The 142872-nt window shown below is 40.7% G+C and overlaps 11 protein-coding genes across 23 annotated transcripts in view; 4 read left to right on the top strand and 7 right to left on the bottom strand.

Moving 5' to 3' along the window:
• Positions 1-3929, top strand: part of cdm (importin-13-like protein cdm) — a 4858-nt gene extending 929 nt beyond the window's left edge. Inside the window, exons 3-11 of the mRNA XM_018000676.2 lie at positions 1-250; positions 325-492; positions 551-879; positions 944-1622; positions 1682-2281; positions 2350-2547; positions 2603-2740; positions 2802-3361; positions 3422-3929. The exon at positions 1-250 is cut by the window's left edge and continues 95 nt beyond it. Coding sequence (XP_017856165.1) covers positions 86-250; positions 325-492; positions 551-879; positions 944-1622; positions 1682-2281; positions 2350-2547; positions 2603-2740; positions 2802-3361; positions 3422-3515 — 2931 coding nt within the window. The 5' untranslated portion in view covers positions 1-85 and the 3' untranslated portion in view covers positions 3516-3929. The remainder of the gene's footprint in view (positions 251-324; positions 493-550; positions 880-943; positions 1623-1681; positions 2282-2349; positions 2548-2602; positions 2741-2801; positions 3362-3421) is intronic.
• wrd (Protein phosphatase regulatory B subunit well-rounded) lies at positions 3863-15151 on the bottom strand. 8 transcript variants are annotated; one of them, XM_018019275.2, is made up of 9 exons: positions 11402-12185; positions 9945-11082; positions 9355-9799; positions 8973-9169; positions 8574-8908; positions 8248-8478; positions 7798-8190; positions 7466-7721; positions 3863-5609 (listed from the first exon to the last, which is right to left on the bottom strand). In XM_018019275.2, the coding sequence occupies exons 2-9, from the start codon at positions 10857-10859 to the stop codon at positions 5607-5609; spliced, it is 2775 nt and encodes a 924-aa protein (XP_017874764.1). In that variant the 5' UTR covers positions 10860-11082; positions 11402-12185; the 3' UTR covers positions 3863-5606. The 8 variants fall into 8 exon arrangements, with proteins under 8 accessions (XP_017874764.1, XP_017874765.1, XP_017874767.1 ...); XM_018019276.2 differs by lacking the exons at positions 3863-5609; positions 9355-9799; positions 9945-11082; positions 11402-12185 and adding exons at positions 5797-6354; positions 12264-12441; positions 13263-13752; positions 14996-15151; XM_018019278.2 differs by lacking the exons at positions 3863-5609; positions 9355-9799; positions 9945-11082; positions 11402-12185 and adding exons at positions 5797-6354; positions 12264-12441; positions 13263-13637; positions 14996-15142.
• A 483-nt stretch (positions 15152-15634) lies between these two features.
• LOC108621780 (ubiquitin) lies at positions 15635-16313 on the top strand. The gene is made up of 2 exons (XM_018019286.2): positions 15635-15807; positions 15869-16313. The coding sequence occupies exons 1-2, from the start codon at positions 15760-15762 to the stop codon at positions 16196-16198; spliced, it is 378 nt and encodes a 125-aa protein (XP_017874775.1). The 5' UTR covers positions 15635-15759; the 3' UTR covers positions 16199-16313.
• A 12-nt stretch (positions 16314-16325) lies between these two features.
• On the top strand, positions 16326-17301 carry Prx5 (Peroxiredoxin 5). The gene is made up of 3 exons (XM_018019284.2): positions 16326-16484; positions 16670-16804; positions 16870-17301. Exons 1-3 carry the CDS (start codon positions 16395-16397, stop codon positions 17197-17199), a joined length of 555 nt encoding a protein of 184 aa, XP_017874773.1. The 5' UTR covers positions 16326-16394; the 3' UTR covers positions 17200-17301.
• Cbp20 (cap binding protein 20) lies at positions 17288-18322 on the bottom strand. 2 transcript variants are annotated; one of them, XM_089462507.1, is made up of 4 exons: positions 18253-18322; positions 17901-17965; positions 17617-17834; positions 17288-17549 (listed from the first exon to the last, which is right to left on the bottom strand). In XM_089462507.1, exons 2-4 carry the CDS (start codon positions 17946-17948, stop codon positions 17351-17353), a joined length of 465 nt encoding a protein of 154 aa, XP_089318633.1. In that variant the 5' UTR covers positions 17949-17965; positions 18253-18322; the 3' UTR covers positions 17288-17350. The 2 variants fall into 2 exon arrangements, with proteins under 2 accessions (XP_089318633.1, XP_017874774.1); XM_018019285.2 differs by lacking the exon at positions 18253-18322 and having other exon boundaries at positions 17901-17959.
• Positions 18323-18428: 106 nt separating this feature from the next.
• Positions 18429-20805, top strand: LOC108621775 (protein TAPT1 homolog). The gene is made up of 3 exons (XM_018019281.2): positions 18429-18655; positions 18711-19315; positions 19382-20805. The coding sequence occupies exons 1-3, from the start codon at positions 18466-18468 to the stop codon at positions 20567-20569; spliced, it is 1983 nt and encodes a 660-aa protein (XP_017874770.1). The 5' UTR covers positions 18429-18465; the 3' UTR covers positions 20570-20805.
• A 2870-nt stretch (positions 20806-23675) lies between these two features.
• On the bottom strand, positions 23676-24287 carry LOC108620807 (uncharacterized). The gene has a single exon (XM_018017806.1). The coding sequence runs from the start codon at positions 24285-24287 to the stop codon at positions 23676-23678; it is 612 nt and encodes a 203-aa protein (XP_017873295.1).
• Positions 24287-25249, bottom strand: LOC108621777 (uncharacterized). Of its 2 annotated transcripts, XM_089462506.1 has the most exons (2): positions 25153-25249; positions 24287-25023 (listed from the first exon to the last, which is right to left on the bottom strand). In XM_089462506.1, exon 2 carries the CDS (start codon positions 24985-24987, stop codon positions 24430-24432), a length of 558 nt encoding a protein of 185 aa, XP_089318632.1. In that variant the 5' UTR covers positions 24988-25023; positions 25153-25249; the 3' UTR covers positions 24287-24429. The 2 variants fall into 2 exon arrangements, with proteins under 2 accessions (XP_089318632.1, XP_017874772.1); XM_018019283.2 differs by having other exon boundaries at positions 24287-25248.
• Positions 25250-30477: 5228 nt separating this feature from the next.
• LOC108621776 (uncharacterized) lies at positions 30478-32072 on the bottom strand. Its single transcript, XM_018019282.2, has 2 exons — positions 30693-32072; positions 30478-30604 (listed from the first exon to the last, which is right to left on the bottom strand). The coding sequence occupies exons 1-2, from the start codon at positions 31881-31883 to the stop codon at positions 30503-30505; spliced, it is 1293 nt and encodes a 430-aa protein (XP_017874771.1). The 5' UTR covers positions 31884-32072; the 3' UTR covers positions 30478-30502.
• A 23949-nt stretch (positions 32073-56021) lies between these two features.
• sr (zinc finger domain-containing protein striped) lies at positions 56022-111091 on the bottom strand. Of its 4 annotated transcripts, XM_089462170.1 has the most exons (6): positions 110524-111091; positions 108841-109779; positions 108636-108767; positions 62309-62959; positions 58393-58527; positions 56022-57810 (listed from the first exon to the last, which is right to left on the bottom strand). In XM_089462170.1, exons 2-6 carry the CDS (start codon positions 109427-109429, stop codon positions 56408-56410), a joined length of 2910 nt encoding a protein of 969 aa, XP_089318296.1. In that variant the 5' UTR covers positions 109430-109779; positions 110524-111091; the 3' UTR covers positions 56022-56407. The 4 variants fall into 4 exon arrangements, with proteins under 4 accessions (XP_089318296.1, XP_017856348.1, XP_017856349.1 ...); XM_018000859.2 differs by having other exon boundaries at positions 56022-58527; positions 110524-111082; XM_018000860.2 differs by lacking the exons at positions 108636-108767; positions 108841-109779; positions 110524-111091 and adding an exon at positions 70190-70811 and having other exon boundaries at positions 56022-58527.
• Positions 111092-127683: 16592 nt separating this feature from the next.
• bard (protein) lies at positions 127684-129439 on the bottom strand. Its single transcript, XM_018002127.2, has one exon. The coding sequence runs from the start codon at positions 129137-129139 to the stop codon at positions 127802-127804; it is 1338 nt and encodes a 445-aa protein (XP_017857616.1). The 5' UTR covers positions 129140-129439; the 3' UTR covers positions 127684-127801.
• Between the last annotated feature and the right edge of the window lie 13433 nt (positions 129440-142872).

Genomic DNA, 142872 nt, shown 5'->3' with positions numbered 1-142872 from the left:
AATTGAAAAAGCCAAGTCCTGTTGCTAAATTGCTGGGACTTGGGCTATACAAGAATCTAGTTGAATCTAGTTGAAATAGCTGAGTATGGAAAACGTGGAAACAATTGATATTGCTCGCCTGGAGGAGGCAGTGGTTGTCTTTTACCGATCCAACTCGCAGGACCAGGCAATTACACACGAATGGCTGACGAAGGCCGAGGCCAGCCCACAGGCCTGGCAGTTCGCCTGGCAGCTCATGCAGTTGGGCAAGGTAAGTGGGGTGGTGGGGGATAGAGTATCTAATTGAACACCTGAAGAAAATCAATTTTGCTTTAACAACAACAGAGTCAAGAAGTGCAATTTTTTGGCGCAATAACTTTACACTCGAAGTTAATGAAATATTGGCACGAAGTGCCGCCCGAAAATCGTGAAGAGTTAAAGCAAAAGATCTTGGAGACAATTGTGCAATTCGCCGCTGGCCCTAAACTAGTGCTTAACCGGCTATGTCTATCGGTAAGGTCAGATTTTTTATATTATAATTATAATTTGTATAGCAACTTTTCCCTCGCAGTTGAGCGCCTATATCGTGCACATGCTCGAGGAGTGGCCCTGCGCCATTGATGAAGTAATTGAGACGTTCCAAAGTCAACGTATGCCGAATGTTAGTGCCGATGCTCAGCTATGGATTATGTTGGAAGTACTGATGGGGATACCCGAGGAGGCACAGGTGATTCACACCTCCGTAAAGAGGGTTACGTTGCGAGGCGAGATTGGAAAGCGTGTTCCGCTCGTGTTGCAGACGATTGAAACCTTTCTGAAGCAGCAAATGGGGAATGAGTGGGACTCCGAAGCTTACAGCAATATGACGCGGGCAGTGAAGTGCGTAAACGTGTGGATCAGGTAAGAATTAACTTTGATCTTGAGCATGTATTTAAATACTCATCCACGGGTAAATCTATTGTAGAAATATTGGCTACTGTATTGAAGGTTGCGTTAGTATCTGTGCCGTGTTGCTTGAGGTGGTGAAGAAGTGTTACTGGCCATGCATTCGCTCGGGCGTTGGATGCATGTCCGCCGACGAGAACGAGCTCGCGGAAACTTGTCTCAGCGCAATGGTCAGCATTATAGTTCAGCCCGATTGCCACAACTATCCGAAGACGGCGGCAGTGCTGATCAAGATGTTCTTAGACTCATTGTGCGACATTACACAAGTGGAATGGAAGCGCGACAACGACAATGAGGACATCATTGTGCACATCTACATGCTGTTTGTGGCCGCTGTAGAGCGACACTCGGGGCTATTCCTGAGCGGCATTACGACCACAGATCCAGAGCTATCTGCAATATGGAGTCGCATGGTACATGAGATATTGCAATGTACAGACAAGCCGGGTATTTATCCCGTTGAAGAATCATGCAGCACTATGGCATTGGCCTTTTGGTATATGCTACAGGGCGATGTGTTTGCCATGCCCGACGAGCAGAAGCACAAATGCTGGGAGCATATAAAACCTCTATACGCACACTTGACCACCGTGCTGGTTCGTAAGTCCGAGCAGCCCGACGAGAGCTCCATTGATAAATGGAACTCGGACGATCTGGAATGCTTTCGCTGCTATCGCCAGGATATATCCGATACGTTTGTAAGCATCGAGTCTACTACTAATATATCGCATATACTTATATTTCATATCGTCTGCAGATGTATTGCTATGACGTATTGGGCGATTATATATTAGAGATATTAGCAGCTATGTTAGACGAGGCCATTGTCGAGCTACAAGCACATCCCACCCACTGGACAAAGCTCGAGGCTTGCATATACTCGTTTCAATCGGTGGCCGAGCACTTTGGCGGTGAGGAGTCTCGACAGATACCCAAGCTAATGCGCGTGCTCTCAGAGATCCCGTATGAGAAGCTTAACGTGAAACTTTTGGGCACTGCGCTCGAGACGATTGGGTCCTATTGCTCTTGGTTAATGGATAATCCGTCTTATATACCACCGGCTATTGATCTGCTACTTCGGGGTCTGAACTCTACGATGTCGGCACAGGCTACGCTGGGCCTCAAGGAGCTGTGCCGCGATTGTCAAATGCAATTGAAACCGTATGCTGAACCACTGCTCGATGCTTGTCAAGCTACGCTCGTAACAGGTCGCATGAAAAATTCAGACTCAGTGCGTTTAATGTTTAGCATTGGAAAGTTGATGAGTTTGTTGCCACCGGAACAGATACCCAAATACCTGGATATCATAGTCAGTCCCTGCTTCGAAGAACTGCAGAGCATTTGCCAGGCGGGCACCGTAAGCATATGACAAAACATACTATATTCTATTAATATACTATTTTAATCGTTTTTTATAATATGTAGACAACTCCAGCAGCGCGCATACGGACTATTTTTCGCCTCAACATGATATCCACGTTATTTTCATCACTTAACACAGATTTGGATGATGAGCTCAAAGATGCGCACAATGTGCAGCCAGTACTCTTAGTTATGGAAAAAACAATGCCAATATTTCGACGAATTGCCGAAGTGTGGGTGGAGGAAATAGATGTGCTAGAGGTGCCTATCCAGCTTCTATATTATGTTGCAATTGATTAAAACTATATTTCCACAGGCTGCCTGCAGCGCCTTGAAACATGCCATAGTTAATTTGAGAAGCAGCTTCAAGCCAATGTTGCAGGACTTATGCTATTTTATTGTTGCAAGCTTTCAAACTCGCTGCTGTGCACCCACCTTGGATATATCGAAAACGGTTAGCGTCTACAATACATCAGTAATACATAAAGATTTGGTATATATTCTCATTTTTTCAGGCCATTGTCATCTTTTTCTGGGAGGAGAACTGCAAACCGATGATGCAGCAGCTGCTGTTGGAGTTTATCCAGCATAGCTTCAAACTCTTTGAGAACACGCCCCAGCAAAACTTCTCGAATATCTCTGACACCATGGAAATGTTTTTCTCCTGTTTGACACAAATTGTTAAGAAGGTGCCGCAGGTGCTGGAGGACAAAACTATCGCGTACGATCGCCTAATTTATTATGCACAACGTGCTATGCTATTGCCAGAGAATGGACCCATCCGGGCTAGTACGCAATTTGTAACTCAGTTCGTGATGCAATCGAGAAATCATGAACACATGACCGAAGTGATGCTGGCCTCCGGTGAGCAGATCATACAAACCGCAATGATTTGTGTGGGCTACATGACACCGCGACAGCAAGTTGAAAAGTTTGCCGATGTATTTCTGTCCATTAACAAAAAGTATCCAGCTGAAATGGCCGTCTGGCTAAAGAATGTAATGTCCGTACCAAATTTTCCCACTGAGCTCATTAGCGAGGCTGAAAAGCTACGTTACGTATCACTCATTATCAAGTAGGTCGAATAACAAAAGTTTGATCTTCTAAGACTAATTATTTTTTATTAATTTAACAGAATAAAAGTCAACAAACGATTACTGCAGCAACACCTTGGAGAGTTGGCCGTTAAGACGCGCGGCCTCGTCGCAATTCAATCCCCAGTTAATTAGATAACCTGTTCTGAACCTCGTGGCCAAAACTCTTATATTTTTATAGCCCATCTTAATTTTTCTATTTAGTTATTAATTGTAATTAAGACGCTCTGTAAATGTTCCTTGCGATTAAGTTGTAATTTTATATTGATGTCAAATATTTGACTCGAACAGGCAAAATTCGAGAGTAGTCTAAAAAAATTCCGATCTAAAAAAATATATATATATTAATTTAAAGAAACTTTTTTATCCATATGTTAGGCTCGGAAATTTGTTTATTTGAGACCTTAGACTACCCTCATCAATTTTGCAATGATTATTTTTCCTGATTTTATTTATCAAATGTATGTTTTGGAAAAAGGCTGTTTTATTTTTGACAGAATTTAACTTTTATTCATACTGTTACAAAAATTATACGCTTTTGTTAACGTTCTTCATGGCTTTTATTACAAATTCCATACATTTTTGTTTTAGACCTGTATAACTTAATATGAGTTTTGTGTGGATCTTAAATTGAAAACTTTGATTTTTCACCATTTTCCAACCTAGAGAAATTTTTGCTTTATTCCCTTTTCATTGTTTTCATTTATTGTTCTGTAACCTTCACTATAGATATATATCAATGATGCCAAAAATATGTAAATACATCTCTATATAATATATATATATATATGTGTCTATAACTAGATGAAGCCTTTCATTTACTTGGCCTGTACAGCACTTGGAAGTGGTAGCAAAAATTTGATCAGCTGTTGCAATCCGACGGCTAGACAGAACAATTACAATTTGTTTGATTCAGAATCTGGACCAATTACCTGCCCTTGGCAGTAGTGCAAGTGCGCAGTCAGCCCCGTTTTCAGAGATTAATATATAATGATCAGGCAATATATATACTGCGTATTCATGATTTGAATTAACTGGTAGTACTCCCATATTAAGTGGCGATGCTCCAAGCTTACAAAGAAGAGACATATCAATGAACATTTATTTAACGGAGCATCGGCTTTTAGATCATAGAGAAGTTAAGAGTATTCTCCATATATCTTGATGTATGCATGATCGGGCATTATTTATAGCATTTTTAAATACACACATACAGGAAAAAAATAGACAAACATTCATAGAAGCAAGCACATAAATGTACATACCAGTTTTGCTTGCTTTTAACAAATACTTGTATATAGTATATAATTAAGCTGCTATTGGTATTCGCATATAGTATAATAATAATTATAATTTATTATTCCAGCTGTTGTATAATGTATATTTGTATGAATGGTACATATATAGACACCCCGAACGATATACAAAAGTCAAGAATATTGCACTAAAGTGAGCTGATCCTGATCCGAATTTTCTTCATAGAACTGTTTGCCGCTATCATATAATTGCAAATAAATTAAGTATTATAAGCTCAGCTATAAAACGAAAATTTTTAATTTTCTATAAATTATGTAAATTTGATAAGTTTACCGATTTATTTTATTTTATTTAGTGTAACTAGTAATAAACTAGTTTATTTAATTAGTTATACTCCCTATATTGATATATTGTCAGCAAAATATAATGATAATATTTATATTTCAACTTTCCGTCAGTATTTTTTGCTTTTTGTTTTTAAGTATTTAATAAGCTCGGTATATTGTATAATTTTCAGCTTTAAATAATATTGAACTCCCTTTAATTCTTGTATAATTGTGACGGTTATGTCATATATATGGATCATCTGGACATCACGAACAAAAATTAAATCATACATTGAAGTCATTCACGTAGTATTACATTTACAAGGAGAATTACCACTAACCAGAGAGCTCTCTGGTTAGTGGAATTACCATGACTAGTGTTGGAAAGTGTCGTTACAGACCGCTCACTTGGCTGGGGTATAAATCGACATACGTATTTACATATATCAATTTTGACTGTTTGTATACCGCTAGATAATCGCAATGGTATTGAGTATTGTAGTTATAACGAAGTAGTAGTACACATATGTAAAGTCTGTATTCGTAAATATAAATATATATATGTGTGGATATCTAATGCTCAATCATAGGTGGTTGATTCTTACGTAATGTCAATTCAAAAACTGTACAAGCTTTGACGTATTCACTGAAATGGTAAGAGCATAATGAATCCATATTAATATCGGGAAATGATATATAGCTTCGTAATTGTCAATATTTGCATGCAAAACAACAATTCAGGGTAAAGCTTCGTTGTGTTTATTTTATTAACTTGTTGCTTGTTTTTACATGCAGTGTTGAGGAGGCCGGCATTGAAAGCATTTAGGTAGATCTTGATTGGGATTTTAACTCTTTATTGGTTGGTACTCTGAATGCTTAATTTTTATTTAATATGATTTATTTTAAGTTTTAATATAATATATTTCTAAAGAAGTGCGTGCTGCACACGCTCACAAAACATACAAACGATTATTATTATCATCCTCGTTATCATTAGCATTATCATATCATTATCTTTATCATTATCATTATCGTTATCATATCATCTCCAGCATCATCCAGACCCCTATCATTATAATCTTCGATTAGAAATACATATTTTTATTTTCGTTTTGCTCTTGCTTCGCTTTGTATATAAATGTCCGTGTGCGTTAATCTAAATAGAACCTTTGCTACGCCAGCGTTCGGGCACTTGAGGACCAGCCCGAGTGGGTTTGGTGGGGGGTGGGGGCGAGGGGCTAGGCCTAATAGTTGTTAGCATCGGGGGGCGGCGTTGCCAGGTACTCATCGGGTCGCTTGTGCTCGATGAGGGCGCGCACGGTGCCGCTGTCCGAAGGCAGATCGGATTTTCGTCGTATTAGCGGTTTCTCTTTGTTCCGTTCGCCGCGAATCTGTGGGCAAGGGCGAGAGCGAGAGCGAAATGCACACGTAAAGCATTTTTTAATGTTGATCCCCTGCTGAGCCCCACACTGATTATCGGTTACATTTAACGATTAACGATTACAATATCTGTAGATGTTATTGTTCCCGGTGCAGTTGAATGACGTGACTCAGAGAATGCGTGCTAAAATTATTTACCGTGGCACCACGTTTAAGAACCACATCACACATACATATATACATATATGCTCGCACACATACATTCACATACAATATATAATTAAAGATAAACAAATCTATATGTAATATTAGCAGTAGTTGGACTTTAAAGTGAGTAGAAATTTGCAGAAAAGGTGATTTAACATTAATTTGGAAAATTATTTTCATTTCTCACAATCTTATTTAGCATTTAGATATTTATGATATTTTATTCAAATCTATTCATCAAACGGCCATCGAAAGTTGATCGATTTCATGAATATGTTCACTGGCATATTTACAGGACTAATTTTCCGTAGGAAAAATAATTGAATTCCATTAATTTTGTTAATTTTTATTGCATGGGCAACTTTATCGATACTTCGATCCATTATAATCCAAAAAATTTTCTGTGACATCAGCTATAAATTACACTAGCTAAAATGCATATTCCGTTTCTAATAATTAGATATGTTATTGATAATAAATAATAAATCGACCATTAATGCTGTTACAAGCTATATGTGTGTTTGACCTAAATGTACTTAAGTGGTTTTGTTGTCAAGCTCTATCAGTTGCAGATGTCCGATATTTCAGTGGTCTTTGAGGAAATTAGATAGGTGATGGTATGGACGAGTAGGCATTTGTATTAATAGTGCAGTAAAAAACGATTAAATAGGTTGTACATATATTAATAGATACAGATAAAGAAACATGTATTTATAGCTGGAACGAGTGCGATTAGTTCATTCGTTCTTAGGATTAGTGACAAGTGGTTGAAGGATAAGCTGGCTGGTTGTTGCGCAGGCACACAATCAAACACACACATATGCTCTCCCATACACATACACATACATACACGAGTGTGATCGCGTTCAGTTAGTAGTTGTGTAGTGTGGTGAGTGTGGCTAGAGCTTGTCTCACCTCTCTGGGCTCCTGGTTTGGCTGTTGCTTTAGTGACGTCTGCGACTGCGTTTGCAACTGCTGCCTGGGCTGTTGCTCATTCTTTTCGTAAGTTAGATCACAATTCTCATTGTATTGATCGTATAGTATTTGACTATCGGACGTTGGCAGGCCGTCAACCTCGTAGCGGCGCGCCTTCGTCCATTCCGGATTGGTTTTGGCAAGGTTTTCCACTTGTTGCCACAGCTCCTCGCGTTGCGTAAGCTTCTCCCGTTCGCTGCATTGATAAAAATATATACATATATGTTTATATACATAAGGTATAAGTCCAAAAGCTTTCTTCTTTTTCTTACAGCTGCTTCTCCTGCTTATAGTTCTTGCTGCACTCATCAAATAGCCGTTGATTCATCTCCATGAACAACTTGAGTGCATTGTAAATGAGGCCGTGTATAGTCTTATTCCAGTGGGTCTTGGAGTTACGATTAAGCGCTGGGAACATGATGGGCAGAATGGTCTGAGAGTTGTCCGCTATCAGAGACATAATGTACTCATTGTTCCAATAATAAAGGGCGCGCTCAGCCACTTGGAAATGCGGCGAGGAGACGCACTTAGCTATCTGCCGAAAGAGCGGTACCATCACCTTCTGAAATTCAGCAGGCTCAATGACATCGAGCAACTCCTCCACCTCGTTCAAAAACATCACCTCCTTGGGACTGTGAGTTTTCGGCCAAAACTTTAAAAGACTTCTGCAAATAGTTAAATTTAGTTGTATTACAAAGAAATGAAAACGAAGAAATGCTTACTTGATAACCGCCTCCGATAAACTGGGGTCCTTCTCAAGGAACTGCACCACGCAATAGGTCAGCTGCGGATGGTAGACGGAGAGGCTTTTGGCTTTGTGCAACGGCAGCAATACCTTAAGTAAAAATTGTTTGTGCTCCTCCTTGAGCGGCAAAGCGAACCCGTTAATGATGCTGCCCAAGATTTCCAGGAGCTCGGCAATGCCATTATGATGCTCCGTTTCATAGATAAATCTGTCAACGATTGGTTTGAATTGATTCGCTTGTATCTTCTTGCACATACATACTTTGATAAAAAGTTAAAGCATTGAAATAAATGTACTATTTACCTGTAAAACACATTGTTGATCTGCTTTCTAATAAATGCCCTCAATCCCAAGAACTTGCCATAGATGCGATGTAAAACAGTCTTAAGGAAATCACGTTCACGGGGATCCTCCGAATCGAATAAATCCAACAATTGTAATACAAATTGATGATCAATATAACGTTTCGCAATATTTGGCTGGAAATCGGGCGATTCCAAAAAACGCAAAAATAGTTCATAGACCAATTGCAAATGTGGCCAGGATGATTCCAGTGTAGGCTCATCCTCTTCTGGGTCAAACTCAGCGCCATTTGGATTCGACGAAGGCGGTAGGGTTCGAAATAGATTTACGGAAAACTACACGGAACGAATATACAGTTAGACGTTGACTAAAGATATTTTTCTTAACAAGTTCCCTTACCATGTTGATGGCCTCCGGATATATATTCTCTGTAATAACGCCATTCTGATTGGACAGATACTCCACCATCTCGTGCAGGGCTGCTCGCTTGACCTCCTTCCATTTTAGATCGCTTAGCGGCTCGGAGAAGTCGAACAGAGTGCAACATTGTCGTAGCTTCTGCAGGAACAGCTCCTCCCGTTCCTGCGCAGGGGTTTCTATGGACGCAAATAATCAAAGGGGATTTGTTAGTCTCTGTATTTGGAGGAGGTATAGTAAAGCGCTACGGAATTGAAACAAAGGCGAACGAAACAACAAAAACAACTGACAAAAGCAAGCTAAACTAAAAACAAATTGTTTCTTAAATGGAAGCTAAGGTAGGAGGAGCGTAACCAATAGGAACCTCGCAGTGGCGGCAAAGCCAGCGCAGTTGATGCGTTGGGCGGCGAATGAAACAGATTCCGATCGCGTGCACGTCCTGGACTTCCAGTCAGCTGCTGCAGCGTCTGCGACGGCGACGACAGAGTGTGGCCAATGACATCGCCATTCTGACGCAGCACCGAGACAGACGTTGCCGATGACGACGACGAGGACACAGTTGATGAGGTCGATACCAATGCCACAGTCGCTGCACTATTACTGCCATTGCGCTGGCCAATGCCCAGGGAAATGCTAATGCCACCGACCAGATTCTGTGCCACTGTCGAGCGCACCGGCTCGTCAGTCGCCACTGTTCCTTCGCTGCTGCTGCCGCATGCGCTGCCGCTTGTGCTGCTGCTGTTGCTGTTGCCCACACTTTTCGTGGCATTCAATATGTTCTTAATGGCCGCGGCGGCGCTCACGGGTGACTGTTGAATGATGTTTGAGAGTGGGTTGCGTGATTTTGATTTATGAAATGAGTAGAGCAGAGGAAGTTCTTTCATTATGTGTACAACATTTGTCTCTCTTGTCTGTGTGTGTGTCTGAGTGTGCTTGTGTTCAATGGCTGCAAACCTTGTTGCTGGACGCACTGGCTGGGGATGTGGCCGCCGTGGCAGCGGCTGTTGCGGTGCTGAGCAGCGAGCCCGCTGTGCTTGCTGCCGAGAAATGCTGCGCCAAGGTAGACACCAAAGAGCTGCCACTGCTGCCACTGCTGCCACCTGCGGTGGTGCTGGGCGCTTGCTTAGACATTAAAGAGGTTGCAGCCGGAGCAGCAGATGCTGCTGCGGTTGATGTTGCTGTTGTTGTTGCTGCTGCTGTTGTCGTTGCTCCCGCTACATTTGTCGCCGCCGACGACAGCGACAATGAGGACGTTGAGGACTGTGAGCCAAAGGGCGAGGAGGAGGCTATTAACGCTGCGGCCGCAGAGTTCGCCCCACCACCGTAAGTAACCGCCGACGAGGTGGAGGCCGTCAAGCTCGCAGCAGCCGAGGCCAAAGAGGACGAACCAGCCTGCGACAGCGACGATAGCGCAGAAGCCGATGAGTTGGAGCTAGTCGACGAGGATGAGGGCGACGATGAGGCGTTGGTGGTTGCGGTGGTTGTGTTGGCAGTTGCCTCTGGCGGCGACAGTGGCATCTTGCGTGCCTGCAACTCGAACTTGGCCTTCAACTCTTCCACGCTGCTGAACTTGAATTTGCTGCCCTGCTCCGTTGACGTTTGCTGCTGCTGCTGATCCTCGTCGTCAGCCAGCTGATCTAATCCGCTGTGGAACGATGGCGACTTGGGAATGCGTATACCGCCCAGTGCATAGTAGCCAGCAGCAACCGTCTCTGTTGCCTGCTGCTGATGCTGTTGTGGCGGCTCCTGCTTTACTGCGACCGCTGCTGCTGCTGTTGCGTTGCTTGTGTTGTTGTTGGCAGTCGGTTGCTGCTGTTTGGAGGTGCCGTTCAGCTGGTTGCCCGTCAACAACATAGCACCGATAACCATTTCATTAGAGCCGCACTTGGTTTAATGGCGGCGCACTTTGGCTTAATACGCGCATTTGCTAATTGAGCGACTCCTGAATAACAATGAAAACATTGAACGAACAAACAAACAAACAACCAACAACAACAGACAGGAACGATGGTGAGTAGGAAAAATGCGACACTATTCAAGTTAATTTTTCTAATGGTTTTTCTTTTGTTTGCGCAATTTATGTTTATAGCACCTGTAAATGGAATTGCAATATATAGATTATGATCTTTTATGTATGCATGTGCGGGTAAATGATAACGAAATGAAATGCAAACCGCGAAAAATTGATGAAAAGAAGACAAAAAAAAAAAAAGAAAATGAAGTAATTGCTGCTTAGGCAGTCTCAAGCGAGAAATTATAGATTTAGATTTAGAGACACCTATGCAATGTCAGCAACTACTGCAATACAGGCTATACTATAATATATAGACATATTCAATATGTATACAAGTACATATATTTGTGTGTATGTATGTATAGGTATGTATTTTCTATATTTTTTCATCACTTACGAATTTGTATTGGAAACGCTACCGGTTTTTGCAATGTCTAGAATTTTAGCTTTTTATTTGGTGTATAATTATTATTATAAATGTCCCTTTGCTGGACGTCCGATAACGGAAAATCTTCGCTAAACACAACTGAAGTGCAACAATTAAACCCGTTTACTTAAAAAATTTTAATGCAGAGCTGCCAGAGAACCGTGTTGACTGCAGGGCAATTCGTTAAGGGCACGCAGGCAGAAAAATCGATAACATTTCCCGTGGGCGAGCGCAGGATGAGCCAAAGAGAGTCATAGCGAAAGAGACACAATAAGTGGCAAAAAAAGAGCGCGCCAGAAAGTGACGGCGACAACAACAGTGGCCAAACTGCCAAACAGACAACGAATTGAACGCCAATAGCGAACGTTTGAATAATTGTCAAGAAGATAAGCAATAATCGCAGAAAAAAGCTCAAAAACTCATTGTGTTGTAATTAGAGAGCGCGGGGACAGAGCGAGAGAAAGAGAGTGCCTGAACGGAATTAGAGGGATGCGATGGGAGAGCGTAAACGGCGCGCAAGGCAAGTGGCGAAAATGAGGTGGCGGGCGTAACTAACACATGCACAACTAGAACCCTATGTGCTTATGATAGTGTGTGTGGTGAAGTGTTGAGCAACCCGTCAAAATGAACATCGCTCACTTGACCTTTACGAACTTGCTTAATAAATAATAGCGCATTAAAAAATACCGACAAACAACTGCAATTCGACAGCTGTGCGGAATACGCAAATCATACATCACAATTACAAGTGTAAATACGCTCACACATACATGCACATATTCGAATAGCTGTGTATGTATGCATGCACGTGCATATGCTGCAGTGTACTTACTTTCATTCAGCGTGCTTAGCGGCGTTAGTTCGCAGTTCTTGGACACATTATAACGGGTGCTGCTCTGTCGCTTCTCCTTGCGCACCAGTGGAGTGCCGGTTAGGTTCAAGCCCTTTGTGAGAGGAGTGAGTGGCGGCGCATCACGGGGCGGCGTGCTGTCCTTGTCTGTCTTGTTAGCCTGTAAATATCGAGTAAATTCATGGTCAGCCAAAACAGAACGACATATTTGGTGGGAGCGCAGAGCAGGGGAGAGTGAAGCAACAGACCGAAACGAAAAGAAAAGGAAAAAGACCAATCAAAAAGAAAATATAGCAAATAGCACTTGCAAACATTTAAATTCAGTTCCCTTCGCGCAACACCTTTCCCATTACCTTGTTCTGTGCAAATCCTTGCCGCCTAAGTTGAGCTGTCGCCTGTGGGTTGTTAGTCTTGTTTTTAGTAATGCCAACAGGTAAATGTGCACTCTCTACACATACGTACATACACACACATACATTACTATATATATATGCGTGTATGTGTTTAGTGTTGGTGAATTGCTACATAAATTTCTGATTCGAAGGCAAAAACTAAGAGTCTAATTGGAATCGATTGGGCATATGGACACACATCGGCGGTGATAAGATTAGATATGCATTAGTGCGCTTAGGTTGGGGCCAGAAGGAAGTTATACACTATATGGAGGCACGACGAGACTAACACATAGATCGTTCTATGATTGACGTCAATCATGAAACATGCTATATTCGCGTCGGGACATTGGGAATTTGTTGTGTTGCAGTATTACTAATAACCATTTGCATATTCACTTGTATAGAAATAGTTAATCAATATCATATGAGATTTAGAGGCTGGGATTCTGATTTCTGATTTCTTTCTAATATTGAAATATGCAAATATTATTAACTAAAAGTGACAAGTGTTGGACAACGAATTGTGCACATATATTATGTACATATATATGTAGATGCATTATATCGAACAACATTTATTACTCACCTCGCTTTTGACGGGAGTAGCAACGATTCCGCTGGTCACAATAATCGGGGTTGTTGCTGTTGCTGCTGCTGGAGTTGTTGCTGTTGTACTAAAGCTACTGTTATTCTCTTTGATACCGTTAGAGGCGGCTGTGACTTTAATAGTGTTGTTGTTATTTGTTGTTGTTGTGGCCGTCTCGCTTTTGGAAGGCGCTGTCGCCTCTATCGCTGACGCTGATGACACCGCCGCCGCCGCTGTTGCCGCTGCTGCTGCTGTCGTGGTTTTTGTTGCTGCTTCTAACGCTTCGTTATCCATAATACGCTCTCAGACTTATATGCTGCTGCCGGATTGTACTGCTTCTACTGAATTGACGTTTAACAACACTAACAACAACAGCTGTGGCCGCAAACAACAGAATTAAGAGTTTTTAAAATACTCGTTTTAAATTACTTTTGCGTTTTTTTTTTTTGTTCTCTTAATTGATTTGTATTTGGTAATTTAAGCTCCACCGCTGTGGACGTGTTGAGAAGAAAATTAACATGGCAATAACGTAAATAAAGTTAGATAAAAAATTACAACAACAACATGCAGAAAACTTTACGATCATCCAATACACGCACACGCAAACACACATATGAGTATTCTGCGGGGTAGAATGAAAAGCGCTAGTCGTAAGAGACAAAGTTGTCACACATCAATACCAAGCCGAATCCGGTTCTAAACGGTTCTAAACACATTCAAGAAGTTGCACTCTATCGGTTTCGATACAAATACGTTGAGACATGTATCTCTGAGTATAAATACTAATTGGGATTATTTTAGTTACAAGGTGCAAAGGAATTGCTCATAAGAGAATATTTGTCTTTCGGCACTTCCGTAAAATTGCAATCCGAAAATAAATAACAAAATATCAAAGCACACAGACGCAATGCGACAGCAAGCAACAAGTTGCGAAGCAATGGCCGTCGATTAGAGTTGCCAGACTCAGAATTCATCCCAGGCCAATGCGAAAGCCAAGTGTGTGTGGGTATGTGTATGTGGACAACAACGTTTGTTGATATTCTTAGGGGGGAGTCGCGGTGACTGAGCGGCTTGTTGTTGCTGGGCCGTTCAATGCGCTACACACAAATATATTGTTTAGACCCACTGGCTATACATATGTATAAAAAAATACATCAGCTATTTGTATGTCACCTTTGAAAAAGCAAGGAGAGCTACAGCTCCCCTCGTAACATGGCGAAACGTAGAGAATGAGAAATTGAATGTGTACTGTGCATAATTAATAGTTGCAGCAAAAAGTCAAACCAAACAATAATAGATATGAATAAAAAAAACAAAAAACCAAAAATAGAAAAGGAATTAAACTGTATGTGTGAATGTTAAATGGGGTAGCATTTTGGGCTGGTTCAACAGTAAGGGGCCGTCTATTTACCGCTAGAAGCTGCAAGATCTTATTCCATTTGCCTCTACTGCGATTTAACATTAAATATTCTGCTGATTAAAGATGTATTCCTGTTAATGTTTTTACGTAAAATGTGAATTCTAACACACTCACACACACACACACATACACTCACAATCGCAATCGCACTGTTTTCTCGTTTATTCACTCAAGCTCTCGAGGCTGGGATATTTCTATGTGAATTTTTTGCGCTTCACTTTTGTGCCATAATTTTCATTCTCCGATTGCGAATTTTACAAGACTGACGCACTGAAATCACGGCGCAGTATCATCACTATGATTTTTGGTTAACCTTTTTATCAAGCACACTTCACATCAGGTGCTAGTTAAATTATGAATTATTATTTTTGTGAAATATTTTGTTCACGCAACGTCGCTGCCAAATAGAAGTAGCGCTGCCAGATAGACCAAGATGTTATTTTTTTTTTAGTATCGATGTTAATATTTCTCCAAGCCAGTCTTATCGATACGTAAATTATAATACATCGATATTGCACAATTGATTGCTGTCCCAAGGATTGCTTATTTTTATAGTGACTATTTTATTGTATACATTAATAAGTAGCTATTAATATTTGCGCTTTGAATCTTAAAAAGATTAATTTGCACTCGATAATACTTAAGTACATTTTTTAAAACTTAACTATAATCAGTTAAATATCGATTTGATTGATCGATTAATTTGGAGCTTATCAATTTCATATATATTTTTTTAATTTGAGTACTAAATTGAATGAATTATTAAATCAAATTTATGTCGAATTCTAAAATCTTCAAGGAGTTTAATTAATGATGAATCATTTGCACGAAAATAAAAACTAATATAGTGATTCATTTTAAAGAGAGGAAGCGTCATTTATTTTATTTGATGACACTTGTTGGCCTACCTCTAAATTGGCAATGAATTAAATTTTATCGATGTTGATAAGAATATTTGAAGTATCATAAATATCGGAATAGGCTTGCATCACTAAATTGCAGATGGCAACTCTTAAATGCGATTTTTTGTTTATAAAATAAATAACTTGTAAAAAGTTAACACACATAAGAACCGTCATGAAAATAATAATTAAAGTGCTTAAGGGCAAAGATTGCACACTTGAGGTAGGCTTTTATTTCCTTTATATGCTAAGCAATGTTAAAATGTATTCCTTTCATTGGCCAGGTGTCGCCGACGTCCACGATTCAGGAATTGAAAGAAAAAATAGATGTCGCTCTACAAATTCCCGCCACAAATCAGAAACTCCTTTTGCTTGGTCGACCATTAAATAATGACCAGACAATTGCATCCTATCCAAACATCAAAGAGGGCACTAAACTCATTCTTGTCGTGATGAAACCTGGATTACGGGACTGCATTCATCGTGCATTTCGCAAATACTATACGGAAGCTCAAGCGGAACGGCTGACCAACGAATTCATGACAGATTTCGAGGCAAAATTGAAGGAACAGAGTTTGGACGATTTGGAACGTTTCGCTGATAATTGCTTATAAATCTGATAAATCTATCAACATATTGACGCTGAGAAGAACACATATTTTACTTGATTTTATTTAATTGTTTCCCGAGCATTCTAGTAAAAAATTATGACTGAGTTGATTTAAATAACTTGTCATACCCGATTCGACTTTAATTTCGAACAGCGTGGCAACTCTATGCTTTGCATTGGCAATTGAGTGAGTGTCAGAAATGCAGGCGTGCAATTTTCTTAGCCGAGTTGTTAACTCTACGAAGCCGAACGTGCGATCTTTTTCTAGAACCCTTGGAGCTATGGTTAAGGTAGGCAGAGCGCTTGTCATTACTCGAAATGAATTCGCCCACAATTTTTAAAATGTAAAAATTACATAAGCATAAGTAGAGGGGCCTCATAAATATTGATTGCGGCGGCAGAGATGTCACAAAGTGCACTGTATCAAGGTTACATCAGTTCTATTACCGTTAATGTGTTTGTATGTGTGCTTCAGGTTGGAGATAAAGTCCCGTCCGTGGACCTCTTCGAGGACTCCCCAGCGAATAAGATAAACACCGGCGAGCTAACGAATGGCAAGAAAGTGATCTTTTTCGGTGTGCCCGGTGCATTTACGCCTGGATGCTCCAAAGTAAGTTTTCAGACGATAAAAAGATAATCGATTGAGAGTATTATGAAATAATTAATTGTCCACAGACTCATTTGCCGGGCTACGTAAGTGGAGCAGACTCTCTTAAAGCCGAACAGGGCGTCGATGAAATTGTTTGCGTCTCTGTCAACGATCCGTTCGTGATGTCTGCCTGGGGCAAGGAGCACGGAGCAACTGGCAAAGTACGTATGCTAGCGGATCCTGCTGGTCTTTTTGCATCCGCATTGGATGTGAATATCGATCTTCCTCCCTTGGGCGGTGTGCGATCCAAGCGTTACTCTATGGTCGTAGAGAACGGCGAGGTTAAGGAGCTAAACATCGAACCCGATGGCACTGGCCTCAGCTGCTCGCTGGCCAACAACATTGGCAAGAAGTAAAATGAATCATACAATAATAATAGTGCCGAAATATCATGTTTTCAATTACTAAACAGCTATGTAGAGATTAAATAAAAATGCAATTAGATGAACTATGCGTAATGAATGATTTTGTTTAATATCTAGTTGGATTGAGGTGTTAATTTTATCTCTAGCGGTTGTCGGTGTTGGGTGCAATCTTCTGGGAGAGCAGCTTGCCATAGCCGCCTCGTCCTGCATCGTAATCTGTTCTATATTCGTCTCGAACCTGTCCGCCGGTTTTGCCGCGTCCATATTGTCGGCCCTCTATGAATCCCGCGTCCCAGTCCACACGAATCAGTCGATCGTCCAGTCGCGTACCATTCACGAATCTGTAATGCATAGTAACTTTGTAATTTTAGTAATTTTGATCAATTTGGTTATTTTTGTTTATTGGACCTCATGGCAGCTTCTGCTTCAGCTCGCGTGTAATATTCCACAAAGCAGAATCCACACGGTGTCTTCTTATACTTGTCCAAGCCCATCACAATGATGCGCACATCACCGCAGCGCGAGAACAGCTCGTGTATTTGCTCCTCGGTTGTGTAAAATGATAAGTTGCCTACATAGAGCGTACTGGAGTCGCGCAACGACCGCTCCTGCTCCGACCGTGAGCCCTGAAAAAAAATTTTGTGATCAAAATGATAAATTTAAAAACAACGTATCATAGAAGTCGTACTTACCTTGAAGTGTTGATCACGATATGAGCTCAAATCTATAGACGCACTCATATTATTTTTCAATTCGACTAATAAAACAATGCAAACATAAATTGTTAAGTTTTTTGCTTAAAAGTAATGTCAGTGTGTACACACTATTGAATTGATAATCATGGAGTAGCCTTATGCTACAAAGCCAATATAATTTTCCATTGAATGGTCACACTGCCGTCATAAGAAACAGCGTAGCAAAACAAAATTCACCTTCTGCGGCCAAGTAAAGACCAATACAATTAATTCTAAAAGTGCTCGTTTAAAAGTATTTTAGAAAGCAAAATACTGTTGGTAACCATAGTAAATAAAGTAAACTGTTTACCATGACGCGAGGTCCAGAAAATCGAACAAACAAATGTTGAACTTTCTCGAAAGTAACTTGTATATGCACACACTGCTCTATAAATATGCGCAACCAGGGCTACATACACTCACCTTTTGTCTTTAGTTGTTGTGGGCACACTCGCATAAGAAACAGCGTAGCAAAACAAACTATAATCGGCTGCCAAGCTGACAAAACAGAAAAAAGTATTAAATGCATACTTCTCATACGAATATCGGCATTAAAAGGCAACTCCGCTATCGGGGTGATGTCAGCGGGAACATCAGTCACATTGAGGTACTGCCGGCCGAAGAAGCCCACAAACTGCCAAAGGTCAAATCGTCAACAGCTGCGGATGACGTTGGCGTTGCAACAACGGGTACTCAGCACCGCCTCTTTAACGGTAAATATGACTAATCGTAGAATCTATGATTCTATCTGAATGGTTTCTCTCACAGCTGGCTCAGAGACTAGCACATTTTATGACTTCTTCAAAGTGGAAATGACACGCGGCTATATGTTAGAGCATGACGAGGAGAGGTATTCTGCACGCCGGCAAAAAATTTACAGTTTCATGCGCATTCCACGAGATCTGGAGCGCTTTATGGTTTACGGGATTATGCAATGCGCTGACTCCTTCCTTTATATCCACACATTTCTGCCGGTCAGATTTTTACTAGCCGTGTGGTCACTTCTGACACGGACTGTTGCCCGGATTTTTCGAATGCGTGGCGGCGGTCAGCGACTGCTGTCTCCCGCAGAGATATGTGATTTGCTCAAGGGCACCATTTGGATAACGGTGACATTGATAATGCTGCTCGTGGACACGAATCGCGTCTATCACATCATCAAATCCCAGTCAATAATCAAGTTGTATATATTCTACAATATGCTCGAGGTGGGCGATCGTTTGCTCTCCGCTTTTGGTCAGGACACGATTGATGCGCTCTTCTGGACGGCTACGGAGCCAAAGAACTCAAAGCGTGAGCACTTCGGAGTGCTAACGCATATTCTCTTTACTCTTATTTATGTGTTCCTGCACAGCGGACTCATCATGTTTCAGGTTAATCGAAATTCGAAAATTTACTTTATGCTTTATTCCTAAATAGCAGTTCTATCACTCTTGCAGGCAACCTGTCTAAATGTAGCCGTTAATTCGAACAACAAGGGTCTGCTCACCATTATGATATCGAATAATTTCGTGGAGCTCAAGGGATCGGTATTCAAGAAGTTCGACAAGAACAACCTCTTTCAGTTGACCTGCAGCGATGTGCGCGAACGCTTCCACTTAAGTGTGCTGCTGTTCATTGTGATGATACAGACGATGAAGGAGTTCGACTGGAGCATCACCCAGTTCTGCGTCATGTTGCCCGACTGCTTTGCCGTGCTCTTCACCGAAATACTTATCGACTGGGTGAAGCATGCGTTCATCACGCGATTCAACGAGCTGCCCGAGAGCATCTATCGGGAGTACACGACGAGCTTGGCTTACGACATGACGCAGACGCGCCAGAAGCACGCCTTCTCTGATCACTCGGACCTGGTGGCACGTCGCATGGGCTTCATACCATTTCCGCTGGCTGTGGTACTCATCAAGGCCATCTATACGGCAGTGTCCTTCCACAATTTGGCTGCGTGGCTGCTCTTTCTCCTCGCCTACCTATTCGCCCTGGGTCTACGCATTTGCTTGACTATCTGCGCTCTGGGGAAGGCGTGCAAGCTGATGAAGGAGCATCAGACGGAAAGGAACACTTCCACGCCCAGCAGCATGACCAATGTGCCCGTGATTGGAGCAACGCCTGCTGCCTTTCCCACCTCCAATGTGCAATTGCTCAACAACAACAATGTCAACAGCAGTGTCAACAACGGGCCTTCCTTCAAGCCAACAAGTGCGGCCACTTTGCCTTTGGAGCCAGGTCTGAATTTCTCGCGTGCCACCTCGACCTCCACACCCATCAAGGGGTCCTGCGAACAGGAGTTGGATGTGACCAATTCGCTGGAGCTGGGTGCCACTGCGCTGTTCTCCAACAGCGACGTTGACCTGGATGATGTCTGCCTCAATGAGCAGGTGACGAATGTCAACTCCAATGCCAATAATCAGGAGGTCTATCAGGATGAGGAGCTGGCACGGAGCGAGCCGGACCTAATGCAGCTCAGCGATGCCGTTGGGGCTGTGGCCAGTGTCAGTGCTCACCTAGACCGTGCCAAGGGGTTGCCCAAGCGGACCCACAAGCGCTCCGAGTCGGAGCCATTTATGGGCGTGCAGAGTCTCAACGAGAAGCTAACTACTCCAGTTTCTGGCAACAACGCAACGTAGCTTTAACTGATTAGTTAATTATAAATTTGTATTTTGCGTGTGTCTGCTGTAAATCGGGATTGGAAATTGGATTATGTGTATGTATGCCTAAGTAAAATGAATTTATATATGCATGTATGTTATCAGGTAAGCTGACTATGTTCTCTATAGGCCTAAGCGTTCTGCTCACTTTAAGTGTGATCATTTGAATTCATGCAGTAGCAAAGAAAAATAGACGAAATTATCTCAGGTTTCAATTGAATTTCTATTTCAATTCAAATTTGAATAGTACCCGCTAACCAGGGCTGCATGTTTGTATGTGAAAAAATGTCCAGCTCTGTCGTTTGCTGTTAGCTTACATTAACATCAGCAGATGTCAATGATTGATTAATAGACAGAGCTGTTAGTTAACATTAAAAGTAACTTGTTCAGTATTTTGACAGTGCACTGCAGTGGCCTGATTTTGTTTTCAAATGTAACAGTTCGCGGTGACTGTAAGACAAATTGTCTTAGACAATTTGCAACTGGGCTGAGCTGATAGTTAACAGACTTAATTGCACTGTTAATTGTAGTCGAAATTCAATATAATCTAGCATACTTTTTAGGCACTGATTAAATATTTGTTCGAATTTTGTTTAGGTAGATCACATTATTGTTATTAGTAGTAAAAATTAAATAAGACTTTCATATATCTTATAGCTACTATTACTATTCCTACTATTCCTATTCAGACATTTGAATATTGTTGATGTGACTCGGAAAGCTGCCATCAATTATAGGTCGCACATTCTCACATTTTAATTTAACCGGAAATGGCTGCCAACTTGCTCGACTATTAGGTTAACCTTTAGTCATTCGTTGCCTATTTGTGTGGGCTGCCCAATCTCGCCGGCCATTGCTTACAATGCTGGAACGATTTCCATGGTCCGGCAACTGGCTGTGTGGCAGCCATGAGTCAGTGCACCCTGGCAGGGAGCTTACTCATTTAGCTAAAGCTGCGGGTGAAGTTAAGTAAGATGTGTACTCAACAAGGGTCGATAGAGGGGTGAAGGGGGTTGCCGAGGGTGGTCCCCTGTCAATGCTGAATGGCATTTCATGAATGAAAATGGCTTTATTCGCTGGCATCGTGTTTACACGCGTAGAAAAATCAACAAGCTACAAATAGCGCGCTTTTACCGTTAGCTAAAAGTGGCGCAGCGTCCTGCGCCGCGTCCCCTGAGGCTTGCACGCGCGTGTACACAGAAACACACACACGCGCATGCACACACACTCACACGTTCTTACTCGCACACATGTGTACTGTTACATTTACATTCAATTTACCGCTACACACGCAACACGCCGTTGGGCGTTTCATTTTTATGAATGAAATTCTACGCTGACCTTGAGCGCAGTTACGTCAGAGCTGCTGTTCGGGGTAGCTTTCCAGCTCCATCTCACACTGCCACTGCATATACATAGATATATAGTATGCTTGTATGCGTTCAGCGCGCATGTCTGTCGGTTCGCGCTATTTCCCCTATTTCGAACGTCGAATTCGTCTGGGGTTTCCTTTCATTCATGAAAAGCCAACGCCGAAAGCATTTCATGAATGGCTTTGGCCAAAACTCATTTTGAGGCCCATCCCCTACTTTTCAAGGACGCGTTTTGGCATCTTTATCGATTTTCTCATGTACGTATGTATATGTACTTAATGGAGGCTACATTTATGACCTTTGTACGAGAATCATTTATTAATTAAAGTGATTTGCTGTGCAGCCGCACGTAATTAAGTCAACACAGAGATTTTACGTATATTAAAAACTATGTCTCTGTTGTTCTTAACTTTAAAGCAGGTTCTCGATAAAATTGTAATATTTGTAATTATATATTGTACAAAAAGTAGACAGCAGTATTGCTTGTAATCATATAATATAATAATTAATTTTTTAATTTTGTTAAAATAATATTATAGATATTCCTTAGATTTAGATAGTTTAAATTGTGATTTCAACATATTCTAAGCCTATTAAAGAGTCCAATCAAGCAACTCTTAAGTTCCCCATACATAATACATAATATTGGATATATTTTGCAGTTTATATGCAGAAAAGTTTTCCTCGAGTGCTGTGAAAAGTGTCTCCCAAAGCAATTTCCGGCCGGCTGGCTGGCATGCGATAAATATAGCCTTGAGCGAAGCGGAGAGTAAACGCACTGAGTTTTATGAATGAATGAAGGAGTGAATGAAAAAAGGGAAAGGAGGGCCGGGGCCGGGGCCAGCGTCAGTAGAAGTTGGGCGAAGCCAGCGAAAAGCGCCTAGCGTGGAAAAGTTTCGTAGGGCAGGGCCAATGTTTTGCCTTGCTCTTGACTGGCCTTAGCCCATAATTTATTGATTTTTGCCTGTACTGTACTGGGAGACGACGCAGGCGCCCTGCGAGCCAGTCAGCCAGCCAGCCAGCCAGCCAGCTGGCAGCCAGTTGGGCAGGTTATCTGTGTGGCAGATTGGCGTCACGTTTTGGGTGCTTGGCAAGGAATAAAACTGTTGCGTCACTGACGTCATAGGCACTCGAATAAGTGAACTGAGCATTGGGAAACATTTTAAATGTATAATATTTCAGCTTATGGTAACATGATAAATGATTTAACATATTTTGATTACTTTTTATGACTTAACAGAGTAGAGAATGATGAAATTTAATTATCTATCACGCGTGGATTATACATATCTAATTTTTATTTTTAATACTAACAGAAAACAAGTTGTTGGAATTGTAGAAGTTAACCAATGAGAGCTGTATGTAACATTTTAACGAGATCACTGTTGCTTAACAGCGCCAATCTAAAGTCTTTTAACAGCAACTGCTAGCTAAAGGCGATGTTAAGTTCGCTGAAATCTTCCTAATGCTGTACATATATAACTGTTACCACTGAATACTCTAACCAGCGACTGTTAGCTACAGGCGATGTTTTACATTCTTTAATGACTGCTAGCCGAGTCTATACTTGCCACTGTTAATTAACAGTTATTTGTTGCGATTGCAGGTACATCTTTGTAGCATACTTTTCAGAACAAATGTTGGCTATTATTTATTAATTAAACCATACAGTATTCCATTACTAGACGCTTGGTAGCTGCAGCATCTCTTCCTTAAAACTGCCTGACAATGCCGCTTTCGAACTCCTGGAACCAGGCGTATTGCTCAAGATTCCTCTGAACCACGTCGCCCAAGAAGTATATATGAATGGCGACATATCCGTCCGGATCGCTGTCATCGGAGTCGTCAAACGCAAAATCGATGTCCTCGTCGGACAAGTAAATGTCAATGACAATGGTGGCATGCATAAGGTAGGTAATGGCGCAGCAGAGAGCGGTTATAGACTGCATTCGCATATACTTCCTGAACGTATCCATTGGCAACTGGCCGAGACCCTCATAGTCATCCGATGGCTCCCATAAGCTCAAATCCTGCTCAGCCTTATGCATGATGATCAATGATAGCGTCACATACAGCAAAAATCCGATTACGTTGCGGGCGATCTCTTTGACCAGGGAAACGGGGCTTATAGTGCAAACGTTGATGCTGGCGAAGACGGTGAGAATTGTGAACACGTAGAACATGATTGTGCAGAGGTAATAGGCGAAACGCGTCCATGCCGCAGGACCCAGCGGATACGTGAAGAACACCTCAATGTGGCAGAACGCAATCACAGCATTCTGCGCGAACTCGAGTGTGTCAAAGAGGAAGAGCACCGCACGCATTTTGTGGGGAAATATTATATTATATATACTCTGGATATATGGAATTATAAATGTGCTTAGCCTGTAGTAAATATTTTGTTGCTCTTTCTTTCTGGCAGCTTTGTCATGGATGTTGACTTCGATGATCTCTAGGACTCGTCCGTTACACATGGATCGTAGCACTGCGGCTGAAGCTCTGGAACCACTCGTACTGCTCCAGCTTCGACTGCACCCACTCGCTCATGAAGTAGATGCGCGCGGGTATATAGTCGCTGCCTTCATTGTCGTCGGCGTCGTCGTATTCGTAGAAGCCCCTTTCGTTAGACAGGAGCACGTCGATGGCAATGGTGGCGTGCAGCAAGTACATCACGCCGCAGGCCAGGGAGGCAGCCGCCTGGTATCGCATGTAGATGAAGAATGGATGCACTGGTTTCTCCACGCCCAATGTGTCATGGATATTGACGCCCAGCACGTTGAAGTCCTGCTCCGCATCCTCCAGTGTCATCAGTGAAATGATCACGTACATCACAAAGCCGATCACATTGCGCACGACCTCCTCGCACAGGGAGAGCCGGTGCCCGGTGCAGTTGTCGATGCTCGCGAAGACGATCAGCACCGTAAAGGCGTAGAAGCAGGCACAGTAGAAAAAGTAAGACACCCGCCTTTGGAGTGTGAGTGCATCCAGGGGCTGCGAGAGAAAGCCGTCAATGTGAAGGAACATGAGCGCCAGGTTAAATATGGTCTCGATGGTGTAGAACTGAAATAGAACCGCCCGCATTATGACTGGATCTTTTACACTCTAGAATACGCCACAAATGCACACACACACCCACACACACACACCGTAGACAAAGACAGCTATATGTGTGCATATATACATACATACGTTTATACGTGTGCTTATGTGTTTTTGTGTAATTCTCGTCTGACAGTTTTAGTACAGTATGTTTGACACGCTTTTGTTGGCTCCAACTGAGGCTAAGGCAGTTGAAAGTGCTTCTCGCTCATCATAAAAAACCACTTCAGAGTTGCCCCGTTGCCAATGTTGTGGTTCGTGTTGTTGTTGCAGTTGCTGGTCCTTGTCGGACTGCTGCTGCTGCTGCTGCTGCTGCTGCTGCTGATGTTGCTGTTGCTGTTGTTGCTGCTGGTGGAAACAGTAGCAACGTTTTGCTGCCAGTTTGATGTTGTTGACGGCCCGTTGACGGCGATTATGTTGATGACACACAAGACCGCAACGAATTTACGCGCAATTCTCCATCGCTCCGCCAGCTCGAGTGGCAAGCGGTAAGCATTTGTATTTAAATACACACCAGAAAACGTTGCGAAAATGTTAGAACACATTTAGCTGAAGCATTACATAGATACTCCACGATTGTTATCGATTGCACATTCCACTGGCATTGATACTTCAGTGTCGTTGCCAATTAGAATGCCATCTCAGCAGGCTTTTCTGTTATTTGTAGAATTAACTATCGGATGGAATGTAAAACAAAATGATAGCCAAAGTGTAGAATAGCGTTTTCCTCCATAAATAAATAAGTTAACCAACTTAAATTATTTTAAGAAATAATAATACAAAATGCTCGACGTCAATGAGCTCTTAACATTTTCGCGCTGGTGCATGTCGATGGCCAAAAACACTGAACCCACTCATGGCAAAAGCAACAACAACCGTGCAACGACAGTAGCTCCAGGAATATAACAAATCGGCTGCCGGTGTTGTTGTGTTTGTTGTGGCTGTTATTGGTGTTGTTGTGGCTGGCAGGCACTGCTTAGCCGTTGGATGTGTGCAAAGTAAAAGGGTTAATTCATTTGGCTACAGCTGAAGAGCCATTCTGACTGCGTCATCTTGCCAAGAGAGACGTGTATTTTGGTGTTGTTGTTGTTGTGGCTGTTATTATTTGCGGTGGCGGCGGCTGCGGCTGTGGCTGCCGTTGCTGCTGCGGATGCTGCAATTTTGACAAGCAAACAGCGCTTAAGCAAGTTAAGTGGTTGCGAGCAGCACAAAAGCCGTTCGGCGTTTGCAACTTTTGCCTTTGCCCAAGACGAATTCCAGGGATCAACACCGCCAAGCAGCAGCAGCAGCAGCAGCAACACAGTAGTCAACTCAGCCCATTGCCAACGTCATCCTCATCCTCATCCCGATCGTCAGAGTCACAATTAGAGCTGTGTCGCAACGTTCTTCTGAACGGCTCTTTAAAATGAACCAGACATGTCGTTCATGCAGAAGGAGTTCCAGCTATCGATTATGAATAACAGAATACCTTATCGCTCATGACTGACTCATTTCTCTGTATCGCTTTATATCGCTGTTGAGACTGAGCTCGTGAACAATTCAACAATTGAACTAGATTTACCATCACTAGCCAGCCATCTTCTATGCTCCAAGTCGGACTTAAGCACGTGTGCCCTTATAGTTGATTCTTCCACTCCCGCTTCCACCTCTCTCTCTCTCTCTCACTCTTTTTATGATAATTGTTTTTTTGATTTGTCATCGTTTTGTGTACACAGTGTGGCACACGTTGGCCAGTCCTTAAGGGGGGCGTATGCACTTGCCCGTAATGTGTATTAATGTGGAATGTGTCTCAGCTTTGGCGGCTGTTGCAATTAAGAGTGTTAAAAACTCTTATGTAATCGTCCGGGCTACCAAAACGCTCCAGTTACGCCCACCACCAAGGGGTTAGGCGGGCCACATGCCATTACAGTGAAATGCAAGTGCATAAATAACAATTACAGCTGCACCACTGCACTACTACACCACTAGCACCACCGTCAGCAACCACCAGCAACAGCAACAGCAACAGCAAAACGGCGAACGCTCAGGTGTCAATTGGGGGCCGCGCGTTGTCCGGCGGCCATTTTGCAAAGCGCATTTGCTGATCGCCATATACACATACATACATACATATGTATGCATATCGACATATAATGTCCGTTGATTATTATGTTTACACTTGGCTTGCAATTTCACGGACTGCAATCATTTTGGCCAGCAGTGCGGCTCCCATATAATGAACCACTCGGGCCAAGAAATCTCAATGCAAATCAACGGCAATTAATAATTCATCGCCCGTTGGGCTCCTAGCATGGCGTCATAGCAATTACATGGCCGCAGTGGGGAGGAGAGCGACAGGAGGAGAGAGTGGGAGAGAGCAGTAAGCAATAAAAAGTCAGTAATCTAAATGCGCAACGAGGGCTGCCCCTAAAGTGCTGAGGCCACGTCATATCCGCAAGAGACTATATGTTTATGCATGCATATATAACTATAATTAACAAAAAAAATGTATAATTATTTTAAAAATGTTATACAATCAAAAATTATAAATAAATAATAATAATAAATTATAATTAAATAATAATCCTGCTAGGCCTTTTAAGCAGCAGGTTTAAATATACATACATGTATTCCACTTTTTTCCTTTTCTTATTGGAGTTGTATCATGCATTAACTTATATAAACTGAAAAAATAAGATCAAATTACAAGTTCATTAAAATTCCACATCAGCTTTATAAGTATGCAGTACAGTTCATCATTATTGTTTAGCATCGATATGCGATAACTCAGTGCAATTGTCTATCGCTATTGTTACCACAGCTCAGTTTGCTCGCGACTTTCTTCCAATCCGAATACTTTTTGAGTCCATGCTCGTTTATCTGTCCATATCGTTGTCTATATTCAATAAAATAAATTTAATATGCAAAACAGGCGGGCAACTGCTGCAACAGGCAGTGGCCGCCTGTCGTTCAATATCAGCAAATTTGCAATAAAATATTTGTCTGGCCCGGTGTCCATTCAGAGTCTTAGACTTGGTCTCCAGCTCCAGCAGTGGGTCGTCGAGTGCTGGCTACTGAAAATTATTTATTCGCACCTTTCGCCGCCACCGCCACCGCCGCCGCCACCGCCGTAGACACCGCTGTCGCCTGCCCGCACCGCTGCCTCCATCTGGCTGCGGCCTGCATTGGCCCAGTTGGAGCTGCATTTCCATTTGCTTATCAAATCGCTTGCATCGTGCAAAAGAAATGCAGGGCAAATATAAATATTAGTGAGCTGGCACCGCCGGCTGCCGGGAACGGAGGGGCGTAGACATAAAGCCCGATATGCGATCGGTCTATGAAATTAGGCGCTAGCTGCAGCCATCGGCCCCTTCGGCTACTCCAAGCCTGTCTCGCGCATGAAAAGTGTGAAAACGAATTAGTGCACAGGCAACCTCGACGGCGAAGCAGTCGCCACTGCACCGATGCACCGATGCACCGATGCACCGAGGGGCAAAGTGTGTGGGCCGAGCATGTAGTAGGGCAGTAAGGCGCAAAGAGCGACTACCAATAAGTCTATATACATATATATGTATGCATGTATGTATGTATATAAGGAGAAATCTCTTACCCTCTCCTCCCGAGGTGGAATATCCCAATCGACACAAATCTCTATGTGAATGTTATACGCTCCTAGCATGAGAGCTGTCGATTTAAAATCTGTTCTAGATGTCAAGCTGAATCTATGTACTATCTACATGCATATGTATGTAAATCTGCAGTTCAATACGAAATCAATGAATCAGTGAGAACAATTTTACATGTACAGTGGTTAACAGCTAAAACGATCTATGAAGTCCAAATTAAAACAGGTATCAAAAATTAAGAGTTGTTAATCTAATGCCATTACTTATACCTGAACTGACTTTTTTATATTTTAAATTTAAGAAGCAATAACTGAAAAATTCCGTACGCTTATTCCAATTGCACTTACATTATTAACTAGCCTTTAATTAAAGTATTATTTACATAAAGTCCACTAACTCGATTGGGTCGATTGTTGTGTAATTTGGCAAATATATTACATATATATATATATATTGAAATCTGGGCTCATGATAATAGCAATAGGGGCTCGCTGTTTAAATTATTTGAAGAGCAAGATATTATTCTGGATACGAATTACGTTGAATATTTCTGATACTTTTGATTTGATTTACAACAATGTCTTCACGCTTAGTATTACAATCAAATTGACTTAAATTGTTTTCAATTCGAAGTACTTTACGTAAAGTTTTTTAGCTCATATCTACTTTAATTTTATTTTTTATTAAGAACCTAATCATTAAACAAAAGATGTAAATTTTAATAAAATGCTAAATACGATTTTTCTTTTCATGTGTAGTTTTTCTTGATACACTGTACTTATATATAGCTGTAGCTATGTTCCTAACAGCCTACAGCTGATGGTTAGCTATATTGGTTTATTCATATCCTGATATACTTTAAGATTAGCTTCGATAATTCTAGATCTTCCACATTATAAAGCAATTTTCATTCGAAGAAAAGTTTTACGGAACTATCGATTATGTGAGGCTCTGTTAGGATTAATCTCTATCAGGAAATATGTACCTATCTGGATGCTGAACCCGATGTTGCGATATTACTATCAGCTCAACAGAGGTAGGCCAAGATTAGAGAGGCCTAGTTAGGGATATAACCTTGATTTCTGATAAGCTAGAACAGTCTGCTAAAGCCTAGTGAATAGGCTCAAATGCTAATTTGAAATGGAGGCGAGGAACAGCTATAAATTCGATTTAATACTACTTCTAATTTACCTTCTCTAATGTGGAGATGTATAAAGATTGATTTCAATTGATATAAATCAACCTATAATTCTTAAGTTCGTTGAATTATCGAAAGGTGGGCAAGTGTCTGGCCCACCTGTTGGCTGCTTTGTTGGGCTGGCAGCTGGTCGCTCGGAGCAGAGCTCGGCAGCAGCTGTTTGAGTTGCCGCAAGAGGTTTTTGGAACACATGTTGCATGCAGCTTGTTGCACACTGTGCTCTACAAATGCCAGTCAAAGTTGAATTGTCACTTGTACATGGGCGCCCAATAATTATAACAATGGGTGGGCCACACACACACACACACACACACACACAGCCAGCTAGCTGTAAACTGTGGCATGTTCACAAATTTGTCAGCATTCCACGTTGCTGGCCGCGATGACAAAACGGCCGCCCGAAAGCGATGAAGTTGCCATGACAAATTTTGCTGTTGAAATCGTGTTGCGTGTTTGTCGGAGTCCGAGTCGGAGATGGAGATGGAGCCACGTTGCGTGGCGCATTGCGTGGAGTCGTGTGGCCGCTTATAGACAAATCGCCACATGGCGGGCGGCCAATTAGCAGTTGGACTGGACGCCGAGGCTGAGCAGTGAAAGCAAAGATCGGGATGGTTGGCGGTTCAAATGGCTTAAGCATTTATTGGTCGGACTCGGCCTGGAGAAAGATGAACTGCACGTTCGGCATGTGGCTGTCGTCGAGGGGCGTGTCCAGCAGCTCGAGCGTCGTCTGCTTGGTGAACTGCGCCCAGGAGAAAGCCAGGAGAAAGGAAGAAGGAAGAAAGACTCTAAGCGAAAATATATATCAGGGGATAAGCGATGCCACTTACATTCAGCTTGAACTCCTCGTGGAGCAGCTCACCCTCCTGCAGATAGAGTCCCAGTGTCGGAGTGCCCAGGCGCTGGATGCACCGCATGTTGAAGAGATCAAAGAGCACCTTGGTCGTCAGCTGCGTGCAGCCAATCAGGTAGAGCTGGGTGAGCATCGGGCTGCCGTGGACGAAGTCCTTCACCTGCTTGTCGGTCAGATCCGGGCAGTGGCAGAATGCCGCATAGCGCAGCCGGGGCCAGCTGCCCAGGGTGGGGACATCCAGGCCTGCGAACTGGCAGTCGATCAGCATCAGGCCATCCAGGCGAGGACAGCGCTGCAGCTCCAGGCCGCGCAGCCAGTCGACAGGGCCCAGGCGGCTGCCGTTGATCTGCAAGGTTTTAATATCCATTGTGCGGCGATTAAGCACCAGGGACATGACCTGGAGCGTCGTTTCGGCCGGCGCGTCCTGTTGCAGCAGCTCAAGGAACTTCAAGTGGGGTAGTTGGAATATCTCCGAAGCGGCGTCCTCCTTGACGGCCGCCACGGGCAGCGTCAGCTCATGCAGCTTGGCGCTCTTCGAAATGCCGGTGACGTCGGTAGTGCCACGCCCCAGGATCTGCAGGCACTTCAAGCGGCCGCAGCCCAGCCAGATGGCGGCGAGCGCCTCAGTGGAGACGTCCGCGTGCAGTGCGAGCCACTTGAGCCGGCCGAACTGCTCGAAGAACCCCCACTGGAGGGGCATGTGGAGCTCCAGCCGATGCAAATGGGGCAGCAACTTGGGCAGCGAGTGGAGCGGCCACTTGGCGAAGCAGTCGCCCCTGCTGCTATCCCATTTGACCACGCACTCGTGCACGCCCGGCAGCTCCTGGATGCCGCTGCGCTCCAGCAAGTTGAGCTGCTCCTGCAGCTGGTCGCAGTTGAAGCGCACGCTGCAGAAGTGGCGGCGCATCTTGCGCACGAACTGCTTCAGTGCGTCGCCCGGCAACTGCTTCTGGAACTCCTCGAAGTCGAGGCACTTGTACATCTCGCGCCACACGGCCACCAGCACCTTGGGCAGCTGCCTGGAGCTGCGTCGCACTGTCACCTGCTCGGCCACGCTGAACTTCTCCAGCACACCGAACAGCGGAACACTTGCGTCCTTGCGCACGCGCTTGTATTTGACCTCCACCGACTTTGGGGACGCCGGAGCGGTCAAGGTGGAGCTGCTCATTGTGGGCGGACGGAGCTGCTTTGCCCTCTGTATCACTGTACTGTACTTAAGAAGCGCGCTGGAGAGGATCACTGGATGTCGTGTTGGAGTATGCTATATATGTAGATATGTATGTATTTAAGTTGCTCATTTGGGATTCAAGTGTTTGGATTTTTCAATGCATGCTGCGATAGCATTCGATATGATGTACAAAATAAACAAATAATAAAATCAGAGTAGGGATGATCCCATAGCCCTCAGGCCATTCCGCGAAGGTCACGTCGAACCCCCTAATTGCAGGCATGAAGGCAAAAAGTTCAATTTTTGTATATATGTATGTATGTATATACATATGTAATAATATACCAGATATATGCATATAAATGTCACGATAAATACAAATATACACTAATACTTGAATGAATACTAGAGATACATGCATAAATATACATATGTGTGTGTGTGTATGTACAAACATACAAACAACAATAAATACAGGCTTTGCTTTTAGGCCTTGATCAGCCTGAAGTTAGACGGGCTTTTTGCTCGATGCGGCTGCAGCTGACACTTGGGCTCCCCTAAGCAGGCTCCATTCAGGCAATAATCAGCGGCAGCAGGAGTTGGGGCTGCGCTGGCGTGCGGGCCTCTTAAATCAAATCATCGAAGACAGTAGCTCAGCTTGAATGGCCTGCACTTGTTGCCTGCCCTGGGGGCCATCAAATTACCAGACCAGGCTGAATGGGCCGAGCGGGCTGGCTGGCTAAGAGGCCAGCTGGTTGTTGCCTGTTGCCTGCTGCCTGCTGCTGCTGCTAATAAAGCCGTAAAATTAAACGCCAAGAGGCCAGTGATAAACGCCCAAAGATGTTTTGAATTGTTTATTTGCGTGCAAATAATTGCCGCTCACCTGAGATCGCGCTAGCTCGGCTTGAATCACGAAAATTGAAGGTTGGCTGCGTAATCAGCGGCTCCTAACGAGCTGCCATTGCGGTCGGCTGTGTCATTTGGGGGGCGTGGCAAACGAAAGGCGTGATTTGTCAGCGTTAATGAGCCGCTAATAAGAAAGCGCTCTTCTTCCATCTTCCACCTTCCATCTTCCCTCCGTCGGCCATCAAGCATTATCGGGCAACAGGTGAAGAATTGACTCGATTCGATCCGGGCTATGCCAGCTAGCCGGTTAGCCACACTCAACATAGATCCGAGCTCTGGCCAAATGGGGCGTATTTTGGCTAATGGAAATATTAAGCGAAAATACAACTGCACCACATTCCCGAAACGAGTTTTCGGCCCAAATGTAAACGCCCAAAAGTGTTGCTGTCTGCACATATACATACATACATGTACACATTTTTATATTTCCTATATTTATAAATATCTGTTTGTATTTGTATTAAAGTATTTCGCCGTCTATTTGGCTCACCCGACAAGGCAATAAATGTTTGAATGGGCCAAATCTACAAAACGCGTTTTGTCCAAAACCTTTCAGACATGGCTAAGCGATGCAGGCAAGCAAAGGCAAACACATATATAGCCGTCAATTCATTTATATATTTTTTATGTTTTGTTAATATTCTAAACATTTTACATATATCAATGAAAAATTCAATTTTTTTTAGCTTTCAATCTATTTGGTGAGTATTTATAAATGCTTATAGATTTCTCTTAATCTTTTAATCCATCTAATTTCTGTGTCCTCGATTCCAAGTTTGATTCAAATCTTGTCTCAAGTCTTAAGCAAATTGAATAATTAAATAAAAATTCTCAGTGATAAATAAGTATTCTTACGTTTTACCATACGCTTTGTAGAGGCTTTGTCATTTAAATTTTAAAAATATTTTGAGTTAGAATCAAAATTATTGCTGTGATAAAAATTATGGTTTTCTAATTTGAGTAAATTGCCAGAGATAAAGCAATATCAGATGAAACGTTTCTAAATTGAAGTCCCTGTGTGAGAGACGTCTTTGTGAGTGTGCGTGTGTGTGTGTGAGCGCGTGTGTGTGCGGCTGAGATCACGATATTAATTTATTTAGCTGTCAGCTGCCTGCATGCATATTTATTCTTTTCCACAGACTGCATAACCGTTTTCCTCCATTAGTGGAAAAGTGCGACTTGATAGCGACAGTTCTGTAGCCTTGTCGTCCGGCTTTGGCTTTTAACTTGGCTAAAGGCTCACTTGCGCATTTCCATTGCATTTCCATTGTGTCCGAGCTGTCACGGGCTAAGCGATTGCTGCGCCGCAATGACAGCAAAGGCGAAAATAAAAGCAGAAACATAAATCTTTAATTAACCTGCGTCAGAGCTGTTGGAAATATTAATAAAACATTTCAATTTTCACGTATGTGATTTCTCTTCATTCCGTTTCATTTCGTTTTGCCGCAAACCGTTTTTCCGGCTGACATTTAACGAGTCGCCGTCGCCGTCGCCGTCGCCGTCGCAGTCGCCGTCGCAGTCGCCGTCGCAGCTGAAGTCGGCTTCAAACTTGTTTGCCGCTTCGGTAGCCGGGGAGTTGGAGCGCCTCTTAATTGATGCAACAGCAAAATGTTTTGGAAACAAAGCAGAGAGATATGAGCAGTGAGGTGCCATAAATAAGAGCCAAAATCAACTGAGCGGCTCATTAGCAGCCGCGGCCCCAGCGCTTGTCCAAAAACGCACCGCGACACTAGACGCACTCCACACGGCCTGGGCCCGGGCATGTGGCAAGTGCGGGCCGCACGCTGGCCTCCTGCCTGGGGGCGCACTAAAAGCGAACCAGCTAGGCGCCAATGAGCTCCAAATGAAAACATTGCCGCGCCTCATTAGGGGCAGCCCAGCAGGGCTGGCTCGTATTGAAGCTCACGAATTCGGAGACAAAGTTATTTAAATTTGTCCAACTGCCCCAATCGTTGCAGGGGGTACGAATTCCCAGCCCGGCATGCAATGAGCTAATGATATTCGGAACTAAGTCAATGCAAGTCCGACTCTACTTTTGATTGTCTTATTGTTCCAGAAATTTAAGTTTACTGTTTGCAATTGCAGCATTCGGCGGATGAGTTTTCTGCCTAGAAAAGAATAGCAAAGATCCGAAATCACATAAATTTCTTATATGCGAATTAAGCTTCAGCTCGTACTGAAAAGGTATCTAAATGCTTTCAGATATTAAACTAAACTCCTGAAGAACCCAACTGGGAAATAAGATAAAAGTTAATTATTTGTATATATATTTACATATTTTTCTTCCTTTATTAGCTTATTATTAACAAGTAAGAAAGCTCCAGTCGAGACTGCTCGACTAGGAGATACCCTGAACCCTCCAAGCTGATATTCTAATCATTCTGCACTTCTTTTATGCACACATACATACACATGCATCCACACGCACGCATAAGCCTGCGTTCTGCTAACTGCGCAGTAAGCAGCGACTGCGCTTGGGCTGCGCTGCAGTGTGGGCAATATTATGAGAATTTATTTGTTGAATAATTTCTTTTGTAGACATAAGATCTTAATGAAACTTTTTATGCGTAATTATATGGTGAATATGTGTGTATATTCCAAAGCCCAAGTCTCTAGTACTTGAAATGCGTTTTTTACAAATTGGGGGAGAAGGGGGCGTGGTATCCAAAATCTGTAAATTACAAAATCTTTGTATCGATTAACTTTATATACAACGCTAATTTGAAGACTCCAGGTCTAAAAATGTTAAAATTAGGCTAAAAAAACAAAATCAATTTTTCGATTATTCGCGATAAAAAAGTTATCGGACAATTTATCGAAAAAATAAAGCAAACTCGTACTGCGTATGGTACTCACGAGCATGCATGCCAAATTTCAGCTTTCTAGCTCTTATAACTTCTGAGATCGACGCACTCATACGGACGGACGGACGGACGGACGGACAGACGGACAGGGCTATATCGACTCAGCTCGTCACCCTGATCAAGAATATATATACTTTGTGGGGTCTGCCACGCCTCCTTCTGCCGGTTACATACTTTTTCACAAAACCATTATACCCTGATTTCCCATTTTCAATGGGTTCAGGGTATAATAAACCTTCCTGATACGCCTCCTGCAATAAAGCAAATAAAGTGCTTATAATATTTGTCTTTTCCGCGATTGAAATAATATTGCAACTGTAACTGAACTGTAACAAAATTAGTTAATGCTGATCTTAATATAAATAAAGCAATTAAAAGATTTGTTTACTTAATATTTGGGAAACTAACTGTAAAGATCCGTAATAATATTCACGTCTTCTATGAAAATTAAAGATCATCTCTACAACTGGTGGTATAAAGCTAAGTTTATTATTGTAGATTGAAAAAATATATACATTTTCCGCTTTATAAGAAAGTGGAAAACTATTTTAAGATCAAATCAATATTACCATAATGAAAAGTAGCCGGGGAGCGGAACTGCACCAAAGTTCGTTAAAGTTGATCCTAACATAATAAATAAACGGAACAAAATGAAAAAATGATTAACTTAAATTTAAACAAATATAAATATAACAAGTTTAACATTATTTAAATTCATATTATTTAAGGTAGAGCTCTTTCTCATTGTAAACTTTGTGCAAATCGAGGTAAAGTGAAATGGAAAATACATACGTGTACATATAAATATATATATGTATATATTTGTTTTTTTTTTTTTTTTTTTTTTTTTTTTTTGAGTAAACGGAATGTTTTTGAAATCGTAATGTCGTCGAGGTCGTCAGACTTCACGCTTGCACGACTTCAGATTCGCTTCACGCATTTTGGATTGGACACGCCATTTTATCAATCACGTAGAATCGCGGCCATTTTGTTTTGGTCTGTTTGGGCAACAGTAGCGTTACGTGGGGCTGTCCCGCACAGGCGCAAGCCCAGGCGGACAGTGCGCGCTCGTTAGCGTTGATTTATGCGCCCAATTTGTGGCATATAAAACACGTATTATCGGAGAGCAAAAGCTAAGCCCAGCTTGCGTCCTCTCAGCCAGGATGATGGCCGCAAATTGTATTGGGAATGCGAATTGCAAACATTTTGTAGCTGAGCTAATGATCAAGCATTTACTTAGCTAGTTTATGGCATCAGCAACAACAGCAGCAGCACCAGCAACAACAACAACAACAACAACACGAACAACACTGCAAGCGCATCGCTCTGTGGTTTTATGATTGCGAACACCATAGAGGACAGCCAACAGAGACGCCAATAGCGAAGCGTGTGTGGCATTTATGTCGCCTGTCATGTCAATGGACAGAGCGGACGGACCGCCGAGTGGACGGACGGATAGATCGACTAACAGGCCTTAAGCCTGGTGACAAAGTTGCGACAACAGCGAATGGTTCACAATCGAGCAACTTACCACGAGTCAGCATCACCACCACCACTGGCTCCACTGGCTCCACTGGCTCCACCGGCACCACGTCCGCCCGTCAAGCTAATTGCCATTTACACCTAAAGCCACAATCAAATTGTAACAAATTCCAAACGAGGCGTATATAGTAAAATACCTGACTCGACTACATGCATACCCTGTAATTGTTGAAAATTAGTGGTAGAACACTGCCCATAGGTGATCTATACAATACTTTCAGGGTAGCTTTGCTTTGTCTCGAAATTTACATTCCTTAGACAGCATTGAAATTTAATAAAAATTGAAATTCGACCCAATTATTAATGGTATACGTTCATTAGTAAAGATTAGTTATGATAATAAAAATAATAAACAGGCATTCCACTTAATAAATAAAAATATATAGCATATTTTTATGTCAAGATTATGTATATCCAATAAAGAAAATAATCCACTATAAAGTAGGCAAGAAAAAAGTCGTGAGAGCCTGACTGAAATAGATCAAATAGATCATATACCCTATCGGACGTGCTTCAGCTCATTTTGACAATTACATACATTCCAAAATGAACTTCCGTTTGCCATGTGTACAGGGTATACATACATAAACATATTTGCTTAATGAGAAGTGCTGAACTGCATATTTAAGTTATGTAAAAGACGATTAATATATATGATTATTAAAGTTCTCTATTTGGGAAGTTATAAAAGTTCTCTGGCCCATACCAGAGATGAAATGGAAGAGCTGCAGCAGTTTCTGTATGATTCCATGGGCAACAGGCCTTGGCCGCTTCCTAGTCGGACTCATGAGCATGATGTCTAGGCATAGGCACTAAAATGCATGCGATAGTTCGGCGATATATACCCAACACGGTTCAGCAGGTAACGTTTTGATAATAGTCGGCGGTTTTACGAGTGCTGTCAGACCTTTGTCAGCGAGCAATCGTAAACCGTGCGGCTGCGGAAGATGATGGAGCTGGGGCCGATGGAAGAAAATACGAGATACCGAATACCAGAATACCAGAATACCAGAAAAATGCCAGAGCTATCAATAAAATCGATTTTGATATGTAAAGGATAGACAAAAGAAAACACTTTGGAAATTCCTGAAGACAAAAGGCCCCATGGGCCTGGCGACGGCGGCGTCGTCGACAATTAATAACAATTTTGCGATAATATCGATCAGCGATAGTAAACTTTATCGCCAGATTGTAAAAATCAACGGCACGCTGTGTTATTGGATCAATTATTCAAAGCGAGACGGCGATCAACCAGCCAGCCAGTCAGTCAGCCACTCGAGTCCCCAGCTCCGAGTGGACTGGGCTAGGCTAGTCTAATGAACACATTACATAAAACGTTGGTTTTATGCCCCACTTCGAGCCATCGAGTCGGTTTTTACTCTCCCTCAGCGGCTTAGAAGTAGAAGTCGCGCCAATTAGAAGGGCTGGCCGAGATGCGGTTGCGTTTTAATGGCAATGTGACTCGGGGCTCGAGCATCGGGCTCGGCCGGGCGCTGGCTTGGTTTGGTTTTATTGTCTAGCTACTGATCTGTATCTGTGTATTACTCATGTTACCCAATGCTGGCCAAAAGAAATGTGGCTGCGCCTCATCAGCCCGGTCATTACTTGATTAAGTTCATTTGCGTTGGGCTGCCCAGCTGGGCTGCACTCGGCAGCGTAGCTGCGAGTTGGAAAAACGATACGCATGGGTAAATGATATCGGAGCCGGCAACGGCTCCCCTTAAGTGTGCCAAGTTGCTGTTACTGGGCTATCGATGCATCATAAATCGCCGGCCTATGCGCTCTTGGCTTGCATTTCACCTGTTTTCGAGGCGCATCGTTCATAACTTACGCTTTAATTGCACTCCAAATTCGTGACAGACTGCGAGCGAGTGGAAGTCTTACGGGAGTTACGGCCCCTTGCTCGAATTTCACTTGGTGAGCGACTCGTAATCGTGGTAGCTAAGCAACGATCGAGCTCAGTGGGCTTTGATTTCGATTTCGATTTAAGATCTGATCTGTCCACAGTCGAGCAGCTACTAAACTAGCCTCGCATGACTTATGGGGACCTGATCGCCGTTAATCTTAATGCAAAGTGAGTTGTAGCAGATCGCCAGCTGGGACAGACTTCTGTCTATCGAGTATGATATCTAAATGTGGATCATACGAGACATGGATATCTCACTTCGTGGTGATCATTCACATTTTGAAGATTTCCTGCAGAAGCCAAGCTAATCTTGTATGCAGCATTCAACCCTCATTGGTCTCTCTCTCTCTCTCTGTCTCTCTCTGTCTTTGTAAGTATCCTATAAATGTGATCTCACTTTCATTGACTACTGGCTGAGTAAGTCTTGTCTATTGCCTTTACACCCACATAGCAAAAAAGTAAGAATCTCCAGCTTGGCAAAAGCCACTCTCCCTCTCCCTCTCTCTGTCTCTCTACCTCTCCCTGTCTCTTTGCTAGCTTCTCTCCTCCTACCTGGCATCTGTCTGTCTTGTAGTTGTTAACTGTTCCGTAAGCCTTCATTCACACGAGATATGACGATCACGATGTTGTTCGTCTGATGGCCGTTGCTGCTGTCTAACCTCATCAATCATTGAAAGCGCCCCCAAAATCAAATCTATTTTTGCTAATATCGCATAATCTTGATTACTCATTTCCGGCGCACATCTCACAACAAATTGTCAAAGGCAATTGCCTGGCAACCGCAGCAGCAGCCGAACTAACGAATACCCTGCACATGCAGGTACATAATATCATATGCATTTGTATCTATGGGCGTTACTCAATGTTGGTTCGAAACCCCATTTGATCAATATCAATATTACGGCACAATATCACGGGAAGACACAGTCTGAATCGACATTGAATATATGTAGCCACTCTGATCCTTAATACACCGACTAGGCCAAACGTAGCGGGCGTCTATCCGTTAGATACTTTCTAAAACAAAGGCATCTCAAGTGGTGCGCTAAGTACCACAATTGAGCGAAAAGAAATTGCACAGTCATTACAAACAGAGGAGCGGACTCAGCCCGTCAAGTACTCAATAATTCACAAAAAATAAAAGAGTTGGAAACGAAAAGAAAAAAGCTAAAATGCTGAAAATCAAATGATCAATACGAACGACAAGGGGCAACAAGTAAAAGAGCAACACGCGACGGGGCCAACAGCAACAACAACAACCACCACAACAAGAGCAAGACAAGAAATTGAAAAGCCACAAGTCATCTCAGCTGGTGGCTTAAAAGGCGCGTGCTAAGCCATTCATATTCATAAAAGAGCCACAGAGCGTCTGGGAGACGGAGCCGGCAAAAAGAAGAAAGAAGAAGGAACCGAAAACAAAAATAATAATAATAAAAATTAAGGATTGTCAGAGAGCAGGGCCCGGCGAGATTGCGAATGCGAATGCGAATGCGAAGCTGCCACAGATGAGGCTGAAAACTGGACTGCTGCCAGTGGAGGCTAACAGACTGCGGCTTAGAATCCAGCCACGACAACAGACAACGGACAGCAGACAGACAGACAGACTGACAGACAGACAGAGACAGCAACAGCGACTGCGAGTGCGACAGCTACGGACGATCAACTATCGCTGGTTCCAGTTCCGCAATGTCGCCGGGCGACAGCATCAACTCAACTCAAGTCCTCAACGTGCCCATAGAAGAGGAAAACACATAGGCAACTAGAACCAAAATATAAGAGCTGCCCAAAAAGATGCGGATCTTTGAATACTCTTTGGAAATCAAATGAAGGCAAATCGATTAATAGAAGGGAATCAGAAGGACAGCAAGGGTCTATTTATTGTGGAAATAAAAAACATTAATTATTTGTCAAATAATTTTATATAACTTTAAATAAATTATCAAATATAAGCATATATTAAGCAACAGATCTTTCGAGGAAAAATTAAAAATAAAATCTTTTGGTATCTTATGATAGCCAAGCTGCGTTTTGGTATATCTTAAAAACCTTAAATCTAAAGAAAATATTTTTCTTGAATATAATCTTCAATTAATAATACGTTTAATTTTGAATAAAGTTAATTTTTCTGCCTCGTGAAAAAAGCTTTATTTATAATTCATAATACCAATGCCCAATCCAAAACGTAAATTGATGAAATAACAAAAAAAAAAAAAAAAAAAAAAAAAAAAAATGAAATCTTCTAAGATAAAATAATTTAGCTGATCATTCAACAATAACAATAAACTGTAAATAATATATGATAGCTCTAAAGTTTATTTTGTAAGCTAGTTAGATCCAACATTTAATTATTATATTTTCTTTGCCTGTTTTGTCCTATTTTCTCGAACTAAACGTGGAAGTGAAAATGCTTTTTATATGTGTAGAGCATATAAAATCAACAATTCGTCTTTTTTACTCTTGTCGATTTAATATTTTTTTTTCACTCTTCATCTCTCTCTCTCTCTCTCTTTCTCTCTGTGCTCAGCTTTTTAGGGATGGGCATATCCGATTTTTGTTACAAGTAAAACTTTACGTTAAGGCTTTTGTATGGCTGCTGTTGTTTTCGTAGTTGTTGTTGTTGTTGCTGTTGCGGCCGTTGTTGCTGTTGATGTTTTTATCTTGTAGTCAGTCAGTCACAGAGACAGCCACTCCAGCTGCATGTGGTTGTTGTTGCCGTTGTTGTTGTTGTTGTTGTAGTTGTAGCTGGCTTACCTTTTGGATTGGCTTCGCCTCGGTCTCTATGGACGCTGTGTGATTTTACAGTTTGATTGATTGGATTAGGTACTTATGTTATTAATTTACTTCTATTTAGAAACAAGCAAGTGGACAATGGACATTGTTGTTCAGCTCGTAGCTTTGGCTGGGGCTTGTGGCAAATGCTTTTCGTCGTAGCTTTTTCAATTTTCATTCAAACAATCGCTGGCGATCCATGAATGGGGCCCTGCGTTGCTTTGACAAATTGTAATTCAAAGATTAATGCGGCACTTCCGTTTGGCCCAACTGTCTCTGCATATGAATCCGTCTCGCTCCGCCCGTCAGACTCTTAATGCATGCGTTAATTTTTAGTCATTGTCTTGATTTTCCCATCTCAATTCTTCTTCTTCTTCTTCGTTTTAGTCAAGTGTAAACAAATTAGTATTTCAGCTTTTCGACGTCTTATCGAGCCGGAGTCGAGGCATCTTGTTCGCTGCTCTGTAATCTGCGCCGTTTATCGAGCCCCGAGAGAAACAATCAAAGCCTTTTTAACACTTTTCGATAATTGTGAGTTGTATCGCATCGGCATTTGCATTAATCGCCTTTTGGCGATAGCCATCGAGCACAGGGCCTGCCCATCTACGGACCTCGTTAATTGCTGCAACGGTACAGCCAGCCGTCAGCCGCTGGCAGCCGCTAGCAGAGCGACGCGCCGACTGACTGATAACCATCAACGGCTACGACAAGAGCTCCGGCACACGGCTGGTGGTCTCGACACCTGGCCAAATGTCAAGCTCAACAGGCCGCATCATTAGTGGAGCGCTGCATACACGGTCGACGACAACGCCCCAAAGCAGGTGTAAATGTAAATAATCTCGGCCAACGTTGACACTTACACACACACACACGCACACACACACACACATGCACAGGCGCATACGCATACGCACTCCACATGGGGCAGACAGTTGGCCAGTCAGCATTTGGCTCAATATCTTGTATTTTTTAATTAATTTTCGAAACGCATTCGACATTTGTCTAGCGCATATATTTCACAAGCTCATTCAAAGTAATTTCAATTAAAATTGGAAATCCAGTCAAATGCAAGTCGCCATTTACCCATTTACCAGCTCGACAAAACCAGAGCTCCAGTCGCCTTGGAGCCCATGCACGCTGCTGGCTCCGCCTCGCCGCTGCCTGGAATCCAGTTGCGTCTCCCCCAAACACAACTTTAGTTTCAGTCCACAGTTCACAGTCTCCTCTCATCCTCTTGTCTGGGCAGGCAGAGCGCAGCAAATGCATTTCGGCATTTTGGGGACGTGGCTGACAAAGTTGTTGTTGGGGCCTAGCGCCTTAGGGCTTCTAGTAGGCAGAGAACCACACAGATCCATGACTGAGCCGCGGCTCATGAGCCGTACCCATTTTCCATTTCCGTTCGGGAAATAAACGTGTGCTTTATCTGCAGCTCGAAATCAAAGTTTTGGCAGCAACATGATCGGAGGAAACGAGGTAACGATTTTAAATAAGAACTCCTATGGAAGTCCAAATTAGAATCTTTTCAGCTGAGTACAAACGGCTCTTAAGATGATTACAGTGAGTTAGATAAGAATTTGATATGGTTATATATTTCAAATAACTTACATTTACGCTTACATTTAAAAAGTAGAATAAAAGACATCAATAATGTGTAACTGTAGTTGGACTTCACGATGCGCGCATGAGATGTCTTCATTCAATACGTATTAATGCTCTACATCATTTTGTGGGAAGAATCATTGGAACAGGAAACAAAACCCAAGATGTATTTTAACATAAATTTATATTTTCAAAAAACACTTATTATTTAAAAATGCTTTTCTTTGCAACGGTAAATTAACTTAAAGTAATATAATTTAATTTAATAATTTACCAACGATGAATCGCTGCTTTGTTCTTCACTATGCGATGTATCGATTACATTGAAGAAATCCTTGGGAAAAGAGTCCTATTCCTGTGCGAAAAAGCACTAAAGGAAAGGTAATAAAGCAGACAAGCGAAAGGAAAAGAAGTGTGTAAGAAAAGTTGCGATAATTGAACAAAGTGGTTTGAATTGTTCGTAAATTTGTATATTAGCTAATACTGTTATAATCTAATAATTATACCTTTCTGATTACTTTGAATACTACGTATAAAAACCGTAAAACTTCTGCAGCTAATTGGCTGATCTCTATACAAATCGAATAGCGTATAGAAAACCATTAATTGTAAGCTTTTACTTGATATCGATCATAAATGCCTTTATATATGCAAACTGGTGGTTTAGTGGACTTCAGTTTCTTCTATTGCTGAGCCTACCCCGAGCTGATGGCGACTGAACCTCTTCTTGGTTCATTCTCTTTGGCCGGCAGTGAAATTTGTAAATGAGACGCAAAAGAGGAGCAGAAGAATTAAAGGAACACAAAAACGGCACACGGCAGTCGTAAAGTAAATGGTCAGAACTCAATGTCTGGCCGTCGAAGGGGCTTCCATGGCTCGAGTGCCAAACCCAGATGCCCAGAATCCCCCTCCCTCTCTCTCATTCCCCCTCTCTTTCTCACTCTCTCTGCTAGCTACAGAGCCGATCAGTCGTGAGGGCCCTCTTACGGGTTGCGTGTCTTTCATTTGGTGACATTCTCGTCGCTGAGTTGTTGTTATGGCCAGGAATCGTTGTTGTTGTTGTTGCTTGTCATTTTGAAAATTATATGTCACACTTTTGGCGTTAAAACCGGCACAATGCCCGTGCTGGAGACGCAGCGCGACGACCCGCCAGGCGACCCGTTTTTAGAGTCCTGATTTTTATTGTCATGTTTTGATCTTTGTTTTTATTTTTTTGCTGTCCATATTTGTTGCTGTTGTTGTTGTTGTTGTTGTTGTTGCTGTGGCAGTTGGCTTTGGTTGATGTTGTCGTGGAATGCGCATAAAAATTTTTATGCTGTCAGCGCTCGACGTCTGTTCAAGTTCAGCTTGCACATTTTGATCACACGCACACACACGAACACAAGCTCAGTTTATGTTTACATTTTATGCATTAACTAATTTGTTTTCAAATACAACTTAAATTCGAGTGAGCTGTGACATTTGCAGACAAAGCAAGCATTAGCATTTTCCTGTCCCACTTGCTCAGCGTAGCGGTTAATTGGAAAATCGGTAAATTGGTGAATTTGTCAGCAGCTCGTCAAGAAAATCTGTGGGTCTGTGGCCTGCGTAGTGTGGGTGGCACCTGGCGGGGCAGCGAGCTCTTTAGGTAGTCCATCAATCGCGCTTATATGCCCAACATCCCGCATCTGTGGATCAGGTCGAGACAAAGGAATTTCCAAACTGTGTTAATTGATTTTTCGTTTTTATTTTCTTTTCGTGTAGTTTTGACCCAAAAGCATTTATAAACGCTTCGATTTGAGTTTCCCGTCTCTCGTCTCCCGTCTCCCGTCTCCCGTCTCTCGATTATCGATTCTCGATTCTCGGGTTTTGTTTTAGTCTCTTGCTCGTTAAAGTTGTCAATAAGTGCACCATTTTCGGCTGCTTATCAGTGGGGGAAAACTAACGAAACGTATAAATATATAAGCTGGCAGAGGCAATTTAAATGCTAATTTGTGCCTGACTGCGTTTTGTTTTCATATGTTGTGATAATTACCTCGACTTATTCTCTTAGTCTTTATTTTGGTATGCCGAAGCACATGTCTGCTGCATGTAGGCAGCAGTTCGCTTATCTGTGTGCTTTACATTAAATACCGTTGGGAAATTTGTAAAGAAATGCTAATTCCGATGTCTCTGGCTGCGTGTGGCCCCGCACGACTAACTAATTGGTTTTCCGGCCATGAGCTTAAATAAATTTCTGCCTAAATGGCAGATAAGTGCAGCAACTCCCAACGAGCAACGGCAGCAGAAGCAACATCTAAAGGAACATCGGCAACTGTTGGCGGCTCGGTTGAGCTTAACCAAGTTATTACAATTCTTGTCACCTGGCATGGAAATTTACAAGGGCCAACAAATAATTGAACAGCAATTTTCCATTTTCGCCAGAAATAGCCAAGGACGTGAGTTGCTCAGTCCGTGAAGTGGGTCGTCAGGGGGGAGGATGATCTGCACCAGCACTAGCCGCAGCCGCAGCCGCAGCAGTAGCCAAAGCAAATCTAAATTGATTTTACACCGGCTGCCCGCAGGACTCACAGCTCCACAAATGCTGAAAGAGCTCCTCGAGTCCAAGTCGACGCAGATTAGCACTGGGCAACACATGTTGCTGTTGTTGCTGTTGCCGTTGCCGTTGCCGTTGCTGTTGCTGTTGCTGTTGCTGCTCATCAGCAACGAGGCACGCAAGTTGTAGCTACAAGTTGTACATGGCATCGGGGCTGAGTAGGCAGTGCTGCCTGCAACATTTTTGGCGTTAAACAAAAATTTCTGTTCAACGGCATGTCGCAATTTTAATTGAACCAGCCATTAATTAATTTCAACACGCCACAATTCAAGGCTGAGCCAAGTCCCCGAAGGAACTCCACAAATACGAACGGGACACGTGACCAGAAGCCAGCCGCCAGTCAGTCCATTGTGGAATACATACATAGTTGGTTAATCAGTTCGGAATTCGCCGGTGGATTGATATCATTTGGCAAGAAGAAATCTACAATAAACCATTTGTCATCGAGCTTGATTGGGATCAAGTACAATATCAATTAATACTCAATTAATAATATAAGTCTAAACCATGCTGGACTCCTAGTGGGAGAACTGCAGAGCTATTTGATCGATGTTCGGCTATTGGAGAAAATGTTGTTTTATTTAGCTTTATATTAAATTGATAGAACAAATAGAGCTGCATTTTAAAATTTTATAAATATACCATCGACCTAATCTAAAATAAATGTCACTATTGTTGATGGTTTTACAACGTTACTATCAACAATCAATAAATTTTTATCAACTCCAAAAAATCTTACAGAGGAGCATGTCTTCAAAATAATTTATGTAAAATATTCGAGCGACTTTGAAAATATTAATATGTTTAAATTATAATTTACTCGTATTTATATATAAAAACAAATTTTATCTGTTAAAGTTGTAATGTGAGGAGGGATGCTGAGCTCAATTTGTTGGGAAAATCCGTAACCAATTTTCTTTTATTAATTTAAATGTTGTTCATTTGGCTTGACTCTATCACTAAAAATTATATGGCTTGGCTCAAAAATTGTTATAGCCGTATTAAAATATTTACTGAAAGAAAGTTTATTGATGAAAATAAAATAAAACTGGATTGCTTTTGATATGAACGGTTTTAAAATTCCAAATGAATACGAATTCGGATCGAGTACGAAATTTATACTTTATTGTGTTTGAATTACAGAAACTTTTGTTTTATTATATCCAATCCTAACCGTATGTATCTCCTTTTATGATATACGATTATTCTATTAATTGATTTGACTGGTTTTCCCCATGTAGTTTTTATAGTAAAATAAATTGATGATATAATAAATTATAATGCTTTTTTCTCAATTTAGAATAAACCGTATTTTTAATGGATTTAAATAGGGCTTTCGCATTTATTTCCTATTGAAAACTTCTCTTGAGCAGAAATTTTCTCAAAACTATATTTTCTTTCCATATTCACTAAGACTAAGTCCAGCTGAATTCCTCGTTTCTCCGAAGCATCTTTCATTTGGAGCCTGAAATCTTTTGATTCATGAATCACTAAAAAGTATTCGAGCCTTTATCAAGTTCCACATGGATGCAAGTTGAGTTGGGCTCTTGGTCAGCTGCAGGCTGAGTCGCTTAGCACAGCGGAGGAAGAAGCTGTCAGTTTGAGAAGGCAATCTTCCACTTAAGCCCAGAGCTTGCCTAAAAGTCCAGCTCTCAGTGGATCTGAGTGCGAGCTGTGCCGTTGCCTTCTATTTGGCTGTGCTGTGTACAGAAGTCTAGCGCTTAAATATGTTTTATTTTTATGTTTTTATTTTAATTTAAGCAGCCCCACATTCTCGATCGGCTTAGAGCTCGCGTCCACTGCCACTCAGTCGTGGCTGAGCCTAGGAAGGCGTCCAGCCTGGCCAGCCAGACGCAGATGCAGATGCAAATATATTGGCAACACGGTCGCCCAATGTGGCGGCAATAATTTCAAGATTGATGACCGCGTAGTTCAGTTAACGGCAACGATCGACAACAGATCCGCTGAACGGGGCGATCAACCGTTGGCAGCCTTTGCATAAATAATAATAGACTTGTAGGCCAATTGTGCTAACATGGCTGGTGGTTAGCGTAATAATTCATTGGCCCCACGATGGGGCCATCATTAGGCAGTCAAAACGGCTACTGAATTTGTGATCGAGCAGCCGAAAAAACAAAAACAAGACAAGAAAAGAAGAGTTGCAAAGAGAAGAGAAACACCTAATCGTCCGTCGTCTTTTGTCCGTCGATCGTCGATCGTCGATCTTAGACCGTAGATTGTAGATTGTAGACCGTAGATCGATTCGAGAGTCTGCACCTGAGCGAATCTTTGGCTTTGCAAATTGGGGCGTATTCGTTTGGGGATCTTGATAATCAACATTAATTGTGAATCAATGAATGCACGCCTCGCTCAATGGGGGCGAGGCTGACTCGGAGGCCTCTCCTAGATAATTGGTTCAAATGTGCGCAAAGCGCGTTGCCAAGTTTGTTTAAAAGACCATTAATTAGAGCGCATAATTGCTGCGAAGAGATTCTGAGATTAATTGCAAAATATCGCAGATATGGAACCCCACAAAGTCTCTGTGGATCTCACAGATCCCAGGCCAGAGAGCAAGGAATGCACAGAGTTGTGACAAAATATTGGAAAGTTTGCTGCCATAAATTGTCCTGGTTAATTGCAGCAGCCCAACGCTAGGTGGCGCTAGCCACGAGTCGTTAATTGCCGTCGGGACAGACTAATTGATGGCTGCAAATTAGAGATGGGTGCGTGAGTAGCTCATAGCTCTGAACACGAACTCGAATTGGCAAAATGAGCATAAAATATCTATGAATATCTAACACAGCATGAATATTTGTAAATATAAAAATATAATATATAAATATTTGTATAGATCACAAAATTAATTAAATAATTTTCAATTTGAGAGGAAAATTAAATAATTGAGGCGATTTTCCAATAAATAATATAATACCAGATATAAACAAAATAAATGTAACAGTTATACTAATTATATAATTCAATGATAATGCAAAATGATAATAATAAATAAAAAATATAAAAAAATTAATTAAATAAAATATGAATTATTTTCTGTTAAATATACTGTTGTATAGATAGAATAATATAAATATAGATAGAAGACAAATTTATATATATTGCGGCATACTTATAGATGGGTCATATATAGTATATATGCCGATACATTTGGTATGAATTATATATGTAACATACTTCAATCCATCTATGAATTGAATCCTCTTCGATATTGAGAGATTATGTGAATGGAAAATGCATAATAAATAAAATGTATAGATTAGTTCTAGATTTAAATGATCATTATAATAATTATAAATAGACTTTCTCATATGTACACATATGTATGTACAAGCAAACGTATTCGTATTTACCAAGCTGAACTTTTCCGTGTCACGATACGTGCACAGCCCATCTCGCATCTCTCAAGTCGCATCTCTCTTCTGCCATTTGCCATTTGCCATTTGCCATCTCCATTCTATGCAGATTCTCGAGTCCCCATCGCAGACTCCCTGACGCTATCTATTTAATGTTTCAGTTTTAATTCTGCAGCACTTCCTGTAATTATGTGGAGAGTGAGCGAGACACTCCCGAGCGTATCGGCTGTATCGATGTTGGGCTTCTTTATGGGAAATTATTGCTATTTTTAATGCAAATACGCTAATTACAAACACTGATAAGCGCGCAGCTACCAATGCCAGCCTGTGCATTTATCAGGCATTCCAAGACTCTCGACTAAGCCCAAAGAGCGGCCAGTTGGCCAGTTGGCCCATGTCCATTGGCTTTGGCTGGGACTGTGGCTGTGCCTGTGCTTGTGCTTGTGCTTGTGGCTGTGGCTGTGGCTGTGGCAGCGGCGCCTTTGGTCGCCAAACGCCCGCGGCACAATACCTTGACAAAGTGGCACGCTTCCGCAATGTCGCCAGATCGAGCAGCTTCCAGTCCCCTCTCAATTAGCTGCCAATCACCTCTCCCTCTCCCGACTCACCGGCCCCTGCTCCCGCCACCCGCCTCCCGTCTCCCGTCTCCCGCCACCCGTTTCTCGTCTATCGTCACTGCATAGCCCACTAAAAAATAAAACCGAAAATGAATTAAATTGATCTAGTTTCTTTATGGCCATGAAATGCTTCTGTGCGACGACAGACTCCGCGCTCGGTGCTCGGCCATGAAATATGCGGCCATAGATACGCAGTCTGGACAGCATTCAGAGACGAAGTCCGACCTGGAGCGATGCTGGAGCTGGCTCTGGATGTGGAGCCAGAGTTGGGCTAATGCATTGGCAGTGCACATGATGAATTAGTTTTGATTAGGCAACCCCTCCGCTGGCTCTGAGCTGGAGCGCTCTCGGCAGTCGTGCGCTTTTTCAGTGTCGCTGAGGTCGTCGGCCATAACTTTCGCTGATCTCGGCATAATATATCAGAGCCATTCAATTAGTCAAGTGTCATACGTGGTGCGATATGGCCCATTATTAATTGCGATTCGGCTTCCGACTGAGCATTCTTCGCTCATCTCATTTTCGCTCAGCTACTCCACAGATTTTAGATACATTTCTAATACGTGGATCAAGATTTGACCCGAACTGGTTTTACTTCTATCTGAGCTGATCCCACTATTCGTAAATTTAAAGATTAAAGATTTAGGCGTGGATTCGAGTGATCTATATACTAAAATGTAATATGATAATGTATAGTAAAATAAAACTTGCCACAAATAAATATACATATGTATTTATTGTTCAGATATAATATAGTAAGCATATATAAGAGTATTTAATTTCAATTGACTTTGCAAGATTTATGGAAATGCGAAGGAAAAGTTTCAAATATGATTTACAGCAAACACTCGGAGTTTTTCATTAGTTTTATTTTTGGAAAATCGTGCTGTTGGTTTTGTTGCTTCGCATTTGGAAGTGGAAAATGCAATTGTGTCTCGTGTTGCATGTGGCATGCAAAGCCGAGCTGGGCTGCTAACTGCCAGCAATTCCATTCATTTACAAAATAAATCACTAACGGCTACTCATTAGCTGTTAGCCGAAGATATTAAGCCAGGGCCAGCAGAGATTGCTCGCATGACATTTTCCGGCTGGGACCAGGCCAAGACTCTAGCCCAGACTCACTGGGAAGTGACTGGCGACACCTCGCACGCTGATGAGCTCCGCGTTGGGGCTCCTCTTTGGCTGGGGGCTGCGCAGTTAAATGCTGGAAAGTATTTTCGATCGAAATTTGGCTGCGATAAGAGATCCCACGGGACGGTCGTATATTGGCGCTACCGAACGACAAGTTGGAAATTGTCGCCGCTTATCGAATCCAAATCGAAATCAATTTGACAACCTGCGATATCTGCGGCCTGCCATCGTGACAGCGACACCTAAACAACTCCAGTTGGCGCACTTAAGGCGACGTTGCACCGATGCCCGGGCTGCGAATGGGTAGTTCATCACCTGTTCGAGTCCAGCGCCAAGGATTACAGCTACAGCTGCGGCCGACTCAAATAATTTTGTTTGCGCCTGTCATAAGCGGGCCAAAACTGGCTAACTGGCCATTGGTAGCCACAGCTCGCGGCTCAAATTGTACCGCAAGCACACAAATCACAAAAACTGCTCCAGCTGTAGCTGAAACTGAAGCTAAATGTGAAGCTGCAGCTACAGCCACGGCTACATCTACAGCTGCAGCTCCTCCTCCTGCTCCTCCTCCTCCTCCCGATGCCCGCCCAGCGATGATTGCTGCGCAGACGAGAATTTCTAGTTTGAAGCAAAGGCAAACCTTAACTGTGGCAGACCGGACCAGGACGGGGCTAGGCTTGACCAGGCCGAGGAAGCTGCCGTGAAAGCATTTTGCATTTCAATACTCTAGCCCAGTGCATGCTGACGTTTCCATAAGCAGCGAGGCTAAATCAAATGGGAAAGCCGTCTATGAAGGTACTCAACAGATTTTACATCATTTGCTTTGAGAAATAAATAGGTAATTAAATGTAATAAGTGTATGCGTTTGTATAATAAAATATATCATTGCACTTGTATAGGGAAATCAGAAAAACTCTACTTGAAGGCAGAAATATAAATATTAGATGAATAACATAAAATGGGCTGATCTGGGGAAATTTGAGAAATAAAATATACTTCATCAATATTATTATTATGTTGATAAACAATATAAATATTAAAATAAATTAAAATGAAGTAATATATACTATTATTGTCAAAAATACATTATTCTGATAAATATATATATATTTTTTATGAGACTTACTTTTAAAGCCTTTAAAAATAATAATAATTATAATAATAATACATATTTGGTTTCGGAATTAAAAATAAAAAGATTCATTTGAAATAAAAAACATGAAAGATAAATCATATTTATAATATCTGTTATATGGACATTACGTTTGGTAAGGGTATTTGGAATGGGGTCGAGCTGAAATCGCTTTCTTTTCTCGGGCATTTTTACGATAGAATTGCGCTCATAACTTTGGTCGGCTAACGTCGCGTTGCGTCGCGTCGCATCGGCTGCTTGTCTTAGGCAAAACTGAAGAATTTCAGGCCCGACATGCGCCTGTCGCTGTCGCTAGCGGCTGCCGGCTGCGCAGTCGCTGCACGGCACGGCCGGTAGAGGCGGTGCGGGCGGCTCAGGCAGGGGCAGCAGTCGCTAGCCGCCCGGCTGGGTTCGCTAGTCGGGCGACTTTCGAGCGCGTGTGGCTGCCACCGAGTGGAGGAGCGCATCGTTTTAGAGTTTGGAACATTTCATTAGTTTTGAGTGCCGGCATATATCGTCGATCTGGTCTCTCTGCTCGACGTCGCCGTCGCCGTCGCCGTCGCCGTCGCTGTCGTCTTCTTCAGCTCGACTTTGGCTATTATTTTCAATTTTATTGCGGGCTTTTATTAGCGCTCTGCATTTCGTTGCTCATACCTGCAATATGGACAGTGCTTTATATGGCATAGAGATATGCCTGATTGAAATGTATGCTGCTGTAATTTATATGGCCATAGTGAAAGACACATCTGAATCTGAATTTCCTCGGTTTTATTTGTTCAAAAAGTTGTTTGTTGCCAAATTAGCATATTGTTATTATCGTTTTGTGTATTCATATACATATGTATGTGGTATATATGTATGTGTTTGTTTAGTTGGTATGGTAGAATATACTGACACAAAATATAAACTTAGCTCTAGGAATATATATCGATATAGTATATATATACACACATAGTCATATATGTATATATATCTATATGTACATCGTACAAGAGTCGTTGATAGCAAAAAACTTATACAGCTACAAGTTCGAGTGAAATTGATATATATGTACGTATGTGTGTGTATATGTCGTACATAGTATTGAAGGACTACCCTATACACGTACACACAATATATACATGTATATGTATATGTATATGTATATGTATGTAGATAGTTCGAACTAAACTCTCAAAGTTCTGATTCGGAATGCTTAAGATTAACGCAGGGACAGTCTTTAAAATTAGAGATGAGAATTGAGAGATCTTATTGTAAGTCTTGAAATGTACTTGTACTCGCACCGTCTCCTAACTACTAAAGTGACACACTGAGGACATTGAGAATGAAACATTAATACTGGATGCAAGCCGAGTGGAATAACAGTAGTAGAGTACATAATACGATCTTAGTTAGCTCTAGTTTACTATATGTAGGTAACGTACACATAAAAACACTCGCAATGCAACATCTATATAAAAACGAACAATCTATGCAATTTCGGTTGTGTTGTTTACTAATCTGCCTGACTTTGAGCATTTGTAACTAATTTAATTAAATATATTTGCAATATTCATTCGACTATCGATTAGCTACAAATAGTTTTCGACTAGCTAAGAATGCATCAATAAATACATTTATCCAAATACTCCAAATTCTGAATTCTATCCAATCTATATAATTTGTTTATATGTATGGAAGAAAAACTGTCCATAAGCAACATCCATAAATAATTCATTTAACTTCTTTTTCTGTTTTTTTTTTCTTTTTTCATGTAAGTATGTATGTACATATTACATTATAATGTGGGACATACATATATACACTTATATATATATTAATCTTTTTAGCACTTTTCGTTTTAGTTTTTTGAATACACGAGAATTAAATATTTTGACATTGAACCATGCATTGAATAAACAATATAAATCACAACGTTTTTAATTTCAGATTTAATTCAATTCATTTTTTTTTCTCATTTATATATATCTATATATTTTTTTGTGTGACAAATATTTTTGATTATTTTTTTTTTCAGCTTCTTTTTTTAAAAATTGTTCAGCTCAAATTTCATTTTTGTTTTGTTTCATTTTTTTTTTGATGGCACATACGTTTCATACATTTCAAAATTTAAATTTCTATTTTATACTTTGTTGAAGGCTCTTTGCGACCTGTTTTACTTTTCCATCAGTTTTGTACATTTAAGACATTCAAAATGGTATTTCCTTAGCGTTTACTGGATATGCACCCTGCGAAGCAGCGTGAGTTACCAAATCTCTTATCATCTAGATATTCGGGAGCTTGCGGTTGTGCTCGGTCCCCAGCTTAAGACTAGGCTTTGTGTCTCATGTCAGCGGCTATGCGAAATATGCTCGTTTCAGTTAGGCGTACTTCACTGTAGAGTAAAATATGTAGCTCAAACCATTCGTTCCATTCGTTATTCAGCTATCGTTGCTTATGTGGCACTCGAGTTCCATGTAGTTTCTAACTTTACCTGGTTTCTCTTAAGGCTAGGTGATTGACTCATATAAATATATATGTGCTCCGTGTATGTAAATGTGTATATATGCATATACTCAATATGTGTGCGATACTGAAAATGATAAACGTGGGCAAACGAAAGAAGTAAACGAAAATGTGTTTTGTGTATTGTTTTTTAATTATAAAAAAGGTTTCAACTTAGACTTAGAGCAATTTCAAACTAAAAACTAGAATATATATAATATATATATCTGAAAATGATTTCATTTGCTGATTTCTCTTCGATTTAAATTAGAATTAGAATTAGATTTAAATTATTGTTGCCGTTGATTTCGAATCAATTAAGGAAGTACAAGAGGCATTTTCAACACGCGATTCACAATGCAATTTTCGTTAAGTTTTAAGTTAGATTAGTTTTTTTTTCTTTCATTTGAAACAATAATTTATAGAATTAATCGTAATTTGTTGCACAAGTTAATTTGTTGTTGTTGTCCTTATCTAACACACATTCAACTGAATTCCTTAAGACCTGCTGTAACTTATGACATGCACAAAAATGGCTGTTTTCATGTTTTTCTTCTTCTTCTTCTTTTTTTTAATCTCTTAGCTTAATACAAAAAATGATATGCTAAAGTTTATGTTTTTATTTTTTTTTGTTATCGATGTATGTGTGTGTGTGTGTGTATGCGTGTGTGTTAAACTTAAACACTAAGATGCTAAATAAGTTAATAAGATACTTTAAAATGCTTAACTGCAATAAATTAGTTTCTCGTGTTAGAATTTGTTTTTGATTTTTTTTTCTTTTTTTTTTTTAATTTTAAATGAACATTAGCTATGCAAAGTTGAAGGGGATTATAATTGTATTAAAAATTAATTGTTTTATTTTATATATTTTTTTTTAGTTATAGGAAATTAAAATTAATAATTATTACACATGAGATCACAGTATTAGAGACATAAGTTAAATATTTGTAAACATTATTATTATTTTTTTTGCATTATCTTTCCATTTTTTGTTTCTTCTTCTTCTGTTTAGTTTAAAGACTTTATTTGGGTTAGTAACTATGCCTTTGCTTTTGTTGTTGTTATTGTTATTGTTTTGTTTAGTGTGGCTGCCAAATGACGATTGAGTTTAGTTTTTAAGATTATATTTAGGTTATGTTTAACATATATGTCTTGCGTAGATTTTGCTGCTAGCACAACCCAAAAATTACGGCTACAACTTTTGTAATTATTTAGCTAATTTTATCTCTGTTTGCTATTTTTCTCAGATTTGTTTTTTTTTTTTTTTTTTTTTTTTTTTTTTTAGTTTTTGTTGCTTAAATTCAGCATCAGCGATTGATTCCTGCTTGAGATTGGTAGTCGAAATATATTGAACTCTTATTGTATTCAGTTGGAGCCTAAAGGCCCTGGCTGCAGGAGTCCTGGCTGCACAGCAGGAGCTCGCTGGAGCCCGGGCTAACCATCACATAGTCGAAGTCCAGCGAGCTGGTCAGCGGCGACAGCGCCTCGTGGTCGGACGTCAGGGCGAGCTCGAAGGACTCGGGACTCTCGTCGATGTCTATGGCCAGGCTGAGATCGATGCCCAGCTCCTCGTAGTCCGTCGGCCGGCGGCGCTCGCTGCTGAAATCAATCGAAGACGTTGAGTTCTCTGTGGCCTACATGCTGGTCGCACTGGAAGCCACGTTGGCCAGATCGGTGGCGTGGAGCAGGTGGTGGTGCTGGTACTGCTGCTGCTGGTGCTGCTGGTGGTGGTGCTGCTGCTGCTGCAGTTGCTGCTGCTGGGCGGCTGCTGCGGCCTGCTGCTGCTGTTGCTGCTGCTGCTGCTGGTGCTGCTCGCGACTCAGCTTGGACTCCTTCTTGATGCGCTGCTTGAGGTGCACCTTGGCGTGGCGCTTCTTCTCGTCGGAGCGGGCGAACTTGCGGCCGCAGATGTCGCAGCTGAAGGGCTTCTCGCCGGTGTGGGTGCGGATGTGGGTGGTCAGGTGGTCGCTGCGGCTGAAGCTGCGCATGCAGATGCGGCACTGGAATGGCTTCTGGCCCGTGTGTATGCGGATGTGGCGGGTGAGCTCGTCCGAGCGCGAGAAGCGCCTGTCGCAGTTCTCCACGGGGCACGCGTACGGCCGCTCGTGCACGGGCGTCTTGCTGGGCCGGTTGGGGTACTTGCGGGGCTTGACGGGCACCAGCTTCAGCGGCACGCTGCTCTGCTGGTAGACCTGCGACAGTATCTCGTGGCCCTTGCTGGTGGACGGACTGTACTCGGCCAGCTGGACGGCGGCAGCGGCAGCGGCAGCCGCAGCTGCCGAGGCGCTGGAGTAGCCCGTGCCGTTCGAGCTGGGCTGCATGTCCGTGTAGGTCTCCTGCTTGGGTATGAGCACGCCGAGCGCTGCATTGCTCGAGCTAGCCGAGGACGTGGGTCCAGGCAGCACCAGGGTCTGCTGCTGCTGCTGTTGCTGTTGCTGCTGCTGCTGCTGCTGGACGACTGCAGCGGCCGCCACGTATTCAGCGGGCGTGTCCAGCCACTGGTACTTGGGCGTGCCCACGGACAGCTGGGAGCGAACGGCGTATTGCTGCTGCTGCTGCTGCAGCTGCTCGTGGCTGCTGTGCAGCTCGGCGAGGCCTGCAAAGTTGGCGGTCGACACGGTGCCGCCGGTGTAGATCGAGGCCTGCTTCAGGGGCGTGCAGTCCATGCTGAGGCCCAACAGCTCGGCGTGCTGAGCCGCAGTCACGGCAGCGCGTCCATCGTCATAGGGCGATGGCGTGGCCGCGGCTGCCTGTTGCTGCTGGTGCTGCTGCTGTTGCTGCTGCTGCTGCTGCTGCAGGGCGTAGTGGGCGGGCAGACTGAACATGGGCGGCTGGAAGAGCGACTTGTCCGGACTGGGCAGGCCCCAGCTGTTGCCCAAGCTGTTCGACGGCGGCGACATCTGCCCGGGCAGCACACTCAGCTGCGGGGAGGCCAATTGCTGTTGGTGTTGTTGTTGCTGCTGCTGGTGTTGCTGCTGCTGCTGCTGCTGCTGGTGCTGCAGCTGCTGGGCTGCGTTCATGCTGTTGTTGGTGTTGCCTGTCGTGGTGAAAACGGCACGGTATGAGATTTTGCCAGGCAGTTGTTGTTGTTGTAGTGCATGCTGCTGTTGGTAGTGTTGCTGTTGTTGGTGTTGTTGGTGTTGCTGCTGTTGGTGTTGCTGTTGCTGTTGTTGGTGTTGATGGTGATTGTGGTGATGGTGATGATGATGATGATGGTGGTGTGGCAACTGTTGCTGTTGCTGTTGTTGTTGGTGTAGTATTTGGTGTTGTTGTTGTAGTTGGTATTGTTGTTGGTGTTGTGGCGAGCTCATATGCTGCTGCTGCTGATGTTGTTGTTGCTGTTGTTGGTGACTGTGTTGACAGTGGCTATTGTTGTTGTTGTTGTGCTGCAGCTGTTGCTGCTGTTGTTGTTGTTGTGAGTGCGTGTTGCTGTTGCTGCTGCTGCTATTGCCAGCCGCAGCTGTGGTTGTTGCTGCGGGCGAGCGAGCGCTTTCAGTGTTGCTGGCGTCGCTCGCCGTTTGCTTTGTTGTTGCAGTGTCGGGTGTTGTTGCTGTTGTTGTTGCAGATGTGTGGTGGCTGTTGTTGTTGTGTAGTGGGTACATGTTACAACTATTATTACTTGATTCTTCCTTGACAATGGAGAGGGCGGGCGGCGTGCTGCGCTCCTCCTTCAGCGGGCTGCAGGAGGACAACACGGGGCTGGCAGCGGACACCACCTGCGGCTCCAGCGACAGATCCTCGGAAGCAATGGAGCCTGCAATGAGGTGCAAAAGGATTTTTATGACTTTAGTTGGCTGTTTCTAGCTCTTGACGATATTATCTAAGCTTGGCCTAAACCCTCGATAGCAATGCTGGCAATGCTTTACTTTTTGTTTTTGTTTGTTTCTGTTGTTGTTGTTGTTGCTTCGCTCTCTCGTTTCTGGCTCTGGCTCGGCTCGATATCAATCACAGTTCGCTTGAACGGCCCTGGCATTGAAGTTAGTGTTATATGGGCTGCTGCTGCAGCTGGGCGCGCTTTGATTTCGCGGAAATCGAACGACACGGGAGGTCGCATCATCGCTCATCGTTGCCGCCGAAGCTGGCAAAGTTGCAGCTAGCGATGACAGTGCGAGCACGAGCACGAGCACGAGCACGAGCAGCACTGCACGATATAAACGATATATCAATGAAAGGGAGTACAGTTGATTTAAATACATATATTCAAAATTTGGGAACAGTTTTAATATTATTTCCTAATGACTATCTATGCTGGTAATCGATATTCCAATTGGAACAACATACACAGCATGGCGAACTGTAAGCAACTCTAATTGGAAGTGCGCCGATTTGTCAGAATCGAATTGGAGTACGGTAGGAAATACAATTAGTCTTGACCATACAATTATTCTATTCTATTATGCTATCTATTCTATTTTATTTTTATTGGAATTATTCATTGTTATACATCCTGCAGTTGACTTTAGCAGAAAATGTAAGCAACTAGAAACTCTGGGGAGGAACAAGCAATGCAATCGTTATATATGCTTATATTACATTTTATATTTTTATATAATTATTTATTTGCATTTACATATAGATTAATCTACATTTTGTATATATGTATATTTACATGTATAGACGATCTATGTATTTGTGTTTTGCTTTATGCAGTAGATTAGAGTGACTCATCGGGCAGCTGGGGCCGTCGTGTCACGCGCCCATCTCTAGGCAGGCAAAAGTGTCGGCCAGAAGACTAATTACGCGGCTACCGCTGGGCTCGCAGCTCGGCCCGTTCGGAGTGGCTTTTGCTGGACGCCTTTTGCGCTCTGTTGGTTGTTTTTGTACGTGCATCCCGTTGATGATGATGATGATGATGATGATGATCATTGTCATGGTCATTAATGCCACAGCCGTTGGCTTAACGTATTGATTGAGTTGCATTGCGCCTAATGTGCTGCGACATCAATCTCGGCCAAAGCTCTCGAGCGGGGCATGCGCTTCAATTCACAGAATCATTTTACATACACACACACACTGATGCATATGCATATGTATATATATGTATTTAGTGGCTTAGTCATCTGCCATTTATTGCGGGCATAATTAATGTCGAGTTTATTTGGCAGTGGCAAACGCAATTTTTGGAGACAGCAGACAATGGCAATTGGTCTATTTGTTGCGCCCATTGCACTTGCCACTTGCCACATGCCACATGCCACATGCATAACTCATCCAGTTGGCCATAAGTAATGCCTGTGGCTGCTGCCAAGTTTAGCGATTAAAAGCTGCTTTATCATTGTCCGGCAGCCAACTAGAAATGAAAATACGCTAGAAATACAGCCCCCCTCCCCCACCCCTCTCGCTCGTTTGTTGCATGGTTTCTTATGCTGTTGGATTTTCGCTCTTTTCCATCTGCCCGATATACATTTTATTTTATTTGTTATTTTCCGCTGACAATTTGTTTGCTGCGTGGGCCGCTTGTCAGGCGACTGCGCCAAATTTATGAGTGCGTTTCGGGTTTTGTTTTAGAATGTTGCTGCTACTTGAATATATTGCACATGCTACAGCTATATACACAATATTCATATTCATATATATAAATATATATACACTCAGATTTTATGCATTTTCAATTGCTCCTAGCCGAAAAATCTGAGCCTGGTCGACACTTTTCCTACAGTCGATCTCTGTCCGCGGCGGGGGACAAGATAAGTATGACGCGAGCAATTAAACTCAATTGTTTTTGATAGTGCTCGGAAAATCTAGTATACTTTATTTGCTTTGCCTTAATTCAATTAGAAGTGTGTTTCTTTCTGCTGCTGCTGCTTCTTCTTCTTGTTTCATTTGTGCATATGTCATGCTTAGCGCTGTAGCACACACACATACATACGCAAATATGTATGTATGGCGTTGATATCGTCTCTGGACTCTGGCGTCGTATCTCGAGCCGAGTAAATTGCGCTCGAAACATTGACACTGAACGGAAATGTTTAATACATGTGCCATTGTTGTTGCTATTATGTATTATTATTATTATTATTGTTGTTGTTGTAGCTGCTGTTGTTGTTGTAGTTGTTGTCTGGTTGATTAATTAAGTGCCTTTTGTTTTATTGTGCAGTCTTAGAATAAAAAGAGAGAGAGAGAGAGAGAGAGAGAGAGAGAGAGAGAGAGAGATAGGGAGAGCGAGATCTTTCATTCGCGCACTCTCCCGCTCTGAATGCAATTGAATTTATTTGCAATTAATAAAAAATATATTATGTTTGACGACTAATTTTATTGAAAGGTCTTCATTAAATGCCCACAGACAGAGAGAAAGAGAAAGAGGCAGAGAGAGAGAGAGATAAATGTGTATAAATAAATGAATTTATATATATATATCTGATCTGTCCATATTTGCTTATTTATGTCAAGCTCTTCACTGACTCTTAACATGGCCCATAATTAATAAAAGAAATCACAAAGCTGCAAAAAAAAAAAAAAAAAAAAAAAAGAGAAGAAAAAACAACGAAAAGAAACAAGTCGAAAATTTCAATAAAATTGGTACTTGAAATTTTTGAATGTTTGTTTTTTGATTTTGAACTTGTTTTGCCTTATCAGCTTTTCTGCTGAATGAGTGTTGAGGTGAGAGTGAGACAGGGAGAGAGCGAGAGAGAGAGAGAGCGAGCTGGCATGCTTTCTGGCCTCGACTGAGACTGATTTATGTAGCGGCTTAAGCTTGACAACGGATTAGTTGCATATTTAGAGTCCGCGCGGACTGCAACTGCAACTGCAACTGCAACTGCAACTGCAACTGCAACTGCAGCATGTGGCAGCTGCATCCATTAGCAGCGCTCAGATAAAGAAACTCCAAGCAAAAGTGCGCTCATATTATCTGCCTTTCGGTGATATACCCTAACACTCACACACAAGCATTGTTGGCTATGTGAAGGAGTTCGTCGTGCGTGTGGGAAATTCAGTTTGATAAGTTCCTATGGGCTTCATAGGAAACACATATGAGAGTAGAAGTTGTAGGTAATATTTGAAATACCTTTCATATATATTTTATTTGCTCAATACTTTTGCTTGAGCTATCTATATAAATTGAAAATTTATAATTATACAAAATTAAGCAGAAAATGTTTATATACAAAGCCTATAACTATTTCAATCAATAATTTCATATATATAATTTTCCCTTGATTCGCATCGCGCATGCTAAAGACAGTTCTATTATTTTATTTTATTTTATATTGATTTCTTATTATTATTATTATTATTATTATTATTATTATTATTATTATTATTATTAGTTTTCTGTGTCTGTTGCATATTCAGCAGTCCAGATGCTGAAATATCTCATGAAGGGATATCATAATCATAATCACATAATCAACTGACCCTTCCAGTTGGACTAAACTCTCAGCAGACAGATTGGTTAATTAGTTATCTCACAGTCTAATCGCATCATATTTATTTTTTATAATTTTATTACAACTATTTTCTATGTAATCGTATTTACAGTTAAAGTCTGGGACTTCCCAGATCTCTGATTTTTGCTAGAGTTGTTCTACACTCACCGGTTATTGGCGGTGGTTCAACCACTGTGGATGGGCCAAAGAACGACGGAATGTCGCTCGACGTGGTCACCGGCGTATTGAGATCGCCGGGCAGAGCCTCGATGAGCTGTTTGGCCTCCACGGCCACGCCGTGCTCGCTGGCTGTGACGGGACTCTGCTGGCTGGTGTTCAGCAGGCTGAGGTGCGAGGCGGAGCTGCGGCCGCTGCTTGCGGCTGCTGCGCTGCCTGCACTTGGCTGGGCTGCCACGCTGCCTGGACTGCCGCCCTGTGTGGGCGTGGCTGTTTGATTGCGTGCGCGCAGCACCGAGTTGTTATTGTTGTTGTTGCTGTTGCTGTTGCTGTTGCTATTGTTGTTGTGATTGTGACTGACCGCTGTCGTGTAGTGCAGCAGAGTCTGGCCACTGCTGCTGCTGGCAGCCGCGGAGGAGCTGCTGGCCGCGCCGAACTGCGCGGCGCCCAGGTAACTGGCAGCCGAGGGGCTGCCGCTCTGCGCCGTGCTGGTCTTGAACAGGCACGTGTCAAAGCTCAGCACATTGAAGTGGGCCGCGGCGGCCGTTTCGGTGAGCAGGAATGCGTGATGCGTGGGCGCCACCAGGGTTTCAAGCCCTTCCATGATCATGGCCGCTGATGGAGTTCCAGGGGCTACGCCGCCTGCAGAGGCCGAGAGAGAGGGAGAAAGAGAGCGAGATATATATGATTAGTACATTTTATAATAAACGTGGAGTACTAAACTATCTAAATGAAGATTAAAATATATATTTTATTATATATAATCAAAAGACAGTTCTTAAAATTAATAAAAATATATGTTTTGAATTAATACTGTATTATTATCTTATTATATTGAATATCTCTGCATTGGCAAATCTGCCAATCGACAACAATTACCGATTCGGTGGATTAATTGCAGTTCGCACCGCTGGGGCCTAATTAGGCTCATAGATCGAGCAGTGCCAAATGCAACTTGTCGCCTGCCTTAGCCCGCTATGAGTCGCTGCCGGATAACGGAATGGGAAGAAATAAGCTAAAGTCTGCCGCAGCGGGTGGTGCTGACACCGCCAATCGGGCGGGCTGTTGCTGTTCTCTTTTTGGGGCATATTTGAGACAATTTTTAATTGATTTGCCATGACAGCTGTTCAATTGCATAACACGCAGCCGTTTACCGCAATTTATGAGCCACAAACAGTTTAATTCGCCACAAATTTCGTGTCATGCGTGGCATCTTGTCAAGACTTTCGGACTGGGGGCTGCGACTGCGCCCACGCACCACATTCAGCCCGAGTCCGAGTCCGAGTCCGAGCGAGCGCAGTTGGCGGCTCACACTCGAGCTAAGCAATTAAATTAATATCGATTAAGCTCTTAAGTGGACTCAGTGAGAAGTAGAACATGCGGCTTTCCCACAGCTGCACACCTCCGATCCAAGTGGGTCACCGATGGCCGCGCATTGGGTCAAGCGTTGACCTTACGCAATGCCCCGCAAAGCCCACTCCAGCATGGAGAAAAACACAGAGAGGCGCACTGCAGTTGCGCAATGCGTAATTAAATGCCGGCCATATGCCATAAACTTGGCTTATAATTTGGCAAACGGCGCTGATTTGACTCTGTCCACGCCGAGATCTCCGAGATCTCCGAGATCTCCGCGATGCCCAAGATCCACGTCGCCCGCAACTGTGGCGTCATCCTCGAGTGCGTCTTGCGTCGTCGCCGTCGTCGTTCGACTTGACCGCGTTGATTTGCATTACAAGTGCACTCGTGTTGACAGCCAGCTATGCGCCAAAATAACTACCGTGCCAGCAGTTGGCCAGCAGCGAAACCCTCCACAAGCACACACACACACACAGAGAGGCAGACATTCGACTGCAGCATCTTCGCTCAGCTCGTCTCCAGCTGGTTTTGCTGTTTTGGCACTTTTGCTTTTTTATTTACATTTGATTTCACGCATAATTTCCGTGGCAAAGTGCACTCGAGACGAGACAAGCGGCGATCGAGCGAGCGGCGGACCACTGAAATTACATTGAACAAAGCCAAACACACACACACACACACACACACACACACACTTACAAAGACAGAGATATAGCTAAAGCACAGCGCGTGCTGTGTCTCTGTTGCTGTTGCTCTGCTGATTGTTGTTCCATTCATTCATAAAATTATGCGGCGCAGTCAATAATTTTTACAGTCGATCAAAGATCATTCACAGCTCGAACTGTTTTTTTTTTTGGTTTGGGTTTTCTTCTTCTTTCGGGTCGAGCTGGTCCCCGCCTGGCTCTGCTGGCTCTGCTCAATCTGAGCTCTGATCTTGGCCAGCTACGGCATCAGCCTCTTCTTGTGCGCTTAATAACTTGGCTAACAATTGACACTCCCTTAAAAAAAAAAAGACTGAGCAGGAGAGCGAGTGGGAGAGAGGGAGAGGGAGAAAAAAGCAAAGCTGCGAACGCTCAGGCCGTTGTTGCGGCTGTTCGTGCCGCAGACATTTACATTTTAAGTTGGCCTACTACAGTGAGCATTGCCTAAGGTACACCACAGGGAGAGGGAATCGAGAGTGTGCTCGATGAATGTACTCCAGCTGGAGTCTAGCTGGAGCTAATAGTGCAGCACAGATAATATAGTCGGGTATATATAGTCTTAATATACTCTATAAGCAGATATATTGACTATCACAGCAGCGATATGGATAAATTTGGGATATAGATATACAAATATATGTTGAGATTAACTTGGTAAAGTATATAGACATATACAAAGACATATGAAGAATGTGTAGAATCATTCCAACAGATAGAAGCGCATGACTATATGGATTCATTTGTTTACGATAACAATTCAGATTTGTACAAGCACAAAAATGCATATTATTTCATATTATATCATATACCATACATTGAACCATCTCCGATCTCTTTTAAAGAGGCTTCTCTATCAGACATGAGTAATTCTTGCTCATCCATATGATACGGCATGAGTTAATGAAGGTCCATTATACCAAATGCTTGCACAATCGCAATGTGCACACCTTGCCAAACGGGTATATTGGCGCTCTGCTAACAATTCTATATTGTGTTCTAGAATACTATGCAGTTGATCTATTTCAAAATGGGCTCAGCCAGTTGAGTTGCCCGCCTAGTGGGCGCCCACTGTACTAAGCACACATAATCTTTATATGTGTAGTAAATCTTGTGTGAGTCTGTCGCCCGTTTCTTTCACTCTGCATAATTTTGCATAGCATTTGGGCATAGTAGTCGCCGTCTGGGGCGTCTCGGGCGTCTCGGGCGTCTCGGGCGTCTTGGAAGGATCGAGTCGAGGCGAGTGCTCAAGATTTTGCCATGAATGAATATTGGCACACAGCTTCGAGCTGCGACTCCGATGAGGAAGAAAGAAAGGCAAAAAGCTAAGAAGAAAAAATCTATACAACAAAAACAAAATAAAAATTGTTATGTTGATATTATTTTAATTAAGTTTTGCCAAACCGGTTGCTGTTGTTGTTGCTATCTGTGCGTGTGTGTATGTGTATGTGTGTGTGTGTCTGACTGGTGGCGCAGTTCCATTTGGGGTTCTGCTCTTCGAGTGTTAACAATTCGATAGATGGGCGCCAATTTGTTTAGCTCGGCAAGTGGAGCCCGAGCTCGAAGCTGACCCGCAGCGAGACACGAAGACAAAGACAACAGCAACAACAGCAGCAGCAACAACAGCAGCAGCAACAACAGCAGCAGCAACAACGGCAACTGCGAACAGCTTCAATGCATCTTCGGTGCGAGCTGAGCTTTATTGTTGTTTTTAGGTATTTATGGAGGCCTCATTGAGGATTAGGTGGCGACCTTATCGACTTGGCTACTTAGCGGCTCCAAAAATAATGCAATCTGTTGTCTTTGGGCTATTATTGTATGTACAGAGTTATTATTATAGGGTTGTTGTTGTTGTTGTTGTCATTATGCAATGACCGATGGACAGATGGACAGAGATTTGCATAAAGAGCTGTGTGAGATTCGATATCTTGAGCTAACCTTGGGCAAAAAGCGTCCGAGCAAATGCCCAAAGGTCGAGCAATTAACAGCAACAAGAATTACAGTTGTTATTATTGTTGTTGTGGCTGCCGTTGTTGTTGCTGTTGCTGGTTATTAACATAAAAAGAAATTGGAGAAACGCCTCGAGAGGCGGCGTCATTAGTCAAACTGCAAAAGACGTGCAGTAAAAGTATCTGGCAGCGGGCATAGATACAAACATGCAGCTCGCATGCAACAGTTGCTGCAACAACTCTCTGCCGTATCAGCGAGCTGGCAGATGCAGGAGACAAAGACAAAGTCCATCATTCACGCAGCGGGCAGCTTCTGCTGCGGCTGCGGCTGCGGCTTCGTCTCGGACAGCCTGCCACGGACAACTGGACAACTGGACAGCAGCTGGACAAGTTAGCCAGCCAACAAGTTAAGCAGTGCACCAACAACAACACCAGCAACACCAGCAACAACAACTGCAACATGGAAAATGTATCTTTTGCCGACGCCGTCTTTGCATGCGTAACACTTTGTCACACTTTTCATGCCAACAGCTTCGACTGGGCATGGTGTTGTTGTTGTTGTTGTAGATGTTGTAGATGTTGTTGCTGGTGTTGTTGCTGCTGTGTTTCCTCATGAGAACAATTAATGAAAATAAACAGCCGCAGGCACTAGGCACTAGCAGCAACAATATCAAACAGCAACAACAGCTCGACATTGCTTTACCCTCTACAGCATTTCAGCCATAAATGAATATTAATATTATACATTCATTGAAAAATTAAATAAATCATAAGGTGAAGCGAGGAAGTTTTCAGATTGTTAAAATAAATTGATGAGCTTACACAAATTGAAAATTGAATATTATTATACTTATGAAAATTGAAAATTAAATACAATTTTAATATAATTATTACTAATGTTTTAAATATGAATTGAAATGCGTATATTATAAAAATATTATTTCTTGTTCCTGATAAATATAAAGCCAAGAAAATAATTTATGCAAACAGCCAACAATGATTTATACTAGAGAATAATAATTAAAAAAATAAAAATATTATATTATAATATATATAAATCATATTGAATATGAATTAATCAGTAAAATATGAAAAGCTTGCTTAGTTTACGAATATTATATTAGCAATAATTCCAAAAATAAAACTATAAATAAATTATGTAATTAAATTTAAAAAGAATTAATATACGATACAAAAAATTAATAAAAAGTATAAAATCAAATCAAATAAAATAATAAAATCAAATTAAATATTTGTATACTAATTAATCAACAAGGAATACAATTTTACTACTTTGTTTCAAAGAATGACTACTTCAGTAAAATATTAGTTAGTAAAATCGTATAATATATATTAATAATAATATCTTTATTGGAGCTAAGTAAAAAACATAATACAAGTTTTTTCATCAGAGTAAAAACATGTATTTTGAATGCGCACAGCTCTAGTGCGTCGTTGTTTTACAGGGTATACACACATGTAAAGGCATGTATGTGTATTTTTATAAAATTTGAAAATTATTTTAGTGGGCACTTAGCTGGGCGGGCGTCGCCTTTTCGCTTGTTTGGCTTGGCAGCCCCCCAGCCAGAGGCAGCAGCCCCGCACCACAGCACCACCGCACCGCAGCACCACTGGCCACTGCTGACTGCTGATGGCTCTTTGTTGGTGGTGTCAAAGAGCCATTCGCAGCCACGGCGAGAGTGCTAAGCGACTCTTCGAGCAGCCGTCGGTATTTTGTTTTGATGTCATAATTATTTGGTTAAATACACATAAAAAAAGAAAACAACAAAAAACGAAAGAAACAAAAAGGCTAAATGAAAAATTGTTTGTGAAATGCACAAAATGAAAACTGGGAAAATTGAAAAATTAATTTTCGACAAAGTCAGCAAATGTTTTTGTTGTTGTTGCTGTTGCTGTTGTTGTTGTCGCTGGACATGGGAGGCTGCGTGTAAATCATTTTGCTAATTGTTTTTCTTTTTATACACACTTTTCTTTTCAGCGCGTTTTCGTTTCTGTTGCTGTTTCGTTTCGTGTTCCTTCTTGGCTTTTCACGTCTGGCTGCTGTCGCTGCTTTGGGCCGAGTTAGCGGGCTCCCTCTTAACGCTTTTGGCGCGCTGTCCACGCAGCCGCCGAGATGTGCCATTAAATTGTAAACAAAAATACGCCGTATTTGTTGCTGCTGTTGTTGGTGTTGTTGTTGCTCGCGCTTCTCAAATTAAGCGCAAAGTGCAATGACAATAATTTAATTACAAAAACTGCAGCTAAATAAACAGCTGATGCGCAAGACGCAATGCGACACAGACACAGACACAGTCACAGACACGGATACAAAGCTGCAGCGGGACACAGATACAGATACAACTACACACTGAGATATATGACTTTGACTATATACATATATAGACACTCATACATAGTTGCAGTTGCAGCCAGATTTTGTAGCCGCTGTCAGGTGTGTGTGAGTGGATTTTTTTTTCTATCTGGTTTTTATTATATTTAATAACGTGCAGAGATGTTTATTATGCGTTAAATGAATTTATGCATCATTCGCATGGCGAGAATCTAACAAAATTGCAATAGTTGCTAGTTTCACATGGCTAAAGATCATCCACACACCGAGAAAGAGAGGGAGAGAGAGAGAGAGAGAGAGAGCGAGAGGTGCTAGGCAAAGGCACATTACTGACGGGGCGTAGACATTAAAGATATGTGCCCAGAAATATATCCCCAGCGGAAAATTTAGTTGCGGATGTTTTCAGATGCCTCTAGCTAAACAAAAATTTGGCATGTAAATCCCTTTCAATGACTCTATGAGTGTAATGAAAATCTATAGCGAGTCTCAATATAATTTCTTATTATGTGTATGTATAGATAATAAATGTATACGAAACAATAAATATGTATACTATTTATACTATTTGTTAATATGATATACATTCACATTAAATGAAAATTCATTTTACTATTGATTTTCTCAGCTTATTTTTACTATGCCTAAATAAATATATTCATATTTAATAAATATACATTTTTCAGTATTGTGTAGTTTCTTATTTGACATCAAGTAAATATATATATAAAATAGGGTTTTAGCCACACTGTATTATTATCATGCAACATGACAATATTTATTGTTAAAAACATACTAATTGATTAAGGAACAAGATATTCCACTTTTTTGTGAAATTATTGAATCTTGATTTAACGCTTTTTTCTCTGATTATCTTGCTGCATAAATAAAACACACAACATTTAAATGAAATTGATTGTGAAGCACATAAACTAACCCAGAAGCTTGAAAAATAGAATCACACACACATACGCATTTATTTATTTGCTGAATTCCTATGCGAAGCCAAGTGAAAAGTTGTGTAAAACTAAAAACGTAAATACTTAATTTATATAAGCTTAAAAATAGACTTTCTAGTTATATGTAATAATTAACGAACTGGCCATAAAATATGGACAGCTATAACTGCCTCACGGATTCTAAGCGAAATATCATAAATCTTCAAGAGACTCGACACAATCTTCCTTTACCGTATTGAAAAACATTTACTTAATTGTTTTTTTTTTTTTTTTTTTTTTTTCGAATCATGCAAAAAGATTAAACAAATTCACATAATTTGACTAGAAATTTTCCAAAAAAAATAGGATCATAATTATTTGCACGAATTTAAAATTTGACAAGCTTATTTTTTTATCTTACGACTTCCGGTTCGACCAATACAAAATTCTGATGAAATACATATAAAAACAGACGTATAAAATCAAATAAATTATAAGACGTATAAGCACTTGTTATCAATTTCCCAATTGGAACATTGTGAGTGTTATTTCCTAACTAAGTTATGCACAAATTAGTTATTCACCTGGATCGCAATGGCACGTGCTGAAGAATTCAAAGGTTGCTTTCCCTTTAGCTTAGCGCAATCCTATGGACTGCTGCCTTACACACACGAAAACACACAGGCACACTCACACACACTCTGCACTCTTCACAGACTGTTCACGAAAAATGTTGCCCGCTGGCTACGTAAAATCAATAAAAATTCTACGAATGCCTAAGTTAACATTTTTTGGGGTAAGTGCCTTTAGTTAGCATTGACTGTAACTGTATTTGGCTTTGGCTTTGGCGTTTGCTTTTGCTTTTGCTTTTGTTTTTGCGTACGTCACAATTCACTGGGTTGCCGGCGCACAGCTTTAGATTCATCAGACAGACGCCTTCTTAGCAGCAAAATATCCTTTCACTCTCTCAGCTGGGCTGATTCGCAAGTAAATTGATTTAGTTAACGTATTTCAATGACACTTGTTTGCACAATATTTTATAATTTGTTTTGGTATATTTTGTTGAGTTGGATTTATGTATTTGTATATCTATGTATGCTGTTGCCGCTTCAGATTATCTTATTAGAATTTTCTCTCTGCTTGCTGTTGAGCTTTCAAACCGTCGCGTTTGCTTGTTCGAACACAACTGAGGCACGAGATGTGCCCTCTTTTGGTTTTTATGAATGAAACTCAACATCGGCATAGCGGCACAGCTAGCGCAAGAGCGAGCGCGTGCGAGAGAGGGAGTGAGTGTGTGATGAGTGAGCGAGAGAGAGAGAGGGACGGGCACACACAATGCACAGAGGCATTGCCCCTACTTGGCAGCAGCTGGCACGCGCCTCAAAGCTAAACGGCGTCAAATTCGATATCGAATCGGAGACGTGTTGAGTACGCTGAGCGCCGCTACATGGGGAACTCGCGCGTCACAGCACACGCACACACACACACACACCAACGCGCTCACTAGCGGCCGGTCGGCTAGCGTATCCAATCATGTCGCTCGTTGCCTCCCTACGGTTGCAGCCATTTTCGCGGCGCACGCGCAGAGCAGCCAATCAACAGTTTGCCAGGCCTGTTTGGCAACCGCGCTCAGTGTGTGTGAGTGTGTGTGTGCGCGCGACAGAGCTGTGGTGAGTTTTCTTCGCCGATCTCTCAGCGCTGCTCTCTTTCGAGCAAAGGGGCACTGAGGTAAATTAGACAACAGGTACCCCAATTCGAAGCTCTCTCTCTCGCTGTGTGTGCATGTGTGCAAGTGTGTCTGTGAGAATTTACGCGTGTAGTGTTATGATTTCCCAAAATACGTCATCAACACTCGCTCATTTAGCCCGACTGCGGCCCATTAACTTTTCAATCTACGTAAACACAATGAAGGAGCCACCGCCAAAAAAAAAAAAATAATAATAATAATAAATAAAACATCAACAAAATTTAAACAACTGATTCACTTGACCATTTATGGACAGTTTGCAACGATCCGCCGGATTTGTTTAGATCGTTTCCGAAAATCTCTACATCTATAGCTGGGTGCCTGGGTCAGGGTGAGCGCAGCCGGAAGTTGAGATATTTGCGATTGGGTGGGTCAAGGAATTGCAATGTTAAACATGGGGCGTATGAAACGGAAAATAAGAGAGAGAGTGACAAATTAAAGTACTATGGTGATTTGGCAAGAAACCCCTATTATATATTTTTGTGATACATATTTACATTATATATCAAATTTAATATTAAAATAAATTAAACTTTGATCTCGAGAATGAAGTAAATTAATATAATATAACAAAAAAATGCATTAAATATTTATTTTCTAATTTAGCCTGGGGAAACTATTATATCATAAAATGATTTAAGAGAGTTTCCTATAAATGATAAGTAAATAAACATATTTATGCCATGGAAAGTGTATAAAAATATTATATTATATATAGAAAAATATATAAAATTGAATTATAAAATGATGTTTCATTGCTATTGAAAAATATCCCAAATTCTTCAAGACGTATTATTTACTTTATTTGAAATATTGTATGTCTAGCATTCGTACTACCCCAGTTAAATAGTTCCGCATTTTCATTTTGTTTATGCAATGGGGCAGATCACGTCAAATTTCCATGCAACACACAATTTTCCGCCTTTGCCGATTGACAGACGTTTGCCAAAAATATTTCATCTCGCACATTTTCCTTCGACGGGGACAGTAAACAAAAACCAAAAGAAAAAGAAAATTAAAGCATTTTCATGCGCTAAGGACAAGGTTGCACATTAACAAAAGCAACTACAACAACAACAACTAAAGCTCAGCGCATTCCGCATTGTTGCAAAACCGAAAAATAAACATATTATCGAAAGAGAAAGAGAGAAAAGGAAACAAAACTAGCAGACGCAATTAAGTGGGGAGTGGACGACTTTAAGATACACTGCACATATTTAGGTATATTTGAGATATATGTTCTCTTTTATTAAACATAATTGGTATATTTATATCAGACAAAAGAGGTTTGAGATCCTATTCAAGTGGAATTCATGAAAGTTGAAATTGTTATCGATAATTTGCAACAAAGCTAATGTGGGAATGCTCTGAACGCTCCCATATTATTCTCATTTACTTTTTGCAAATTATCGATAAATATTATTAATGTGAGGATAATATAGAAGCTATTATTAATTATTACCATTAACTTAATTGCAAAATATCGATAAATTTGGTAACAAAATGCAACAAGGTGAAGCTAATAGAAATGATCCTGTATTATCGATAAATTGGAATTGGAATTGTTTGGAATATATACACTTTAAAGACTCGGCCACGCCTCCTGCTGTCCCCCATTCAGAGAAACTGCAGAGAATCCGCCCTTCCCAGTACTCTTCAAATATATTGAACAGCTGTTTGGAAACTGAGAAAAGGCAATTCGCTGGCGAGTTGTGTTCGAGCTTTGATATGGACTGCTCAGTGCGATTGCGCCTGGGAGTGCGAATGGGGCTAGCCCCATGACCATGACCCAAAGCAATTTAACCGGCCGGCTAAACTCAACCAAAACACATAGCCAGCAAGCGTTCCTCAGTTCTTTGTGTTTTGTTTTTGTGGAGTCAAGAGCAGAACGCCATGACCTAAAAATAAACGCAGTACAATTGGCAAAAGTTTTTTACGTCGGCAAAGTTTTCTAACAGACGGCGCGGAATTACGTGCCGTTATCTGACCAGATACATCGATACAGCTACAGCTACAGCTAGAGATAGAGACAGAGATAGAGATTGAGAGAGATACGAACCGATATATACACCAAAAATAGAACTTTGCCTCATTTGTGAAAGTTTTTTGGGCTGGTGGGAATGCAGAGCGAAGCCAACAAAACAAAGGCAAGTCGAGCACTATTTTTAAACGCGTTCACATGATGTGCACTACGCGTATTTGTTTATTTGGCAGCGAGGGGCGTGGCCGAGGGGTGTGTGGGGCGGCATGCCACCTGTGGACCTCAGAGCGCGCAGCTAGTCTAGTGAAAATGAAAACTCATTACGCCAGTGGGCCAAAAATACCGAAGCCATTCACAGGCAGACCGACCGACAGGCAGACGGGCAGGCGGATAGACAGACAGAAGCGCTTTATGACGTCGTCGCCTTCAACTTGGCCATAAATAGAGGCTGCAATCCATCAGCTACCGGGCCTGGCCATAAACAACTGTGCACCACAATTCGAGCTGCAAGTGCCTCGTTTATCGGGGTAATGGCTTTCGGGAGGCTTTTCCCCCCGGGCCGCCCCAGTCTCAGTCCGTCCCACGCAACAACTACAAGAGGAAGAAGAAGCAGACAGCGCCCACGAAAAATGCATTTCAGATTCGCACGCGAGCAACCCCTAAGAGATAAAATAAATATGTAAACACAACATGCTTACGATTGCAGCTGGCGAATACCCTGTAAAGAGTATTGAAAGGCTATACCCTGCAAGGATGTTAAGGTTGTGATCTAATCATGCAGTAGAATCACAACTAAGACTTGTGCATACGAATCTTTTCTCGATTGTTAGATTTGGCTGGGATCTTGATTGATTGATTGTCTGATTATGATTGCAGTCTTTGAACCAAGACTCTATAATCTAACTAGATGAATTATGTAGTTTCAGTACTAATTTGGCACATCTTTATATATTCCAATGGGCTGAGATATTCAACAAAAAATAAATTAATTTAATTAGGTAAATATTAAAATATAATACATTAATTACATATTTCACATTCTGTGGGTAATTTTTTGCCAGTAAACAATATTATTTTTTATTCTTTTATGTGTATTTATGTAGCTTTTTCTATACGACTCGTTATATATTCATTTGTAATCAATGCTAGTGAAAAATACTTTGGTTTACTTTGGCGGATTTAAGATTACAATATAGTTGTATATGCTCTTCAAATAGCCTTCATTTGAGTAGCTAGGCTGCAGGGTATCAACGCGTTGACTGCAGCACAATAAAGTAATTTAGCTGATGTTTCAGCGATTGTCAATTTGCGTACCGATTGCTGACGATGATGAAAAGCCAAAGATGGACATGAATAAAATGATCGCACAAGCGCAAATCGAAGCAAACGTGAGCTTCCCGTCTGAGATTGGAGCTTGGAGCTGCCACTTGGAGGCTGTTGGCTGTTGGCTGTTGGCTGCACCTCTTCCTCAATTGGCAGCGCACCCAGCGCCTAATAAACATTCATAAATTTGCTAACATTCATTTATGCCCAGCTTGCCGATGCAGTTGTTGTAGTTGTTGTTGTTGTTGTCGTCGCATTAGCAAACTAATTGAAGTTTGCCATGGCAGAAAATAAAAGTACATATCACTAGATAGAACTGTACAGCAGAGTTCAGTCAGTTAGAAGCAGTCGAATTGAGTGAAGGCCCAGTCATGCAGCAAGTGCAGTTGCACTCATCTGTTTGCATATGATTTATAAATAGACTCGGATTCGCGCGAACTCACAGAAATAGCTAAATCGCCTATAAATAGAAAACTATATCAATATATCATTTTTGCACGCCCAGAGTGGGCGCTATTTCGCCTCGGAGATGATCAATCCTAGCAATATGGAATGTGCAGGCTGTAAACAATAACAAAAGATGCAGAGACCTAGTAAATATTTGCGAATTGGTCTGAACTGACATAGAAATTATTGATGTTTACTCGAACACAGTGTGTATGTACATGTGTGTATGTATGTGTGTACGGGAATGTATGTTAAATACTTTGATTTGAGATTTCATTCAATTGCAGCAGAATATATTAAACATATTTAGATAATTTTAATAACTTTAATTATTTTTAGCTGAACTTTCGTATTCACAGAAATTTCTAATTTTTAAGTGATTTAATTAATTTGTAAATTCAATTTATAATACATTTATAAATTAAAATGTTGTACCTACTACTGCATGAGTTTAACTTATTTATACTATTAATTGAAATGAAAACAGTATTATGTATTATTCTATACCATTCAAATTTAAATGCAATTTTTACACGTTTACAAGAGCTTGCTAATAATATAATATGTATTGTACGTATAAAATAAATTTAAAAGCCAAATAATAAAACTTTCATTTTTTTAACAAATGGAATATTTCCAGTTTTCTACTCCTACTGTATGAATCGAATATGCTATACTTTGAGCTGAGCTCAGAACTTCCATGAATCTAGTGTTTCTAGTGATAGGCGCAGCATTGTGTGGAATAACCTCATACATACGTACATACATACTTATATATGCTCGCATGTTTGTATATCTGCTCATATGCCAATTGTGTGTGTCGTGTGGGCTTTCTATGTCGTGTTATCTCTAGTTGAGAACTTTGTTGGATTGTTGTTGCTGTTGTTGTTGTTGCTGCTGCTGCTGGTGGTGGTGCTGCTAGTACTGCTTGTGCGTGGGTCAGTGGGGAGACGGCGTCTACGTTCGCTGTTGATGAGGCAGAGGCGTTAGATAGTCGCAAGTCTCGAGTCGCGAGTCGCGAGTTGCATGACACATGGCACGCGCCTCAAAAGATCCAAACAAAACAAATAGTGCGACAGAGACAGAGACAGAGACAGAGAGAGTGAGGCATACAGATAGAGAGGGACAAAGTGAACGCCAATGCCAAACTGTCATGTTTCTTATCCCCCCTCTATCTCTCTCTCTCTCCCTCTCTCTCTCTCTCTGTATCTCTCCATCTCCCTCTCTCTCTCTATCTGAACACGTTCTCCAAAGATACGTCGAGCAAGGTCCGCATTGCCATAAATGGTGGCCAGGCTGAGAGTCTTGTTAGGGCAGCGAGCGTCTCGAGTCGCTCGTGTAGGCTGCAATTAAAAGCGTATTGACTGTCGCATACTTTAGCTTCGATTGCACTGCTAGCAGCAGCAGCAGAGGCAGCAGCAGAGGCAGCAGCAGCTGGCAGCTATCTCGGTCGCACGATTTTAAATCTTGAAGATACCATTTGCGTGTTAGCCACTTGATATTATTGGCTGAGTCTGCCCTCTTAGCAATTGTTTCTTTGCCGCCAATGGGAGCTTTGTTAAGGTTTCCCCCATTCCCCGTGCCCCTCGCCGACCCCTTCCACTCGACTGTTGGCCTCTGATTTCGATTGTAAGGCATTTTGTTTGCTCCACTGCCAGCTGCGCATTACGCAAGTCAACTTCATTTTCTATCGCTCAAATTGGAGAGGCTATATGGGCCATATAGCCATAAGCAATCCGGCTATAAACCATTGGCCAGTGGGCGTTGTCATTCAGCGAGTTTTCGAGTCGCTCCATCGAGGTGTGAATAAATTTATGTACACACAAATACACCTCTGTATATATACATATATCTGTTTTGATAATGCCTGATTTTCATGTATTGTAAATCTGCACTCACATATATACACCCATCTGTATATATTTATATATTTTTATGCACTCATTTTTATTATTTGTGTAAAATTCATAAATATCAAAAAATGGTGTGTTAAACTTATATATTATATTATATTGGATAATTTATGGGCATCATAATATGCTTTATGGCTTGGCATGTTGCCGTAAATTGCTCCAGTCAACAGAAAATAGAGCAACAACAACAATATAAACAACAACAACGAGAAGAGTAACACCAATAACAACTCGGACACAAATTAAAAATTTAAACACTCAAATTATAGAAAAATTTCCATTGGTCGAACTGGAGCAATACGTAGAGAAATCAAATCTAAAAGGTGAGAATTATCATAAATTCCTACCAAACAATTTCACATATATAAATATATATTTTTTATAATATTTGTATTTAAACTAAAAGTCTGTTAAAATTGGTATACTAATTAATTTAATAGCCAAAATAAATTATGGCCAACAAAACAATGCTAAATAACAGCTAATTAGAAAATATTTATTAAATATGAATAGGCTTTATAAAGAATATATCTAAATTTACGCCAATCAGCCATTTTATATTTAATGCAAGAACTGTTTACTGATGCGCTTTTATGAAGTCCATATGGAATCTCGGATTCTATATACTTATTTCAGCGACACAATAATAAACATAAATAAAACAGATCATAAATTTGCAAATTAAAAATGCTCAAAACATTTGAAAATAAGTAAGAGTGCTCAAGAAGAAGAATATCCGACTGGAAGATGCCTTCGAGCAGGCGAAATATATCCAAGAAGAATCTAAAATCAGCAAAAATAAAATATAACACTATCTAACCCAAGTTTGAAATCGATATTTATCGATTGCGTGAAAACGGAATAGTTATCGATAACGAACGAATGTAAAATGTCTTCTTCAGTTCATCTATGGTCAGAGAATGACGTAGAGTATGTACGCAATGGACCAGATCGTTGAGCATTACTGAGAGCACGCATATATGTATATATGTATGTATGTACATATATGTACACTATAATATGTGACACTTTGTTTTTCTACCCTATTTTCAAGGGTATAATAATATATATTGGCATAGACGCCTGGTTGAAGGCCACAGAAGGCCGTAGAAAGCCAAGCTAGCCAATTTTTCAATTATAATTATAGCAATTTATTGACATCTTTGCGTATACTTGATATTTTAGGAAATTCTTTTCTATTCGATATGAGACTAGCATCAACTTGCAATGTTTATCACATGAATGTATAGGTGATAACAGTTAAGTGTTTTTCAAAATTGAGTTTCTCTTGATTGTTGCATAAGGTGAACCACTCAACATTATCCTAACTGTAAATTTTGTCACTTTTCTATTTTGTAAACGTCAATTCCAGCCCTCATTTAATTAGCCACATATTCAAAGCGGTCAGTCATCTATTTAATATATATATGTATGTATATAGACTTCTCCGATTTGCCGCGCCCACTTTAGCAGCAAATATACCTTATTTTTATCTAGGCTTGTCGGCGCTTCTACAATGCCAGATATATGGAGGGCTTCCCGATTTCTAAGCAATATTGGGCGAGGATACCATTTGGTATTTATACAAAATTTCATAAGGTAACATTTTCACTTCGTCGAAGAGTATAAAAATAGATAAGTTTTTTTCTCGACTTGGATTTCTGAATGTAATTGTCGATAATGGGAATGGGAAAGCTAATCGGATAAGATGTGATGGCCAACATTTGCTTTTCTATATTATTTAATTACTTTCCGGTCTCTCGATTCGAAAGCTGAGCCAATCTGTCTGGCCAAAGTATTTATCGCCTCCCACAGGCCGGCAGCTGTTGTTATTGCTGACTCTCCGTCTAATTGCAAACTTTTATTGTTGTCGCTGTATAAAAATATGAATATTCATAAATTCAATTTGGCCAAATGCATGCGTGTGTGCGCCAGCATGCCCAAATAGGCATAAGCCCAAGCTGGTGAAAGTGGGTCAACGAATTGCGCCAAAATAACTCGCAAGAAAATCAGTGACAAGTGCCCGATTTCTATGCCCCTTGAATGCTTTGTCCATTTAGCAGTACTCGCACTCTCTCTCTCTCTCTCTCTCTCTCTCTCTCTCTCTCTCTCTCTCTCTCTCTCTCTCTCTCTCTCGCTCACTCACTCTTCCTATGTCTGTTTGTATTTGTGAGGCCATGGCAATCATCTAAATATAAAACGCGTGCCTCATTCCACTAAATATAAAAAGTTCTTGATGAACATGTTTAGAGGAAAAACACACGCGAAATAATCATAATTATCTCATTTCAATTTTTCTTTCAGCCTTTCAATTTTTGCCTACGTACATGAAACAAAAAACAGCAGCTGCTGCTATAAACCAATAAAACAAGAGAGAAAACTTAAATTGGGGTTAGCGAAGATCAAATACCCTCAGATTTCTGTTCATCGGATTCATAGTTACTCTACTAAATATAAAATGAATTTTAACACATTATATAAATAAATTGTTTATAATATAATATTTTATATATCATAGTATATTATATGACTGTATTCCTTAAGAGTGCATAAGAAAAATTCATTGAATTAAAATGCAGCTTCCTGAAGCATAATGTTATATAATTATAACGAAAGAAAACAAAACAAAATGTTAAAACAAAAGTTTTAAAGAGCTTAACTTCATATCTATTTGAATATGGAAGAGTCCTTTACCTCTATCTCTTATTAGATATTGAAATTCATATTTTAATCCTCTTTCACGACAGTAAAGTGATTATTATTATTATTTTCTTTCTTATAATAAAAATCATATTAAAGTAAACTTTCAGAACTAAATAAAAAATTATATACACCTTTTAGTATAATTTTAGTATATTAATACTATTCATAAAAGAATAACGCATCGAAAGGCATTAAGAATTAATGTTGCTCTAGGTTAGCTGCTATTTCTGACCGCTAATCAGCTGGTCAATGCGTTTTTGAGAGCGTGTGCCAATGTAGAACCTGGCTAAAATCTGAGGGCGGCATCATGCCTAAATTGGAATTACGCTGACCCACGCGCTTTTTGTCTCTCTCGCTGCCTGTAGAGCTCTCTCTCTTTCAGTCCCTCTCACTCTCTCAGAGATTTAGTAAACAATTAGTGATTCTTTGTTTAGGATCCATCTGTTTATAGTTGGACAGGTTGTGACGTGAAAAGCGCCTCGTGCAAATGGCAAAATAATTACAAATAGAATTTTTCACGTCAAGTACATAAATTCTATGGGCGCTTAATCAGCTCGTCTCGCTTTAGATGCTCACGTATGGCGGATAGACGAGCGGACGGACGGATTAACATATGTGTGTGTGTTTGCGTGTGTGTGTGTGTGCTGATTGGGCCAGCTATTTATAGTGTTTAGTGTTCTATTTGGGCATCGCCTTACGCCTCGGTCAAGGTAATTTTTGGGCACTCTTTATGGATGACGTGCAAAGCCTTGCGGTGCCCGCTGTACTATAAATAGCGGATGCCAATGATGATTGGGCAAGAGCTGAGCGAGCATTTGTGCACGGGTTGCAGAGTGACAGGCGCTGTTGATGCCCGACTGCAAATATAGATGCATTTCTCAGCTTCTTCTCTTTGAATTCGTCTCTCGATTTCCTGGCATGCTTTGGATTCCACTTTAATGACTTTATTTACGAGGCGCACACTGAAATGTGTAGATATTTATATGACAACGACGTCCACAAAAAGTTAATCCCACTAAATGCCGTTTATAGTTTATAGCACCAAAAATCTTGTCCGTGTGAGCGAATCTGTGTTTTTCTTCTCTTCCCCTAGGCACGCAGCATCAGAACTTTGATCTAGTGTGAACTGCATAATATATAATAGATTAGCGCTAAACTTGCGCAAGCTATGAAATAATTTAACAGTTTTGGGGTGAGAACTTGAATGTACTTTGAAGATAACAAGCAACCCTTGGTACTCCTTCTAATTATTTAAAGCTCATACTGAAATATGCGTAATGAATTTGAGAATAATTATTCATATATGGATTTATAATTAGTAATGAAAATAATAATCATTGTTTATTACTAACTGGAAAATATCATGCAATCATATATTAAAATTATATTTAATATTTTAAAATTATTTTATAGATATATCAATTAGATACAAATTATTCATATGTGAGGATTTATATTTATCTACTATCTAACCATACAGATTTATGATTTCAATTGAGGTTTTCAATTTTATAAGTGGTTCCATATATTTATGGCAAGTGTATTTAATCTTCTTTATTCAAGATCTCTCTCTCTCTCTCTCTCTCTTTACTTCATCTGATATAATTAGAAATTGTGACAAATGAAATGAAAGCGCAACTTTTTTGTTCAACAAATACTTTTGCAAATACTGCTACGAATACTACTTCAATTACTTGCATATAGAATGCGGATTCTCGTTTAGGAAATCGTTGGCCTTAATGTGCTTTCATTATATTTGATGAATCAATAATCTATTTCCATGGCTGATCAGCCATGCGGATGGCTGCTGTGACATTTGATGTTCGATTTTTGACAATGATTTGGCAATTTCATTCAGGGGCTATCTGCATGTTAGTTCTTATCGCTCAACAGTTGGCAAAGCGCGTCACAGGTTGGCTGTGAAGTAGGGAGTTGGAACAGTGGAGTCAGGGGGAGGGGGGTTATCGATAAGCATGTTAGCGTCACACACAATCACATTGTGCGTCAATCGGTTTACTATACGCTCGTGTGCATGTGTGTGTGTGACAGGCTAAATATAGTCAAATGTATATATACATATGTACGTCTATGTATATGCATAATATCTATAGATATTCGACTATGTGTGTATATCATTTGATTAAAGACAACGCGAAAGGCCCGGCTAATGAGCGCTCCGAAACATTTGAAGGCATCTTCTTCTACTTAAGATCCATGACACACTTCCGCTGCGCCAAGTTACATCATTAATTTTCCGTGTTCCATATGGCTGGCTGGCTGGCTGGCTGGCTAATGCTTTTCATTTGACAATAGGCCAGGCCAGCAGCCGAAAACAAATCTGTGTCGTGTTTGCGCCGCGTTGTTGCCATTAATTTGTTGGTATGTGCCACGTCGAACTATCTGCAGTCTGATATAGCTTGTAATTTTGATGTTCGCAGCGATGCTTGCGCGGCAATAAATGTATCTCCATCTCTATCATGATATCTATATCTGTAGCTGTATCTGTATCTAGCTGCATCTTCGGCCGATCCTAAGTGTGTCACGCGCTGTTAGACTTTTGATTTCTGTTCTGTTTTTATTGATTTAGTGGCCCATTTGGCTGAGCGCTATTTATAGAGCCCGAAGACTGAATAAAAAGAAAAACTGAATTCAGCTAAAATCCATGACGTGCCCCGATAATTGCGAATACTATATACACCCCCTGGTCTAATTTTAGACGCTCCAGACTGAGCACTATAGTTAGAATGTGTTTATTTGTTTTCTCTCGCCGTGTGTGGGCGGGGTTTTCGTGTCTCTAAGAACAGCAGCGACTACTACTACGTCATTGTTGTTGTTTGCGTATTTGCGAATCTTTCAGCTGAACTTGAGGCGTCAGCGGGCGTTAAATATTTTCCGATTATTTATTTGTTGTTTTCTGTTTTTTGTTTTCTCGTTTTTGGGAAAAAAAACATTTTGTTTATAATCAAGAGCTAATATTCGTTACGTGAAACATTATAAATAGCTCGGCATGTTTTAAATTTAGTCAGGCGCGCACAGATTTTTGCTCAGATACACAAAATATCTTGTGTCTATTATTTGTTTTTTGTTTTTCGGGGTTTCTTTTTTATTTTTATTTTTTTTTATCCGTTGACGTGGCTAAGCCAAACAAATGGCAGCGCAAAAAGTCAACTCAATTCATTTTTCGGGTGCTCGAGCCGTTTCCCCCACACTCCCCCCTTCGCCTTTGGCTAATACAGTTCTCCGATTCACTAGTTGCTGTCATTTTTCATAGCACAAGTCGCGGACTGACAGGGAGTCGGGTGAGTTTTTGGGGGCGACTTAAATCCCTTCAAATGCCGCGACATGTAAATATTTTCAAGAGTCGACGCGACAAACACACCAGCAACAACAACAACAACTTGTATAACAAGAAGAAGAAGAAGCAGCAGCAGCAACAGGAGGAATATAAAGTCACATTGCATTGCATATAAAATATAATTTCATTCTATATGAAAAATGCAAAGTGACAACATAATTCGCCAGTTTATCATAATCAAAATACGCCTACATTGTTCGCTGGATGCATAATGCAAGCGACAGGCGAACACTTTTCAGCCACACTTCAACAGCACCAACAGCAACAACAACTACAACAACAACAACAACAGCAACAGCCACTACAACATCAACAAGCCACACATGGAACAATGACACAGACGCCTGTCAGGCCAAGTGGCAAAAATAACTTCAAATAGTTTTGGTTGCTGCAAAAAGAAAAGAAGCAAAATATTTCTTTAAGTAATTTTTTTTGTAATTTTCGTTAGTAAAAACACGAATTTTCTTTTGCATTTCCCATTCCAGACATTTTGGCATTTTCAAAATGTTGTCCGAGACGCACGGCAAATTAATGTTGAACACGTTAGAAAACAGTTTTATAATGCGATCAAATTAATCAACTTTAATGCATTTGATATTAAGCGAAAATCTGTTTCTGAAGTCTTTCAGATAGTATTTGTGCTAAAGTTAACCAACGAGAAGTGAAGCTAAAAGAATTAAAAAAAAAAAAAAAAATAATAATAATAATAATAAAATAAATAAATAAATAAATAAATTTTTTATTAAATGGTTGCAAACAAATTTTTAAGGGAAATAAATCATTATTTAATAATCCAATCCTTCTTAATAAGTTTACTCGAAGTAAATTTAATATTGATGTCGAATATAATTTCTGTTTAATACAATAATACTTTGTTATACCCTGAACCCATTGAAAATGGGAAATCAGGGTATAATGGTTTTGTGAAAAGTATGTAACAGGCAGAAGGAATCATCGCAGACCCCATAAAGTATATATATTCTTGATCAGCACGACGAGCTGAGTCGATATAGCCCTGTCCGTCTGTCCGTCCGTCCGTCCGTCCGTCCGTCCGTCCGTCCGTCCGTCCGTCCGTCCGTCCGTCCGTATGAGCAAAAGGATCTCAGAAGATATAAGAGCTAGAGAGCTGAAATTTGGCATGCATACTCGTGTATACCATAGGCAGTACAAGTTTGCTTTATTTTTTCGATAACTCGTCCGATAACTTTTTTATCGAGAATAATCGAAAAATCGACATTGTTTTTTCAGCTTAATTTGAACATTTTTAGACCTGGAGACTTCAAATTTGCGTTGTATATAAAGTTAGTAGATACAAAGATTTTGTAATTTACAGATTTTGGATACCACGCCCCCTTCGCCCCAAATTTGTAAAAAACGCATTTCAAGTACTAGAGACTTGTGCTTTGGAATGGACACACATTTTAGCTACATGATTACGCTCTAAAAGTTTTATTAGGATCGTATGTCTACAAAAGAAATTATTCAACAAATAAATTCTCACACTGCAGTGCAGCCCAAGCGCAGCCGCTGCTAGCTGCGCAGTTTGCAGAGCGCGTGCTTATACGTGCATGTGTATGTATGTGTGCATAATAGAAGTCCAGAATGATTAGAATATCAGTTTGGAGGGTTCAGGGTATCTCCTAGTCGAGCAGTCTCGACTGGAGCCTTCTTACTTGTTTTAATAAAAAAAGAAGAAATAGTTCTTAATCATTTGACCTAAAATAAATTGTAAATAATTTTATTTTTTGATTTTCAGTAATGGGTATATACTCTTATTTTAGCTCGATCTTAATGCTTAAGTCAAGTTAGTCACATGTCACGAAATGAAATGAAATGCCAAGTGCTTAAATCCATAAAAATCGAATCATTTTATTTGCTTTGGCAGCGAGCGAGTAAATATAAAAACAATAAACTCGTGTGGCTTAAAGGCAACAACAAAAGAAGAGAAGCAGATATTAAGAAGAAGAAAAACGGGTCAAGAGACAAAAAGCTTTTTTCTGAATGAGCATGGGGACCAGCTATACAAGTCTTATATTATACAATACCCAAAAACTTCGAGAAACCAAAAAATCGACCGATGCGACGATCGTTCAGCCATATTTGGTCAAAAGTAGGCATCACAAATTTTGGGGCACATCGATGCTGTTTCTCTTGTTTCTCCCTTTTGACAGTCATTGTGGCAGTTGTTGTTGTTGTTGTTGTTGCTATTCTCTTGTTCGTTGCTCAAGTCTTAACCAATTTTGGGTAAACTTTGTGATTTGCGCTTAATTGCGGTTTCGCTTGGGTCGCTTGGCCGCACCAAAAATGGCAACATTTGCTGCCCAGCCACAAAGCAAAACAAAACAAAACAAAAACAAGTTAACAATTTCATGGGACTGCGTAATCATCACCAGCAACGCGTCGCTGACTATTTATAACTGAATTCGCCATGCAAATGTCTGGCGGGGGATCTCAGTTACGAACTGTCTTCGTACATACATGTACATATGTATGTATGTATATAAAAATAAGCTGTACTCGAAAACAAGAATTCCTGATCAATCAATATATGTACATCAAATATTTTAATAATATATATTTAATAATAATAATATATATTTAATAATATATGTTTAGCATTCTCATTATATCATCATCACGTTATGTAAATATTTATGCTAAAATGTCTGATATTTAAATAGGTTTTACTTATTTATTTCTTTCTTTTTTGTATATCTGTTAAAAGTAAAATTATATATTCTTAATAATATATTTTTATATAAATATTTATACTATTGATATAGTCAATAATTTTTATTATTTATTTTTATTTATTTATTTTTTATTTCATTTTATTTTTGTATTTGGTTAATGTAAATATCATTAAATTAAAACCAATTACATTATTTAGTACATTAATATTTTTATTTGAAAAAAGCTTGCAAATATATTAAGTTAGGAAACAATCAAAAAAATAAATAAAAGTATTTTAATTAATTTTTATGATTTAAGTGGCTTTGACTTGTAATTCCGGCAATATGAAACGATTCATGTGGATTATTTTTCTTGAATGGCATATTTTAGGCAATGAGCTAGTTTTTAAGTTGATTTGTAGAAGATTTATTATTTTTGTTATTTGTAATTTTTTATTTATCCTTCCACATTATTTATTGTTTTACTATAGCTCAAACTAGCCTTCAAGCCAGTTGATTCAAGACCAATAATAGATTTCATTCATTCAATTTGTCGAGGCTCTGTTAGCTCAGCTTCTTGCGTAAGGTTCTGAGAAATATATTGTGTGGCTATGAATAGCTTCGTGCTGCTTGCAATTCGATGGGCAATTGTTACATTGGTAGCTGGTTTTATTTTTAGTTACCTAGTTACTACAAATATCGGCTTGCATGAAGCTAATGAAAATTTATGGGCGGCATCATTTTCATGGCTTTGCCTGCGTCACAGACAACAAAAAGCAGCTATTAGAAAAAATTACACCTGTTGTCGCAGTCAAGGACGCTTCGCTTTCGTCACAGCACACACACATACATGAGCACACACTTACAAACACGTAGACGAGTGCCCGCAGCCGGGGTGGCAACGCAGGCGCGCTCTTAAATATGCTATGATTTTTGCATTCATTCATAAAAATTTACCGGGAAAGTTTACGCAAGCAGCGTTTGACATCAGCCCAGCAACCGGCAATTTTTAGCTCCATCGATTTTTGCTACCCAACACAATAATAGCGAAAGTTGCCTAGGAGCACTCTCTCTCTCTCTCACACTCGGTCTCTTTGTTTGATTTGTCTCCCTTTTAACTTTGCCTTGACTGCGAGCTCTCTCGCTCTCTCTCTGTCTCGCTCTCTCTCTCTCTCTCTCTCGCACTTGCATCTCTCTTTCCCCTTGACTTTGACTTGCTGCAATGGGACTTCGGTTCGCTTGTCGCATTGCTGTGACGCCTTCAAAACCGGTGCACATTTATCATCGCAGCAGTCAGTCAAGCAGGCAACCAACCCGATTTGTTCAGGTCTCGCCACGAAGGCGTCCAAAATTAAAAGTCGCTCAACTGCGACAATAACAACAACAACGACAAAAACAGCAAATGCAGCAAATGCAGCAACAACAACAACGGCATTAAGGCGATTGCATTGCGCAAATGCGAAATGATATTAAAATGAAAAGTTTGCCAAGTAATAAACTGATAAAGAGGCGACGTCTGCGCCGTCTGACGGCGACATATCGCAAAGGTAACTTATTAAACAACATGGCGCTGAGTCTTAATGAAGTGCATGAGCCACAGTGTACTCTCGCTATGTGATGCAGTTGACCGACAAGAATTGACCAAGTTCACTAGATCTAATCACTGTATTTCCCCATTTTATTAACTAGTATCAATAACTTTAATGAGTATATACATATTCGAAATGTAGCTGAGCACCTGGCTAGACCAATTTAGTTCTCTTGAATATATATTGCTGATTTGCAAAAGAGATCTCTAAAAGCTGCCTCTAAAATGTTGGCAATAAAAACTTTCCTATATATGGCAGTCAATTGGTTGATCTTCTGTCAGATCGTAAAACTTTGATTTGCTTTAGTACAAGATGAAAATATATATATGGTTATGATTGGAAGTGGCTTAGCTCAAAATGCTTTGTTGAATTAGAATACGGTTTCTTAATGTTGTTATAACCAGTATTCAATATAAAATATAGTAAAACTTAAGTTCACAATTTTGTAGACTACAATAATAAACACAACTAACTGAGATTTGTATTATCATAAAACTAAGCTATAAATATTTTAAGAAAATGGTAATGGAATATTAAATAATGTTATAAATATTAAAATCAATATATAACAACCAATACAAAAAATTGCTGAAAACTACGAAATTTTATATATGTTATGATATATTTATCATATGTATTTATATATGTATGATATATATGTTTTTTTTTTTTTTTTTTTTTTTTTTTTTATTATATAAAAAATAATTAGAGATATTCTATACAATTTATTAATAAAATATTTTACTCATTTTTAGATATCATCTATAATTATATTTTATAATAATTAATATTAATTAAATATAATTAAAAAATTTATAGTATAAATTTAATTTGTATAATCACAAGATAAACTATTATTATTATGTTTAATTATAATATTTTTTGTTTATATTTATCTCTTATATTTATTAATATTATATTTATATTATTTATTAATATTAATATTATCAATATTTGTATTTTTTTTTATTTTTATAATTAATGCAGTATTTTATTCGTAAAGTGCACAGAATATTCGACTAGCATAAATATGATCTTTTTTATGTCTTGCAAATAAAAACTAAAAAAAATTATACGCACAAATATTGCGATACAGTTTGTAGATGTTGTTGTTGTTGCTGTTGTTGCATTGTGGCTGCCTCGTTGCAGCAGATAAATGTAAATTATTATGTCGTAAATTTGTTGACTGCCATGTTGTTGGCCAGGCTTCTTTGACATGGGGCCCCAACAATGCGCCATGCGTCGATTTGCACAGCACAAAAAAAAAAAACAAAAACAAAAAAAAAAAACAAAAAAAAAAAATAAAAATTAAATGAAAAGTAAAAAATAGAAGCAAAAAAGGCCTATAAAATAGCTTGATTGAGTCCATGCCTAAGCCAAAAAAATATTATATGGATATAGTAAGTGAGTGAGAATGATGCCGACTGCATAATACTTGTTCACGGCCTAAGAAGAGAGGTAGAGCGAGGGGGAGGTGTGACGCACTTCGTGATCGAGTATGAAAAATAAGAATTGAGCTGGGGCGAACCGGATGCGATAGGCGTGCATCAGCAGCATGGAGCATGGAGCCTGTTCTTGATTTATTTGAGCCGGCACACGACCAAAGTACCACGTCCAGTGCGATGGGCGACAAATGACACGCAGAAAAGTGCAAGTTACGCTTGGCAGAGCAGAGCAAGGGAGAGAGAGAGAGAGAGGTATAAATATGGCTAATACGTGGGCCAATGCGGCAACAAGGCGCGTGCCAGCAAACGCCCAGCCAGAGAGAGAAAAAAAAAAAAACAAAAAACAAAACATTCTGAAATGTTTGTGAAAAGGTTTGCGCTGCCCTTGAACTTACGTTCAGGCAGTTGACCGACATTTTGGCGGCATAGGTGGGTGGAGAACATGCCGGCCGGCGGGCCTTCTGGCAGCGTGTGTGTGTGTGTGTGTGTGTGTGTGGGCATATGTGAGAAAAAGCAAGCAAAATAAACGCAAGCACAACAAACATCCCCCGCAATATTCGCGACCAGACGCGACGACGCGTCGTCAACAAAAGCGTCCCCTACACTTGTCGATGCAAAACAGAGAAGAATTTCTCAAACACTACATGAGTATGGGTGTGCGTGTGTGTGTGTGAGTGTAGGTGGCAGAGGATGGTGCTGCCGCCGATGTGAGCCGGTCGCGTGCCACTTTGTCCTACACATGGTCAGGTGGGGTCACTCAACTAAAACCGAGCCCCACTCACGCTCCATAAAAACAGATCCGAGAGCGATCTCTTGATCTCTCAGTGTAGATCACTGGGAATGGAGGCGTTGCTCGTCGAAGCAGCCACGCGACCGCGTTTGCCAAATCGGTTACTCAAGTGGGCTGCACTTGACACTAAGCAAGTGGTTAACACTAAGTTAGTGCCGGAATAAAAATAGTAAAAATACATTTTTGGAGAAAAGAAAAAAGATGTTTAATGACATAACTTGAAGAGAAGCTAATTGATAATGTGGATTTTGTTGGGAGTGAGCTTCACTTGAGATCAACAATCGAATCCGAATGTCCTATCGCTAGCAGCAGAGGACAATGGGAAAGATTAAAATAAATAATGTCGAGTATTAATCTCAAACCAAAATCTATAAATTTGATTGGCTTCCTCATTGTTTGTTGTCTATATTATATGAGCATTTTGATAAGTCAAATTTTCTTATTTGTTTTAAAGGTTTTTAGTGGTACCTTTCCTAGCATAGTGTCAAAACTATCGAGTTCACGAATAAATGTATGCATATCGATATATCGATATACAGATGTTTCGTTCAGTTTAGTGTCGATCATTTGATTAGTCTAGCCGGTTTAAGTGTGGGAACAGTTCGCACTTGAAATGTATTCTGAATTATTGCTCATAAATTTCACACACACACACACACACACACACACTAAGACGTACTGGCACATACAACGGGTACGCCCACCTCAATTAAATAACGGACCCAGAAATACGTATACGAAAACGCGACGATCGCCTTTAATTTAATTAGTTGCGCGTGCGACGATCTGCAGGTTGCATGCCCCAGTGGCTGCGCGGTTGCACGTTATTTATGCATCGCCTTCTTTATGGCTTCCCATATAAATTTTCATTCTGGTTGTCATCATTTTGTTGTTTGTTGTTGTGTTTTCGGGTGGAATCTTTTCGCTTTTTGGTTTTTGGTTTTTGCTTTTCAGTTTTCAGTTTTCGCTTTGCATTTGAGGCTCGTCGGGGCCATAAACTATGTCGCTCGCCTCTCAAGAGCCAAAACATGTTCATAATTCCATAGGCAACAATGTGTTCAGTCTCGATCGGCTCAATAAATGAGCTAACGATTCATATCTGCCTCTCGTGTGATCTAGATTCGAGCTGCAGAGCCCATAAATATCATATAATACCAGCTTTATTACTATATTAATACCCTGCGTTATGACTTTTCTCTAAAGACTGCACAGAATTCGTGTTATATCTATCTCTATCACTATCTCTATCTCTATCTCTATCACTGAAACGTGAGCACTAAAAGTTAGTCTACAGTAATAAAAGTATCAAAAGCTCAATGCATAAATGGTACCGAAAATTTGTTCTTTATCTTGAAGTTATAAATTAGTACAAGATATTTTAATTAACGTATATACGAATGTAAAAGATCAATACTCATTTCCCATATATTTCCATGCACACTTTAAATTTCTTTATGATTATTTTGTTTCTCATATGAAGAAATATATTTGCCTGCAGTTCATTTCATCTTTTATTCCACGATTTATGTTTCTAGTCAAATATACATAACTATCTAAAAAAATCTGGAAATTAAAATAAAAATAAAATAAATAAACATAATTTATTTTCTCGATTATAAATATTATAGTCTGTATAAATGATATTATACACATATAATTTTTTTATTGCGCTCATAGTCTAAACATCGGCAAACATCGTCATATGTCCACCGACCAACGGGCCGATATATTCACTTTTTGAAATATGAAATATAAGAAATTTATTTCCAATACTAAGAGTCGTGTTATTTACTCTATTCATAGGTTTTGCATCTGATATTCTTTCGTATGACGCTTTTAGTAAAAGCTAATTTGCCAGCTTAACTTAAATAAGTAATTGCAATTATGAATTCAATGCTAATCGCTGACTTAATACAATGATGATGAATGGCTTTTGTCTATTTATGAGTTGGCCAATCTAGTGGGCAGGTCGTTCGGTTGCTTTAGATGGCTGATTCGAGACGCAGTTTCATTGGAGCTATGGAGACAGGAAATGGAATAACCCAGACAGCCAATCAGAGAAACGAGTACTTGACCGGGTCATAAGGCGGCCGAGCTGCCAAGCTACGATCTTGGGCTATAAATCGAAGTATCTAATTTTTGTTTCTCTTTTAATTTTCTTTTTATTTGTGTTTTATGTAATGGACGCCCACCTGGTAAACGTCTTTTGCTGTAATAATTTATTATCACATTCACGGCTTGGCAGAGTCAAGCAATTAATATGAATAGTGAATAGTGAATGGGTAGAAGAGGGGGACTAGGTAGGGGAGGGGGAAGAGGTAGGAATAAAAACTCAAATGAATGAATGAATCAACGCAACAGGCAGCTGACACGGACAAGGCAAATGTCAGAGAGGTGGCAGCCAGAGCAGAAATCATCAATGGAAAACAGCAAGCAGCAGAGTGGAGCGGAGTGGAGCGGAGCGGAGCTGACTCCAAATGTATCGGTGTATTTTTGTATCTGCAGAGTGTTGGCGTGGCAGAAGGCAATCGGCAGCTTTGGAGCTGGCAAAGTGTTTGGCAATGCAGAAATCGAATTAGCCGCAACAAGCTGTTTGGACAGACTCTGCTGCCGAGCTGCGTATCTCACAGATACGTGGCGTGTGGGCTGCGGTCAGTGCGTAGGTAGTTGTTAGCCGAAGCAGCAGCCAAAGCAGCGCAGCGCAGCGCAGCGCAGCGCAGCGCAGCAGCAGCGACAGCTCCCTGTATCTATATCTACGCGGCAGCATAATAAAATTCAACAATTTATTGCAGTTACCACTTTAATTTGTTGTTCTTGTTGTTTCTGTTGTTGTTGCTTGGCCAAAATAAAAATAAATAAATACAAAAAAAAAAAGAAAAAGAAAAAAAACATTTTCATTCACAAAACGGCGGCCGTTGTATGCAAATTGACCGCCAGCTTTCAAAACTGCGCCGTGCGACACACTTGGCAAGCGATGTTCAGCGATTGCAACAGCAACAACAACAACAACAACCGCAACTGAGCTGCCGCCAATGAATGAAACTCTGCCCAGGGGCAGGGACAGTAGCGGGGCAGTTGACTGGGCCTACGTGTCGTCTACTTAATGGCATATATTTAATTATCGTACACTCTGCAGCATATCGTAGTGACATTTAGATCAGGCATAAGCAAATACTTATTAGATATACGTATTTAGTATATAGCGTAGATAAGATCAATCAGATAAGACATAGACATAAACGATAAAAATATACAAACATATATATATAAATCGGACGGATAAGCTGAAAGTACATATATGTACATATATCCGATCTAATTTGCAGAATTGAAAAAAATAGCACTACAAATAGTGAAATTATTCCAAAATATATGTGACGCAAGAAATTCAGTAATTCCCTCTATTCCATATGTTTCTAATGACTTGAGTAGTATATAGTTTGTCTAGATCCAGCTATTTGTTAACATAACTTATAAAACACAATACAGTATATTCAAGTACATACATAATTATTGCTATGTTCAACTGTATTAATATAAACATATATAGTTTATAAATATTATGGCATATATTTTATATATCATAATAATATATCATATCATTATGTATGTAATGACAGTTTTACGAAGAGCATTGATAGAGTGAAGAACTATATACGCTGGTGATTTAAAGCAGTAGAGGCGATCACAGTGGTGTAAGCTAGTTTAAGTTGAATCATTATATATTCAATACTCATTATAATGAAATTATTCTTCCTATATTAATATCCTATTAATTATAATAAACACGCATAATAATTGTTACATATATATTTATATATATTTATCAAACTGCATCTTCCGTCTTTTTATTAGGTTTAATCCTAAAACTTAATTTGACTCTGTAGATTCATAAAATGAAAATAAGTTACTGTGTAGATTCTTCTTGACTGCTACAAAGTAGAGCAGGGAAAATTGTATAGCCGAGATTAGATTAGTTTAATTAAAGCTTGGTTTTATTTCTTCATCATAGTTTTAAAAATTCAGTTCTTAAATTCATGTTGCATTAAATTAAATAATTCAACAGTCAATATAGATGAGGGCTAAACCTAAACCTGTCTCATTCTGCTGCGTAGGTATTTACAGTTCATAATTTTTGACTCTACTTTCTACTCACTGAAACTGGCTGTAGCAAACAACAAAAGCAGGAGAAACAAAATGAAATGTATTTCCCTCTAAAACACCACCGATAAAAATATAAACATCCATGTGGGGCTGGAATTCTATAAAAGCTGAATGTTGCTAAATTTGATACGCATATTCCCATTGTGAATACGTATATTTGGAATATTTCAAATTTCGAAAATTTAAATGCCAATAGCAGCCCGTCGCCGTGCTTTGGGTATCTTCAAGTCGCACACTCCCCGACTAGAGCTCGTTTCCTTTTGATTTGGTTTTGTTTTGACCAACTTTCGTTGTTGACTTTTGCATTTTGCATTTGCATTTATTTATTTAAAGCATTAAACAAAGACAGAGACACAAATGTTGTTGTCGCCGCTGCAACAGTTGCTGTTGCTGCACTTGTTGTTGTTACTGTTGGCGACATGCAACAAATGTTAGACATTCAATTTGTTGTTGACACTTCATTAGCAAACCAAAAAAAGAGGAAAAAAGAGAATTGGGTTAAATGTTGCTAAAATTAAGCGATGCGCAGAGCAAAAGCTGCAAGAAAATTATAAAAAAAGTTGAGCGAATCAGCGATCTGCAGTCGCAATGGGAAGCAGCTGGTCTTGCCCATCGACATGGCTAGCAAACGCATTCCTGGTGATCTTCTTTCACTCTCTTCGCTGCCCATGCTCTCACTGTCTCTTCAGATTTGGTTTATCCACCTAGAAGATCGAACGATTGGCATATCGTCTCGTCACTCTGTAGCTGTTGATCTTCTTTGAAATTCGGAACTGGAGTAGCCCGCAGCTTAACCTAATAAAATCAACGATCGGGCTGAGGGTATTCGATTACAGTTGCAGCGCAGGGCAGGGCACGGCAGGGCAGGGCAGGGCACGCGCTGGTCTGATAAGTTTTCATGAATGAAATAGTAAATTCGCCCACGCTGCGCGCCGCATGATGAAACCATGAATGAATGAGTGAATCAATGACTGAATCGAGTCGAGTCGAGTCGAGTGGAGCAGAGATCACCTGGTGCCAGGTGCCAAAAGGGCACACGCGATGCGAACGTGGGCAGCAAATGCAAATTGATGGCCATGGCTAAGATGCTCGTCTCCATTAGCCACGCACACCGGAACCGCATTAGCATCTCCGCTCGATGTCGAGGAGGAAGACGCTGGAAAACCGGAACGCCACACTTTCAGTGAATGCTAACAAATTAACTGTCAAATGCCTCGACGTCGTTTGATGCATTCAACGAAAACATTTCGAAATCTTTGTCATGAATGAATTTTCGGTTATCTCCCGCTCGCCCAGCTTTTGTTTAGCCAGTCGAAAGCTGCATTGGGCCAAAGGCAATGTGCGGACAAAGACCAGCAGGCAATCAGCAATCTAGCCAGGCAGCATTTGTATACTTCCCTAGACTTTTCCACGGCTCAATATCATATTTCAGAGATTGTCAACGGCTGTCATTGTTCGCCAGTGAAAGAGTTCTAATATTTTTCAGCTCGTTAAATCGTACGATCGAACGCATTAAAACTTAAATATTATGTCTTCCCGTTTACCTTTTGATCTCTTTGGGAATTTCAGAGCATGAGAATCTTAACTGGTTACAGAGGGTGATCAAGTATTGGGACTATTCACACTGCGTGTGAATATATAGCTTGGCAAATCACGTTGATCGATTCGAGACCTACTACTCTATTTACGGGAAAATATTTTTGAAGGTAAAACGTAATAGTGGCAAAAAAACGTAATAAGGCAAAAAATGTCGAACGAAGAGTTCGTTCACAAGAAAAAAATCATCGAATCCTTATAATAGAAGAAACCCCTGCTGCATAGCTTTACTGATTTTGTTGCGAAAGGAATCATGTATCCATAATGATATCCTCCTTCTGCCTGTTACATGCATATTATAAAACAATTGAAATGGGTGCAGTTGGTTTGGCGATTCATTACATATTGTCGACTCTGACAAAGCTCCGTGGCTGACACACCACTTACCCCCCACTTATTTCATAACTTAGTTTCATTCAAATTAAAGCCGAAAAAAGATAAATTTTTTGATACTCATTTGTTTGTATCTCTGAGTCTTGCTCAGTTTTTGCCCATGCTTAAAATGAGTAGTAAATTGAGCTCTGAGGAGAGTTCTTACGACCCACACATATCTATCTGCACGTAAGCATTTGAGTGCCAACTTAATTATGGAATGCTTTACACGTACATTGATTGTTGTTAAGTTGATTCCGACAATGTCTTTGGCTGTTGTGTTGTTGGCATTCGGCTTGGCTTTCAGGCGGCTGTCAAGGCGCTGGCTTGAGCCGAATTCTCACACAGCTGGCGGGCATTACAAGTTTATAGCTGGTAAACAGCGAATAGCGATTGCAGCCACTCAGCCACTGCACCACTGAACCACAGCCATGGTCAGGCTGACGTCATATGTGCATATAAAAGCCGCGACGATGACATAAATTGCATTTGAATATTGGCCAACAGCAGAAAACCATAACTGACTTTATTTTCCTACATACCCTGTACACATGGAGAGCGAAATTAGGCTGGGTATATTGATTGGTGTGGAGAGAAGGAGGCCGCGAAGGGAACAGATGAGTGCGAGATGGAGAAGGAAGGAATACATCTGAGTAAAAAAGAAGGACAGAAAGGAAGACAAAGAGAACGGAGAAATCTGATAGGTTTCGATAAGTTTCCTATCTGATCAGTATCGATAATTGGTTCTTCACGTTTGTCTTGGTGAATATGACATCTTACTTTGATGAATAATTATAAATATAAATATTAAAGTTATATTCCACCATTTGACTACAAATCTACGTGCAAGAATTACAGGGTATTTAGTGGCTGACTCACGAGTAGCTCGCATTAACTTGTTTCTGCGTGCCTCTCGCTTGTCACGACGCGACGCTAACATCGATGCTGACGTCGGGTGGACGCAGACGTCGACGTCAGCGTCTCTGGTCGATTTTTGGCATGAAAAGTGACAAAATTGCAGCAAGCGCTGCGCCTGCGCTTTGTACAAAACGAAAAGCGTTTAATGAATGGGCGCAGCAGCAGCAGCAGCAACAAGCAACAAGGCAACAACAAGAACAACAACAGCAGCAACTGCTGTCGCAGCAACAACATCCGCTGCTGCTGCTGCTGCTGTCACAGCCAGCGTCGACTGCAGCGTCTGTTTTTTAAAATTTTTTTTTTCGGAACTTGCGCGTGGGCAGCTTCATTCATAACGAAAATTTCGTAGCACTGAATGAATTGCAGTTTTGTAGCGCTTAAGGCGCTGGCTTATGGGCCAAATAACGGGACAATGTGCTACGCCCCCCACCCGCCGCCAGCGTAGAGGCTGAACAGCGCACAAGGAGCTGCAGGAGCAGCACGAAACAACAAATACAACGGCGCGTTGATTGGAACCGAAAAAAGTAAAGAAAACAACGGAGATTTACATAAATCAGCTGCAAATTTGTTCCACTGTTCAAATGCAGTGTCGCCAAGTGCGAGCGAGAGGTCCGAGGAAGTCGCAGCAGCTTCTACGGCAGAGCAACAAGCGCAGCAGTAGGATAGCGAGGGGGGGGGAGGGCGCGGGGCTTGGCGTGGTTGGCGTCGTGTAGCCAAAGTCAACGCGTGTCGGCTTAGAAAACCTCACAGTTGTAGCAACTGCTCTTTTTTCGGCTCTTTTTTTATTTTTTATTTTTTATTTGTATTTTTTTGTGTTTTTCTTTCCTGTATCAACTTTGCGGGGGCCGCTGCCAAAGTAAAGTAGCTTTGTGTAGTTTTGTTGTCTGCTGTCGTCGTCGTACGACTGGAAGAGTTTTCAAGTTGGAAGTCGTTGCGATTTAGTGGCCTGATTGCAATTGTTGATGTTGGCCATGTGCATGTGTGTGTGCTTAGAGATGTGCTGCGTGCTTGTGCATGTGTATGTGTGTGTTTGTGGATGTGGCAAACGGCTTTTGTTAATGCACAGCCGAATGCGATTGTTTGCTTAACGAATGCTTAATAAATGCATTTTGATTGCGTGCAGCACATTTAGGCAATGGAAGCAGCGATTTTTCTTTACGCATTTAGCGAGTAAACACAGCGACTTTTCCTTGAGCTTTTCTTCATTTCTTTTCACTGAAAGGAAAGGCCCCCGCCCAGTCGTTAAATGACAAAGTCTTGTTGCTTAGATATGCTCACGTTGCACTTTTTTGAAAATTTCCAATTAGAATTACTCAATTCGAGCTAAAAGTATAGCTTTTATTTAGCTATTGCTGATTTGCCCAATTGTCTTCTTTGATTAAATACAATTTATTTCTACTTATGTTATATTTAATTGCAACTAATTTCAGTTACTATACGCATAGTTCACAATGGACAGCTGCGAAAATATTAGCTGGCAGCGCCTGAGATGATATCTGTAATTCATTTGGCAGCTCTTGTCGCCGCCAACATGGTCACCCTAATCTACTGCAATTAGTCAATCGAATTAGTTATTTCCTACTATTGCAATGCTTTGAATAACTGTATATTCCGCTTGATGAGTTTCTATTAAAAATTTGTTCGCATCGTTAATAAATAATCACATATGGTGTGACCATAAATTCTTATCGAAGAGTTATAAAATATCCTGAAGGCTGGCAACGCCATCAGCGATCTGGCAAGCTCTAATAAAGCCTTTTTGTCAAATCATTGAATATGCTCAGTTAGTCGGTGAAGCATCAAATTGTCGGGTGCGAAAAAGAATTATTGAAAAAGTCATAAAAAAGTGTTAAACTTTGTGATAATTGGATTAAAAATGTGTAAAGTGAATCGCTGCGAAGTGGAGAAGGCCGCGTTTCGTTTTTCTCCTTTTATTAACACAACAAGACTGAATAATGGATCTGTATGTATGTGTGCGGCTTTTTACTTGATCAGGTATTGTTAAAAATGATTTTTATCAATAAATATTTATTAACTATTTTCCTTTCTTTAGGGTTTGTATTCCGTTCAATATAAATGAGGTTAAAATTGAACGTGGAACCCTCAGGTAAGTTCTGTCAACACATTCGACTTCTAACTTCTACAACATCTTTATGCGAATCTATTAAGGTATTTATGAACTATAACAATTTATTTTCTCATATATTGGCAAGTGTTCAAAATTTCCAGGTGTGCTTCAGGTTAGAGCTGAACGGCAAAGTTTGAGTTGCGTAAAAGACAAATTTCAGCGAAACTGATAAGCTCTTCCGAGTCTGTGTATTCATATGACTTGTGAGCACTTATCCCATTAGCCGCGCTAATTAGGCTGCTTTCTGTGCGCCTTAGTCACAAATCGTCGCATCTTTCAAAATTGACAGCAAAGAAAACGAGAAGGAAAGAAAACACATTCTTTGACTTTGTGCTAACGATATCTAAAGCAGAAAGAAAAACTTGGCAAACGCCATTGGCACTTGCTCCAAAATCGGCCGAGTGCCCCTCCCTTCATGTGGCCATATGCATATAGCGATTTTTCTGTCAAGATGCTTCAAGGGAAACCAAGCATAAATCTTAGACAGATAGACAGATGGAAATGAATGTTCTTGCTGTTGGCCGCAGTGGAAATCTTGTGGCCGTTCCGAATGAGCCGAGTCGCTGCGAACCATGGCGATCTGTGCGGCTCATTAGAAAATATGCGTGTAATTTGTTGGACTCTATGAGTCCCTCACAACGTCGCCATATACTCATGCTCCCCTATAGGAGATGCAGTCCCCCTCAAATGCGAATGCAGTGCAGATTCTATTCGGTGCTTATATTTCAAGTGAAAATGCCAGCGAACGGTGCTGGGCATCTAGCAGTCGGGCACTCCCTAGCCGCGCACACTTGTTCATTTGTCTCTATTTTCGTATTGGCTGCCGCTGCGACTGCTTCATTGAAATATGTCAAGTGGCCAGCCGAGGGAAACGCACTTGAAACTCGGGCCAACTGAATTGACCACCAATCAAATTTGAGCAACTGCCTCGGCGGCGATTCCTCCAAAGCGGCACCAAAAAAGGCAAACGCCAACTGAGTGGGTCGAAAGCTGCGCGCGCGTTACGCCCACCCACAAAACTAACTCGAACTCAAAAAAAAAAAAAAACCAAAAAAAAAAAAAAAAAAATACGACAGAAAAAACTTTAAATCACGCAACAACAACAAGGAAAACAATAAACCGCATAAAGTTGATGTAAATTATTTGACTACCAAATTTAGTTGGAAATCTAGTGAACTGGATGACTGCCCCTCTTTCATATACTCTTGGTGAGGTCTAGGGTCCCATGAACAACCGCATTTGGTTTGTAACTGTCAGAGAAGTGCAAAGGAAATTCTATGGTATGTAAATATTTATATTTATAAATGTGATTCATTTCATTCATCAACTATTATTATATGAAATATTTTCTTGATTGAAGAATATTCATAAATTGATTATATTGAATGGCATATGTTACAATTTTAACTATATAGTGACTATTCATATAGTATCTATTCTCTATATAGTCTCTATTCATTTCAAATTTGGTTTTGTTTTGTCGATCGATCATATTAATAGAGATACATTCATGTCACATGACAGATATGGGAGAGATCGATTGTTTAAGCTAATGTTTGTGAATCTTTTAAGGGTATTTTCTCCTCTCAAGTTTAGCTCTTTTCCAGGGTATACGACGATTCCCCCTACAGTTGCTAAATATCACATTTGTCATACTTTGTACAGCATCTTAGTGGCAAAAGAGCTCAGCAGGCCACGAAGTTGAGTTGGTCGAGCGCTCTACAGTGAAGCACTGGAACAGTGAAGCGAACAATCTTTTTGAGCGCTGACTGACATTTCGCCTCAAAACTCAAATGTCAGGCGAGACGAGAGTTGATTGTGGCAACGAGTCCAATTGCGAACGGAGCAACAGCTCCGTTTGGTGGCATGACAGTTCAAATAGTTCAGTATATATATGGCGTATATATACATACATATATGTATATGAGCTTTGCTCTGTATGAATATCCATTGAGCTTGTCCAAGCGAATGATAAAGTGTAGCTCGAAGCTCGACTCTAGGCCCAGCTTAAGTTTTGGTTTGTTTGCCTTGCCACACATTTGAAGCGTCCTGAATGGGTGAAAGAGCAATGTCTTTGCACTGGATTGCGTTTCTGTATCTGTTTTTGTTTTTACTGGATGTTGTTGTACCGGAAACCCGCTGCGGACAGCCTATAATTTGCAAATTTAATTTGCAACACACGCCAACATGTGACCCCAAAAAATAAATGCAAGTCTGTGCACATATATGTATACATGCATATATGTATAAATAATATGCAGTTGCAGTTGCAGTTGGCAGTTGGCAGTTGGCAGTTGGCAGTTGGAGCTGGTGGTAGGTGTTGCTCGGTGGCTTACCTTAAACTAGAAAAGCGCAGCTTATGAATGGAGCTGCGACTCATGAATGAAATCAACTCCGATACAGATACAGATGCAGATATAAATATAGATACAGATAGATGCGAGGCTGCGGCTGTATCTGTATCTGTGCTTCCATGTTCCGATCTCAGCCAGCATAATAGATTTGCGGTTGGGAATCCAACAGATTTCAAATGTAGTTTATGCGCTGCTTGGCTTTAATGATTGTTTTGTGGTTTTCAGATTTGTTCCTCAGTTTGTTTTGCTTAATAAATATATTGTATATAAATTTTGTTTATCTGCTGCGTGGGTCGCTGTCGACTTCTAGCAAACGGCGGCGCCAACAGGTTATAGCTAAAGCGTGGGCAAAACTCTGAGCTGATCTTAATCGCAAGTAGCTGAAAAGCAAGAGCTGCGACCATTCATAGATGTCTTCCATTCAAACTCGAACCATTCAACAAAAAAAGTAAGACGGTTAGGCACTATATATACTATATGCGATATAGATGTAAGGTTTAGAGCTATAGATCTTATTATAGGATGCTTTGAAACCAGATGTACTACTAAATAATTGTTCATTTCGTAAGCAAAGTATCTCCTGGGTCAACTATATCATTTATCTAATCCATCAATTACAATATATATAGCATATATATATTTTTTTATGTAATATTTTTTTTTTTCTCATGTAATTTTCCTTTAAGCGAGAGAGTTTCTCTTTGTGTCTACATATGACAAGGTTCATATCTACACCCACGGACATACATATATATATATGTACATTTATGTATAAATGTATGTATAGGAATATGTGCGTAGATCGATGGCTACTCGTATTACGGCTCTATTTCATGGCAGCTGTTGGGCACCTGAGCTGTGCCTCTATTTTTAGCTGCATGATGCCGACGACGCATTCACTTTGAAAGCCGTTAAAGCGAGCCACAAATTATAACTTAAGTTAAACCACAGAAAATAAATAAACACAAAAAAAGCTGCCCACGTGTTGCGGTTTTTGATCCAAGTTTTGGATTTTATTCGATTGGACTGAACCGCAGACGGAGTCTGGCTTCGAGGCTGGCGCCAATTTAAATGTTATGCAAACAGGTGACAATATACAGAAATACAAGATATAATACGCATAAGAAACTACTAAATATCTCGTGCACATGTATGCGAAGATCTGAATGCAATTTTGTCAATCTAAAATTAAAGTTATCTGTATAATCGTTAGTGCCCGAGATACTCTAAGTATCGCAGCGTGCCATGTTTCACTTTTTCAAAAGGTACATAATAGACATCTGCATGGATGCATTCAAAAGGGCTATTGTATCATTCATTTTTAAATGAGCACACTCTTTTTCCTGTACAGCATTAAATGAGTACCAGTTAATATTGTACAACATTGTATGTTGACAGTTGGTGGCTAAATGAGTACAGTAAAAATATTGTACAGTGCTTTCACTGTACACTGTTTTGGTGTGCAAACTTACTGTACAGTAAGTTATTATTATTTTTATTATATTTATTTTTAATGAAGGGGGGCGTACAAAAATCAGAATGTTATATGCAAGAAAAAGATGGCCAATATTTTAATTGTCACAAATTTATTTCAAACAAGTAGGAAGGCTCCCGTCGAAACTACTCGACTACGAGATACCTTCCAAGCTGATATTCTACTCATTCTGCTCTCCTTTATGCACACATGCATACACATGCATCCACACGCATGTAAATCACGCGCTCTGCTGCAATATTGCGTTTTCATCATTTTCATTAGCAGCCTTAGCAGAGCAGTTCAAAATATCTTTACAGTTGTTCTCAATCACATTTACTATATTCATAATGAAGTTTGGTTTACAACGTGTGGGAAAGAGACAAAAATTGTGCTCATTTAAAAAGAGTACAGCTTTTATTGTCAGTCACTGTAAGTGTGAACAGTATAAAAGTTGTACAGAATTTTTTTGACAGTTGAATATTCTGTACAGCAAGGAATGAGTACAGTATTTTTGAGAACATTTTACTACTGTACAGTACTATGGTTTTGGAAATGAATACATTCATGCAGACCTCTAGTACATAAACACGCAATGTACAATACATACACAAACCAATACACACAGAGAGGCACGTTTATGGGGTGTACTATGGGATATGAATTGTGGAAAGCCGTTCCCTCTAAATTGACTTTTGTAATACAATTTTCTGGAATTTACTTATCTGTATCTTCCAAAAGTCTTCTCTAGTATTTGAAATAGGTTTTACCTCGAATTTTAGTGACAATATACCAAATATTCGCGTATTTATCAGAGGAATCTACATTTTACATTGAGTGCTTTCATTTATTGTTACATTCGAACAATAATAAAATAGAAAATCAAATTATCGATTTTATCGATAATATGAAAGTCAAATGTATTATCGGGAAAGGATAAGTTGGCGGATTATAGACGAATATTAAATTTAAATGCATTTCACATCGTTTTTGAGGATCGCGATTGGGATGGTATAGGCGACTCAGTTTTGATGCAGTTTGGCACGCCTTTCTTATTTTGTATATTATCCTATATTTAATTTACAAACATTTTTTTATATACTTTCAGAAAACAAATCAATATATAAAAACGGAAAAAAAAAATTGAGATTAAACATAACTGATAAAATATTTGATAAGAGATCAATAAGTAAATTGAAATGAAGTAAATTAGAATACTTATTTTTTTATAATATTGAAATCATTGTTTATAGAATTTTATAATTCCAAAGTTGTGTTCAAAACCCGAAACTACGATAAGTATTTCTCGATGTTTGAAAGGACAAAAATTGATCGGAATATGACAAATTAGCGTGGCATTTTGATTCGCTGTTTAAGAACTGCTTTTTGTGTTAGCGTTGCCTGTTTTCACTCGTACCCCTGACGTTGGCAACATTGGATAGAGAGTATTTCATTTAGATTATATTTTACATAAATTATATTAGATTTGAGCTCGCATATTATATCCATTAGGTCTCTTAAGTCATGTTTGATATCATAAATATAATATTTTTGAATTCGTCTATTAAATCCATTCATGGCACACTTTTCGATCCCATTAAGAATTATGTTAATCTCGTTCGATTCACTTCGCATAGCTAATCAAATTGATAAGCTTTTCAGGTTCATTAAAGTAGCTGTTGGTGGTGGTGGTGCAGCTGCTGCTTTGTGGTGGTTCTCGCTATGATGAACTGTGGCAGTTGTGCGGCTCCGTCAGTCTGTCTCTATCTCTGTCTCTGTCTCTATATCTGTCTCTATATCTGTCTCTGTCTCTGCGCCTGCAATTCATCAGCTGAATTGTGCCACCAACAAAGTACTGAATGCTGAATGGCACATTTGCCCATTCAAATGGCAATTAAGTTGCCCGCAAATCGTGAACTTGTGAACCACAGCTCAGGCCTCAATCACAGGCACAGTCCCAGCCACAGTTGAAGTCGCAGTCGCAGTTGCAGACACAGCCAAAGGCAAAGCCATGGCCAATACACATCATCAAGCAGGCTGAAAGGAAGTCTGCGCAGTTTCCTTGGCTCATTTCCATTTGGCAAGTCGCGTTCGCGCTCTGCAATTAATCGCCGCTCAACTGGCGCACTGATTGCAATTAATCTTCATTAAAGCGACGGCAATCAGCGCGGCAGCTGAGCGGGGCGTGGCAGCGTGTCCTTTGGCCCAAAGTGTTTGACATGGCGAGGCGCAGCACGCTTAGAAATCCTTACAAACCAATTTGGTGATCATTCGTGAGCTGTTGTTGTCAGCAAACAACTGCAGCAGCACCACCAACACCACCACCAGCAACAAGGTCCAGGTGACCGCACTGCAATCACCTTAATTAAACATTAGGCAAGCCTCACTGGCCGGGAGGCAGCGAGCTGACAGTCGTCGAAGCTGGGAGCTGTGCCCATGGTGTGGTCCATGTCAGCGATTTCCGTTGCACAAGGCGCAAAGGTTGCCACAGTCTCGATTGTCGCCTTAATTATACCGTATATATCAAGGGGGCTAAGCGAGGGTAGTATGAATGCTCGAAAATCACGAAAAATTATCGATATAAATCGATTTTTTCGATATAAATCGAGAACAAATCAGAGGCATCAATTTATGATAGTAAAAAAAAAATAATAGTACTATACATAAATTCATAACTTAATTTGTGTAATTAATTAATTCAGCTTATCCTTTAGTAATTAATCAAAGTAAAACCTTGAATTAGTTCGTATACCTGAAAAGTTTTGCATTTTCAAATTATTTTATAAATTGTCTGCTTCATATTGTCAAAAATAACCTAAGAACTAGGCCTTCTTAAAGTAAAGCTATCTATAACTTCTGCTTACAGGGTGTTTTGAAGTCGCTCCCAGCTGCCTATGAAATCGCGTTTTCTTGCAGTTTTCTTGACTGCAGCATCGTGTTGCTGCCAGTCGCTGTTGCTGCTGCTGTTGCTGTTGCTGTTGCCGCAGTGCCAATGTCGTTGACAAACGCTGAAAGGCTTTGTGTGTGATTTTCATTGGAAACGATCACCCAGCTTGATTTTCATATAAATATATGTAAATATACATATATACACACAGTCCATATATATGTATATAGAGTGCATAGCATATACAAAACGGGTCACGTTATTAATTGGTATACCTTTGTAGAGATAGATAGAGAGCGAGAGAGAGACAGGAGAGATTTATGAATATTGATTGCAAGTGAAGTGCAGCTGAATGTGCAAACACTGTGGCCATGGCCTGTCTCTCAGTGCTGATGTCTGTCTGTCCGTAGGTCTCTCTGTCTGTCGCTCAGATTGAGTCAGCTTCCTGTCGATTAGGGTCACTCAGCTGTGTGGCTACTGTAGTTGCAATTGCTGCTGCTGCTGCTGCTGCTGCTGTTCTTGCTGATCGGTCAGCCGGGGTCATTTCCTGGCTAATTAACTTTGCCATGAGAGAGATTTTATTTGATATTTTTATTGTTATGATTTTTTCTTGTTTTTTTTTTTTTTTCTTTTTTTTTTGCTATGCTTCGGCACTTAAACGCCGTCGCTTATTTACGATATTAATTAATTAAGACAATTTGTGTGCATCTTGAGAATCCGAGTACTTATAGCTGCATTTGGTCTGTTGCTCGTTCGCTTGATCGTTCTCAAAAGGGGGTCGGCTTCATTGAAATCGCAATCACAATTCAGTGTTACTAAATTTTCAAGATTGCAATTGGATCAGCACATGTTCACATATTTTTAATTAATTTATATATTGCTTAATATTTTATATTTAGATTTACAATTTAAAACGAATGTGTTTTGATATATATTAAAATTCTTTCAAAGATTTGATGTAGTCAAATAACTAAAATTGATAGTTGAGTCTTCTTTATGGGAAACAGCTTCTCTTTAACTCACATTATAAGACGTTTCTTTGGTTTTCCTATTGCCAAGAATGAATGCATAAATAATCCGTAATCCAAGGCTCGCCTTGATAAAACAGAACACAAACCACTCGAATTTTATATTTTCGTCGTGAAATCCTTTCACTCGTCCACAGTCTTAGGTCTCTTAACACTTTCATTCCACCAGATAACTCACACCAGTCTATATTCGCATATTTTATATCATCTCATTTTACATCACACTTCTTGAATTTCATTGTCATTGTAGTTTCATGTAGTTTCAATGAAATGAATCCCAATATATAATATTCTTATTCAAATTAGCTGTGCCTCTCCTGCTCTATGTAAAGATCATTTGGTGGACAGCCGTGGGTACGGTCTTACCACGATAAGAAGCGCGCAATGTCGGTGCCAAGCATTGACACACTTTGGGTGGTCTTGGCGCTGGGGCTATGTTTTGGCAAAGCGAACCCAAGCCAGACGAGTAATCGATGGAACGTGTGACGATGACGACGTCGCATGCATTCGCAATTCGCTTGGATGTCGGGGGCAGGGAGCGGGCCATGTCCGCAACCAAGCCAACACCTGTTGCCCATTGCCTTGGTAGAAGGAAAACAGAGTAGCAATGTTGCAATTGGGCGTAACAGACTGCACAATGCCCATTCGCCGTCCAAATTTGATCTGCAGTGGGTATATCCGCTGGCAACATATAATTTCGTTTTGTTTGAAAACGATCTTAAAATGAAAATTTACAAGAAGGTGCGATTAGAGTAAAGTTGCAGGAAACTAATACGCTCTCTTTATTCCCTGAGCAATACTTGGGGGAAAAGAAACACAATCCGAAAGGGCGCTGCATCATTTGGCCAAATTCAATTTCAAGTTTTTGGCAACGTTTCAAATGAGTTGTCGACTCTATGAGGCGCAAGCGTCGTGTGGCGCCTTAGGCCAAGCGCCGTCCCCACAAATTGCGAGCGAACATCAAAGTGCGCCAAAAATGTATATTTATTGAGCTATTACACAGAGACAGAGACAGTGGAGGAGGAGGTTGGGGACAGAGTCTCCAGTGGGAGAGGGGAACAGCTTTAGCTGTCAGCTCGTTCATAGATTATTTTTTTTTTTTGTTGGCGATTTATAGCTCGCTGGGATAGTTTTGGGGGACACGAGCTAGCGGCTTTCCAGAGCGACAGCAAATTATGCAATAATACAGGCGAATGCATCATTGAAGGATCTCTTCACACATTTCACATTTCTCGAGAGAGAGAGAGAGAGAGAGAGAGAGAGAGAGAGAGAGAGAGAGAGAGAGAGAGAGAGAGAGAGAGAGAGAGAAAGAGAGAGAGAGAGAGAGAGAGAGAGAGAGAGACGGGATAAACATAAATTTCTTATGAATATCAATTTATTGAATTTAATTTAATATTTTTTAATTCATTAGATTTAGGGGAAGATGGAAGATAAGAGTAATAGTTTAACGAACAAAATAAAATAAAAGTAATTGAAAAAATAAAAAATAGTAAAAGTCATCTAATTGGGGCTATTTGAGGGATTAAAAAATATTAATAATTTAATAATTTTAGTTTGACATACTCGAGAGAGAGAGAGAGAGAGAGAGAGAGAGAGAGAGAGAGAGAGAGAGAGAGAGAGAGAGAGAGAGAGAGAGAGAGAGAGAGAGAGAGAAGAGAGAGAGAGAGAGAGAGAGAGAGAGAGAGAGACGGGATAAACATAATCTTATGAATATACTCTACAAAAAATAGTTATAGCTGAATAAGAGCTAGGTTTGCACATTTACAACACTTTAATCCATGTACATATGTATATGAATACTTCATAGACTATGCCACGCCCTCTTCTGACTGTTGAATAGATTTTCAAACCATTTTTATACCCTTTATTCTCGTTTTGTATGGGCTTGGGTTATGAAAGTTGTAGAGCATTTTAAGACGCTTTCAAACTCAAATATAGATTGTAGGTTAAATGAATATATATGTATATATATTTTTCTGCAACTCTCTCTCTTCGCTTACTGAATGGAATTCTTCACACATTTCACATTTGCTAGAGTATAGAGCAATTCGACTTAAACTCCCCTCGCTGCATCTGATCAGCTTCGGGAGTGTCTGACTGCAGGCTTAGTTATTGGTTAAGGAGAGGGTTGGTGGAGGACTCACCTGTTCCATTGCTACCAAACCAAAGGGCCACGAGGTCCTCGCTTGGCGGCGTGTGGTGATAGTGATTGCCGTATAAGTAGGGGCTCGGATAGTCGAGGAGAACGCGGCGCGAGGCAGGCGAGGATGTCTCAGCTGCGCAAAAAGAAGAAGAGCGGGAGGGGCATCAGTGCCTATGCTCCACCGGCCACTGAGTGGCTTCACTTACCCTGCGCTAATTGAGCGGCATATTCCGATGCCTTCTGCAAGTTGATGCGCGGTCGCGGCTTAGCGAGCTGCTGCTGGTTCAGCTGCTGCTGCTGCTGCTGGTGCAATTGCAGCTGCTGCTGCTGCTGGTTGTCGGGGGGCGGGAGGGCAGCCGCTGCCGCAGCCGCGGAAGAGTCAAGCAGCAATTGTTGCACTTGCAGAATATCCACGTACTCGTCAAGCTCCACGGAATGGCCGGCGGAGTCCTTGCCAGCAGGAGTCGGCGCGTGGTGCAGGTAACTGGGCGCGGGCGAGCTGGCCGCAGCTGAGCTGGTGGTGCTATTGTAGTAGCCGAAGGCGGGCGCCGAGGCGGGCACTGCGATGGGCGGCGGTGCGGGTGGTGCAGCAAAAGACTGCAGCGGATTGCGGCTGAGGGGCGTGGTGGGCGTGTTCAGGGAGTCCTGCGTCGCGGCTGGACTAGTGGGCACCAGGCTCAAGCCGGGCGTGGCTGCTTGACTGGCCGTGGGCGGCGAGGGCGTGGCTGGGGCTGTTGTCGTGGAATGCTGCTGGCTGCTTATCACTTCATTCTGTCGCCTCATTGTCAGCAACATTTTCGGGAGCAAGCGCGTTTGCAACGAGCGAAGAGCGAAACGAGATGAATGAAACTGAAGGGGGATCGAGGACGAAACGAAAACCGAACGAAAAACAAAAAATAAAATGCACCAAGAGCACAGCTGACTCCATTTGTTTACTAAACATTCACTTTGAATTTTTAATTACAGCTCAACTAACTCAAGCATTTTCGTTTTCAAAATATTCACACTTTGATTTAGATTTTTCTATAGGGGTTTCACACTTGTTTTTCACTTGATTGAATTGATTTTTGTCGTCAAATCAGTCTTTAGTTAGATATTTTCCCAAAAGGTATTTCTTTAAATAATTGATTAGCTTTTGCTGAGATCTGAAATGACAAATAAAATATAAAATTATTCAATAAAGATATTTACATAATATTTTTGTATTATTTATATACTATATTGTTAAACATATATATTATGCATGTTAAGTTTCATGAGAAGCTTTGTCGGTGTGGCACCCTGGTTACACCATCTCAACAGGGTGGCAACACCAGTTCAAGAAGAAGAATACTGATAGAGTAAAGAAGTAACCGTAGGTGACTAAAAAAGTTGAAGTCATCGCTGTGTGTTCAAGTTGTTTAAGTTTAGTCATTATATTCTAAGTCATTATTATGCAGAAGATAAAAGAGATCAGAAAGCTGTATTGAGTCGGAATAGCTACATCCAATATTCTAAATGCCCTATATAGCTGATTACCAAATTACTGTAATATTATTAATATATCCCAATGAAAATTTAAAATTATTCAATGCAGATTTTTTTTTTTTTTTTTTTAAATAATATTTGCATGTTTATTTTGTATATTAATTTATTTTTCACTCTTTTTACAAGTTTTCGTGAATATTGTAAATATATATTAATAGGTATATATAATATTGCGCAAAAAACATTCTATATATGTATATCGTATTCCGTACAGTTAAGCCTTTTAAGATCTTTAATCCAGATTTTTTCATATCAGTCACAAGAAGACTTCGATTCTTTTTCATGCCACCTGTTGTTCGGGTTTTCCGATTGCTTTATTCTACAAATTATGGGAACACCACCTGTAATTTATAGTTAGTTACCTTCCTCTTGAATTTTGCCAAAGTCTGATCTGCTGCATAATTTCGTGTTTTTGCACTAATATAAATTTCTCTATTCATGTTGTACATAAAAGAGGTCAAAAATTTCAATTGAGCCGCAATGATAGTTTCACTAAATTTACATAAATATTTCATAAACTCTATAAAATTGGTCATCAAAATGTTGTAAAATTCAAATATAGTTGGAAAACCCGATGATAAATATTTCGCCTAAAAATCTGTCTTTCGATTTGTGGAAGTGCCGACGGAAGTTACATTATAGTTTTTTTTTCTTTTTCCTTGCTCTTTTTTTTTTTTTTTTCTTTTTAAGTAAACGCAAAAAATTTTCGGCACCGAAATTTGTTTTAAATATTATATATTGTTTGTTATATGCGATATGCAAATCTTTGATTTTGATTTCTTTTTTAATTTTCTCGTTTGTTGACGGCGCGTCGCGGGTGGCAAAGTGAAATGGAAAGCAGCCGAGACGAGCTGCTGAGCCGTCAATGCGCTACTGACGCGCGCGAGCAGTGGAAATTGAAAATGAAAATGGAAAAGTCGACAACGGTGAAAAGTCGTATCAGCAGCAACAACAACAACAACAACAGCTGCAGAAGCGGCAAATCGGCTGCGTCGGCGCCAACATCGGCAAACGAAACGAAATGCCCGAAAAGTGTTTGCGTCTCGTCATCAACGAGAGCAGCACAACAACAACAAGAACAACAGCAGCAGCAAAAATATGAGTAAAATTTGTATCAGTGTAATTGTTGCTTTTGTTTCGTCATATTATCACATATAAAGCTTTGTATTTTCTTTAATGCTCAATGGCGAATCGAGCAGCTCTCCTCCTGCTCGCTCTCTCTCTTTCTCTCTGCGTGTGTGTGTAGGAGGAAAAGTTTGCGATGCGAGTGAGAAACCGGCATTTCCTATTTGTTGTTGCAATAGGCAACGCGGCGGCAGCTCCTGTCTTGCCAGCAGCCGTGTGGGCGAGCGAGCGAGAGAAAGAGAGAGTGGGAGGGAGAGAGATGTGAGAGTGGCAGAATATAAAGAGGCCCAACACAAATTGTCAACGCATTGGACTCGGAGCTAATTAATTGAGCTAGCGATAGGCTCTCTCTCTCTCTCTCTCTCTCCCTCCCTCTCTCTCTTTCTCTCTATCAGCATTCCGATTTCTTTACCTACGTGATACTACAATAGATTAGGCCACACATATATTACGAAAAATATATACAAATCGCGTCATATGTTGAACTAGTTTAACTATTGACAATTGCTTTCACTTTTCCAGCTACTTGAAACATTCACTGATAGTTGCCAATTATGCCAATGCATGACGTATTTGTGTAGCATTTGTCTTATCGGCCCATGACGTATGACTAATATTTCAAATTAGCTGTACGCAAGTAAGCAACAGGTCTGTGTCCTCGTGCAGTAACGGATGAATTATGAATTCCGTTTATTGTTTGAGTAATTAAAAATAAAATATAATAAATGGGCTAAAAAATTTTAAATTTCAAAGCGAACTGAATGAAACGTGTTTGATTATCGTTTTGCTACACCTTTATCAAATGCCAAACAAATGCTATGCATGAGAGCTGCCCACCTTTTATATTTTGTCGAATATTTTGACATTTAGCATCTGCCCTTTAGCTAAGTCCGTAATTCCGCGAAAGGCAAGCGCTTAAAATGTGAACTAAAACAAACTCTCCCACCCACAACTAAAGCAAGAGAGAGTAAGAGAGTGGGTGAGAGAGATAGCAACAACTATAGCAACGGCAGCAGCAACAAGCAATTAGAGTTGCAGGCAATGCTAAAAAAGAATAAAAGAGAGTAGAAGAAATAAAAAGAACCCACATCCTATTTGACATTTAAAGGTCAAAGTTGAGCATCAATCAAAACGCGGCGAGAATGCGAATGGAAACGAGAATGAGATATGAGGCACCCGAAACGAAAACAACGACAAGTAGCAACAGCAACAACAGCAACAACAACAAGAACAACTACAACATATCATATCGCAGCAATCAGAAGAGGAGGAAGGTGAAGCAGGGACAGGGAAGCAGAGGAATATTGTCCAAGCATTATGGATAACAGCAGAAATAAATATTGTGCTGGAATTTGAACATGTTAATTCATGACTCCCAGATTGACTGACTGACGGACTGACGGACTGACGGACTGACGGACTGACTAACTAGCTAAATGTTACTGTGGGCGTGGCCAAATATTTTGTTTTCCTTTTCAAAGGAATTTCAGTCGAACTCCTTGAAGCCAACGAGTGGGCGAGTGGGCGGGCATAGCAAAACTGTGCCTGCCCATGCTGCTAATAGATGCGATTAAACGCCCACACTTTCACGATAATTGAGAGCGTACTCCCAGAGAACAATGTTCCAGAAGAGATAAATGTACGACGAATACCCTGGAAAGTTCTACAGCATGCGTTATTTATAGGCTATGCCAGTCTATGAGTAGCTCAAGTCGAAATATCGCAGAGCTGCCGCCAACCCGCCAGAGTCCGCGCTTAAAGCTACTTAAAGCCCCGGTGGGTCCATTTCATTGGCCTTAGTCTATGCCAAACTCAAGTTGCTTGAGTTCATTCCTAACTAAAATGTATGCAGCGTCGGCATGGAAACCTTCCGATGGCCCGCAGCAAATGAAAGGTAGTTTTAGTTGAGTGATGGACTAGTTGATGCCCTGTGATATGCAGTTGATAATCTACATTTTATGGATTGATTTAGTAAGAGAATGTGAATATTTATGGAATGTTTCGAAGGCTTGCAAATTAGCTTGTATCAGTATAGAAAGAGAAACTAACTCTAGCTACTTTTCCAATCTGAGCGGATTCTTGTAGCTAGATTATTCTTTTCTCTTCTATTTGATTTAAGTCAACATTTGTATTTATTGCTATAAGCCGAATTAATTTAATGTATTGGTAGACGTAACATAACAAAGGCATGCACGCATTCTGCTTGGCTTTTGAGCCAACGAGAAGCTGCCGTAGAATTTGCAGGCCCTTCAGCTGGATACACACGCACACACACACACACACACACATATATATATATATATATAATGCTGTACTTATGGATAGCACTTTGCCCTTTGCGGTTGTTGCCTGCCTGGCACGTGTGTGGGTTGGTCCTGCTGCTGTGTGTGTATGTGAGTGTATGTGTGAGCATGTGTTACTATGACAGCCACTGGTTGAGCTGGCTGGGAGAGCGAGCCGAACCCAGAGCTAGAGCAGGAGGAGCAGGAGCAGGAGCTGGAGCTGGAGCTTGAGCAGGAGGCGGCAGATGCGCAACTAGTGTTGCCCCAAAATGGCGGCAAATAATGCCATGAATCGAACAAGTGTCTGGGATGAATGAAATGCAGTCATCAATGAATAAAAGCTCGCGTGACGTCACACGGAAAGTTGCTTCAACTTTCAACTTCACGCAGCTGCTTCATTGAGCAGGGAGCGTGCTTTCGCCGCGTGCCTCAACTTTGATATTTGTCGAAGCATTTACACACGCACACACACACAGGCATACGTATTTATATATATTTTTTCTACTTCTACTCTGAATGGTTCGCTGCAGCTGGCTGCAAACAGAGTTTAGCTACTGCTTGGCATAATTGTCAGCCGAAGCGAAAATATATGTTTTAATTAGCCGCACTTTTCAACGCCGGCTCCTCGTGCTCCTCGTGCTCCTCGTGCTATTGCAGTTTTGACCTTTAACTCCACGCACCACATATGCTACGAGCCACGCTCGACATTTGGCATTTGGCCAATCTCTGTCTGCGCCAATTGCGGGGGCTTTACATACATACATACATACCCACACACACGCACGCTCGCACACTCGCACAGAAACACGCGCGCGAAGTTTTGCCAAGCTAATTAATTTGTTACACCGTCATACGATTATATTTAATGAGCTACATTTTATAACTACTTGTTAAATGCGGCAGCTGTAATTGCAAAATATTTAGCTCTGCTATTGGCTTAACAGATATATTAAGCAGCTGGCGAATAGGGTATGCATATTCGTGGTCAGCCCTTGCTTAAAATGTGGAATTACTTCCATTTGCTGCTACTTGGGTAACTGACAGCCAGACCCCAAGCCGGCACAGTGAAATAAGCTAACATAGCGGTGCGATGTGCGAGTATCTTACTTATGTATTATGTATTTGTGAGCAAGCCGAAGATGATTTTGGGTTTCTCTTATGAAGTAATTAAAGTGAATGCTCCATATTCTCTTTCCCATCTTCCCTTCACATCTTAAGTGTGCTGCTTCTCTATGCTATTCTAATAGTTTTTAGACATATACAGTCAAGTAAATAGGTTTATTTACAAGAGAAATATTCCTTAATTCCTACGTATATATAATTAACATACAAATAAATATAAATGCATATTCAAATATATATAATATACATATATAAAATTGTTTTTTATTTCTTATTTAATCTATATTTTATTAAGCAGTTATTTTTTGTTTTATTTCGAATTATTTTTTATCATTATATAAAAGAGTATTATGTGAATAGTTTGTGCATTAGCCTCATCGAATCACCCCATAAGTATTACCATTAAAATGCCGCATAGATCATATATAATCCGCCAAATGAAATGGCCATAAAGAGTCACAAAGGAAGACTTCCACATGGCTGTCTGTCTGTCTGTCTGTTTGGCTGTGACTATTGTCCCATTAATAGACTTGTTTGGATGTCAGCTAAGCCTGGGCAATAGCAGACCCCTGCGAGAGAAGTGTGCTGGGCCAAGCTACTTACCCGCCATAAAAAGGCAATCAGATGTCGTCGATGCTGCACGCGAGGCACAACAGAATCGAGTCTCGGGCTATGGCTGGAATCAAGATATAGCGCGTAAATAAGAAGTTTTCAGCGGCAAACCGGAGTGAGAGCGAGGTAGAGAGCGAGAGAGACAGAGAGACAGAGAGCGCCGCTAGTTGCAAAAGAAAAAGTTGCGAGCGATCTTGCGACTGCGTTTGTAATTAATTACGAGGCGCGCGACTCCAACTCCGACTGGGACGACGACTCGAGCTCCGCTCCGACTTGGTCTTCACGTAGTTGACTACTACAAGAGATGGCCAGGCAGCGATAAGGCGGGCCGGGCAGCTAGTCAAAGGATGCGCGCCGGCTACTGCGATTACGCGACGAGGCAAACGCGAGATAGCGATAAGCAGCTAAAGATGCGGCAGCAGCAGCAGCTGCTGTTGTTGTTGTTGTTGTTGCTGTTGCGAGATGATGCAATTTTGATTTGAAACACGCAATTCGGATGGAGAACGCTGCTTAACGATCTCATGTGCTTGGCGCGTAAATCGAGAGAGCGCGAAATGAGATTTTTAACTATTTAGCCGATAATTTCCTTCCGGTTGCGTTTTTGCGTTTCAACTGTGACTGAAAAACTGTTTGCCGCAGTTTCAGTATTTTTTGATCAGCAGCAGCAGCCGCAGCCGCAGCACTCGCAGCTGCGACGGCGACGCCAACGGCGCATCGTGGGCCGATCATCGCCTTACTTAGACAGTTGACTGTCGCCCAAGTGTTGACTGTGTGGGCAATTGTACACACACACACACACACACTCACACACACGTGTACATAAGGAGAGAATATGCCTGCGATCAGCTAGCTGTCTCTGTTTCACACGTTGGCTACAGCAACCCCCGCAATGTGATTTTGTTTGTTTTCAAATGCTTTCCTCTGCCTGCCCAAGTCTAAAAAGACTGAGCTTCTAGCTAGACACACACATATGCACACACACACTCAAGGGTTAGCACGATAGTTACAGCTTGCAATCAACTGCAGCTCGTGCCAAGTTTGCGTGTGTGTTGGTCTTTCTATTTCTAAGTAGGCTTTTAGTCATGGCGTCGCAGCCCACACACACACACACACACACACACACATACACACGCACATTAGTGCACAGAAATAGCAGCTGATCTAAGACTTTCAGCTAGTGCACTGCTTCTGCTGCCGGCTCTGCCTCTGCCTCTGCTGAGCTTGCGTGACTTGCTGCATTCATAAAAACTTTAGTCAAAGGCTGCTGGGAAGTATCCTTGTGAGCTTTTTCGGCAAGCACAAACACACACACGCAAAGCACTGCAGCTAAAAATAACACCCAACGAAAGCTTTGCCAGCAGCCGAAAGTTGTATACAGCTTTTTAAGCTGATATAACTTTTGAAAAGCTGTCGTTTGCTTGGCTGCTCTGCGACCGCCCACCAGCCAAAGCGTCCTCACCTACGCGCCAAGCAGACGGCGCAGCTGGCGTCTGCGCAGGCAGCGCTGCCCATGTGGGTGGCTTCATTGATAAATTTGTTGTGTGGCTCTGTTACGGCGAGTTCTGCTGCTGCTGCGGCTGCTGCCGCCGCTGCTGCTGCATATGCAGCTGGGCCAAGATTAACTGCAAATTGAATTGCAAAATGTTGCAGCTGTGCGCAGGGAAATCTGAATAAAAAACACATCGTGCGAGAGAGAGAGAGAGAGAGAGAGAGAGAGAGAGAGAGGGCAGGCTGCGCTCCACTTTAAACAACGCCATGGCTGCCTGTCGTGTGTGTGTGTGTGGGTGTGGATCATGCCCAGCATTAGACGCTTGACTAGGCTTTTGTGAATGAATTCCGTTGCCGTCTCCCTCTGACAAAGGCAGCTGCTAACGCCCACAAGAAATGGCAATTTTCTCACACACCAATTGGATTTTAATCATATGCATAAATACACTCACACATCCATACATATATTCAGACACACGCATACAGATATTCTATTGTTTAAATTGTTCTCTACACAGACTTGACTTCATTCACAAAATGCTTATATAAGGAAACTTGTAAATTAGTTCAAGTGCACGCCCCCCTCCCTTCCTCACCATACACTGCGCAAAACGAAAGCTCTTGGCACACTCAAGCAAATTAATTACACTTTACACCCACGGCAGCAAACATCGATTTGCCATTTGTACTTTGGCATTAACTGTAATTGCTCATTCACACAAAGCACAGCTAGAACAATAGCAATTGCTAACACAAATATTGTCTTTTTTTATAAGCATACAAATAGGTAATACTCGGGCATTATATAAATGATTTATGGGATGCTTTGCTTATTCTATGACTAAGAGAAAGTCGTCTTGGCTACTTTAATTATAAGCGCCCACAATGGGCAACATAGTAAGAGGATAATATGTATTATTAGGTATTATAAACTTAGACAGAAGTCCTCGTTAATATTAGATATGCTATGCAATACGATCGAATATAAAATCAAACAAAATCCAACGATCTGTCGCAAATCAATAGTTTCAGTAGTATCATCGATGGACTTGAAAGGTCTAATATAAGAATGTTGAGGCTTACGAGCCAGAGGAGCATGCCTTTTACACCGGGCTACTTTCATCAGAAATATATATATGCTTCGGGTACGTCTTAATCGGTCTCTTACGTACATTTTCATAAAAGGAGAGTTGGGATCAGAGTATTAAGCTATTTTGGCAAAAATGTAAAAATTACAGTGCATCTTTAAATGTTGAGAGGAGAGAGATAGAGAGAAAGAAAGAGAGGAAGAGAGAGAGAGGTAGCTACAACTGATGCAAATCAGGTCCTGTGGCTGCCATTTGCCTGTCACTCACTCACATTTAGTCACTCAACCCATTCATTCATTCAACAGGCATTCATTGACTGTTGTTGTTGTTGTTTAGAAGACTTGTTGTCCAGGATGCCTTGGCTATATTTAGTTTGTCAGTCTTGGCCTTGTTAACAAACTCTTTGGGTTTTAATTGAGCGGCATTTAATGTGGGCCTTGCGAGGGGCACTGCCCTAAGCAAGCTGGACAAGCAGCAGCTCTCTCCCGCCCAGCTTAGAGTGACCCGACCCCATCTGGACAGACAGATATGCCATGCGTTAAAGATGCCATAAATTTTCGAGACTTGAATTGGCCAGCAGCTTTTGAGCGCGCATGCATCATCATCGAATGTCGGCATCTGGTGGGTATTTACATACCTGTGCCTAGGCACTAAATACCTTATGCCATATGGAGTTTATTTGGCGTACTCGGCTGATTTATGATAACGCGCTCCATAAAAGATCTCTGCACATTTTATCGGACAAAGTTTCATTGATTTTATTCAAATTAGTTCTTGAGGCCGGCAAGTCGCATTTCATATACGACTGGGGCATATCTTTATTGAGCACTTTCTTAGGGCTGGCCTTTCTTTATGGTGTTTTATGGGCCTTTGATATGACAGCCACACAAGTCGAATATATTCGGTTACTCCCGATTATCGTGTATCGCTTTGATCTTGGAGATCTTTATGGCATTGTTCATATGCCACCGCTTGAACATTTTATAATTCCTCAATTAATAAACGTCGCTCGGCGACGCGCCTCCCTTTTGTTTTGACATGCGTGCATTTTGAGAGCCCAGCCCTTTTCTTGGCCATAAATTTGTTTTATGGGCCAAGCGAAATATTTCCACCCAAAATGCGAGAGCTGCATAATACTTCTATCAATTTACTTCCCTTCTGTCAGACTGCATTTGCAATTTCAATTAATGCAACGCCCCGAGTACAACAAAACTATGTCAAATAAATCATGGACCTGCAGCCGGGCCTCATCAGACCAGGCCAGACCAGGCTACATCAGACCAGCTCGGAGCTGCATTTACCTTCGAGCTCTGTCGCTTTGTAAATGTCTCTGTTATGCGAATGCAAAGACTCTGGCGTCAAGTTGCGCACTTCCTGTGAGATTTTGGATGTGCAAATGGAGTTTATAGATTTTATGATCATTTCACAGGCCGGAAAGCCTTATGATGGGAACTGTTATAGATGTATGTAAATTTATATGTAAGCCATGAATTATCGAAGTTTGCGCCATCGTTAAGTAATCATAAGTAGAATCTTCTTGCAGCTATAGAAAATATGTGTCGTATATGGTTTAACCTCTATCATTGAAGCATTACCTATTCTCTAGATGTGTGATGAACATAAATATATATTATATATGATATAAGTAGACTGCCTTTTGAGGCGTGTTAAATAGAGTGAAATCTGGATAACTTGCAAAAAAAAAAAAAAAAAGACTTTTGTGCTTATCCCGTTCACAAACTAAAAGAAATTGGTTTCCGTCTGTCGGTCGGTCTGCATAAACGAAATTGGGAATTTGTTCTTATCTTTAGCTTGTAAATAAGTAAATACTAGTACATGTTTTGGCTCAAATCACTGCGTTTTCAGGTTCTACTGAAGAAGACAATGGCGTGTTTAATATGTTTAAAAGCAGATTTTGAATGATCAGTTTAAGAGCTACGCTTGATAAACTCTTTAGCTTCTTTTCAAATGTAACTAGTTGATATTTTGCATAAATTTATCTTTTAAAAATATTTATAATTTCAAATGGATTTCAGTCATGTTATTTGAAAGATAGTAAGTCAAAATGGGACAGTTGAGGTCTTTATTTGCTGTACAAAGTCATATAATTATTAATAAACAGCTTTTGAGAATATAGGAAACGTTATATCTCTTTGGAGCTAGAGGCCGTAAGGTTGAATCTAGGAGTCGTTATCTGACCGTAGAATGTTTTTGAGATTGATAAAAAAAGGGGCACAGTTTTCATACAGAAAACACCAATATATTTTATATTCATTATTAACTTTAATTTGTAATATCAATAAAGCTTTGTATAAAATAGTTTTTATTTTATTATTTAGGAATTTAATGCACCATCAGAGGCTGTCACCACATTAGTCTTTTAAGCTCTAAGATTATAAAGCTATACACTGACAGAGATAAAGAAAATAATTAAACACCGTGATCAGAGCTCAATTTTGAAATTCTGAAATTTTTTTCAAAGTTGGTACTAAGCTAATCATGTTGTTAAATTACCGAATTAATATCTCGTGATTTCTAGACTTAAATTTTCTAAAATTTCATATAAGTAACAGAGTATCTACTAGTTGAGCTCTGCCCATTGCGATTGCCTTGTTGAGTTAAATATTTTGATTTTGTACAGCAATTTGAATAAATAAATTGAGTTACCACCTTAAGACTGGCTCTGAATCTGTTTGTCAGCAGTTGCATGATTTTGGTGTCATATAGGAGGAGATGCAAACAGAATCAGAGAGCCCAAGCCAAGGGCCAATTTAGGAAAATTTCAGCATTAACTCAATTGCCAGGGTCTATGCAAATGAAAACCCCATCATATTTCCATAGTTTACACACAGTCCCATAGAAAGAGAGAGAGAGAGAGGGAGAGAGAGAGAGAGACAGGCTCCGTGTGATTGCTTCAGCGATTTCTCTATTAACTGTAAGCAGGGTAAATAGGCAATTGACTTGAAATTGGCAATTATTTTTCTGCTTTTCTATTTCAGCCAGAGAGTTAGAGCTCAAGTCAAAGGCAAAGAAACATCCAAGCAGACAGTCCACATTTGAATGGCTCTGGCTGTCTCTCATGTGCCATTCGAGTGCTTGTCGTTGTTGTTGTCGTTGCAGTTGTTGCAGTTGTTGCAGTCGCTGCAGCAGTTGTGGCAGTTGCCTAGGTTGCAGAACTCCTCTTAACCCAAAGCACATTATGAATGAATAATGTATGAATGAAAATTGCATGCACGTGCCTCAAAGCTATAAAATGTTGCACTCTTTCGTTCGAGCTGCGTTTCGTTCGGCTCTGGCTGTTGTGGAAGATGCGCTTGAGTTTGGGACGGTGCTCAAGTTACCAGAGCTTGACAGATCAGATTTTCATTGCGTATTTGACCACGATCGTCACCTCACTCACAGATAGTCAATGGGCATTATGAGATGACGAAAGATTTGCATACCCAAAGATCTATGAATCACTAATAAGACAATAGAGACTTAGACCTAGACTAAATAAGACCATTAAGATAAATATCGGTTAGGATAGAAGTAATAAATATAATTATAATTATAATAATAAGCAGAAATACAAGGTTGTCCATATTCGACAAACCCATCTGGCTATGTCTCTATATCTAGTGGATTCAAATATCAAATATGAATAATTTAAAGAAATATGAAATATGAAAAATATATATGTGTCGAAATGATATTATGACAAACTAATTACACAGGGACGTGTAAGCGTCAGTATGGTCGTGTCGTATCGGTGCTATATTACGCTGCTGTTGAAGTTGCAATGGGATTTCCTGATGCAGTAGTGTTGAGAAAGACTGGCAGTTCGTACTAATCGATTGATCACTAAGAGAGAGACAACTATAGCTGTTGCTGAACGTGGTCCCGGGTGTCGCTGGGTGAGAGCGAGACGGCTATTTATGTCCTTCGCACAGAGTCGCTATGCTTTCGATGAACAAGAATAGGCGATCAGAACTCGAGGTTTTGAGAGGAGATGAAAAAGGGGATTTGGTCAAAGACAAGTGAGCAAGAAAAAGCTTTGTTAACAAGATTAAGTTACACCGGAAACTCGTTAGTACGCGCAGATATAATGGAAGGCATAAACGAGAAACGCAACGCAAATTTAAAGTGATAGGACTTAGCTTGATCTGTTAATAAAACACTTCGTCATAGACGATTCATTGGATTTGTGGGACTAATAAGACAAGCCAATGAGATTTCCAATTGGAAAATACGTTATTAAGATCTGCACTTAAAAACTCTAATTGAGTTCACATGCAGAGAGATGTTAACTTTTGAAGCTTATACAGATTAGCAAAGCTTAGCTATTATCTATTAATGAGAATGCTTGCGATTGAATATTTGTTATTGAATATATCAATTAGGAACGAAAGAGTTCTGCCAGATCGTCGCAGTGCCATTTCTAGGCTTATCGTATTCATTTACTATATATGCTATACTATTTAGACTATTCTCTCAGCTTTTTAACGTAAGTGCTGTTAGCTATAAAACACCTTAGTTGGTTCTGTTCTGTTTTGTTTTTCAGAAAGTGTTGGCCATAAATGCTGCATGGCAGAGCCATTAACATTTGAGTTTGGCCTATGTGTGACGACTTTGTTAAAGATAATGGCAGAAGCACTATTCTAAATTGTTGGGAATTACTTTGATTGGGTTGACTGGAAAGGCGCCTACGTTTCTGCTCGTCGTCTCTATTATGATGCAAAGCAAGTTCGTCACCTAAGTCTTTTGTTTGTCAGCACCTGCGCTGATATCTTCATTAGCTATTGCGAGGCTGCTGATCAGTTGCACCCATATACACGAGCATGTGTGTGTGTCTGTGTGTGTGTGTGTGCGATGGAAATTGGTTTTTAATAACCCAGCCACGGTCTTTTAATTAATTGGATGAAATAGTGGGTAAAAGTGGATCGATCTTTTGTCAAACCTAAAGATCTTCAGCGCTTGCCGCAGCAGTAGCCGAGCAATTTAAATGCAAATCTTGATCTGGAGTGCTTTGCATCGTTAAGTTGCCGGCAGCAGTCGAGTAAGAATTCAATTTAAGCACTACTATTCCTTTGTTAAATGCAGTTATTAGATTTGACAGTTTACAGTTGGGCGATAGCTTTGAAGAGTTGCCGCCGGCTCAGCGCAAGCAGCAGCAGCAGCAGCAGTGGCTCCGGCTATGGTTACGGCTACTAAATTACTTACAACTTGTGGAATTATCAGCAGCTTGTTTGGTTTTTCTGGTGCAGCGGCGGCGGAAGATGAAAGGCTGTGCAGCCATTTCAATTAGCATTTTGATGGCACTTACAAATGAGCGGCTTGAGCGGCTAGAGCGGCCAGAACGGCCAGGGAATCGCGGCCATTTGATAGGCAATTGATAGCACTTCATAAAGCAGCCGATCGTTTGTAGACCGAAATTGACGTGGTGACATGGCGAGGCGCGGGCACATTATTAAATCACTCGGAGTTTATGAAATGTCACGCGATTTTCGAAAGACTGCGACTCGAGTCGCTCTCCAGCGGCGCCAGCTGTGACAATCTTATGGTAATTAAGTTTTTGCAGTTTTTCGGACTCGAAATCGTTAGGCATTAATCAATGCTCAAATTGCCGACAGGGATGAAGTTTTTTAAACAAATGGCTGCATGCCTGCCGGCCAGACTCAAAGCAACCAAGAAACAGAAACACAAAAATAAAATATAAGTAGAAAAAAATAGCAACACTCGACATTCGGCATTCGACATTCGACATTCGACAACTGGCGACAAGACGTCAACTTGTTTGGCAATAAAATTGTAAGCATTTATCTTGTAAGTCTTTTGTGTGTTACATTGTCGCTTTTTGTGTTGCGCTGCGTTGTTTTTCTTGTGCGTAGACCAAAATGGGCTTTTCTTTTTGCATTACAAAAGTATTGAGTTTCCAAACGATTTGTCAACGTTTAGACCCAGCCACAGCCCCTGCCTCGGCTCCAACCTCAGCTGTAGCCGGCTAACAAGTTAAGGCCAGGCATTTTGTTGGCTCGTAAAGATTTGTTGACACTTGCGTGTTGATGTTTTTCCGTTGTTGCTGTTGCTCTCGGCCATGCAAATCAAACGTCGAGGACCACCTGCCCAGTTCGGCCACAGTTGAGTTTAAGAGACAAGCAACAAGAAATGTTCACACTTTGCTGCTCCGTTCTCATGAATGAATATTTCATTCACTCCATATACTTGTGGGAGCTGTGCAACTATTGCCTGGGATCATCATCGTCGAATATGTTGCATAAAATTGATTTAGAACTGCTTGAGAAAACGAAAACAAAATCTATCATTTTTAATTTACATTCCGATATTGACTTGAATAATAATTAATATTTTTTATTTTATTTAAGATAGTTTATAGACTTATTTAAATACGGGTGTTGCCAAACAGTTACTGGAAGCCGTATGGTTGACAAAAATATATAATATATATTATATACATATTGTATTATATTATATTCGGCAGCATTACAAATACATAAATCCAATAGCAAAATGTGTACGAAAAATAAAAAATAAATAATTTTGCAAAGTATCTAAATAGTAATTATGATCAAATAATAAAAAATAATAAAAGCTAAGGAAACAAATTAGTTTAATATCTTAAACAGTGAAAGAAGTAATAAAGGAGCAAAAGATTTGAAAACTACAAATGTGCCAAACAAATAAAAACTTTATGTTCAAACGTTATTTTAGCATTATTCACTTTGCAACTTATCTTATAACCTAACCTAATCAGCAAATTAGGTTAGTATTACATTAACATTATCTTTTGAATTTTAGTGACTAGAGATAGACTAGAGTATACAGCATTTAGAGGGTTCAACCGCAGCGATGGTTAATTGTGCTGTTGCTAATTAATTTGTTGGTAAAGGAGTCTATAAATATGATCTATTTAGGCTTCTTCTGACCCACGTTTAAATAATCTAAAAGTTCCGTTCTTCAGCAATTGTTGACTTTCATAAATATTTAGTTTATTTAGCAGTTTAGTTGTTTCATATCCCTAATTTTTACTACTATGTCGCTTACTAATGATATTTGGTTTTATTGTTTCCTATTTTTATTCGTACCATACAGTTGAAATGAAAAAAGAATATCAAACGGGCCGCAGCGTCTTATCGCACTATTTATGAACCAGAGCGATCGAATTTATCGAACAGCGCGCACCACTTAAGGCGCTGCTCTGAGCCGATCTGTGTTTAATTTCATTATGCAAAATGAATTAATTTAATTTGACTTCAGTTTTCTGTTGGCATCATCCGCAAATCCACATAGTTATGGCTCTGAACGAATTGGGAGCTCTGAGCTGGGAAGCTCGCTCGAATTTCACCTCGAAATTCGTTACAGATTTCGGAACCCATGACGAATTGGCGACCTTTTGTTCATGTTAAATAAAATTAATAGAGAAATTAGGCAGAGCAGCGTCGGGTGAGATGAGGCGTCGCTTATTAGTGTTAGTTGGGTGCCTTAAGTGGCGCAGTTTAGGCAGCTCCCCGTTCTGGCTGGCTGCAATTAGTCAATTAATGAAAAGGCCATAAATATGCGACTAACATTTATCGATAACCGAAAAGGTCTCCTCCTCTCGCCTTCTCGCGTGCCTTGGCCAACTGGCCAACTGCCCAAATGCCCAAATGGCAACGGGTCTCTCACTCACTTCGGCTGCTGCTGCTGCTGCTTGCTGGCCATAAATTAATAGTCCATTATTTCTAAATTTTTGTCCACTTCAAACTGTCGTCGGGCAGTCGGGCGACTGCTTGAACCGTTTCGCATTTGCATTTTAATCTCTCGGCCACAAATTAGTTCCCTGCCCGACTTTGTGTTGACTTGTCAGTGCGGCCAATAAAACTTGGCCAGAGTGTCGCGTAATCGAAAACGAAAGCAACAGGAGTCGGTGCTTATTTGTGTATGTGCGTGTGTGAGTGTGTGTGTGTGTTGTATTTTGGAAAATATGTAAATCATTTTGCGTTTGCGCACATTTCAAAAATTGCTTAATTTCCTCCACATTTGATCGCTGGAAAATCAACAGACGAACAACCACATACTGCGTGCGAGGGCTGCACGAAAAGTTGCTACGCATAACTGAGCATAAAGGATTATGTGGATATATTATATAAATTGCGTCGCTTACGATATAAGCTGTGACATTCAAAATATCTATTAGACATTAATCAAGCTCAAGCTTAAACTAAACTCGATCTTATATTTATTATTTATGTGAAAAATTGATCGATATTATTGTAATTGAAAGTGAAAGTGAAAGTGAAAGTGACAGGTGTTTATTGCATATTTTTCATCTATTTCTCTAATTCTTAATTAAAAGTATACATGGTATATACGATTAGTTTAAAAAGGGAGTTTTATAATCAATATGTTGTCATTCTAAAAGACTGTAAAAAGTTTTCGATATTCAAAAAGCTTCTTAACAGATTCCTGGAATTAGTAAATTAATATACATTCAATTTCATTGAATTTGTATTTTAATTCCTAACTGTTTTGTTCTCTTATCCATATTTCCAATGTTGCATATACAGCAGAATCCGGCTATAACGTCACTCGAGGGACCGTCGGTCTACCCGGAAGGCGCTATAACCGTATAAGTTTCCTCATAAAAGTTTGTCTGGGGACCAGAATTTTCGTCGCTATAACCGTACAGACGCTATAAGCAGAGTCGTAATAACCGGATTCTACTGTATTTTAAAATTGTTTAAGCGGTTTTTATTGACAGTGCTCTTATACCTTAAGTTATTATAATATTTAAATCTAATGGACTAAATATATTCTGATGATTCAATTGTTCAAAGTAGTGTGATCATCATATCTTCACTAGACTCACTGTTTTCATAAATTATAGTAGCCCTGTCGCATCAGTTTTCACAAATCTTCAGAAAGGAGGGGGTAGATTATCTAGTGCTTGGAATAATAAGTGTATCATTAATAGATATAAAACAAAAGCTTTCTATCAAATTTTCTCAGCTCATTTCATACTTTGAATACATTTGAAAACATTTAAAGTTAGCTCAAATCTATTTTTATCGAGAATAATTTGATTTAAATCGCATATATATCTATCCAAGCAACATTTAAAATTTGTTCAGCTTAATTGCTATCGTTGGCTACATCAGCTTGGTTTACTGCTAATTTGCACTGGCAGCTAGAGTTCAGCGCTGTCAATTTCACGTTCCCCATACATGTATGAGCGCTGCATTGAGTCAGAGCTAGCCTTGCCTTGCCCAACCCTGGAGTGGGTACGTGGCCAAGTGGTTGGCACTCAAGCAAACTTTGCTTTGGGCACTTTGCGAGCTCATTTTCCGACTCAATCAAATCAAATAATTTATGCCTTGCAAAATGAACTGGCCAAGTGAGCGGAGCTGCTGAGGTCACGGCGCGAGCTGCCATTGCCAATGCGAGAGAGCGAACTGGGCCCAAAGCACAGTTAAATCTTTTAGCCTGGCCATAAAATGTGTTGATTTTTCCATTTGCCGAAGCTGCTGCGACGGGGCCCTAAAGCACTGCAATGAGCATAAATAAGAGAGTTCGAGAGACTCGGCGAAAATGGATAGCTGGCTGCATGGAGAGGAAAATGCATGAAAATGTATAAATATAAATATAAATATAAATATAAATATAATATAAATATAAATATAAATATAAATATAAATATAAATATAAATATAAATATAAATATAAATATAAATATAAATATAAATATAAATATAAATATAAATATAAATATAAATATAAATATGAATATAAATATAAATATAAATATAAATATAATAAAAACAAATCCTTTTTTTCATTTTCGCCAACTCTCTCTTTTATTTCCAAACTATTTACAGAAAATACAAATACTAATAATGCTTATATAGATAGATATGTACAATCGTTATGAGGGCTTCCGACGGACTCTAGACAAAGTCGAACTCGAAGCCGTCCTCCTGGTACTCGTAGTCGCTGCCGTCGCAGGTCACCTGCACGTGCTTGTTGCACCGCCAGTAGTGGTACTCATTGGGGTGCATTTGCGTCCACATCACCTCGCTGAACACCTGGAGGGGCTTGGCGTTGCGCTCCATGCTGCGGATTTGCTCCAGCTTCTGCAGCTTGTCGCTGTTGCTGTGGTAACCGTTGAGGGCCAGCTGGGTGAGCTGCGTGCACTCGGCAACCAGCTCGAGCAGCTGATTCTCTCGCACCGTCTCCCAGCCGCTGAAGCTGAGCACCTTCATCTGGGAGCAGGGTATGTGCCGGTTGTCCAGAAAGAAGACGTCGTGGTACCAGTTCTCGCAGACGAGGGCGCGCAGCTTGGGCAGCTCCAGCAGGAGGCTGTGCTGCCAGCGGGCGGGCAGCTGCACCACCTCGTTGTTGAGGGCGATGCGCGTGATTGACTCGCTTTTGGCCACAATGATCTGCTGGAATATGGTCTCCTGGTCGGCGTGCAGCTGGCGTGAGTCGTCGAAGCGCACGGCCAGCTTGCGCAGCTTGGGCAGCTGCAGCACCTGGGAGAGCATGCACTCCACGGTGCTCAGGTTGATCTTGAGCACCTCCAGGTTGGGCAGCTTGATGTCGTGCAGTCGCACACAGCTGTCGAAGGAGTCGGTGATGTCCAGGACCCTCAACTGGGTCATGCTCAAGCAGATTTCCTGTATCCACCGGCTGTCCAGCGGCACCGAGTGGTACATGGACTTGAACACCAGCTGCTCCAGCTTCCTGAAGCCCCGTATATACAAGCCCGACAGATTCATGCAGCTGGTCAGGCGTTTCAGGTTGGGCAGCATCGCAGTCAGGTCGCGTATGTCCTCGTCCACCATGGTGTTGGGATTGCCCCCCAGCACGCAGCTCTCCACGTTGGGAAACCGCAGGATGTTGATGTCGCACAGGTGTCTGATGTAGTCGTAGAACTCGGCAAAGGAGCCCACTCCGTCCTCGTGCACGTGCAGCTCGGTGAAACGCGAGGCCATGTTCTCCATGAAGAACACGTAGTCCTCGATGTCCAGCAGGCCCAAGAACGGGGTATTGGGTCCCACGATGCGAAAGTGCCAACGCTTCTGCCAGATGCGCAGGACCTGCGGCAGGAACTGCGGGTACGCACGTGCCATTCGCACCTGGTCGCTGATGTAGTCGATGCGCTCGAAGATCTGCTCGAAGAAGATCTCGTGCAGGTTGTCAATATAGTTTGGAGCCAGTGGCTCCGGCAGGGGCACACGCTGTGCCTCCAAGGCGTGCTTGTAGAACTTTTTGTTTTGCAGCATGATTCGAGCAGTTGAAGATTTCTTTCAATGACAATCTTTCAATTACAATTCAATAATGATTCCTAGGCTTGCTTTTCTAGTCTTCAAATTACGAATGAATCTCTAAAGTGATTAATAATTAAGAGGATTGCTATTTTGAAATCTTTTGCTCGATTTAGCAGGCTCTAATAATTTGTCGAAGAGTGCTTGACTCGGTGTTGCTTGCTTCGCAATTGAGAGCGGAATGTGTTGAAATGTCAGGTGAGTAATGCTTATATCTGCGCACAGGTAGTCCTTCAGTGCACCCTCGTACAGGTAGTCCTGGCGCTTAACGAACTTGGCCAAGGCATTTGACTAATCCGCTCAGCAGCTGCGCGTCAACTGCACAAAGTTAGTTCGGGCCGCGATGCAGGTACGGCCTTTTGGCCTGTTAGGATCGTGCCAAGAACATAAATTGCAGTACAGTGTCTACAATTTGTACACGTATGCAGAGCCGTCTTATCTGTACAGTTATCGCTCGTCTAGTTTGCATATTACACGACTCCAGACGTGTAAGTTTGCATTGCTCCTTGGCCGGATGCGTGCGCAAACGTGGTCAAGAGTTTTGTTCTGTTGCCCTTGTCTGCTTGGCTTTCCTAGGAAACTGTTGATAACAACAAGAAGGCGAACTGCTGCAGTAGCAGCAGCAGCAGCAGCAGCAACAAATAGAATCTCGACTCTTTTTGAAGCCTTTTTGCTTTGTCTAGTCGCTGCTGCGATCTAATAATCAAATCTGTCGCCTGCTGTTGCTTTTTCAGCAGCTTAGCGCGCGATTAGAGCACCGAATGACAATGCGAGCGAGATTTAGAATGGGAAGCTGAATGAGAATGGCGTTGCCTGCAGGTTCACACCACGAAGTGCCACACAATAACCATTGATAACTATGTATTTAGAAACATATTTGTATATTTGTACGTACGCATATGCCATGCAGGTTGATACTCTCTTAAAGTGTACCACAACTTTGTGAATAGCTTTGTCGAGTGCATATATATAAATAACTATTAAAATTAATATTTAATATCTCTTTTTTTTTTATTAATATATGCCCTATAATATAAATATATATGAATTATCATGGTGATATAGGGGAAACAGTTCTTGGTAATGGAATCTGATATTAACAACATATTGTTTATTTAATATATTTTATTCATTATCTTATATTTTATTACATTAAATATTTATTATTTATATTTCATGTAATTTGTTCTAGATTGCTTGTAGTTATTAATTATATATGTTTTTGCTGTATTTATATTTATAATGCATGTTTATTTTTTATATATTTGTAATGTTTATATTTTTTTATTTCTTATTACTTCCTTTTATTCCTTAAAGCATGTTATTAATCAATATTTCATATATATTGTTTTTTATTTATGAAATATAAATACTCAATTTTATTTAATATTTTATTTTGCACTATTTATTATTTCATTACTTTATTTATTTAATTTGTTATCATATAAATATCTTATGTGAACAGAGCTCTTGATTTAGAGGGAATTTGATGTTCGTCTTAATTGAGCTCAGCTCTTAGTTCTTTCGTTCGGGTTACCCATTCCTGCTGCTTGTCAATTGTCGCTGTGGAGCTGTCTTTGTTGGGGCTAATGGCATTGTTGTCAACGTGCTTGTGTGTGTGTGTGTGCGAGTAACGCCTGTCAAAGTATTAAACTGTTACTAGACAATGGCGAACCCCCCGTCCCGTCCTCCTATCCTCCACCGATGCGTTTGTCTATGCACATAATGGACATTTATGTCCGGGCGCTGGTGAAAATATTTTGTGTTCATAATTTTTCAACAATTTCATTGAGCAAAGCAGGCGGAGTATTCTTGATTTGGAGTTGAGTCGAGTTGGCTGGGAAAGCTGTTTCACACGGCTCGTGATGCAAATGCACTTGTCCCTCGACTCTGAGCCCGATCTGTAGTTGGTTGTGGCGATTCCAATACGATTTGATATTTCTCGCTTGGCTTTGGTTATTTGGGTCTCGGGTTGATTTGGTTATTTGGTTATTTGGCCGCCTTATCTGAGATCAGTGTCGATCAAAGTGCGGCAGACGAATTGTGAAACATGACGTACATGATATTACGATATGCGGAGTGGGGCAACTCGAGTCCGACTCGGAGACTGTTTTAATAATTTTGACGTAATCACATCACAACAATCTGCCTTCAAAGACTTAGCTTTTTGTGTTTTGTGCTTGAGTGTCGGGTCTTGGCTCTCGGTCTGTAGTCTCGTTCAAGTGGACATTTTTTGGGGTTTTGTTTCCACAAACATTTCTGATTTGTTCATTTAAATGAATTACAATATTTTATCTTTAAATGGAGATCGTTTTGCCGTGACGCACAAGCATGAAGCTTTCCAAGAGCCGCTCAGGTAAGCCTCACGCCGGAGAGAACTTTCCAGCCAGCTGCAGTTTTTGGACGACATTTTCGGTAATTCCAATGGCCATAAAAAGGCTGCCTGGTGGCTGCTGCCTGCCTGATGATCCTCGACGATCTTGTTGGGCAGGTAAATTGCGCACTCGCCGAATAATTTTTACACCTTCGGCCAGACATGATCGCAGCAGCCGCAGCTGCGCGGCAGCGCACGTTTTTAATTCATTTGTTCTAAAACTTAATCAGACCGAAGTGCGAACTGCGCACAGCTAACGACACTCCTCCAGCAGAGCTCCTCTCGTCCTCCTGCGGCTCCTGCCCATCCTCGATTTGTGTCGAGTAAGCAGCAAGACAAGAAGTCGTGATTGCGCAACTCATAATTCACAAACAAGGCTCCAAGTTGAACTTGACTAGGGCTCAGGGCTCAGTGCTGAGAGGGGGCAAGGGGCAGCCAGGGGACGGCACTTCACACCGTATGGTTGCAAGCTACTGCTGCTGCAGCTGCTGCTTCTCCTTCTGCTGCTTGTTGCTTTCGCTTACATTGTTTAATTAAAAACGATGCCGTTGCCACGTACTGAAGACCATGTCCACGCTGACGATGAGACCTCGACTCGAGCTGACTCTTGGACTGCCTGCCAGGCCTGCCTCGCCTGCCTGCCTGCTCGTGTGGAGGCAGTCTTTCAGTCTCTCAAGTGGCTCAAAAGGACGACACGTTTTGGCTTCTGTGCAAAGCTGTTTGTTAGCTTGTGCAGTAGCAACTGCAGTCACAAGAGGCTGCTGCAACTGTTGCAACTGCAACTGCAACTGCAACCACTTGCCACAATTACCGCTGAGGGCCGTAAGAGGTGACGACTGCTGCTTAATTTTAAAGTCTGCTGCCTGCGATTATATTGCTCCAGAAATTTACGAAAATGCATTTGGCGCTTCCTATAGTTGAGGGTATTTTAACTATAAGATGAAGTTCATCTTAGGATCTGGGAAAGATCTTTGATATTTGTTGAAAATATATTTAGAATCAAATAATAAAGAATCCAAACTTGCTAACTTATTAATAAACTAATGATACATATGTATTATTAAATAATTAATACCGAACTAAAACTAATTATTAGTCACAAGCAAATAAAGTACCTAAAATAATAATATATTGTATTAATAACATAAATATCAATTTGTTTTGATGCTCACTTTACTTTAATTTTCTATATAATAATAAACATTATAATAATAATACATTATAATATTATTATATTTACAAGTAATTCGATACTCAATATAATATTAAATTTAAAATAGAATGAGAATAGAGAATGATCACTGTGCTTGGTTGTTGTTTCATTTATATTCATTTATTTCGTTTGTTTCATTTTTAGATTTTTCCTTTTATTGATAAATATTTCAATATAATAAAAAGCATAAAATTTAAATTGAAATTGAAAACAAATTTAAGGCTATATAAAATTCAAATATAAATATTAATAAATTACTCATCAATCTAACAAAAGGTTTGGCAATTCGAAAGAATACAATCTATAATTATTATATAAATATTTCAAATAGTTAATTATAATGTGATTGTGATTGTTAGTCTATATATATATATAGAATGTGTTATGGTTATAGAGTATTTTGGGCTTATGCCACATTTTGGCTGATCTACTCAGCGCGTGTGTTTATAATTCGCGAATCATGTTGCATTGTTCAGGGCGGCTGCTGCTGTTGTTGCTACTGTTGTTGTTGTTGTTGTTGTTGTTGTTGCTGTTTTTAGCTGTTGGTGATGATGAGGAGCTTCACTTTTATGGCCACTGGCAATGATGGGGCACATTTTGGGATGTCGCTCTCGACGTCTCGCTCTCGGGATGGGTCTGTGCCAGAGCCAGAGCCAGAGCCAGAGCCAGTGCCGGTGGCTGCTGCTGCTGCTGATGCTCGGCTCCTGTATAGCTCGCCTTTAACAATGACAATTGTTAGCGCGCTGCGCCTGATTATTTTGACTTGATAACGAGCTAAACAATAAAAACAAGCGGCTGCCAAACAAACTTGGCTCAACTTTTGCCAAGTCATGTTTAGCAGAAGACGAAGACGACGACGACGACGACGACGGTGACGATGATGACTCCGACGGCGGACAGGACTCTGTGGCTCGGTGTTTTGTAATCAATTTGAATGCAGCGTGAGTTTTGAATCTCGGAGAATCTCAATTTGAGTTTTGAGCTGTTTGTTGCTTATTTGTTGTGATTTCTTAAGTTCTTAAGTTGTTGCAATTATGCTCGGGCTGTTTGTACACTGCCTGTTTGGCCGCTGTTTCGGCCACAAAGGCAAGAACAAATAACTTCTCCTAGATAAAAGCAAATTCACATACACTTAATTATATTTATTCTGCTACTTTAATGCTTGTACTTAAGATCACCTTTGTTGTCAGCTCTCTTCACGGCCCGTAAATTGACCAAACAATACTCGACTAACTATCGCTACAAGCCAAATGGGCAGGCCTGCGCTGGCCTGACCCAACCTTCCGTTCGGAGCCGTTGATGATGCGTAACAAAATGTGGAGCGACTTCCATTCAGCTACCAAATGCTTCCAGCTTCAGCTAACTGCAGCCTAGGCCCGGCTTTTATGATCTCTTAGTCTGCTCCGCTGCTCCATTGTCGGCCAGGCGATTAGCATAAGAATGCAACCTGCGGCAGCCGGCAGCAGGCAGCAGGCAGTGTCTTCTGGTAGCCTTCTCGTGGCTGCACCCATAACAAATGTTCCACAGTCGTAAAACGGCGCAGTCGGAGAAAATGCAGCCGGGCACTTGATGTCTCACAAACTGCTGCCGCTCTATTGTTAGCCAGATGATGATATAGAATTTATTTTAATAGATTTTATTGCAAATAGTCTTTTTTTTTGTTTTTGGTAGCAACTAAAAGCTGAGATAAAGCTTCAAAGTTCTTAAGAGCAACACTTCTGGATCATTCGAATGTTTTTTAAAACTGTTCTGTTGCTTAGTTTATCAGCTTCTAAATGCTTGGCTTGAATAGAATATAGAGCGTCTTAATTGTACAAAAATTGTTCTTCTGTCGCATCGAACTCTGAATGTTGATCGCATATTTTAGCTTCAAAGAATATTTATAGCTGCAGTTTATTTAATATTTCGGAACTAGAAAACACAGTACTTTTCTTATTAATCATTAAAATCCCTCTAGCCGATTTCAGATGATTTTCAGATAAAATGGAAAGCAAGTGTAAAGATCTGCTACATTGAACATAAGACGTAGGCTTAAGAACCTTTCAAATGATGCAAACCGAAAACTAAAGACTGTGGCTTTTTACTTAATCATTGATTAATAGAAACTGGCGTCTAATATTTAAGCCAAATTTCTGAATTTCCTCCAGTAACGTTTTACGGTGAGCCAGTCAGACTTAGCCAACTGACATTTTAGCCAGGTAACAAAGTGGTTAAGGGAACTTCAATCTTGAAATTAAATCTATAATCTTTAGCATTATCCTACGATTGACCTACTTTGTCCAGCCTACTTTGGATTTGGTCCCAAAATTCCATCCATATGTCAGGAATCAATATATACCCATGTAACGATCTGGCTTAATCACTTAGTTATGTGAGGGTCTTTTCTTTCATTTAAATATTCTCCATTAATAACTTTTAAAATTAGTAATTTTTGTACCTATTGGTAATTAAATAGGAAAAAGTCAGGTAATATACCAATTTATTATTATATTTCTTGTTGTTGGGTTTTCCCTTAGTTTCCTTATCAGTTATATTTGACAGAATAGGGATAGCATATGAGCCCATATATATTCTGAGTAGAAAATGAGGAGTAATTATCCCATACATTTATTTATTTTAGTTTTAACTATATATTGTTTAAATTAATTTAATTATTTTTTTGTGGTTGGTCTTGATTGATTTTTGATTATTACAGTATTAATAACGGGTAACCTTACATGTTTAATATTTATATCTACGATATTTAATATTTATTTTCTTTGTTTGTCAATTAATACTCTGGTTTATTTAAATTACCTTTAATTTATTATTAATATTTATTAATATTTATTTGTATACACTATTTCTTTAATGACAGACCTCAGCCAATGCTTCGTTAACATCCTAATGGCTTTAGCCACATATTATGGTAGTAGTATTTTTGCCCAATATTCCCGCGCCTCTGCCCCTTATCGGCCATCAACAGCCTCGTTTAGAACGCGTTCAATACACTCACACTCACACACACAGAGAGAGGGCTATCGGCGATCTCTGGGGACCGCACAGGCCGTCGCGTTGGGCCATCGAGCTGCGCTCCACTCATCATTGTACACTTGACTTGAACTTTGAGTCAATTCATAAATCAACAAATCATTAATTCTTCACTCCTACAAGCCGCACTACACGCCTCACTGAGTGAGAGCTGGACGCCTAGAAGGGCTAGAAGATCCCTGCCAAGGCGGAATGGCAGACCCTATTTCTCTTTCTCTCGACAAAGCCCTATTCTCACAGTGGGAACACTGCGCTCCCACAATTAATCAATTGGGTTCGAGATCGCTGGGCAATGAGCTGGAACTGGAACCTCCGCACAGACTCGGACAGCACACACCCAGCTAATTTGTTTATTGAACTGCATTGTGCATTGTGCTGCGTTCTCTGGCCAATAACTTAACATGCTAATTAAAATGGCATCAGCCTGGGCTGCTGGTTCACATGGTAAATCACTCGCCGCGCCGATTCACCTGTGACCCCCACACAAGTGGACTGTAAATCAGTTTCTTTCACTCTGATATATGTGTATGTATACATAGGTATGTATATAGATATGTATGTACATAATATCCTGTCGGTGTTTACGGCTGGCAGTCAAAAGAAAAGGTACGCGGCATGCAGAATAAGATCTCTTATCGATGTCTCTTCATAAATATCTGTGCAGGCGATAGCGCTCACACTATTTATTATACAAATATATTGTAGCTGCTCGGCTGGCTGCTGGCTGCTGGCTGGATGGCAGGATGGCAGGCTGGATGCTTATCGTTGCATATGATCAGGTTGCAGATTCCGATACCCGGCAAGACGTTGGCAAGTCTTTCCTTTCGTTCGATCTGCGATCGTCTTCGATTGATTGATAATAGCACGAAATGCTGTTGTAAACGGGTTAACTGAGCAGAAAAACAGAAAAAGGAAAAGTAAACTGAAAACTCATTAACGCAATAATTAAGACGACAACAAGGTTTTTAAGATAACTGCCAAACGACATGGCTTGGTCAAGGTGGAGTGGGATGGGAGGGGCTTAGAGGGATTGTTTGTGTTTCGGTTCTCTGTTTTTGTGATCCTCTCGCTCGCAGACTCTGTGACGCTGTGACGGGCTGCTTAGGCATTTATCCTGCGCCACGAGTCGCGAGGCTCTGTGTACCTGCTCTTCAGCTCCAGATGTGATAATGATAAAGGGCTGCTACATCAATCGCTGACAGTTGGGCTACCACACTTTTCACATTTGGCTGACTGCCTTTCCGGCCAGCGCGCCGTCCGTCCGTCCGTCCGTCCGTCCGTCCGTCCGTCCGTCTGTTCGTCCGTCTGGCTGCCTGTGCGTCTGCTGTTGCCTGAGCCCCTAACAGATCTTCAGAACTCTTCTGCTGCGATGCGTAAGTACCACTTCAAGCTCTCCGATGCCCGGCTGTGATAAGATATACAGGTTTTGTTCCTTTCTCTTCCCCTCTTCTTCTTTGCAGAGGCGATATATTTATTGTGAAATTGATTTTTTATTACGCTGTCACATTTGGGCCTGAGTCTGTACCAAAGATCGGCAGAAAGGCGATCGCACATTCCACCAGCCGGCTAGCCAGCCAGCCGTCTCTCTCTCTGTCTCTATCTCTATCCCTGTCTCAGTTACAGCTCTGCCTGCCTATAAACCGCACTCAAGACCAGCAGCAGGCGGGCAATTTTACGCTTCATTTAGCGTGACGTTTAATTGGAATTGCTGCGTTCCATTGGAAGATGGTCAATTGATCAGAGGTAGGCACATCGGTGATCGCCGGTTCTCAAGATTCAATTGATCGATTGTTGCGGCAATTTAATTGATTTTTGTTTTGACTCTCTCGGCTCACGGAGGTGAATCTGAATATGCGCAATGACTCTCGAAAACTCTGCCTGAGAAAGTTGCCCGATCATGGCAATTAAACTTACATGATCGCCGATCACAGTTGAAATTGAAAAGGCAAGGAGAGAGGGAGGGAGGGAGGGAGAATCAGGGAGATATACATATATATACTTATGTATATTTCTGATATTTTAAAGCCTCGCAATGTTGTCTTGTTGCACCTCCTGGCGTTATTTAATTATGGCGCTGATAACATTCCGCGTAGATGGGGGCAATTATTCATCGAGGCAGCAGCTATAGAGGTGGATCGCTTGGGCAGATCGGTAGCAATCCGCCAGCTAGACGCAATAAATAAACCAACATGATAAATGGCGCGCCCGTTTTTTAAATGTATTTTAAATGCAATTCGAATGTGGCAATGGGCCGACGGCAGCGGCGGCGCCTGTTGCAACTCATTACTACGATAATTTATGACGCTCAAGTGTGAAGGACGCCGCTTGTCGCTGGACAAGCACCAACAAAAACCTGCTAGATGTATTACTAAAAACAGAAAAGAGACAACAACCTGGCAAAATCAGACTAAAAACTAAAAGATCCGATTAGACATAAAACTCACAAAAAAGAAAAATGGGAACTGAGCTGAATTGCAGTTGAAGGGATGAGGATACCGCAAAGCCAAAGGGGTGAAAGCCAAACGACCTTGAATGAAGACTCAACCATTTGGAATGAGTTCTTAAAATTCTATAACTATTAATATTGAATTCGAATTGAAGCTTTAAAAAAAAAAAAAAAAACGTTTTTTTTTTTAATTATTACTATAATTTTTGTATTTATCAGGAATACACTATTATCTCCCGTGGGAGCAATCGATTAGAAATAGAAGCTAATTGCAAGAAATATAATGTACTTATTTAATGAACTTTTCCTTATTTATGTATTTTCTATGGGGTTTTTGTAAATTTGGTCGCCTTGAATTCCAGTTCTATTTTATACGTTTACAACTGCGTCCTATAACGAATTCCCGATGTTTCTTTTACAATGTGCCTTCCTAGAATGAATATTTATAGATCTTCTCTTCGTCCACTAAAGATCATAAGGATCATGAGCTAAATTGGCCATTTATCTCTCTCCCTCTATCTCCCTCTCTCTGCTTCTTTCTCTCCCTCTCTCTTTGTCTCTGTATCTCTCTACCCGTCTAGTTCTCCCTCTCGCTCCTTCTCTACTTCCCTCTCAGTTTTTCATGGAACTATGTTCAGCAATCTTTTTCTGTTGCTCTCTCTCTCTCTCTCTCTCTTTCTCTCTCTCTCTCTCTCATCCACTTTTGAGACCTCGTTCCAGCACTTTAACTTAATATGTCGTAACTGTTTTTGTGAAAGGCCTTGAACACACTGAAGAAAGGCTGTGCTAGATATAAAAAGCCGCCGGTAAAGAGACCAGAAGAAGAGATACGACGTAGATGGGACTAGCACCGTTCGAAGTCAGCTCCTGGAGATGTATCTAGATTGTTATATTATCGTATCTGACTAAAAATATGAAATGCATATCAACTTATATGTATATGATATTTCGACAGGTATTTTAAAAATACTATTTCTGCATTTCTCGATGCCTAATTTCCCATCACAGAAACCAACAGATTAAGGCGATAGTTTAAGACAGGGAAACAGAACTAAGCGTGCCTCAGTAGCTGTTGCAGCAATTTGAGAAATCCACTTTAATCGTTGCAAGTGCTTGAGTTGTGGAGCATGCGTCACATGTCATTAAAACAACTTAATTAGACTGCAAATAAGTCACCCAGTTGTGGCACTTGCCGCACTGCGGCCCTGATATTGGTGGCATCCACTTGGCGCCAGCGATGACAAATGCCTGGGTGGTAAGCGCCATGCCCCTGGATGGGCCCTATGCGAAATGCCACATTTCCCCCATTTCAGTTAATGCCCAAGATATGCTGTAGCTGCCCACCGCCAGGCACTTATAGTGCAATTAAAATGATATCAACGATACCAAGAGGGTGAATACTCGAGATTCTGGTAGTCGAGTGGGAGCTCTGGAATGTGCTCTGGGGATGATTTGCAACTCTATCAGCTTTAATTATAAGCATCCACAACAACTGCGAAAGGGGATGCATCTCCATCGATTACACCTAGAGTTACTTTACTTAACCTAACTTAGATCTATCAGAGTTCTTTTATCCTTGTACTCTGAACTAATCACCTTTGTCTAGGCTGTCTATCAATAGCATTAGTGATGTTTGTTGCTCTTCTTAAACTATCTGCCTTAGGCTCACAAATTATAAATAACCAAAAGCCAAATGAATTAATTACTAACAATCAACTATCTGTTGAAAATCAGTAATTTTTTACCATATAGTTACAAATATATTATATATTTATAAAGTATATATTGTCTGCGTCAAATAGCTTCAATAGTGGTTAAATGACAACGACAAGCCAAAATACTCCTTTCATTTAGTGAGCCTGAATGATATTTATATATTTCTAGATAGTTTGTACTGAAGTTATTATTTTTGCATTACAATATGAATAATGTGTGTAGCAGCAGAAATAATTTAGTTGTCGCTATTGGCCAATAGGTGGCGCTAACAAGTATGTGTGTTTTGGTTCGTTGCTGCTCCGCCGTTTCAAGTCAGCTGAAATGCAATGAAATATGTGGAACTTGTATTTCGGGTCAGCTCTAGTCCTTCCATTTAACATATGCCTATACATGTGTATGCATACATATATGCTCATTAAGTGAGGGCTTTATCGCTTTATAAAATATGCATTATCGCTAGATGTCGGAGGGAAATGGCTCGAACAGCATTTTGTTGTCACCTGCTGTTTATGTACAGAAATCAGCATCTAATTGTGAACTGCCCCGTCGCCGCCCATTTTCCGTTTTCCAGCTCTGAGTTTAGCTGGTTGTCTCGCTGCTTACATAAATAACAGACGCTTTGCTCCAAATAAACTGACATAATTGACGTTGAATTTATGGGTCTTCTGCCCCGGGGAGTATGTTTCTTATTGTTGTGGTCTGATTCCATAGGCTAGCTTCTTTTGATTTGGTTTTTCGTTTTTCGCTTTTGGCTTTAGGCTTTTCGTCGGGCATGTTAAGACAAAGCCAAAGTGTCAAAGCAAGTCATTAGGGCTACAAGTTTTTCAGTTTCTCAGCTTGGCAACAAGCGAAGTCCGCAATTAATTAAGCATTCCTATGCCACTTTGCATTGTCTTAGTCTCTCCCTCTTCCTCTCCCTCTCTCTCTCTCTCTCTCTCTTTCCCCTATATGATTTGAATATTCTCGGAGATTTTTCACTTTGTCGCCAGTAGATGAGCCGACGAGATGCCGACGCAGCGATAAGATCGAAAATGCGATAAAATCTGATCGGTAAACATGTAAATGTTTGCCTTAATTTCTTAGCCCAGCTTTTTGGCCTGCTCAGGCAATATTCCGTCGAACGACGAAACTAAATTGCTCGCATATTAGAAAAAATGAAAAGCTGAAAAACTGAAAAATGAAAAAGTCATGGCTGTGGCAATTTTAGCGAGCTCATTTGGCAATTTCGAGCCAGGCCAAGGCTCACAAGTGAGATTGATCGTAAAAATTGATTTTCGTAAAATCGTGACGCCAATTGAATTCAATTTGCCGCGATGCAGCAGAAGAGGAAGAGGACGAGGAGAAGAAGAAGAAGGTGTTGGTTTAATATACGCCTAGATCGCCTCAGCCGGAGCTAAGTGATTTGCTTGTCATATAAATATGTTTGATTTGCAGATTTATGAGTGCCAGGCCGGGGCAAGGCAAGGCGAAGCCAAGCCATTCAAAGGCCATAGATCAGCCTCTCGAGTGTCACACGGAAGGTTTGAGGCTAAAGAGGTGAGGCCTTTACGACTGTGCCGTACTCAAATAGATTTCGGATCATGGACTTTACACCATGTCGACTCGCGTAGAATAATTAAAGCCCTGGACATGTGTAAAAGGCCAAATTGTTCAGTTCGCTCTACTCGGCCCGATCATTAAGCCGGTGCTAGCTTCTGGCCCTTCTCTTGTTTTTTGTTTAGACTCTTGTTTGTTGGGGCTGTGCCCGCATTGTAGACACGACGGTTAACAAGCGTGTTATAGTTTTCTAATGAAGTCATTTGAGGTTCTTCTAATTAGGAGCTGTCGCACGGTTAGTATCTGGGATTGCTGGGATTGTCTAGCTATAGCACGGATGACTCGACTCGGTGACTCGATGACTCGATGACTCGTTGGCGCTCTTGCTTGATCGCTTGATCGCTTGATCGCTTTCTAATTAATGAGCGAACATGTCATCGGATTCTGCTACACGAGTGCTGCTGCTGCCTTTGGGGCATTCATATGCATTTATTGCCTAACATTCTGTGTTATATTTTGAATTTTTATGGGCTTTTAACAAGACGTTCGGGTCTACCAAAAAGACGTTGCATAAACTGCACTTTTATGCCAGTTAATAACTTTATTAGCGAGAGCGAGGGGAAGAGAGAAACGCCCGAGAGTCGTTCGTTTTATGTGTTGAACGAGTTTTTATGGCCGGCCAAAGTGGAATTTATTATTACTAGAAATGAGTTTGAACTATATTTTACAGTAGTTTGCCCAGCTTTACGGCCCCATCCATGTACCGTAACGAACAGACCTTTCGGCAGATCCTAGCCCTAGCCACAGCTACTCAGCCGCATCATGAACTTCATCAGCGACGGCTCCACTCGACGCGGCTCGGCTCGACTCTGGGCAGCGCTGGGGCTAATAAAAAATCGTAACTGACATTTTTCGTTTACGAAAATGTCACAAATTCACAGCGGGACTGTTGCCAATACAAGTGATTTAAATTCAATAAATCATTGGGAATGCGCCAACCCAGCGATTTATACGTACATATATATCGATGATGATGAGGAGCAGCGGCATTCCATATCGATCCGGAACCGGCTGTTGCTGCGATCCTCCTCGTCCGCCGCCTCGCAGCTGAAAGTTGTCTGCCGATTTAATTACAATTGCGACTCGGCTTTGGCTCTGGCTCTGCTCGTCCGCGTCTCATTTAAATTGGCTATTAGCTTGGCAAGCGCTTGGCACTAGTTAGGCCTTGGCCAGAACATCGTTGCCTCTATTCAAATTCAAGCGAGCTCCTTGGCCAATGATTTGTGGGTGCTCTGGAAATTATGCGGGCATTGATTTCAGTGCCGCTCCTCACAAGACTTTATTATCAAATTGAGGCCTCTTAAGGTGGTCTGTAT

The sequence above is a fragment of the Drosophila arizonae genome, chromosome 2 (assembly GCF_054131065.1).
Source record: "Drosophila arizonae isolate 15081-1271.41 chromosome 2, UAZ_ARI_1.0, whole genome shotgun sequence".
NCBI lineage: Eukaryota > Metazoa > Arthropoda > Insecta > Diptera > Drosophilidae > Drosophila > Drosophila arizonae.
The sequence above is the reverse complement of the archived record's forward strand: the minus strand, read 5'-3'. Positions and strand labels throughout refer to the sequence as shown.

Excerpts from the sequence above, each read along its gene's own strand:
- bard (XM_018002127.2), bottom strand. The coding sequence starts at position 129,139 with ATGCTGCAAAACAAAAAGTTCTACAAGCACGCCTTGGAGGCACAGCGT.
- LOC108620807 (XM_018017806.1), bottom strand. The coding sequence starts at position 24,287 with ATGCGTGCGGTGCTCTTCCTCTTTGACACACTCGAGTTCGCGCAGAAT.
- Cbp20 (XM_089462507.1), bottom strand. The coding sequence starts at position 17,948 with ATGAGTGCGTCTATAGATTTGAGCTCATATCGTGATCAACACTTCAAG. Across the intron at positions 17,835-17,900 it reads ATCGTGATCAACACTTCAAG|GGCTCACGGTCGGAGCAGGA; the intron begins GTAAGTACGACT and ends ATTTTTTTTCAG. Across the intron at positions 17,550-17,616 it reads GAAGCAGAAGCTGCCATGAG|ATTCGTGAATGGTACGCGAC; the intron begins GTCCAATAAACA and ends TATGCATTACAG.
- Prx5 (XM_018019284.2), top strand. The coding sequence starts at position 16,395 with ATGCAGGCGTGCAATTTTCTTAGCCGAGTTGTTAACTCTACGAAGCCG. Across the intron at positions 16,485-16,669 it reads CCCTTGGAGCTATGGTTAAG|GTTGGAGATAAAGTCCCGTC; the intron begins GTAGGCAGAGCG and ends TGTGTGCTTCAG. Across the intron at positions 16,805-16,869 it reads TTACGCCTGGATGCTCCAAA|ACTCATTTGCCGGGCTACGT; the intron begins GTAAGTTTTCAG and ends AATTGTCCACAG.
- LOC108621775 (XM_018019281.2), top strand. The coding sequence starts at position 18,466 with ATGCATACTTCTCATACGAATATCGGCATTAAAAGGCAACTCCGCTAT. Across the intron at positions 18,656-18,710 it reads TCAGCACCGCCTCTTTAACG|CTGGCTCAGAGACTAGCACA; the intron begins GTAAATATGACT and ends TTTCTCTCACAG. Across the intron at positions 19,316-19,381 it reads GCGGACTCATCATGTTTCAG|GCAACCTGTCTAAATGTAGC; the intron begins GTTAATCGAAAT and ends TCACTCTTGCAG.
- sr (XM_018000859.2), bottom strand. The coding sequence starts at position 109,429 with ATGTTGCTGACAATGAGGCGACAGAATGAAGTGATAAGCAGCCAGCAG. Across the intron at positions 108,768-108,840 it reads TGCCGCTCAATTAGCGCAGG|CTGAGACATCCTCGCCTGCC; the intron begins GTAAGTGAAGCC and ends CTTTTTGCGCAG. Across the intron at positions 62,960-108,635 it reads GTTTGGTAGCAATGGAACAG|GCGGCGTAGCCCCTGGAACT; the intron begins GTGAGTCCTCCA and ends CGGCCTCTGCAG.
- LOC108621777 (XM_018019283.2), bottom strand. The coding sequence starts at position 25,044 with ATGCGGGCGGTTCTATTTCAGTTCTACACCATCGAGACCATATTTAAC.
- LOC108621776 (XM_018019282.2), bottom strand. The coding sequence starts at position 31,883 with ATGAGCAGCTCCACCTTGACCGCTCCGGCGTCCCCAAAGTCGGTGGAG. Across the intron at positions 30,605-30,692 it reads ACGAGGAGTTCAAGCTGAAT|TTCACCAAGCAGACGACGCT; the intron begins GTAAGTGGCATC and ends TCCTGGGCGCAG.
- wrd (XM_018019273.2), bottom strand. The coding sequence starts at position 10,859 with ATGGTTATCGGTGCTATGTTGTTGACGGGCAACCAGCTGAACGGCACC. Across the intron at positions 9,170-9,354 it reads GGCTTTGCCGCCACTGCGAG|AAACCCCTGCGCAGGAACGG; the intron begins GTTCCTATTGGT and ends TTGCGTCCATAG. Across the intron at positions 7,722-7,797 it reads TATAAGCAGGAGAAGCAGCT|CGAACGGGAGAAGCTTACGC; the intron begins GTAAGAAAAAGA and ends TTATCAATGCAG.
- LOC108621780 (XM_018019286.2), top strand. The coding sequence starts at position 15,760 with ATGAAAATAATAATTAAAGTGCTTAAGGGCAAAGATTGCACACTTGAG. Across the intron at positions 15,808-15,868 it reads GCAAAGATTGCACACTTGAG|GTGTCGCCGACGTCCACGAT; the intron begins GTAGGCTTTTAT and ends TTCATTGGCCAG.